Source organism: Haliotis rufescens, unplaced genomic scaffold (assembly GCF_023055435.1).
Source record: "Haliotis rufescens isolate VD_foot unplaced genomic scaffold, xgHalRufe1.0.p SCAF_15, whole genome shotgun sequence".
Taxonomy (NCBI): domain Eukaryota; kingdom Metazoa; phylum Mollusca; class Gastropoda; order Lepetellida; family Haliotidae; genus Haliotis; species Haliotis rufescens.
This window is the reverse complement of record NW_025963835.1, coordinates 13256658-13385442: the sequence shown is the minus strand read 5'-3', so window position 1 is coordinate 13385442 and position 128785 is coordinate 13256658. Positions and strand designations below refer to the sequence as shown.

General features: G+C 40.9%; 3 protein-coding genes across 7 annotated transcripts; 1 reads left to right on the top strand and 2 right to left on the bottom strand.

Moving 5' to 3' along the window:
- Positions 1 to 23056: 23056 nt before the first annotated feature.
- On the top strand, positions 23057 to 93736 carry LOC124111326 (matrix metalloproteinase-2-like). 2 transcript variants are annotated; one of them, XM_048396162.1, is made up of 9 exons: positions 23057 to 23216; positions 69067 to 69335; positions 83868 to 84049; positions 84893 to 84988; positions 85450 to 85608; positions 86418 to 86611; positions 87270 to 87411; positions 88174 to 88446; positions 89322 to 93736. In XM_048396162.1, the coding sequence occupies exons 2-9, from the start codon at positions 69124 to 69126 to the stop codon at positions 89546 to 89548; spliced, it is 1485 nt and encodes a 494-aa protein (XP_048252119.1). In that variant the 5' UTR covers positions 23057 to 23216; positions 69067 to 69123; the 3' UTR covers positions 89549 to 93736. The 2 variants fall into 2 exon arrangements, with proteins under 2 accessions (XP_048252119.1, XP_046326933.1); XM_046470977.2 differs by lacking the exon at positions 23057 to 23216 and adding an exon at positions 43281 to 44576.
- Positions 93737 to 94608: 872 nt separating this feature from the next.
- LOC124111327 (dentin sialophosphoprotein-like) lies at positions 94609 to 114697 on the bottom strand. 4 transcript variants are annotated; one of them, XM_046470979.2, is made up of 5 exons: positions 114584 to 114697; positions 114186 to 114358; positions 104946 to 105118; positions 95704 to 97815; positions 94609 to 95603 (listed from the first exon to the last, which is right to left on the bottom strand). In XM_046470979.2, the coding sequence occupies exons 3-5, from the start codon at positions 105067 to 105069 to the stop codon at positions 95566 to 95568; spliced, it is 2274 nt and encodes a 757-aa protein (XP_046326935.2). In that variant the 5' UTR covers positions 105070 to 105118; positions 114186 to 114358; positions 114584 to 114697; the 3' UTR covers positions 94609 to 95565. The 4 variants fall into 4 exon arrangements, with proteins under 4 accessions (XP_046326935.2, XP_048252118.1, XP_048252117.1 ...); XM_048396161.1 differs by lacking the exons at positions 114186 to 114358; positions 114584 to 114697 and adding an exon at positions 113856 to 114145; XM_048396160.1 differs by lacking the exons at positions 114186 to 114358; positions 114584 to 114697 and adding an exon at positions 106928 to 107233 and having other exon boundaries at positions 104946 to 105124.
- Positions 114698 to 118560: 3863 nt separating this feature from the next.
- Positions 118561 to 124546, bottom strand: LOC124111328. The gene is made up of 4 exons (XM_046470980.2): positions 124418 to 124546; positions 123516 to 123780; positions 120723 to 120880; positions 118561 to 120442 (listed from the first exon to the last, which is right to left on the bottom strand). Exons 1-4 carry the CDS (start codon positions 124467 to 124469, stop codon positions 120195 to 120197), a joined length of 723 nt encoding a protein of 240 aa, XP_046326936.1. The 5' UTR covers positions 124470 to 124546; the 3' UTR covers positions 118561 to 120194.
- Positions 124547 to 128785: the final 4239 nt, after the last annotated feature.

Genomic DNA, 128785 nt, shown 5'->3' with positions numbered 1-128785 from the left:
GTTTGCCCGGCAGTGTATATCTTGTGGACAGTGTAATCATTCACTTATTCTTGAAACTGCGTTGATTGTTTTTGTGTTGTCTAACTTTTGACGACTATATTCAGTCAGCCGAGAAGCCTAGGTTAGTCAGCTGAAGTTTGTTACTGGATTATAAAATTCGTATAATACTGTTTAAATAATATTATACTTTCACATCAGCTCTTGATGCAAAAAATGTTCCACGTTAGATATGAAATGTTAACGCCAGAGAGCAACCTTGATCCTCCGCCGAAACAGATTCCATTGGGTGTAAGGCAAAATAGAGGTTAAAATTAAATGAATGGATCACTGAAAAGCAGTGATGACACCAGGTGTTCGCCAAAATGGTAAACATGTCCTGCCCTACCGGTAGCACCCGCTACTCACTCGGAAAGAGACAGTCGTGTAATGAGATGTTGTCAGCGTTCGCAAATATCTACTGAAAGAGTTTAATGCATAGCTTCTTTAGAGTTTGTCTCTACGATAAGTTTATTTCAGAACATTCCTAAATGAATGTGTTATGAAATATATATATATATATAAACGCAATAGCCACCATTTTGCAGATGATTTGTGTATTTGTCTGATATGTATTGTTAACATAAGAAACACGGGTATAAATTGCGTTATGGTATCCTAGGATCTTAAAAGTCTGAAGTCAAATGTATGGAAGTTATCCACCAGGATCCGCTTCACGTTCAGGCAAAATCACATGATATCTCGACTATGATACACTATTTGACAGAACAATTCCTATGTTCGTGGGCTTCACAAGCTAAACATCGAAGTTTTGCGGCATTTCGGGCTTTCCTTTAACATGAAGCTGACACATCGTCATATAACCGTATCATTGCTCAAATCAGCGCTAAACCCAACATTAACTATTACACGAGCGGGAATAGCGTGTCTAGCCGTTTAAGAGATAACCCTAAGGTGTTTTGAAATTTGAAGTCGTCTCACTGCAGATTCGATACCTGTTATTTTAATTCGGAACTGCTTTAGCTTTATCTCCTAAGACGTTGTATCACCAAGACCTCATAGTTTTTCGATGAAAAGGGAATCGTACGGCAATAATAGAATTGTTACCGCTCTCAAACATATGACATTAGATGGCCTATTTTGCCTTTCAATCTTCTGATATGGTCATTGCGTCAATAACGGCGAGATGAATTAAATACAAGAAGCATCGGTGTGTGAAGTGAGTTCTCAGTGTATTCTCAGAAAGACCCACCGACGTTGGAAAAAATATCACATTAGTTCATTCATAATAATATTATTAAGATGACGGGGGTATTTTTGCAAATACATATAGATTAAAAGTTACTATGAAATATGACAAAATTAAAGTGACAATATTCTCATAAACGCTTAGTAACAGCTTCAACATTTCTAAAGATGGTATCAATGAATTTGGACAAGTTTTGCATATATCTTACTCTAATGCTGGATAAATTTCTTTTTCAATTTATACATATTAGGCCATTCGGAGAGATCTTTAGGTATTTACATTGACCGCCACTGGAGAAGAGCTTAACATCTGAATAGGAAGTGAAACTCGTCACCAGCGCGGGAGAACTACATAAATTACACAAACGTTCCATTCTTGGGATATCAGAAGTCAGAACTTCGCATCACATGTCCTTGTGTTTTAGAATACAGTTTCGGAAAGAACAATCTAACAGAAAGAACAAAGAATGCTTATTTTCTAAATGGACATACAGGGTGTATTATGGGACATAACTCATGGCGTTTATGAAACCACACTGCCTTTGTTATTTTATCGCATGAAACCTTTTTTTTTGTAAAAGCCAGAAATGCAGCATATCGCGCAGCCGTTCTTAAAAAAATATAATAAAGAAATCACATAACGAATGACAGTGTTGAATAGTTAAACCATACAATGAACAATAAAGGGTTTTCGTAAGTATTATCTCTAAAAACACAAACATGTATATTTTCATTTCAAACGCCCAAAATAACCATTCGAAATATATTCAACATCTTGTTTCGTGTGAGACGTGTGTATTTACATACAGATGAATATTGTCTATCGATCATGATCAAGTCCGTTTCCGAAGGTCACACAAGGTCTACCCTTGGATCTCGGCTCCCATGCATCTCCGGACAGTGCGTGGAGTCGATGGTTTCATGTTTTCGCCAATTATTACTTCCCTTGATAATACGCCCAAGTCAAAGCCACGGGAACCGTCTCCGCGGAGTCGTTAAAAGATAAATTTCGGAAACAATAGACGAATAGGCGGCCATTGGTGTCCCAGGTCGCTGGTTCCACTCCAAACTGCCAGTATTAATTCAAAACGCAATTATTTAATGGCTAAATGAGATGTGTAAATCGCTTAACATGTGCTGCGCTTTTGAGAAAATGTCCGTTCAAAACCATTGAATTGAGCCATTACTTACGAAAATCAAATTTGAAACCGGTATAAAACGCAGCTAAGCTAATGGTTATGGATGAACCCTCCGGCTATTCGATTATTAGTCTCAATAGAAATAAATGTAAGTGTAATTCTTTCAGATGTAGCCTACGAAAGAGCTTATTTTGAAAATATTGTCAGTTTAGTTTTGAGTATGATTCCCAAAAGAAAGATAGGATCTTATTTTTTTTCTGTGGATCAGTGCGATATGCGGGGCCTCACAAACAGTTAACAGTTATTTGATTAGACATGATGACCAATATAACTAATGTGTTGTGTCAGTTTCTGCCGTTATATCCTGTTTCAAGTTGATTGCAAATATATCCACGCTGGTTTTAGCATAGTATATAACGGAATGACTCTAGTACTATGAAATATTCGGGTGGTCCTTAATTTCTTTAAAGAGATGTAGATGTAACATTTTCCTGTGTCTCTACAGGATATAATAAAATTATTTCTACTACAGGTAAGGAAAGTATTTCATTCTTACAGGCTGACCAATCCGCGAATAAAGAGTTACGTCCCTTTGCAGTGTGGTTTTTACCGAAGCAATCGTCTCCACTCGCACCTTTCCGTAACCTGCAGGAAGACTCGTCCCCCTATCGATAAATATATTATGCGAAAATACGACACACTAATCAGACTGCGCGTATGACTTCAAGTACTTCAGGCAAAGAATCCCTAAGGAATGTATTTTGAATTTGCATAAGCCTTGCATCTAAAAATATACCCAACATAAAGCTGAATGTGTTCAAACATGCTGTATAATACCGTAAGCCCCGATGTGATTTATAGCACCTGGAAAATATATATATATTGGGAAAATATACGTGACTCTTCACGCAACGAGTTGACAATTCTTTTAGGTATGCGCGTTTGCGCTCAGACGGAACCCAGTCGCAAAAAGTATCCACGAGAGGGGCACGAGTCGCTATTCGGCTTGTCCCGGAATAACACGAATGTCACCCAAGTTGTGTTTGTTTGTTTGTTGTTTAACGCCGCACTCAGCAATATTTCCGTTGTATGATGGCGGTCTGTAAATAAATTCGTCCGGACCAGATAATCCAGTGACTAACATTGCGAGTATCGATATACGCAGCTGGGATACAATGACATGCATGACGAAGTCAGCGAGGCCGACCACCACTGTAAAATATAAGCGACAAAATCCTTTCCATATTCATAAGACATTTCGGTCAAAAAAAGAGTCGATTGTACGATTCCGACTATATCAAGAGAATGCGTTTATGAATCCCTCTCAAATAGGTTCGCGAAAAGGTGTGCGTATCCTACCCCACTGGTGGCACCCGTCACAGATACATGCAAAGGCAAGTCAATTCTTCCCTGAAAAAAACCCAACCCACGGGACAATATTGTACAAGTCAAAATAGGCAATTGCATCGGACATGAGAACTACGCCAAAGGCAAGAATGAAAATGTTGAACAAGTGATATATAATTAACCCTTTGGCTCTGAAATAAACAACTTCAAATAATACGTCTCATTGGACTACTTCACGTGAGTATCCACCGATTTAGTCCATCCCATCCCTGATCTGGAAACAGTAGTGTTAACGCGTTACACTCCTAGTTACATCGGTGGGTTCCACCGATGTAACTAGGAGTGTAACGCGTCACCTTTCCCAGATACAAGACAGAAAGAGCAAGGTCTGTTTAAATACAAATATGGAATTATAGTTCCGAGGATGGCATTGTTGACATCTCGAAGGGGAAAGGTGAGCGTTCAACGAACATTACAAATGATGTCTAAACAATGAAGTCACAGGTTAACTACCTACCACTCGCAAACACGCCATGTGGCCAAATAAAAAAATGGCGCCTATGTCGCATCCGGGCGTTTAGATCAAATTGCGCCCCCTGTAGGTCAAAGGAGAGTTTATGTCTGGGCAAAAGAATGAGAGTATAAAGTTCAAGCATGTGTCTGTGTCAGCTTCAACTATGACTCAGTTCCGCCAATACAAAGCATAATGATAATGCAAATATAGTCATATATGTCCACCGTAGATAATCCGGGAAACGAAGACCAGCTTTGGAAGCGTTTTGATTATATCCTTTCACAAATACGATGTCCTTCTTGTTCTCAATTTGCTATTCATCATATTCTGTTCTCGGTGAGAGTTCGTCTGCGGTGTGGTCTCAGTGTCTTCAATAATCAAGAATCTAGTTCTTTATACGGGACGATAGGTCTCGGAGGGACGTCGGTCCACCATGGCTGCAATATAAGTTCTTGTTATTTATACTTACACTTTTTCATACAACTCCATGTGATGCAATATTCCAATAATAGTTTTGCAAGAATAGTAAAGTTAAATTTGTAACTAGTGTCATGCAATATTTTCAAGAACGATATTGTAACCTTCACACGAATATTATTTTAATATTTATATTCAAGAACAGTAATCGAATAGTGTAACAAACGGTATATATAAAAAGAGAATTTGCGAGAATAACAAACGGACATTTGTAACAACGGGATTTTAGCATTTGTAAGAACGGTATTGTAATATTTGTGAGAACGGTATTGTAACATTTGTGAAAACGGTATTGTAACATTTGTGAGAACGGTATTGTAACATTTGTGAGAACGGTATTGTAATATTTGTAAGAACGGTATTGTAACATTTGTGAGAACGGTATTGTAACATTTGTGAGAACGGTATTGTAACATTTGTAAAGTAGCCCAGGTATTCCAGTGGTTGAACGCCACGAACAAGGATATAACGCTAACATCAAGGGTAATAATCGGGGCCAATCTAGGCCTGAACGCTGCAACTTCGATATACTTGAACATCGAGCTACTTGAACTTAATTCGACTTACTTGAACTTCGAGATACTTGAACTTCGCTATACTTGAACCTTGTCATGACATGTTACCTTCATACCCCTTATATGGCATCCCAGTAAGTCACCGATGTCAATATATTTCTGGCTAAGAGTTGGAACCTAGGAATAAGTATGCATTGCACTGATCAACATGACTCGGCCCATTGCTGTTGCCTAAGGGGTGAGGAAGTAACGGATCCATCGACAGTTTGTTGTTCTGTCGAAGAGTGAGTGAGTTGGGTTTAACGCCGTTTTTAACATTATTCGAGTTATATCATGGCGTGTCAGCTTAATGTGAGAGGAAAGCCTGAAGTAATGCAGGTCTCAGACGTTTACCACTTCGGTGAGTGAGTGAGTGAGTGAGTTGGGTTTAACGCCGCTTTTAACAGTATTTCAGTTATATCACGGCGTGTCAGCTCAATGTGGGAAGAAAGCCTGAAGTGATGCAGGTCTCATACGTTTACCACTTCGGTGAAACCCACGAGCACGGGTATGGAGCTGACAAACCTAAAAACATAATCCGGGCGAACCGGGATTCGAACCCACAATCATAGGTTTCTGTCATACCCAAGGGACGCAACTCTGCACAGCGAATCGCGGCGCCTTTGACGACTGGGCCACCCGTGCCCCCGTTCTGTCGAAGAGTGAGGGAGTGCATGGGTGTGTGCGTGTGCGACTGTGTATGTGAGTGTGTGAGTGAATGTTTCAGTCAGATCCCTGATGAATACGAGGAATATGTGTGCAAAAGGCGAATACTCCATCCACTGTACCCCATCATCCATATCAACAAAATGTATAATAAGATCACGCGATCCCTTTGAATGTCTTAAACAATATACGACTTTGGATTGATCATCCAACGTACCAATCGCCCAACGACTTCAGATCTGTCCTGTCCCAAAGGAACTGTGTTAAGTAACATCGTCATGACATTATCAGGAACCAGATGATCGTATATAAACTGTCAGTTTATGTTAAAAGTAAAAAAAAATACTTGCCCATAAGTTCAGATCTGGTAGTAAGCATTGGTTTCAAGTACTGTTTAGAATAAGTTTAGCACAATTTAAATGCAGCTCTCATAGACTTAGGATCGAAGTAGGCAGACATAGAAACAGCGCCAGAGAATTTAGAATATGTGAGCAATGTGGTATAAATGTGATTGAAGATGAGTTTCATTTTCTGTTAGTTTGTCCAGAAAACGACCTTCTAAGAAGTAAATATATTGATCTGCCTTTTTATGTATATACCACTCAACAAAAAATTATATCGATCATGTCAACAACTGATAAAGATACTCTAAATAATCAATGCTCATTTATCATGCTATGTTAATTAGAATATGACCTGTTTAACATATGTAACCACTCCCGAAAACAGAATTGTACTATGGGCCTGGGTGCCGTTGTACAAAGCGATCTTAGCGCTCAGGTGATCGTAACTCCCTCACCTTAACATCGACTTACGACAGTCGTAGCGCTAAGGGTGTTTTGTACAACGGCACCCTGAGGCCTTTCAGTGTGAAATAAAACTTATCCTTATCCTCACTTATCCTTATCCAAATACTGTCCCTGTTTGTGGTAATGTCAATACCATGTTGTAAATTCAATACATGTTTATGTGTGTAAACGACTTTGTCAAGACTTTCACTTAGTGTATTTTGTGGGCGTGAATGTCTTGCTGGTTAAAACTAATCATTTCTACACGTGTTAACATTTCCATGTTCACGTATGATGAAACCCGTATCGATTCCAGGTTAGCATAAGACCCTGTTATGGTTGTCGTATGAGGCTACTCACGCTCGATGACGTGGTTGACCGCGCGTCATCGTATCCCTACGGCGGTAGAGGTTGCTCATAATATCACTCGCCAGTTTGTCTTGTCAAGGATCGATAATCCACAGGCAGCCGTCATATAACTGGAATAGTGCTGAGCGCGGCGTTAAACAACATTAGATCTTATTATGAAGAATTTGGGTGTTCTTTTTGTAATGGGACTTAACACTGTTTCTCTTCTATTTCAGGAAGCTGTGGTTGTGAAAGTGTCTGAAGATTTACAAGGAGGTAAGGGCGTTACATCTCATATTTACATGAGTGTATCATTGTCTTCTGGGAGGATTTACAAGAATGAGTGAGTGAGTTGGGTTTAACGCCGCTTTTAACAATATTACAGTTATATCACGGCGTGTCAGCTTAATGTGGGAGGAAAGCCTGAAGTGATGCAGGTCTCAGACGTTTACCACTTCGGTGAAACCCAAGAGCACGGGTTTGGTGCTGACAAACCTAGAAACATAATCGGGGCGTACCGGGATTCGAACCCACAATCATAGGTGTCTTGCGTGCCACAGCGAATCGCGGCGCCTTAGACGACTGGGCCACCCGTGCCCCCCATACCTGCAAGAACCAGTATTTCAACTTTGCACTGAATGTAGGGAGTTACCAAAACAACGCAACTTTTGGGGGGACACAGTAACAAACAAACACTTTACTTACTTTACTGAAATCTTTACTATTTGTTTTACGCTCATGACTTTTTAGCATGATTTCTTCAACAAGTAATCAATCTTTCATGTACAGAGTAATAATCTTGAAATTAGCAAAAACCTGCAAGTTTGAGATCAATATTTGTTTTGAACTCTCATTCCGAGTTTTTGAAACCAGCAGTGAAGTGACTCTCTGAGCGCTCGATACATCAAGCTGAGGTATGACAACACTTATTCATATATTTGATAACTCGTGGGAATGAGGGGGCAACTGACAATAGACGCTGATGAAGTAAGAAAAATCGCTGAATTAATCGTGTGATGGAAGGACTCCGAGCAAGGGTCAAACTAAAATCACTTTCTGTACAAATTGCCGGCTGACGCTCCTTTGGCTGTGACGGTAGAGTTATCCATCTTTGAAGAACTCTCCTCTAATGCGTCTCCAGTCGATGCCATATTCCTCCTTCGCTGTCCAGAGAGTTCCAATAAATGTTATTTGTCCTTAAATGGGATGTAACAAATCTCGTTTGGGTAAACACAAGAATCGATCTGAGTAATTTGCTTTCGGACCGCGCTCAGCCATGTTCCGACTGCTCTATATTCTAGGAAAAGCAATTGCTCTCTTAAAGCGCCGGCAACTTTGGCTGACTCTCCTTCATTTTCAAGGCCCGTTAGCTTCTTTTGAGAGCAAGTAGCAAAGAACTGCGCCAAATTTCATTGACGAATTGATTGAGAAAACCTCTTGAAAATTAGATTGGATGGAAGAACAAACTTGTTAGATTTAATCGTACATTAAAAGTAGTGGTATTTATGATGTGAGTCGTTTTCGGAAGATTTGACACCCCTGAAGCCGCGGGCAGCTATATCAAGTGTTAGGTTTTTCAATCAATCCTAAAGAAATGTACAGCAATAAAGACTGATATAAGGATCAAAGATTGCTTGAGGAGGAATCGATCCAGCACAGGAATGGAAATAACTATTTTGTTTATGATAATGCTCAACGACGTTGTTATTTTCATTTGTTTCTCATATATTTAGCATAAAAAATAAGAAATGATAACTAAGCTAATGATTAGCGAAGTTTTTTTAACATATCAGAAAAGATACAGCCACCATATAAAAACAAAACATCACAAATTTGATAACGAAATATTTTGCACTTTAAGCAGTTTTCCAGATGGTCTTACTTTTATTCGTAGCTGTTACATGTATGTATGTGTATTTGTTGTTTATAAAAGGACATCAGCTTGTGTATGTAGAATTACCGTATTTGATTTACCGAAAGAAGAAACGAAGAAATAAAAACCAGTGTGTATGGATGACAACTTCATGACTCACACTGTCTCAACGTTTCAGTGTCTGATATAGATGTTAGATGAAGCTGCTTGATGTAAGTGTTTAATGAAGTGTTTGATGAAGGTGATTGATAAAGTGTCTGATGAAGGTGCTTGATAAAAGCAAGTTGGAATTTTACTGATACCAGACCAGCTTCTTTTAGTTTATCTACATGCATTATACACTATACACTATACAAAGCCAGGATCGATGGAAGCCAATGCTTCCAATACATTGAGCCAGGGTTTATGTATGTCCTTATATAAAGATTTCATGTTCTTCGAACGCTTGGCGCCAGTGGTGCCATTACATGTTTATGTGTTACCCCAATTGAACGCATTCTCCCGATTTTCATTTTACATGATCCTCTGTCCGTGAACTTGCCAAAAGGGGTTAATAGATGGTACTTCTTGTTACCCTTCCTGGCGCTCGCCATTAAGGGGATAAAACATGTTAGAAAGCACTAGCACTGTTTAACCGGTATAAGTCCGGAATAGTATAAACATCCACACACATACCTACTTGCACGTTGGTATATGAGTCAAATAATCGTGACCGCGGAGTTACAGCTCGATTTAATACTCCTCATATAACTTGACTAACTCAAAAACACGTTTCGTAGCTGTGACGTCAAATCAGAATATAACAAAGTCAGCAAGAACGAAATGAATTCCAATACCCATGTAGAGATTATTAATTATGCTACTTTCGGATATTAGAGATTTTTCTGCCCAGCGTGTCAACCATCATTTATGGAAACGAGTAACACCAAATCGTCGCAGAGTTGTGTCCTTTTTTGTGTTAGATTGACGAGTGAGGCGTTAGAAAATAAATAGAAACAATTAAAGCATGTACATTCCAATTGTTTCTGCTACAGTAAATATGGCTCAAAATATCCTTACAGATATTGGAAGCGTCGTGTCATTCATTTCTGGTTCAGAACAAAGCCATGTTAGCAAATGGGCATAGGGTATCGAACGAAACAGAATAGAGGTATTATACGCTTGGTTTATCGAGGATGCAGTAATTATCATTGAAAAATATGAATACAGAATAGATGGCATCTGTCAGAAGACAAGGTTATGCCGGGACGTAACAGGTGGTGTTTAGCCTCGCTGTCAAGTGCAGCAACTTTATACGGGCGTAGATGTGCAGCGGCTTGTTGCATAGCTAACGCTCTCCTTGCATTCCTGGAGTGAATTAGATAGTCCTAGACATAATCTAGACAATATTAGGTGTATGTATAGAGGCAGTGATAACAGGCAGGCTGGCACGTGCTACACATGTAAGAAGCTGCTATGTGTTGTAGAGGAGATAGGTAAGTGTTTGCGTATGTCAGACTTCGTAGAAAGGGATGAGGGCCCTTTGCTGGTGTTTTGTGAATAATCAAAGCGGTGTGAGGTCCTTATGTATTGAAAGGCAAGACAGTTATTGGTAGTTTAAAAAAAAAATATCATCATGTGTTTTTGGTATGCATTTTTGTAAAATGGATATGTTTCCGTGAAATGAATTGTTTAGGAACAATGTTCCATGGAGTGTCAGTCGGAAATATATCGATCGTGGCTAAATTGGATCACTTGTGAACCGAAACTTATGCCGTAAAAATATATCAGATAACGTGAGTAGCTGTGGACATAGGGATGAAAGAACCGCAACTGAAAAACATTGGATTACCTTGTATTTGGGAAACTTTTAAAACAAGTACATTGTGTTTATGATACAATGGGTAGGTGAGTTAAGGTTGTTTGAGGCATCAGCCATCGGGCGTGATGAACAATATATTTGATGACATTGTAATCACCAGATCTTCTCGGTCTCACAATGTAACCACCAGATCTTCTCGGTCTCACAATGTAATCACCAGATCTTCTCGGTCTCACAATGTAATCACCAGATCTTCTCGGTCTCACAATGTAATCACCAGATCTTCTCGGTCTCACAATGTAACCACCAGATCTTCTCGGTCTCACAATGTAACCACCAGATCTTCTCGGTCTCACAATGTAATCACCAGATCTTCTCGGTCTCACAATGTAATCACCAGATCTTCTCGGTCTCACAATGTAATCACCAGATCTTCTCGGTCTCACAATGTAATAACGAGATCTTCTCAGTCTCACAATGTAACCACCAGCTCTTCTCGGTCTCACAATGTAACCACCAGATCTTCTCGGTCTCACAATGTAACCACCAGATCTTCTCGGTCTCACAATGTAACCAACAGATCTTCTCGGTCTCACAATGTAACCAACAGATCTTCTCGGTCTCACAATGTACACCAGATCTTCTCGGTCTCACAATGTTACCACCAGATCTTCTCGGTCTCACAATGTAACCACCAGATCTTCTCGGTCTCACAATGTACACCAGATCTTCTCGGTCTCACAATGTAACCACCAGATCTTCTCGGTCTCACAATGTAACCACCAGATCTTCTCGGCCTCACAATGTAATCACCAGATCTTCTCGGTCTCACAATGTAATCACCAGATCTTCTCGGTCTCACAATGTAATCACCAGATCTTCTCGGTCTCACAATGTAATAACGAGATCTTCTCAGTCTCACAATGTAACCACCAGCTCTTCTCGGTCTCACAATGTAACCACCAGATCTTCTCGGTCTCACAATGTAACCACCAGATCTTCTCGGTCTCACAATGTAACCAACAGATCTTCTCGGTCTCACAATGTAACCAACAGATCTTCTCGGTCTCACAATGTACACCAGATCTTCTCGGTCTCACAATGTTACCACCAGATCTTCTCGGTCTCACAATGTAACCACCAGATCTTCTCGGTCTCACAATGTACACCAGATCTTCTCGGTCTCACAATGTAATCACCAGATCTTCTCGGTCTCACAATGTAACCACCAGATCTTCTCGGTCTCACAATGTAATCACCAGATCTTCTCGGTCTCACAATGTAATCACCAGATCTTCTCGGTCTCACAATGTAATCACCAGATCTTCTCGGTCTCACAATGTAACCACCAGATCTTCTCGGTCTCACAATGTAACCACCAGATCTTCTCGGTCTCACAATGTAACCAACATATCTTCTCGATCTCACAATGTAATCACCAGATCTTCTCGGTCTCACAATGTAATCACCAGATCTTCTCGGTCTCACAATGTAATCACCAGATCTTCTCGGTCTCACAATGTAACCACCAGATCTTCTCGGTCTCACAATGTAACCACCAGATCTTCTCGGTCTCACAATGTAACCACCAGATCTTCTCGGTCTCACAATGTAACCACCAGATCTTCTCGGTCTCACAATGTACACCAGATCTTCTCGATCTCACAATGTAATCACCAGATCTTCTCGGTCTCACAATGTAACCACCAGATCCTCATTACTATACAGTACTGGGACAAGCATTTGAGGACCTGTTTTGTTGCAGTCACAATACAAGAAGCGCCTGGTTGCGGATGGCCATCACTGGAAAGACACAAGTGTCACCATACACGGAGAAGTAAGTTGATGATGGTCATCGCTGGAGGCACCCTGAAAGACACAAGTGTCACCATACAAGCAGAGACAGGTTGTAATGGTCATCGCTGGAGGCGCCCTGAAAGACACCAGTGTCACCATACAAGGAGAGACAGGTTGGGGATGGTCATAGCTGGAAGCCCCCTGGAAAACACAATTGTCACCATACAAGCAGAGACAGGCTGTGATGGTCATCGCTGGAGGCGCCCTGAAAGACACAAGTATGACCATACAAGGAGAGACAGGTTGTGATGGTCATCGCTGGAGGCGCCCTGAAAGACACAAGTGTCACCATACAAGGAGCGACAGGTTGTGATGGTCATCGTTGGAGGCGCCCTGAAAGACACCAGTGTCACCATACAAGGAGAGACAGGTTGTGATGGTCATCGCTGGAAGCGCCCTGAAAGACACCAGTGTCACCATACAAGGAGAGACAGGCTGTGATGGTCATCGTTGGAAGCCCCCTGAAAGACACAAGTATAACCATACAAGGAGAGACAGGTTTTGATGGTCATCGCTGGAAGCCCCCTGAAAGACACAAGTGTCACCATACAATGAGATACAGGTTGTGATGGTCATAGCTGGAAGCCCCCTGGAAAACACAAGTGTCACCATACAAGCAGAGACAGGTTGAAATGGTCATCGCTGGAGGCGCCCTGAAAGACACCAGTGTCACCAAACAAGGAGAGACAGGCTGTGATGGTCATCGCTGGAGGCGCCCTGAAAGACACAAGTGTCACCATACAATGAGAGACAGGTTGGGGATGGTCATAGCTGGAAGCCCCCTGGAAAACACAATTGTCACCATACAAGCAGAGACAGGTTGTGATGGTCATCGCTGGAGGCGGCCTGAAAGACACCAGTGTCACCATACAAGGAGAGACAGGTTGTGATGGTCATCGTTGGAAGCCCCCTGAAAGACACAAGTATAACCATACAAGGAGAGACAGGTTTTGATGGTCATCGCTGGAAGCCCCCTGAAAGACACAAGTGTCACCATACAATGAGATACAGGTTGTGATGGTCATAGCTGGAAGCCCCCTGGAAAACACAAGTGTCACCATACAAGCAGAGACAGGTTGAAATGGTCATCGCTGGAGGCGCCCTGAAAGACACCAGTGTCACCATACAAGGAGAGACAGGCTGTGATGGTCATCGCTGGAGGCGCCCTGAAAGACACAAGTGTCACCATACAAGGAGAGACAGGTTGGGGATGGTCATAGCTGGAAGCCCCCTGGAAAACACAATTGTCACCATACAAGCAGAGACAGGTTGTGATGGTCATCGCTGGAGGCGGCCTGAAAGACACCAGTGTCACCATACAAGGAGAGACAGGCTTTGATGGTCATCGCTGGAGGCGCCCTGAAAGACACAAGTATAACCATACAAGGAGAGACAGGTTGTGATGGTCATCGCTGGAGGCGCCCTGAAAGACACCAGTGGCACCATACAAGGAGCGACAGGTTGTGATGGTCATCGCTGGAGGCGCCCTGAAAGACACAAGTGTCACCATACAAGGAGAGACAGGTTGTGATGGTTATCGCTGGAGGCGCCCTGAAAGACACCAGTGTCACCATACAAGGAGCGACAGGTTGTGATGGTCATCGCTGGAGGCGGCCTGAAAGACACAAGTGTCACCATACAAGCAGAGACAGGTTGTGATGGTCATCGCTGGAGGCGCCCTGAAAGACACAAGTGTCACCATACAAGGAGAGACAGGCTGTGATGGTCATCGCTGGAGGCGCCCTGAAAGACACAAGTGTCACCATACAATGAGAGACAGGTTGGGGATGGTCATAGCTGGAAGCCCCCTGGAAAACACAATTGTCACTATACAAGCAGAGACAGGTTGTGATGGTCATCGCTGGAGGCGCCCTGAAATACACCAGTGTCACCATACAAGGAGAGACAGGCTTTGATGGTCATCGCTGGAGGCGCCCTGAAAGACACAAGTATAACCATACAAGGAGAGACAGGTTGTGATGGTCATCGCTGGAGGCGCCCTGAAAGACACCAGTGGCACCATACAAGGAGCGACAGGTTGTGATGGTCATCGCTGGAGGCGCCCTGAAATACACCAGTGTCACCATACAATGAGAGACAGGCTGGGGATGGTCATCGCTGGAACCGCACTGACAGACGTAAGGGTCACCATACAAGCAGAGGCAGGTTGGGGATGGTCATAGCTGGAACCGCACTGACAGACGTAAGGGTCACCATACAAGTAGAGACAGGCTGGGGACGGTCATAGCTGGAAGCCCCCTGGAAAACACAAGTGTCACCATACAAGGAGAGGCAGGCTGGGGATGGTCATCGCTGGAACCGCACTGACAGACGTAAGGGTCACCATACAAGCAGAGGCAGGTTGGGGATGGTCATCGCTGGAAGCGCCTTGAAAGACACAAGTGTCACCATACACGGAGAGGCGAATATCTGCGGAAATATATTCCATAACACGTAAAAGGCAAAATAGCGAATAGGTCATCTAAGGCGACGCAATTCGCTGTTGGTAGTTGCGTCCCTTAGGCGCACCAGAAACCTATGATCGTGGGCTTCACATTCACCCTGATTATGTTGTTTGGTTTGTTTCACCCAAGTGGTAAAGACACTTCGGGTTTCCTTTCCCCATCAAGGTGACACTCTATGATGTACCTGAACTCTGTTCAACCCACCTCATCCAGTACCTCACTCACTCATTCACTTACTCACTCACTCTTTTCTAATATGCAAATAAACTTCCGAAACACACACCACCTACTGTTACGCTACAGAGATGTTGATATATAGTACGTCTGCTCATCCTCACACAATAACCCCTAACTCGAGTTACTGTAAATTGTCACGTCTTTACGTCATGCACTGACGGAGTGACTAAGTGTGTTGCTCTTCCTCTATTAGGGAGAGGACCACGAGTGACCCAGTCGTCCAAGGCGCCACAATTCGCTGTGGGCGCCCCACAAACCTATGATCGTGGGTTCAAATCTCGGTTCGCCCCGTTTATGTTTCTTGGGTTGTGAGCACCATTTCAATGCTCGTGGGTTTCACCAAAGTGGTAAACGTCCAAGACCTGCATCACTTTGGGCTTTGCTCCAACATTTAGTTGTCACACCGTGATATAACTGGAATACTGTTCAGAGCGGCGTTAAACCCAACTCACTCACACTCTCTTCCAACAAGGTCAAATGTAACACACCATTTTTATGTCTCAAGTTATCACCCGTGAATAATATCTGGCATCCCTTAGCCTAAACAGGACATTGAATCTTTACTGATAAAATATTAGCAGAGGAAGAGGGGAAGCCTTGTGGTTAAAGCGTTCGCCAGTCACGCCAAAGGTCTGAGTTTGTATCCCCACTTGGTGCCACCCGCCCTGAAATTTCTTGAATATTGATAAAACGGCGTAAAACCATGCTCACTCAGATGTTATAGTACATCAAATAAACTTAAGTGTTTTACTAATCCGCCAATCGAAAGAAAACAATGATGTCACGCAAGAGAGGAAGATATACAAATTTCTCTCCAGAAAAATCTGCACAACATCCTTGCTTGAAAAAGTAGTATGTTGGTAATAAATTATCAGCATAAGAGAAGGTAAAATGAAGTTGTTTTGTTAAAGGTAATTTTCTTAATTTCCATCCAAATCATTTCCCCGCAAAAGTTGATCTGTACCGCGACAGTCCAAGAGCGTTATCTTGTACCTTGTTATTACTGCCTGAATAGACTCTTGCTGAGTAAGGAGAACACTGGCGCCAAAAGTGGCATGTTCAAAGCCATTTTAGACACTACTAGGATTTCCTTAGTACTAAATTATAGAAATCAATAGTTATTTACCATAACAGGGATACAATTTGCTGGCCTCCAATCTGCATCGGTTTGGCCGTGATGGAAAGTTTCACTGATAGAAAGTGTTTGATTTCAAAATTACACCATTTAGCTGGAATCCCTGTGATACGGTTATAAGGTTAACCTACAGCAAAGGTATGCGTTATTGAAAATGTAAATTAACTTTGGTATTCTATTTGTGGTGGTCAAATGCAAAGCGTGTTCTGGTGGAATATTACATCAAATATACACGGTGCAAAAGATTATACAATTTAGTTTGATGAATGTTCTCGTTTGAAGGAGTTGGATGATTGGGAGGCTTATTAATAGCAAGGTCATTACGCAAATCAGAAAATATATAATGTTTATATTTCTGGAACCACTGTGCTAAAATGCAACTTTGTGCAAGTTTTGTATATAATATGAATACCAAAGACATATCCTTCTGAAGGCGAACTTTTAGTAGAAAGATCAAAATTGCAAATACGTGTTGTATATTCCAGAAGTCATACATAAATTGCAAATACGTGTTCTATTACAGCAGTCATGCATAAATTGGCCACGTTGCCTTTCCAGTAGATATTTGTGGAAGTAACTTACATTCTAGAGATACTGAGAAATCCCACTTGCATTGAACTTTATGAAGAATAATAACTAATATCATATCCATTCCCCTTAGCATTTAAGAGTGAGGACGAAGTATGTTCGGAGATCAATAGACGATTGATTAAGGCTGTAGATATGAGAACAGGAGAGGTGGCTTGACTTCCAACAAATACCCTTCGGCGTCCGAGATAATATTTCAATTCTCCATAAATCTCGCGAGAAGCCAGACTATTCCCATTCCCTTATTCCACTTCTATGGCGTGACGCCATTTTGACGTTTTGAGAAGCGTCCATCGCCTTGCAAATTTGGTGGCCATTGTTGGTCACTTCTGGAGCTCAGCCAACGGCGAGATTGCAGATCCGTGGCAAATATTATGGAGTTAAGAGTCACTGCTTCGTCTCGCCTCTCCTTCATTGTGAGCGAGTTTAAGATGAATGGCTTAGAAGGTTCGGCGTCGGTGTAACACTCAAATCATGACAGATGCAGTTTTTGCATACATATCTCAAGTGTGTGTTATTGAATAACGCCAGAGGAAAGACACTGTCTGCAAAGTTCCGTGTATAGCTTTTTAATAATGAGATTTGATTACATAAGTGTCAGGAATATCATATAGGCATTCATGGTTCGTAGTACGATATTTTCCTTACTGCTGGTCTGAATTACTGAATGTGTTTCTGTCTCTAGGATTGTGGATAATATCTTAAGCGTTGGGACTGCTCATACGCTTCTGTCTCGGGCTCCATATGAGTAGAACAGGATGGTAACATACATACGCTGCAGGAATTGTACGCAGATGCAGTTGTGTATCAGTTTGGCTATTGTCGAATTTATTTCCAACAGATCAAAAAATGAAAAACTATAAATACATGATTGTTATAGTATTTTTTCGGCAGCAAGTGCATGTTATTAAATACAGTTAATTAACCTTTTCACAGAAAATCCTGCAAGCACCATTTCAATAGATCAATATCACATGAATTTGATGGTTAGCGACACCCAAATTGACAAACAAATGATCACTGCTGACAATTCATGTCCACCGTTTTCTGTCACCGCGCTGTACATATTACGGGTCGAACAATGGAATAAGGGGTGGTTGGGTAGCCTAGTGGTTAAAGCGTTCGCTCGTCACGCCGAAGACCCGGGTTCGATTCCCGACATGGGTACAATGTGTGAAGCCCATTGCTGGTGTCCCCCGCCGTGATATAGCTGGAATATTGCTAAAAGCGGCGTAAAACCATACTCACTCACTCGTATATGTAAAACGTGTCTACATTTCACAGCTTTTGAGGTACAATCAAGCATGCTCTTACTACCTAGATCTCAAAGAGCGTCATACATTTCTTGCTTAGAAGTTGTTTGATCAGGGTTACAACATCAAGTCCTCAGTAAAGCTTTCAAAAATATTTATGTAGGACACGTGGAGGGCATGTGCAAATTTGACGCATCAGTGACAAACAATATGTCCGATGCAATTCCCTATTTGGCCTTATACAATATGTTCCCGTGTTTTGTTCAGGTGAACAATTGACTTGCCATGGTATGTGTTTGTGACGGGTACCTCCTGCGTATCGCCCCTATTTGAAAGTGATTAATGTAGTCGGAATCGTACAATCGACACTGTTTTGGGCATATATTATGTTTGAATATGGAAATGTGTTTGGTCTCTTTTATCATTATTCCACAGACTCGGTTTATGTTGTAAATATAAATAAGTGTCCTTATAAGATTAATATTACCAGGGTGTCAACAGCAATATCAAATACAAACACGAAGATGGCCCCACGCAACCATATTTGATTCTCTGGAAATAAAACGTTCTCAAAGTCATAAACAAAAATACATTGTAAACCTGTTTTGTAAGACAACGTCTGTGCTTCTTTATGGCAAATAGGAACGTGCCTCTTCACCTGTTTCAGCAAAGATGCTGATTGTATTTTCTTTTCTTATGTTTTGGGACAACAAAATACTTATAAGATAGAAAGAAATGTATGTGCAGAAATGCGCAAAAAGATCATGCTGTGATCGACACTACTCCACGTAAGAAGAAACGAGACTGTTTTCATTACCAGCTGTTAATTAAAATGTCAGTACACGTCCAGAGATTGTATTTGGTTTGATGATAAATTGAAAACAAATCAACAGTACCGCTAAAATTTCTAACTAAATTGTGTACTGTCTATGAATACAAGTGACCCACTCACATATTTTTTTACAAATATGTCTATATATGTCCAAGACAAGCAGATACAAAACATAACAATCACACGCATCTATACTCTATCAGTTCATTGCCGAAAGAATCCAAATGAAAATGGCGTTATCACGAAAGTCAACGTTTGGTCATTCCAGTATGCTACTAGAGGCAAGAAAGATGTGTCAAATTCAGCCATGATAATTTCTACTTTAGAAGCGGAAGTTCCCAAATCAGTATTTGTTATTGTACGTGCTAGCTGAAAATCCAACTTTTTGAAGAGAGAGTCTTAAGTTTGCGTAAAATTAGCTGAAAGCGAGCATCCAGCATCGTGCGCCGATTCAAAACTAACAGTTCATAGCTTTTAGCCAATCATAATCGATAACCACGTTGGTTGTCGGACCACAATTCCGTGTCCAACATGGCGTAATTGACTGGTGTTGATTTCCTTTCTGCAAGGAAGCGTCCAATTGGTGGTGGCTAACTGAAGACAGATCTGGCTGATAACGTCGCCCAATTTCGATGAAGCTAATCTCCAAGTCTTGGGAGAACTTCAGATAAATGTTATTGATAAACAGGCAACTTGATGGCGATTCCTACAGGAGGGTAATTGAATTTGACCCCCATCGATCGCGGCCTTTGTTAACTTTGGATTCATGTCATTTGCATGTGACTCAGAACTTAGATCATTTGATAGCACCCATCCCACAATAAGCGTCTCCACGGGATCAATCAAAGTGGGGTCCCTTATGGAAATATTTTTGTCTACCATAGACACAAAAATATGTCAATATTTCCTCAAAATAGGTATCAAATTATGTGAGCGTTCTACGTGACAGAAACGTTCCATCTACTTGGTTCAGTTTCAGGCACAGAAATATGAAGGTTAATAATCTATACCATTAGGTAGTGTTGTTTGTTGTTGCAATCACTACACATAGAAAATGGACAGGGTATAAAGTATTTAAAAGTTTGTAACTCTGATTTATTTGTTGAAAAATGAGCTGCCTAACTTTCCTCAAACATGACGCTGACTCACCTTGATATAACAGAAATACTGTTTAAACGGCAATAAACCTCATTCACTGATGTGAAGGATGTCTTTGCCGTGAATAAATACAATCGTTTCTGGTACGGAGTGTGTTGAAACCATTGTTGACTGTCTTATCAAGTTCAGCTTGCTTCAGAGGACAGGGCTGAAACTAATGGTGATGTATTTACGACACAGTTGAACCATATGGAGCACATGGCCTCTGATTTAAAACCAACATGACATGCGGGATGTTATCACAATGTAATCAGAGTTAAAACTAGTTTGTTTGTTTTTTCTGTTGTTTTTTTTTTTGGTTTTTTGGTGGGGGTTGGGGTGGGGTGGGGGGCTTGTGATACTTGAAAGTCTTGGTATGTGCAACTTCTCGTACATAAACAGATACTTATTTTGAGGCTGAGTGATCTTATCACAATAGTTATTGTATGACAGGGTTGGAACAGTTGGAAAGGAAAATATTTCTGAGGATATTATAACTTTTGGCCAACTTATTTACTAATGAATCCAATGTTCTGTTCTGGGATATCGGTCACTGTTACAATTTTTATTTTATTTTTAAATAGGGACGTAAGAATTTGTAACGTCGATTTTCTAATATAACTATGGATATTAGGGAACCCTCCCCCCCCCCCCCCCCCCCCCCCCCCCCCCCTCCACACACACACACCCCACACCCCCACACCCACCGTCCTGAGTATTATTGGAAGCGGCGTAGAGCCCATATCACTGACTTACACATTCATCGCACATATTAAACATACTTGCTATCGGTGCGCCAAAGGTGACTAACGTAAGTATCTCCGAAGTATAAGTAGTGCTACAACAGTGTTATAGTTAAAGAGTGTAACTCGCATGAACTGTTATCTTAAGCACTGCGTGACTATCTAATATAGCAGTTAATTTACCTATTGTTTGATACGAACCAGTATATCTTAGATGGACGTTTACAATTGACTTCAAATATGCAGTTAGGATGATCCGATAAACGCAATTGAATTTGATGAAAAGGATTAATTGAGACCCCAAACTTGTGCATTCGTTAATCAAAAATAACAATAACAAAATTTACTTAAATGAATAAATATATACACATGTGAAAATTGACGAATACACAAATAAACGGAAGATAGAAAAACAAGCATTGCCTTAAAACACATTTTTCAGCAGATGCTATGACCAGATCTATTTGGGCCAAATGTGGAAAAGTGAGGTGATATCTTTTACTCTTGTTTGATTAATAACGAAACATGACATTTCTTAATTGAAATAAAAGTCACATTGAGATAAAATACACATAGGTATATGTCTCATTCGTTCTTGATGACACATCTTTTTTCTGCACAACAGGCAACACACCATCTTGGTATCCCTTGGAAATGAAATGAAAATATAATATTAGATTCTGCAGGCAAACAAATACCAGACGCCAAACCCAACCTTTAAAAAATCGCCCAAATCAAAGAAAACCTAATAGTCCTATCTGGAATGTCAATTGACATCCTCGATAATACAAATTAAGCAAATGTATTTGGACAACAGTCGAATTAGGCGCTGGCTATCGTCAAATTACGACAATCAAATCAGGTCGGATTATCCAGCAGCGCTCGTTGGAAACCGATGAAGGAAAACTACGGTCGGGCATTTGCAAACAGAGACACTTGCTGCACCAATCATTGGCTGAATCCCAGAAGATTCTTACAAAGCCTTGAAAAGCAAAATGACAAAAAGCAGCCGGATGTTAGAAGGCATTTATGGATAGTTTGGTTCCACTGCTGCGTTCTTAATGCTGCGAAGGCACGCAATAAAAGGCTAAGTTATCGAAACGAGAATCAAATTGGACCAATCAAACGCAATTTGAAAAGCAATGAGATGAAATGAAATATGCCTGTTGTTTCGCTAAACATGCAGGATATTTTTTTTGGTTTTAGACATTTCACTTCAGATGTATGCCTGTTAAAATTGAGCGATACTGTTTTGACAGCCGCTCGTTTATTCATTAAGATTTTAGATATGTATGTATTTCTCGTCAAGTTCGTATCAATCTTATTCTTCCGCTGATGAATAGAAATTAACGACCATCGGCGGCGTCATGAAATCGTGAGTTAAAACGCATCTCTTCCTTGCTATGTATCTTAAAGAAAGAAAAAAAACAATGTTGTTATTGTAAGTGAGACTTAATTCAAAATAAAAAAGAACATTAACGGAAGCTTTTCTGATATTTATAAATATGTTATCGCCAATGATTCTTTTAAATGTTAGAATGATTCAAGTTTGTAGAATAAGTCAAAGGCGCTTTTCATATTTCGCATTAGATTCATTTGAATTGCTAACGTTTAAAATTTTGTAACTAGCGTTTGTTGTAATCAGGCTAACGACTTATGGCATACAGTGGTTCATTCCACATTGGTCAACAAGTCTGAGTGCGGGAAAAGCTTAATGCATTAAATGTCAGACAAAGTTAGCGCGTTAGTATAATTGTCCACTATAATCCTGTCACCCTCATGGCTACTCTGTGACGTCATTGCACGTGCTCTGGCTCCCGCAACAGCAAATCAATATTCCAATCTCTGCGAAGAAGTGGCTATTTGATCAGTCACAGGCAAGAAATATCTGCAACTGTCCGGAACCCTCGCCCATTTATGACGGTTCATTTCTCCAGAGATTAATCCTAAATGGTATCTGACTTGCTTAACCATTTCGATCAGAAGGCACTGTATGCTTGCTTTCGCGGGCCCTAGATTGGACCGTCCTGTGACTGCTGCAAGTCATTGTACAGCGAAGACAAAAGTTTGAAACTTTCATCCGGAGAGAAGACATCATTATAATTTCCCGCCCTTTCTTCCAGCGGCAGACGACAATCGCAGCTTCCAAAGTCCGGTCGGAGGATCATCGTCTGCAACTTCTGACGCTCTTCCAAGTCCTCATCATGCTGGCGGGAGGTAAGCAACCGGTTTATTTATCAAAGATGCATGTGTTTTGTCTAGATTCTGTATGGTTCTTTTCGTATCCGTAAATGTCTACAAACTGATGGACATATAGATTATTTGCCCCACGTCCTGTCTTGTGTCATGTCGTGGAATACATTTGGGTGTACTCTGGTTGCTCACAGGGATGTTTGTATTCATTTATACATTGTTTAAAGAGTTATCGGATAGACTTACTGGAGAGATTCAACAAGAGAACCCACTTCAAATCACCCCTAAGCGTAAATAGATATTTAGATGCATTATTCATTTGAGGGAATGCAATGTTTCGTTTTGATGGAAACTGTTTATCTTAGTTAATATACATGACAATTACATCCCGACGAAGGAATAATAGAAGTTTAAATGATGAATGATATCAACAAAGTGCAGTTTTGATACTTGATAATTATTTTTTTTGCGATAATTTGTTATACACTGAAATGCCCAAATGTCTACTGAGATATTCTCATCCGTTTTTTTCTTTTGTAATATCATTATAATGGGACATATAGCAAACCTATATCGAACGTTGAGACGTTGCAATATGTAGGGCATTGCATGCATGTAACTACATTGCTCTTTCAAAGCATTTGAATTGTGATGCATATTTCTCACCTATATTTCCTATTTGGTTCGACTGAAAGTTATATTTTCAAAATAAGGAAGTCTACACTACATGTCCGCTGTTATAACCTGGTCCAAAGAACCTGGTCCAAAGATACAAATTGGTATCTCATCACATAAAATGTTAAAATTCCTATATCTAAGGCAAGTAGATTACCTAAATTCCAATATGTTTTCAAAAGTTGAATTGTTTACACTTGTTGAAGCTTTGACTTTTTACAGACTAGAGAATGCATTTCACTAGTTTTAAAATTCAACTTAAAGGTCAACATTCCCCACAGTGTTTCAGAAATACATGTCCGAGATTATATGAATAATTTACTAAATAAGTTTGAAATAAATACTTATAGAAGTTTAAAAAACCGATTATATGATTACACAAAGTGAATGTGTATAATACTGACCATCTGTGCTAAAGATGTGATCAGTCAAAACTCTACTGCATTGTATATTTCATACGTCCATGCCATCCTAGACATTCAAAGTGTTGCATGGAATTTAGACTTGTTGCTTTTACAAACGAATGTGATCTCTAATCAATTTTAACCAAATAAGTTAAATATGTATACAATAGGTAAATTGGTTATAAGAATCGTCGTGAGTGTTGGCCTTATATATGTTCATGACGAAACTGCCATCATGGTATACAGTTGTATGAAAGTAGCTTGTCTAATTGACGAGCACCAGCTACTAATGGCTGTAATGACATCTCAGTTCCAATGAGGGTTGTGACCATTAACAATGATTGGAAACAATCACCACACAGTTGAGTCAGATGGTCCATAAACATCACTGAAAAGAAGCTTAAAGGAAGACAGGGGTCTATTTCATTTAATTACTCGTAAAAAAGTAGCGTCGTTTTATATCTTTTGCGCGTGTCGAGAAAACATCGCGTGTCCATAGTGCTTGATTCTAACAATGGCACAATGGAACAAATTATCATATTATTCAGATTTGATGAGCAACGTTCAACCGAAAGGATTGAGACTGCGGCGAGTGTATTCACTATGCATAGACAATCTGCCTGCTGTTGTAATGTGCGTATTATGTTTGTGTGTTGGTATTAGTTTTGTATAAATGTTTTTACAGAACATGTAAAGAGCAGCGTTGGGTTGAAGGATTCGAGTATTTATCATTGTGAATGATTAACTGAGAGTTTGGTTTACAAATATGATATTGCGTCAATCCGTTGTCAGAACAACTGTTTTAATGCAGCGCACCTTAATAAACAACCACAATAATACTTTCTGATATGTTGTGTTGATGTGTGACGCCAGATGCGTGACAAAAGTAGTTTCGTTGATCATATACACAACGCATATATCGCACTCGTCACTGTTCACTTGGTATATTAATTTTAACTTTTTTGTGTATATATTAAACAAAGACATATATACAATTATGAACTATTCACTTCCCTGAATCGCAATGCCATGCAGGTTTAATACGCTTATTCATATCAAACCTATGCTGCATAAAGTCCAGCAAACAATGATTATTCATTCTCTTATACTCTATACTTGGAGGCGATGTCTAGTAAACCGATAGTCTAGTGTTAGCCACACTCTCTTTCGCGTTATCTAATTTTCAATGGCATGACGATGAATAATTCATCTGATCTGCCGCGACCCATGCTAAGGGCAGTCAAACTGCCGTGCTGGGTTACATATTAAAGATAAACAGAACAGTTACTCGTGACCGTAGGGAAGGGGCTAATGTAATCAGAGAAATGTCCTTGAAGTGTTCGTTCATTATGCGCGTCTCTATTTGTTCCTTTGATATAATCCAATTCATAAAGTTATTCACAGTGGTTCCACTCTTGTGTCAATCATTTAGTTTGTCACTTGTTTTATTCAGTTACACATATAACAGATGCACAAGTGTAGGTGTGGCACGAGTATAAGTATGGTCAGTGCTTTAGCAGTAACACATATAGCAGATGCACGACTATTAGTATCAGTCAGTACTTGCCTCCAGCAGTAACACATATAGCAGATGCACGAGTGTAAGTATGGTCAGTACTTGCCTCCAGCAGTAACACATATAGCAGATGCACGAGTGTAAGTATGGTCAGTACTTGCCTCCAGCAGTGACACATATAACAGATGCACGAGTATAAGTGTTAGTTAGTACTTGCCTACAGCAGTAACACATATAGCAGATGCACGAGTGTAAGTATGGTCAGTACTTGCCTCCAGCAGTGACACATATAACAGATGCACGAGTATAAGTGTTAGTTAGTACTTGCCTCCAGCAGTAACACATATAGCAGATGCACGAGTGTAAGTATGGTCAGTACTTGCCTCCAGCAGTGACACATATAGCAGATGCACGAGTATAAGTATAAGTCAGTACTTGCCTCCAGCAGTGACACATATAGCAGATGCACGAGTATAAGTATGGTCAGTACTTTAGCAGTAACACATATAACAGATGCACCAGTATAAGTGTTAGTTAGTACTTGCCTCCAGCAGTGACACATATAGCAGATGCACGAGTATAAGTATGGTCAGTACTTGCCTCCAGCAGTAACACATATAACAGATGCGCGAGTATAAGTATGGTCAGTACTTGCCTCCAGCAGTGACACATATAACAGATGCACGAGTATAAGTATGGTCAGTACTTTAGCAGTAACACATATAACAGATGCACGAGTATAAGTCTTAGTTAGTACTTGCCTCCAGCAGTAATACATATAACAGATGCACGAGTATAAGTATGGTCAGTACTTGCCTCCAGCAGTAACACATATAGCAGATGCACGAGTATAAGTATGGTCAGTACTTGCCTCCAGCAGTAACACATATAACAGATGCGCGAGTATAAGTATGGTCAGTACTTTAGCAGTAACACATATAACAGATGCACCAGTATAAGTGTTAGTTAGTACTTGCCTCCAGCAGTAATACATATAACAGATGCACGAGTATAAGTATGGTCAGTACTTGCCTCCAGCAGTAACACATATAACAGATGCACGAGTATAAGTATTGTCAGTACTTGCCTCCAGCAGTAACACATATAACAGATGCACGAGTATAAGTATGGTCAGTACTTTAGCAGTAACACATATAAAAGGTGCACGAGTATAGTTGTGGCCGGTAACCGCTTCTAGCAATTACACACAATCTTAGTAATCACCACTCAATTGACTAATAAGGAACTATTAACTTTGGGGGGTTGAAATCAGATCCCATATCACACACTTGTGTCCTAAGTTTACAAACTGTTTTCTTAGAAACGTATTATATATTATCTTCATATATCCACATGTATTTACGAAGTTTAAGTTGTATCAACGAAGGCCGAGTTGACGACTGGATTTCTTCTTTTACGTCTTTCAATGCGACGTTGCAGGCGCCAAGCTTCATAAACATTGTATATGTGTTTAAAATGTGATGAATTGCGTGTTAAGTGTCGATGAAAAAAATTGTACCATGTCGTGTACAAGATCTATAATGAATGGTGTAAAGTATGTCCTGGAGTCATTGTAGAATTACTTGTAACACCGGGTGTCTGCAACACAATCACCCCCTATCGGCAAAATCATCAACTAGCAAAATAAAAAAACTTTCTATCTACCTATCACGGCCTAAGATGGGGTAGCGTAGTTTGTCATACAGACCCTGAAAGAACACATATCTATAACATCTCATGTAAGTCTTGTAATGCTTGGCAAATCTAGATTACTGCAGTTTCTGAAAATGGGGATTGTCTTATGGCTCCTTATAATTTATTAAGATAAATTAATAAATGTTTTTTCTTCAAAATATTTTCATTTCAGAGCCAAGATGCGAGTCTAGTTGTAACGTATATACACGTAATGTCGCTTCTCTTCTTTGAGACTAACATTTAGTCTCTGAAATCTTATATTACACAATATCCTTCTTGACTCTAAAAATGATTTTTTTCCCTATGCTGATTATAGAGCTAGCTTGAGCTGGCTAGACTTTCTTTTGTATGCGTTTCTAGAATTATTTTTTGTCATAAAATAAATATATTCCACGATCGTGGTGCAGGACTACTCTTCTTTCCGTTCGACTAATTAGAAACGGTTCCTTCACTGAAATGCAAAACTATTCTTAAAGGCTTTTAAAGGGCACACAAGAGTACAATTCCAGTTTGCTCTAGCGTTTAATGTTTTGAGTGAATAAGTGACGTTGATGAATCGGCAAGAGATAAGACCTGTTTATAAGCAGTGGGCAAGAGTTGAACCTGCATGTACCGATGTTTGCCACATGTCAGTCGAGGTGAGGGTCAAGATTGCCAAGGACTGATGAAAATTCATCTTCTCTGGTGATTAAACCCACCCAAATTGGACTGACAAATTAGGAACGCGGGGAGCGAGGAAAAGAGGTTTGCAGTTTGACCTTGTTTGCAGAGGTCAGGAGAAGATCGTGATGGGCGATATTAGCGCCGTGACAGGGACAAATAAGATTAAATGCATGGTAATTGTAGTTAGTTATCGGGATGGTGATGGGGGATGACGAGAGATAATAGTTAACAACGAGAGGAATGGCCTGTTCTAGTGCTGTTAAAGTGATCGTGGACAGCAATGCCCTGCTAATCTTGGTAATGATTACACTTGTCAATGACATTCATCTGAGATAACGGGAGCTCTTCGAAAAGTGACCTTCATGGTAGAATTATATTTATGGGTGAAAATCATAATTTGTAAATAGCCAATGAATAATGGATCCTAATAAAATACACAGAGCCAGAAACCCATTTATTGTCTATACATAGATGTATAGCACACCATGGACCGCATGGGCACTTGCAGTGAGTCGTATAATGGTCTGCGCACAATTGTCGTGTCATTTGGGGGGATCTCTGTAACACATGTACGTACGTGAACAGGATTACAGGTGGGAATCTGCATGCATGAATGTAGCAAGCGCGATGTTCTTCTGATATCGTTTTCGTTTTGGGTGTGTGGTTGAAACTGGTTGTTTAGTTGTTTTCTTTTGTTGCTGTTTTTTAAGGGGGTAGGGGAAGGTGTTTAACATCGAATAAGATTTTCAGCAGGCTGGACTTTTTGGATTTATTTAATCTTTGAAACTTCAGTGACATCGGATGTGTAACAGACAGTTACAATTCTAGGAGTGGGTGAGTTAGGATTTACTGTCACATCAGCTGTTTTTCTCAGTTCACTGATCCGTGTGTTTTATTAGAATTAATATGTAGCATATCGGTCATTTTATGTTTATTATAATTTCGTTGTATACAACTTAATATTACAACATTGATAACCATATCGAGAGCCATGCTACCTATATTTTTACCATAGTCATCTCTTGTACAAATCTGGACAGCAAAGTATCTTGACCTCTTCAACAGTAATACCGTATTCGACGTAATAAGCGCCCCGCTCTAATAAGCGCCCACGTCGATATTTGCTAATATATTGGCTGGTGAACAATCCCAATTAGCACCCCTTCCGATTGATCAATGTACACAACACTTATTTATTCGCGTATAATACGTACTCGTGTGTTATATGCACCCTTAATTATGGGCATTTAAATTCTGGAAAAAAATTATCTCTCGTATATAAACATTTCAGGCTGTCAGCATTAACCATGAAATTTATCTTTCAACTCTGTCTTTTTCACCAAAATAATATTCTGATAAGAGCCCCCTATTTCTAATTTTGAGAGCGACCTCGGCGCTTATTACGTCGAATACGGTAAGTATAAGTAACTGAGCTATAGTACAGGGTCAGTATGATAGCTATAGGGGTTAAATAAGTCTCACAACAGTGAAACAAATACCACACAGTTATTATTACCGAGTCGCACTTTATTATGACCATCACTTCGCTATTTTATGAAAGATTTTTTTCACATTTCCTTCCTCTATAATACAAGTCCTTGCGAGAATTTCATTGTGCCGTCGTTCTCACACTATGATAGCCGACAAAACTTTTATAGACTTAACAAAATCAGTTTCGCTTCCGCCTTTCAAACTGTGTCACTAGCACCTTACAGAAAGGTTACAATGAGAACAGGAAGTGCACATGCAAGCAGTTCCGGTTGAAGGTGATCCGACTGAGAAAGGAAGAAACGTGTGACGTCATTGATTTAATACAGGCAAATTACATAAGCACTGTCGATGGCCTAAGTCTCTTAAACGCAAACAGATCTTTGATATATATAGGCATTTAAAGTTTACCGACATCACGGAATGTCAAATGTCACACATATGGACCGCAGTTGCAGGTGGCCGCAATACTGGGGAACCGTTTCCATCACGAATCATGGTTGACGTTTACATGACGTCAATGAGAGCTCTTTCCGGGCTTTCAACTCATTGGATCTTTTGAAATTTCCACGTATCATATTAAACACATTTATGGGCATCATCTATGTTAATTAAGCACCAAATTCGGGTGATGTTCACTATCTACATTGTTGATGCATTATTTGTTTGAATATAAGTCATACAGTTATTATATTGATGGGTCGTTGAGATTAAGGAGGGCGTGTGTGTGTATAGGGGGTGGGGTGGTGTCATGTAAAAAATGACAGTTCCGTTCCTTCAAATAAAATAATTATAGACGTACTTTTTATTACAGGGGTAGGGCATACAAAATATAACATTATCGGGGGTGGGGTGGGGGGGATTTTGCATGGATGAATGTTCTATAAAATGGGGGTAGGGATGTGGGGTGTGATGGCAGCAATATTTGAAACAGTCCGAAACCAATCCCACCGGTCCTCCCACCCCTTTAATAAATTACTTGTCCTTTACCTTTCGACGTTCTTCTTTTTATAATTTAATATATAATATTTAATATATATTAATATATAGATTATACTCACATGGTGGTGCTGAATGACCCTAAACATCATAGTGTTTGTTTTGTTTGTTTTCTTCTGTACTTGAAATAGCATTTCCCGTCAAACGTGACGAGGGGACGAATATTCACAATTTGTACCAGAGTTAGTGACCGAAGCCTGGCCTTCGGCGTTAACGGTTCCCACGTTTGAGCCACATAAGGCTACGCAGACACGTTAAAGAGGACATCCTCTTTATGTTTACGCTACCAAAATACACACGGACTATCCGTATATTATCAAAAGAAATGAGTATGAATATTTTTCATATTTTCATATTTCACATATCAAGACGCTGTTCCGTTGTCACGTGGCCTGACTGTGGGGGCAGGGACGAGCCGCGACGTGTTGTGTTTTTTGTGAAAGTGAAGAACGCGTTGGGAATCTACTCTTGGAAATGTGGGGACAATTTTCACTATTTATACAAAGAGCAGCCAAAGTGCTTTCCGATGTCTAGCACGCGGCAATAATACCCTGGCATGACACTGGAATCGTAGGTAATTTGGTCGCTTTTTAAAATCCGCTGTTTAAAGCACACGTTGGCATTTGCGAATGCTTTAGAAAATAAAGCAAAGTGTTTTGAACGGGTTGCCTTGTCCTTGTGAGAGGGTCTTTGTTGTTTATTGTGTTTCCCAGGCTTAACCCCAGAACTATAACATAGAAAATAATCAAAACCAGTTCGAAAAAGACATTTGAACGAAGAGGTCAATTCAATAATTAGTTTATTAATATAATACAATCCGGTATGCGTTTTCAAAATGAAGAACATTACATTCAATTTATGTATTTTAATGAGAATAATTCTTTCGTTAATCTGTTACATAAAAGTTAGCTTTTATGCTGATGACGTATAACTAACTAACGAAGTTTCGTTGTTGTTTAACGCCACACTCTGCAATATTCAAACTATATGACGACGGTCTCGAAATAGTAGAGACTGGAGCAGTCAAACCAGTGACTGATATTATGAGGAACGATACACGCCGTCGGAGTACGATTGCACACAGTCAACGAAGTCACCGAGCCTGTCCACAGATCGTACGACCAGTATAGGTTGCAGGGCCCCTTTTCACAAAACTCTCATAGATGTACGAGTATCACTAGCCTATGTTAAAATAATGAAGTTAGTGCGTGTTAACGATAAGATAGCTTTGTGGAACGGGCCACGGGGAAACAGGTCTAATTTAGTCAGCAAACATAGTCTTCCAGACCCTTGAGAATAAATAAAGAAGGAAACCTCAATCAAGTCTAGAATGATTAAGCCTCGGCTATAGGATGAAATTTAGCATTGTTCTGGGCAGGGTATGAAACTCCCAAAAATTTCAGCCAGACCACAGGACTGGCTAGCTGAAATACTTGCCAGCCCTGACCAAAACCTGCCTGCCCACTATAATCATATGTTTCTCAGGATAAGCTAACAGGGTTTCTTTTTGGTTACATTTTATCATTCACCTTTACATGTGAATTAATGCTTATCATCGGGAAATATTTTGAATATTTTCACATATGAAATATAACCCGACCGTCGGGCAGGGGGATTTGAAAATCTGGCAGCCCGAGTTGAAATCAACCCGTCTCGGACGGTCGGGCAGGCAGGTATTTCGAACACTGTTCTTGGCTCCATTTGAATTTTAGTCTATATTTTGTAGACATATATGTTTAAATAAGAGAACTTAATGTCTGGGACTAAATGTTAGTCTGAAGCAAACCAAGCAGCGACACCTCCTGGCATCGCGTATCAACCTTGAATAAAGAACGTGCACTGACTGACCGAGACAGATGGTACGTAATTTCACGTGCATCTGTCGCCCATCTTATATTACCTTTCTCGCAGCCTGCATCTGACACAAAATCAAGACCCGAGATCAGGACAATAGGACGTCAATGCAGAAAGTACTTTCAACACACACTGATATTGGAGAAAGGTGTTACACAGGCATTGTGTTCGGGATAAATAAGTGAAAACTGATTTCATTATTGAAAATACATATCATACTTCAATACCATCACTATGTTGATTGTTTATGATTGGCAGTCATTGATCACCATTTAGTACACAAACTGAAATCATTGTATACAGACAGACGGGCAGACAGAATTGTTTATTTAAGTCTCACTCATGGTACATTTGATAAAACAAACTAAGTATAAAGTACATAAAAAATAAAACCATGACCAATCGAAGCTTTAATAAAATATTTTGGCAGGTGTTGGTTTTAGCGTTTTGTTCATATTTGGTTGGGATATCTCTTCGTATATACATCGGCATATACAATATTATTTGTTTAACAAAAACAATTTCATAAATTAGTATCAACTTTATCCGATATGTTTCTGGACGCGATCCTATTGACATGAAGGTCTTAATGTTTAGTAAAATGTTTAGTAAAATGTTTAGTCCATTCCCGTTTGAGGCTACTTATCGCCTACATCTGCAACTGGTGCAGAGAAACGTGGGTGACTTAGTGACATAAAACTGAAAGTGAAGTCTACAGTATTCGGCCATAACGTTACTAGAATGAGTTATTGATGTATCGGAACTTGAGTGAGAAGGAACTGGAGGTCAATAGCAAGTCAGCCGTATTCAGTCGTAGCGTGACAGAAAGGCGTTATATAGTTAGATAATATAAAACGTGTCGACGATGGACAATACAAGCAGAAGAACACCCCAATTTGGTGTTGAAAACTAGTACAGAGGATTATAAGGTTATGACTCGTACGTGACGTTACAATATAGACACAGGGCTACAGATACCAACAATCAAAGTTACTAGGGATCATGGGGACTTACGGTCCTGCTTCCCCCATGGTACCCCAGCAGCATTTACACCATCCCTCTGGAAACTTGAAGTACGCTTAGAACATGTCCTCTTTTGTTTCAGGGGGCACGGGTGGCCCAGTCGTCTAAGGCGCCGCAATTCGCTGTGCAGAGTTAGGTCCCTTGGGCACGCCAGAAACCTATGATTGTGGGTTCGAATCCCGGGTCGCCCCGATTGTGTTTCTAGGTTTGTCAGCACCATACCCGTGCTCGTGGGTTTCACCGAAGTGGTAAACGTCTGAGACCTTCATCACTTCGGACTTTCCTCCCACGTTAAGCTGACACGCCGCGATATAACTGGAATACTGTTAAAAGCAGCGTAAAATCCAACTCACTCACTCACTCTTTTGTTTCAAATAGTCAATTTAGTCAATTGTTACACAGTGATACGGCGATCCATTTGATACTGTGTATGTAAGGACCCACTTTTCACTGCAAGGACTTCCTCGCTGTCTTGTTCCCCTTCTTAGCGGGATTCTGTAGAGTAGTCAATGCTGTCATGGATAAGGAAAATGCGATATATGTTTTCATGTTAAATTTGATATTGGAAAATAATAAAAAGATTGTTCTTATTACCCCTCACAATACGTCTATATGGGGCTCCATTCAAAGGGGAAATAATATGATTATGTTATAATAATTAAGAACAGAATGTGACACAACTCCGTCTCAGGTGACACCATGCATAGCCAACCAGGAACCAGTCGGTGCGTAAAGCTATATTACTATGATATGATTTGCTCCTGTGCATACTGTTATCGGGGTTTATAGGTGTGTTTACAGTTAGATCGTAATACATTTCAGAATAACGAGTGTACATTGAGTGAGTGGGTGAGTTTGGTTTTACACCACTTTTAGCGATATTCCAGCAATATCCCGGCAGGGGACACCAAAATGGGCTTCACAGTGTTCACTGAGTATTACGTGTAAGCCATGTATCAATAATGAGGAATACTTGACCATAGTAATGTACATCAGTCAGTGTAGTAATAAACCTGCCCATGTAGATCCTGGGGTAGAATAGGTCTTCAGCAACCCATTCATGCCGTAAAAGGCGACAATGCTTGTCGTAAGGGGCGACTAACGGGATCGGGTGGTCAGGCTCGCTGACTTGGTTGATGCATGTCATCGTATCCGATTGCGTTGATCGATGTTCATGTATTAATCACTGGATTGTCAGGTCCAGACTCGATTATTTACAGACCGATGTCATATAGCTGGAATATTGCTGAGTGCGGCGTTAAACAAAAAACAAATGCAACTGACGGAAAATAGGTTTCTGGCGTGCCCAAGGGACGCAACTCTGCACAGCAAGTTACAGCGCCTTGGACGACTGGACCACCCGTGCACCCCAGATGTAAGAACTTTGTACTCAAGTATATAACACGTATTGAAATGTAGGTATCAAATTAGGTAATCCAGTACAGATCTGAACCTGGAATTACGCCGTAGGCTTCTCTGATAATGGACTAGCTCTCCATATCGAAACTGATAGTGTATCACCTGGTACACAATCCACAGCTATATAAACACACAGCACTGACGAAATAATACCACAGTAATGTACATCATATAAGACTCGTGGTTATCATAATATCACTGCAATATGAAACATTACAGGAATTGTCTGGAGAACAAAGTTCGGCAGCATCTGTGTATGGAGGTGATGACCCCGCGTGCATCGGCTCTGACTCAGCAGTAATCGTCTTCATTATGTCATAATCATATCTTATCTCTCGCATAGCACACCGAGTAACTGGCGTTCATATCTTCAAACATGCACCTATGCTGAGGCTTCCATAGTGTGCATGCTTGTGTATGTCGGCTCCTGGTTCGCAGTTTGTGTAGCAACTGCTGCGGATACAGGTCAGAGGATGCATATTTTCTACGTCCTTGCATATTCTTTACTCTGTTTTTTTGGCACTGTTGTTCTTGTCTGAGCAGCCATGTGGCGGTGATGTGTTTATTTACATATGTATACCTATGTTGCTAGGGGTGGGGTTGAGTTGGGGCGGGTTTTGTGGGTTTGGGTTTGGTGTGGTGGCATTGTCGAATCCATATATAATACATGCGTGTGAGTTTCACCAAAGGCGAGGGGGCTAACATTTTATTTCTGTTGGACTTACTTAACAGAAGCACGCACGCACGCACGCACGCACGCACGCACACACATGCACGCACGGGCGCACACACATGCACGCACGGGCGCAAGCACACACTCCTTTATATAACTGTAACGCCTTTAACAGTTGATTTGTTGTTTTACGCAATATCCCAGCTATATGACGACGGTCTGTAAATAATCGAGTATTAGCCAGACAATCCTGTGATTTATATCATGAGCATCGATTCACGCAATTTGGGGTACGATGACATGCTTCAACCAAGTCAGCGCGGCTGACCACCCGATCCCGTTAGTCGCCTCTTACGACAAGCATAGTCGCCTTTTACGGCAAGCATGGGTTACTGAAGATCTATTCTACCCCGCATCTTCATGGGTTCGCCTTTAACGGAGTAGCATGCATCGTGAAAGGTTAAAGGCGCTAAACAGGAAGTATGTATGTTGCCAAGGATGGTAAAAACGTCATAATGAAATATTGCAAAAACTTTCAAAGTATCCAGGACAAATCCATACCAGGTGTGTTGGCGTGCCATCACCATTATCGTTCCGTGGCTTCATCCAAGTTGTAAACATCAACGTCCTCCCCCACCATTACATACCCTCACACTTAAAGCTGACACGCTGTGATATAACTGTCATTAAACCTACTTTACCTAGCAATAGTTACTGGGTTAAGTAACGCGTGATGATCCAGTCTTGATATTTGCGATAAGAAGTCCCATGTTTATTTTCCTTTGGCGTACATAATCTGGAAAAGTGTTGATTGTCTTTTAAATGAATCGCCACTTATCGTATGTAATAACACATGTGCGTGTCAGAATCTCGACATGTCGCGTGAGACTTCACGAGGAAGAAAACGCAATAAGCATCATGCGTTGATAATGTTAAGATACTTTATCATTTTACAAAACGTAATGCAAAAACACAAGAAAAATCACGTACAACGTCAGTGTATATTGGAGATATGGACGTCATACATGCCATAAAAAATAAAGTCGGGAATTAACGGCTATAGAAAACACAGAACCCACTGTGTATCAAGGTGATGGTGCTACGTGCAAAGTTCAAATTTCTTTGTTGGCCTCGCCACCTTCCCAGCTCCAATCTGCTGGTGAATTCAAAACGCTGATGTCATCGACGTGTTAACAAAGGCCTCAGTACATCTATACCCCCGACTCAGCAAACTTCTGCTTTTTCTATTACTCACATAAGTGTTGTGCCATTTGCTGACATTCTGGCAGTCATTCCAAGAGCCAGGCACAGGGGAAGGCCGCAGCGCCCCTTATGCAATCATTAGGCACCGGCCGTCACAACGTGGTAGCGCGGTAGGGCGAGGTTACCTTGAACTTGAAATGCAATGCACATACATGTGCGTCAGATGGCGTGTTTGACGGTATCGCACTCGGCTCGGGGATAAGAATGGTATATTTAGCTTCGTGGAGCACATGCATAGCTTTCGTGATTTTTAAAGGAACTTATTTCTAACTTATTTTGGTAAAGCACTTTTCCTTACCATGCAAATATTCACAGTATTTTGTCCTTGCCTCGGGGTATCAGTTGTTGAAAGGTTTTGGTCAAAGCTACAAAATACCAATTTGTGTTAAGTGTATAGAACCTTTCTTTTCATACCCGTCATAATTATTCAACAATGCATTACATACATTACTGAAAAGGCATTAATGATGAGACAGAAATGCATACATTTTGTGTAGCATAATGCATCACTTCTGTGAAAAAACAAACCCTATTGCTGGTGTTTATAACAGTCTGCCTCAGTTTCTGGACTGTATTATTTACCCGTCCGCCCAACCTTAACTGTAGTGATTGATATAGCCCTCACTGAAGCAAATCTAGATTGTCCACATGTTCGGAATCTCCCATCTCACTGGGGCTTCTTTTCAATTTAAATGGAGTTGTATATTTCTTTCAAAATTAAATACATGTATTTCAAAGAATAAGCGTTAATCTGATATTACAACTAAACATATTTCTAAATAGACAATAACGCTTTGCATCTGCTTTCAACGAGGTAATAATTAGCTCACTGCTTCGTGGGGATCGGCTGCATTACCGTCGGGCCACCAGCTCCAGGTCGGTACTTCTTCGTCGTGGTGTTGGCTTTCAAGTGGGCGTCGAATTTGACAAATATAAATATAATGATGGCAAAAAGACAACTGTATGTTTTGTTTATTGTTTTATTATTGTTGTTGATTGTAATTGTACAGAACGCCTTCATAGGGCAGTGTACAAACTTGGGAGTAAATATAATTAAAGAATGAAAGGTAAATATACATCTAATGTTCATTTCACACAGAGATATAACATATCATTTTCATTCACGATACATAAAGGTTTAGTTATATCATAAGGTGACTGGCAACGTACACTTGGTGTAAATACAGTATTGGTAGGTCACAATAGTTGTATTAAGGTTAACGTCATATCTAAACGTTGTCTTCAAGATGGCTTCTTTTCATAAACATTTAAGAGATAATTTGTGTACAAATTCTGTTTTTTAGACTAGGGATTCAAGACACTTGCAAACATTTTGTCATTATTTTTGCAGTTTAATGAATCTAGTTTTTGAAGAAGTGGCTGTCTTTAATAACTATAATTCGGGCAGTACAGGAGAAAGTTATTTCATCTTCTACCTTGGTCAGTTTATATATTTTGCATATACTCTGGTCGACAGCGTGTTAGTGATCTGCCTCTTTCAATCTCTAGATTAGTGAGAGCGAATCTATGTTATTTACATTTGACTGCTGAAACATATCTATCCGTGTTTACTTGATCATTTTCAATGAGAAATATATTCCTAAATTTGGTTTGAAGAGCTTTATTGCATTTTGCGCAAGAGTCATTTTCACCTTTAAATTGGGGAAATGGGTGTGCAAAGTTTAACAGAAGATGTCCAGTACATTGGTGGTGAGGCCAAATGAACATCCTCCTGGTATGCAGCGTATGCTGAAGACGATGTTGGTGGTAATGGTTCCAATAGCAATAATTATACGCAGGACATATTAAAACGGGCAAGACTAGATTTCAAATATTGTGTACCTATGTCGTGAATCGGCCTGGGTCTTCAGACTTTGGGGCTACCATACCGCTCCCAAACGTTCCCCAAGCATTGCGTTACGATTAATCTGTGAGCCAGACCTTGGAACAAACATATACAGCCCATGCAAGTCTATGACAGTTCGAAAGTCTAGATTATTCTAGTTTCTGAAAATGAAGAGTCATTTTAATTATATTACAAAGAAGTAGTTCAGCAACTGTTTTTTCTGTAAATTATTTACATTTCTGACAAGATATATACGTTACGATCAGTTCTCGTTAATACCAGACCTAACATCAATCGCGTCTCTATCAAAGACTTAATACTGCTGAATACGAAATAATAACATTATGTAAGACAGCCCCAAGCTTCCAGGAGACATGGAGCTTCTCGGTTAACATATTTTGATAAGAGAAACCCTTCGGATATCGTCATGGCGTCTTGCTACAATCTCATCAGTCGAGGTAGGAGACAGACGGCCTGTGTGAACACAAGGAATAACACAAGACCCTGCCTCCTGTCGTGTAGAGCTGGAGACCACCTTACATTGATAACATTGGTCTGGAACTACAAAGCCATACACGCAGGCGTATATCCTTAAAATCCGGCACGCGAACTTGATATAACGCTAAAGTGGTACAAAAACACCATACTTCCTTTGCGGCCATTTATTGCTCGGGATTTATGGAAAAGAGGCATGGTTCCAGAAACTGTAAAGCTTCTTCTGGTCAGATCTACCTTACTTACTTACTCAGATCTACCACACGCAAACAGACATAAGTAGCCACTCGGGTTGTGGACAGTTCCCCCAAGACATGATGGCCCGTTTCATCAGTGCAGGCGTTGCCATCTTAGGGAGGGCAGCTGTAGCTTGGACATTGCCCAACACACCTACGGATGTGTATAAGCTGTTGCTGACATCCCCAATAGCGCAGGTGATGATTGTTTAACCCCGGGCAAGCAGGTAGAATGTAGGTGAGGTGAGGTATATACAAATATGTTAGCACTTGCTTCGTAAGGGATAGTCTTGTAGGAGAAGGGTGTCTTTAATCTTGGTATTTAAGTTGTATTTATGAGATATCATTGACATAATCTGAGGGATGTTAACATATGACAAGATAATAAATAGCGTAACGTTGTTCTGAGATACATTTCGTGTATTGTACGTGACGTAAAGACTGGGAAACACTGCGTCTGGTCCATACTATTGTACTAAGGGGGCAGTGGTGTAGCCCAGTGGTTATTTAAAGCGTCGGCTCGTTGGGCTGAAGGCTCAGGTTCGATTTCCGATATGAGCTGAATGTGTGAAGCCCCATGGTGTCCCCATCGTGATATTTCTAACTAAAAGTGACGTAAACCCGAAACTCGAAGTTATGAAGTAAATTCTATCATTCATTTAACAAATGTCTCCTTAAAGAACAATTTTCTCCAAAGCGTACTGGTCATCAAGCATTTTGATTGAATTTTGCAATAACCATAGGGTGCGTTGGTCAAGTTAAACTCAGATTCTGAAAGGGCGGGCGATAAGGAGATTACCTTTAATGAAAATGGCTCGTTTATCAATCGATGGCGCATCCGAGCTGAAACGCCACGCGAAGAACCAATATCCCTTAGGGAGCTGATTAATAATGTTAAACTATTGTGACAGCGTACATCCATCCCAGTCCATGAGAGACAATAAAACTTGAAACAAATATTACGAAGTAGATAGACACAGCCGTATGCGTCATATCTTCGGAGAGGCCAAACATCTATCTTTAGGGGAAGAGGGTGGGGTTAAATGGGGTTTAACGTCGGGTTCAACATTATTGCACTTATATAGCGATGTTTAGGAGTAGAAGGGTGTTGTGGAGCTTTAGTTCGAGACAAATCGAAGTTGTGTTATATAGCTAATCTGTCATACAGACCTTGAAATAAATACATGTATATCCATTTCATCCCATGCACGTCTATAAAAGCTGGCAAGCGGGAATACTGCAGTTCTGATCATGAAGAATCTCTGGGCTCTATTTTATTATTAGTTATAAAGATAATTTAACTGGTTTTTTTTCAAATATTTTCCTTTGGCTTGTTTATCGGATTTAGAATATTTATTGAAAGAAACTCCAAGATTCATAATCGGCAACGATATTAAAACACACATGAATGGTTCATATCACCATGTCCATCCCATAACGAAATTATCAATTACCAAAAGCAAATTAATTTGACTCAACAGCGCGAATTCAAGTGAAACAAATGGTTGTTTAGTGTTGGAACTGTAGGTGCATAAATATTATTACAATTACTGCAATAATACAATTATGGCAACTGAGTACAATACAAAGTTAATTACTATCATTACTGGTTGCACGATGACCGGTAATTAAGTTGTCCGCTTCACTGCACAAAAGACCTTCTCCGTGTCCTGCAATCACAGTCGACACATGGCCGAGTGCGGACAAGGGGCCCATTGTTTTTTTAGCAATTTAATTTTATCCCCAACAAAGGTTGTGGTTTTAGAGTGCAAACCCTCATCTCGGACCTGTCACCACATGGTCTCCAGATGCTCCGACAACAAATGGCAATATAAACACGGATGTAGAAACTCAACTTTGCCTTCACAGATTTACAGATGTCTGTTTCTTTAGGAAAATTTACAAGTCATTCCAACATGGCCGTGTTTTGTTTTCACCGATGTGAACGACATCCCGCTTTTGCTAACACAGCGAGTTAGAATAGCATGGTGTAGATATTCCTTTGACGCCCTCTTCTAAATAAGCAAACGGGTTGTCTTCCTTTACAGCGCGTTGCTCTCTCGATGGTTATTATCAATTCAAGTTGGGTGTTTTTATACCGCCATGAAATTATCATTGCTGTAAAAATAAATGTCACGTATTTGTCTAGTTTCGACGTGAATTTTGAAATATAGTTAGTGAAAATCTTTATAGGCAGTTAGTCGTTGTATTAATAATGTATTTCGTCACGCAAATAATGACTGCGGAATTACTGAATTTTATTTAAATAAAATAAAAGGTCGAGATGATAAAAAAATCAAGCCAGCAATATTCCACATGAAGTCATTAGAAATAAAGAAAATGTCTTGTGGTAAAGATATTGATGTGTTTTACAGGATGTGGTAGTCTACAATCAACCCACAGATGGTTAATATATAGACTATTATATGAATGATGAGACAATAAAATATTTTTGTGATATCAATCATCTTTCACGTGCTTGCAGTTTTTCTTTTATTATGAAGCCGAGTATACTGCAATTACACTCAATTACGTGATTATTTCAGTCCATTATTACTGTGACATGACAGTTACGGAAAGGACACGCCATCGTGAAATATAATGAATTTCTAAGTTGATGAATATTTTCAATTAACATGACATAAATAACTTGATCTATGGATTCCGTGACCCCCACACGGTCTCGATGTATAAGTATTTCCCCAAGTATTTAAAACACGGCGAAATCTATTATGTAGGAATGTACTGATGTCATAACCTGGTCTCATTTAGTATATACGTATGAAGGCTATACAGAATAGTAATTGCCTTGTTATCCATATTAATAATTCATGCCGTGGCCAGACTGGTCCGAATGACAAGACAGAACCCAGTCTATCAGCCATTAAACCCATTGCTCGGTACTCGATTAATCCGGAGTACATGATAGATGCGGCCTGATACAAACGTTACTATGGTAACGGATCGATATTACGTTCATGCCAAGGCTACCAACTGTGCCGCGAACCATGACTGATTATACGCAAACAGAATGGTTTGTTTTGCTGCTCTTTGATATCGGAATCTTTTTGTAATAGATTGCACAAAGGCGTTTTTTGTATTAAAAGAGTTAGCTACGGGGGTAGTTATTAATGCATAAACAAGCATCGTCTGTCAGAGCCGTTTCATTTTTATGAACTGGGTGGTTCTTTAGGGATGGTTTAGTTGGTTGTTATCTATTTAATGAACTTATCAGGTAGAAGAAAGTGGGTTAATGGGAAGGGTATTACGCCACTGTTAGTAGTATTCCAGCAATATCACAGCAGGGGACACCAGATCGAGTATTAAAAGACGAATAAGGGAACATGACATTTGCAAAGAAAGTGTACCAATATAAGCATCAGATATTGGAATGGGAACTGGTATATTTTTCCAATACAATAAAGTATGAATTTCTCTATAAATTCATAAAAATACACACAAAATGTGTCAATAGATAATTATGTATTAAAATATATGAAGTAAATGAGAGCGCCACATGAGTGAATTGCGTGACATTTGGAAAGAAATATGTAAACAGTATTGTTGACATATATGTCATCTCTCCAACGAATCAATATTACCAAATGGTAAGAATGGCCTCTGGCATCGTATAATGGAACCAACCGCTGACCGTGGATGAGACAAAGAAATGTCTTTTTTATAGCCGAGTACTCGAGACAGCGTAAACCGTACATCTGTGCTGTTTGCCTCCACGTGGAATCGACCGAATTTGTCACCAAGCTGGATGACTCACGCCAGTGTAACAACACTCCCTCGCTCACCGCAGAATCTAGGAAGAACCATGGACAATCGCGTCAGGTTGAATGAATATTGTAGCACACGACCTTTCCCGAGTCGCGCTGTTACATAGGTCTCAGCGTCCGAGTCAAGCGAGATTAACAAACCAGATGTGGCCCTGGCCCGTCGCTATAGATAGTGATATAGACTATAGCCGTTGTTTACCTGTTGTGGTGGGAGGTAAAGTCATGTGAGGAAATGAACACAAGCGAGTTGTAGTTAGAGAGATACTTATTGAGTCTGACAGTGCCATTACGCTTATGATTTGGCGCATACAATCAGGTGTTCGGGACCGGATGCAGTTAAGTAGTCAGTTCGGATTATAGAGGGTTCAATGTACATAGCAATACCTGTATGCCTTGACGCAGAATGTATCACGATTTGTGTCCGTGTTAATTGACCAGACATAGATCGCTGGCCGTTCATTCAGCTGGTTAGCCGAGCCGTGTCCTAGGCCCAACGATCGTCTGCTTCTGTCGACTGCAGTGAGAGTCGTCTGCTCGGGAACACAGGAAGTGCCAAGCTACCATATTTAGAGGGTTGTGCCTGCAGCTGTGTGGGGAGAGAGTGTTGCACCTCAACGTCGCGCGGTGTATTAACTGGGTCGGATCTAGAAAGACGGCTAGTTAGATTGAACACACAGCCCACGTTCTGGCCCTACATCCTTTTCGCTCAATTTCCCCACATTCAAAGACGGAGGCGCAGAGAGTCGGTAGATTCCTGCCAGGCTATATTTAGACCCGGCACACGGAGCGTGCGCCGACTGGTGCTGGTCTAGTTGGAGTTGTGAGCGAGGGAGTGGACGGGAGTTTTGACAATAATTCCCCCATATGGAGAGAAGGACTTAGCAAGGGTTAATCCCATCACAGGTTGGGCAGAGTGCTGTTGCAAAATGTCGGATTAGGATTAAGCCGGAACCTTGATTGAGCTCGAGAGACGGAAACATACTCAAACTGAGATCGTTGCTCCGGACTTTGGAAGTTGCCTCATCACTTGTTTACCTTTGTCTGAGTAGCCTGGGTCTTATAGGAACGAGTGATATGATGGAATCTGGATACCGAGTGACCAGTTGTCTCACAAGGAGCCGGTGTGTCCGATGCAGCAATATGGACGAATGTTGTAAACGTGCTGCATCGTGCTGTATTCGGTCAGAACAGCCAAGGTGTAATTCCCCACTCTCGTCCGTCGACAAACTCTCCCTACCTGCAATGTCTTTCATCTTGCTAAAGTTATGTATATTAGTGGTTTTGTTTGGATACTCGAATGCCATATCTAACACAGAGAGACACAACAAGGAAATGAGAAGTAAAGCTGTGGTGAGTCATTATGTTCTACTTATGTATATATTTATATTTTTTTACAATTCTTTACCATTCATTCATTCATTCATTCAAACCATAACCCAGGCCGCGAATTAGCTCTCCCCTATGAATGTCACTGTACCGCAAAGTTATGTTCCGTTATTTCAAATGTTTTAAATCAAATCGTCTACAAAACGTGTCATCATCAATAATGTCTGATCATATCGTATCAAATCTAACGAAATCAGACAAATCTAAATTCAAAATTAATTTATTATTAATGTATCTTATTATTAACCTTTTGTGTAAGTGACTGTCTAGCCTGGTGCCCTTACCGCCATATTATTATTATTTATATGAAATATTAATGATAATCGTTCTTAACATAATACACTTTCATTGATGGATGAACAAAAAAGCTAGTTTGTGACGTATATTGCTGTTTGCACTGTAAACTATTGAAGGTAAATCTATATCGTTTAGGCTTATCAGTTTATATGCATCCACTATGCAATGTCTGTATTTAAATCTGCTGCATTGAGCCTGTTTATGGCTGAGGGTTGCTGAACTATCGGTGTCTGTGTGTAATGGGGCACGTGGGTTGATGTGTTCGATACAGATGACTACAGTTACAATATCGCCAGGCCTGTCTGACTCATAATCTCCTTAATCAATGTGCATTTACATGGGGCACACCTCCTATTAACGATCTCCTGATACGTCGCCAACTGAGGAGTGGAGAGAGCGAACCAGGGAAAGGGGGTTGGTTGTTAGGATAGGAGGTAGAGAGCGTTTACTGCCCCCCCCCCCCCCCCCCCCCCCACACACACACACACACACACCCACCCCCCAACATAAGTGCAGTGGTTTACCTACGACAATGTTGTGACTGGCAACATCGAACCGTTACACATACAAACACTGATACGGTTCTGTGAAAGTGGGTTTGCACTTAGATCACTTTGCGTTTATCAAGGCATAGGAATACATGCATCTGTATCCACACGCAACAGATAAAACCACATTGCAAGTTATTCAGCAATCACCCTCAATGCTGTAGAACCACAACACTGGAGCCTATAAGCTTTCCCCTTACATACCTTTTATACACATCACCACCAAAGCCTGTTAAACTAGTACTTCGGAAGTACTCGATACCGATTTCTGACACATTTTTAACCTACTTATCTACCAGCCCGGCGAGTCTTACAGCAAGCCCATCCGTCTACACTTGTACATTAAGGCAGAATGCCAAAGGGTTTAGTTTATTGGAAATACATGTGTATGTTACCTAGCCCACCAGTCTAAACACACACGATCCTGTGACTTGGTTCAAAGCACCCCCTTCGTTCATCATAAGGTCCCAGTATGACTGACTGGTCAAACTTAATGCTCCTTAATGTCTATGAAGTTATTTAATTTTTCAGGGAAATCAAACCCTTTGTTCGTATGAATCTACGGAAGCTTAAACTCGGAAATGTTCATTACTCGACAAGGAAACAAATACAATCCGTTAACCATGAGAACTCATATAACAGCGTCTGTATAGTCATGTTGTCAATGGGTTCAGTTTTGATTTGACTTTGACGAAAGAATCATTATTTTGAATGTGACAGATTTATTCTTTAGCTTACGTGTTTAGTTTCATAATATGAGTTATTGTGTGAGTGGAGGGTTCTGCCGGTAGGGCAGGACATGCTTAACCGTTTCGGGAACACGGGGTGTCATCACTGATGTTCAGTGATCCAATCATATACTGTTTAGCTGTTCTGCCTTTAACGACCAATGGCATCTTTATTGGTTGAGACTGGTTCTTTTGACGTTAATCTTATATTTAAGGCTACACACTTTCTATTTTGTGCTAGAATCGTAATATGAATGAAACACTTTATGGATCTTATTTCAAGACCCGTTCTCGCCTTTTAAATAATATTAATAATATTACTTAGAGCGTGAGTTAAAGCCGCACTCATAATGTTATCCTTAACCACCGAATGTAGACTTGTCTCCTGTATCAAAAACAACGAGCGACCCGATATTTCCATTGTCGCTGAAACTTTTCAGTAATTTTCTCTGTATTTCTATACGTCACACGTGACTAGCCCCGATGCTACGTGGGGCACGTGCTGTATCCCCATCTTATGTCATCACTATAGTATAACACCGAGGGTTATCAGTGAACCTTTCACTGCCTCAACAACCCTCCACAACGCCCTTTACAACGCGAGGGCACACAGAGCGGGCTCTGTTCAGTCAGTTTAATAAGGCGGTGTCGTCTTAATTCTACACCATACGATCACAGATAATAGGGGGCGAGTGATTGAATTAGAGGCCTTGAGTCATCCTTTACTGGCTATTGTTAGGGCATTGGCCGTGCACTGTCGGGTTAGGGTCAAGCAATAGCGTATCTGGGATGCCTATTCTTAGGCACATTGATCATAATATCTTTATAAATTGCCTACAGATCAGACAATTTATTTTAGGGCGAGGACGAAATATTGCTCTTGGTTATTTGTGAAAATGTAGAGATGCGTGTTGACGACTATCAGTTGCTCTTTAAAACAGAAAGTGATTGATCAACCCCTGTTATGACAAAATTATATTTCCAGGATGTTCATTACGTTTTAACTTTAAAGAACATATGGGTAATTGCAACACAGCATGGCTAATAAGATGCTATTAGATAACATATGATTTTTCAGTATCCATGGTAACGCATGGTGGGTTAGAAATGCGTCAATTGGGTTTCCTGGCAATACTTTGGTTAATGTGACATTGATGGATATGAAAGTTTTGTGGCTGGTTTGGTTTCGTCGATTGATGTCATTTTAAAGTACTTCGTTATACTTACTTTATGAATACCTGTGTGTGTGTGATGAATACTTATTTCATTGTGCAGTTATCGATGGACTGAACCGTGATTTAATTACAGAGACACAGAATTCTTTATTCGTTCAATCCTACGTTAAAGTACAGTCACTAGTAAGTAAAACGCGGCACTCCAGGCATCATCACTATATACAGTTAACTACGGTTATAACGAACTCAAAGGGACTAGTTCATTATAACCTTTGTTCGTTATAAGTACATATACAGCATGACTACAGCAAGTAGTCGGGACCAAACAGTAAGTTCGTTATATCCGTCAGTTCGTTAAAGCGTGTTCGTTATAACCGTAGTTTACTGTATAGTGACTTTATAACACATGATAATGATATACTCGGAATCGTACATTCTGCTTCAGCTGATATTTGTTGTGACTGTTAGGAGGAATTGGTCTCTTCTATACCATAAAATATAGTTGGCTGACAAGCAAAGTCGTGCTAGAATGTCTCGCATCAACCTACATGTGACACATTTTCCGACCAAGTAATTCTTTATCAAAACAATATCGTAAAATATAGTCATTACCGTTCCCAGGCATAACATACATCTAAACTCATAAACCTAGAATTGATATGCGAATCAGACAACAGGTTGAAACTTAAATATGACAGGATTATAAAGAAAAATGTAAGTAAAATCCACAGTTATATATCCTTATCCCTATACTGGTTTATAGACTTTGTTGCGCGATGCGTTGTTTAAGTCCGCGTCAAGAGGATGTCCCGTGTGATATGATTATACTAACACTTGTTTCTGAGAATATGAAACATGCAACTATATAAAAATTGAAAAGATATCTCAGTGAGATGGCAGATTTAGACCTGGGGGAAATCTAGACTTACTTTGTATAAGGCTAGATCATTGCAGTAAGGGTTGGGCGAATGGGACATTAATATGGTTCAGGGACTGTGAGACAGGCTATGTGCTATGTTGGACATGATCATTACTGTTTTCATAGATATGTGCCCCCTTCAACTTGAAAATAACGTCATGTCCATTGATACCAGATAACATTGTGCGTTATCTCCATGTCTCTGCAATTGAAACCGCCATTTGTGCACGTCAGACCAGGAAGACAATATGGCTTTGTCTAATTGACACCGGAAGTGATAGTGTTATGATACTTATGCAGAGTTCCGGGCCCAAGGGGATGCTGGGATTCATTAACACTGGGGTCACAGTGCAGGGGTCACTAGTCTTCAGCGTCACAACTGAAACACAGATGTTAGACATGCTCATAAAAGTCGAATAAGATAGTCAATGGGGCTACTGGCTGCTGCTATAATGGCTTGAACTGGTTACCATTGGATTTCATTGTGTGTAGGATCACGTTCTGCCCTACCTCGAACAAGAAACCGTTGGTTGTGGGTTTGAATCCCAGGTTGATCCTAGATCTGCGTCAGCTTTGGTTTTGTCCTCAAATTAAACTGCCACTTCGTGATATTGTCGACATACTGTTTCAGACGTGTGTGAAACTCAAGCGCTCCCTCATATAATATCACGGTAACATTGTTCTTGCAAATAGGTCGTAACTTTTCTATGGATGTGAACCCGTGGTAGATCGGTCGTCTTAGGCGTCGCATTTCGTCGTGTTGATATGCAACCTTTGGCGTGCCAGAAATCTATGATCGGGAGTTCGAATGCCTTTCGCCCGTGCTATGTTTGTAGGTCTTTCCGCACCACAACCGTGCTGCTAGGTTTGACGAATGTGGTAGACACCTACGTCACTTCTCTTGTCATCAGACCAAGCTGACACAACGTGATGTAACTGAAATAGTGTTCCTAACGGCGTTAAAACCCGACTCACTCACTCACGATAAAAACGTGGACAACACACATATGAATGTTACCTATACCCGTGGGATGAACAACTGGTTTGTTGTTTGTTGTTCCAAACTCCAAACTCAGCAATTGTCAGACAGACAGACAGACAAATTTATTCGGTACTTCAGGCCACCGGCCCATAATACAATGGCAATATACTGTATATATATTTGCATGCTGAGTAGATTTAATAATGATTTACCGTTCAACACTGTGTTTCCGTTCGAATGTTCATGACGCTTGACGCTTGGGAAAAGAGCTTCTTCTTGCTCTAGAATACAAATAATAAGAACATGGAATTCATCTTCAACATGGTTATGTTCCTTCGAAAAACAGAAAGTGCAATTGTCCAGCTATATAACGGCGGTCTGGGAAGAATCGAGTCTATCCAGACAATCCAGTGATTGACATGATGAACATCGATCTATGCAATTGGGTTGCAATGTCATGCATCAACTAAGTCAGCGAGCCTGACCACCCGATCCCGTAAGTCGCACGCACGAGTTGCTGAAGATGGGTCTCTTACCCGAATCTTCACATGGTAAAGCTATTTGTGAGGAACTTAAAGCCTCATGGACGAAAACAACAGTTATTATATACGCGTGATATTGATATACATATTTCCGAGCAACTGTAATCATAAGCGACACACTAATGAGATTTTCAATAACAAGGTAGTCACACCTGTCTTGTAATGCATCACGGGCTATGAACGACACATAATCAATACTCGTCACAGACGACAGTATCGATCCCGACCGACCGGTGTGCGGGGTAATTACACATTCATGTGTCCCAGCAGTTCGCACATGGAACGCATCCTACACCTGTCGCCGAGGCACTTAAGCAGATCAAGCTGTGAGTGTGATCTAACGACTAACTAATCTGGAATTTGTTGTTTATGGCACTGAATGCTCCCAGATTGCAGGTTACGTGGGGAGTCTTGCAGTGGAGGAGATTAGTGTTTCAGAAGATATCTAAGGGGAAGGGACTGGGTGGGTGTTGAAGTGTGGGTACAGTGCCTGATTGGAGTTGGGGATTGAGTAAGGTTTTACGCAGCTTTTTGGACTATTTGCTATATCAAGCCGGGTAGTGCCAGATATGGACTTGGCATAATGTACCCTTGTGGGGAATCGAACCCGTTCATCGGTGTGACGAGCGAACGCTTTGACCACCAGGCTACCTCTCCGCCCCCACAGGACTAGGACACTGTACATCATGGGACATCAGTAGGGTGTTAAAGCATGTGGATTACTGTTACTGTTGAGGAAGGGTGGGTTATTCAAGATATTCCAAGATAAATAGACAAGAGACAGCGTGAGTTGTAGACACTACAGGAAATCAATTTTTTTTAAAGTAATTAATGTGACTCTGTTGTAGTTGAAGGTGTCATTTTTTATCAGAGAGTTACTGTTAGCGTCATCTTTATTGTGTTTAACTTCTTTGAGTGGCATTTAGAAGTTGGAATGGTAACTAAGACAAAATTGTTATGGATGAGCAACTTCTTTATTACAATTGGGCAAGTTGATGCGCCCAATTGTAATAAAGAAGTTGCTCATCCATAACAATTTTGTCTTAGTTATTTATTGTGTTTGTTTGTTTTATTGTTTAACGCCGCACTCAGCAATATTCCAGCTAAATGACGGCGGTTTGTCAATAATCGAGTCTGGACCCGACTATCATGAACATCGATCCACGCAATCGGGATACGATGACATGCATCAACCAAGTCAAGCGAGCCTGACCACCCGATCCCGTTAGTCGCCTCTTACGACAATCATGGCTGACGAAGACCAGGGGATGCTCGTTCCTTTCTGTTCAGTATTTACCGTATTTTGAAATCCGCTTGGATGTCTGTGGAACGTACTCCATGACCCGCTGATGTAAGCAAATGTAAGTGTGTATTTTTATAGCAAATAAATACATTTGTGGAAAAATACACCCTCACAGTTTAATCTCGTTTTATCAAGCACTGAATAGATGGTACGGTAACTCGGAATACCTCGGCCAACCTGTTATTGTTACGATGAAGTCTATTTGTACGACTTATTGGCATACGAACAGCCTGCCTGTTAACGGCCTCCAGAGGTCAGCGGGGACCTCACTGAATGTGACATGACGCTACGAAATGCCAAAATACACAGGGGCGCCATTCATGAATAATTAAACATCATTGTTGAGTAGGGAAGGTTATGGCATATTTGATTGGTGTAGTATGACATATTTGATGGGTGTAGTGACAAACCTCATCATTTACAGGACACCGACTTGCAGAAGCTGTCATCCGTCTTAGTTCTCGCACGGAACATTTGACGTTCTCCTTGGCTTCAAGCATCAACCCTCGACAGGAGGCCGTGATCTCTTGTGTGATCTGCTAGATATGCAATAGAAATGGTTATAGGGGTTTGTGCAGAGAAATATTGATATATTCATTTTGGGTCACAACTCACTTCCTCCAATTCTAATAATTGTGACTCGAGAATATAAACTCGCAGAAAAGCAAATACTGACACAAATAGTCAAACCATCTTGTTATAATGAAACATACAAAAGCATTGACTCATATCTTTGAAATATATCAATATTTAATTAGTCTTGTTAAGAAGTCAAGAAAGGAAACAGCATACCGCCTCAACGACAAATATCAATCAACTTCATACATACTGTTGTCGTCATGTCTGGTTATAATGAACAGTACATAACCATTTACTTAATGTCTATGAACTTTAATATTATATTATTAATCCAGTAAGACACCAGGGAACCATATGCCACATCGTTTCAACGACAAATATTCTTCTCCAGACGAACTGGTCTAATTTTAGAGAATTATCAGGCAACCTGTCATAAGGTTTCGTGTTTTTCTCGTTGATCGTAGATCGTTGAGAGGGGCATATGGTAGACAAGTAGGAGATCCAGTGTTTATTGTGCCGGCCTGGACTGGAACATAACAATGTAATAGGGCTCCGGACAGCCATAGTAATGAATTATTTAGACGTGATCGCCTCAATCCCATGCGCTTATCTCATCATGCCCATTTTTTGCATGTCAATTGCCAGTCTGACTTCAGTTATGGATGTCGCCTACACTGCAGTGTGTGTTTACTAATTGCCCGTCTGACATTTGTCGTCATGGTGAACTATAGACTAGACTGGAATGTGACTCTGTAATGATCTAAACGATTGGTCACATTGGGACGACCACAGACAGAAGCGTGAATGCAGGATAGGCGAGACAGACTTGCAAACATTTCAAAATTTGAGATTGTTGCCCGACATTATGTAGCCCCTAACACGTGTTGCGTTTTCTACTTATAGTGAGTAAGTATGTTTTTACGCCGCTTTTAGCAATATTCCAGCAACATCACGGTGGGGGACACCAGAAATGGGCTTCACACATTGTACCCATGTTGGGAATCGAACCCGGGTCTTCGGCATGACGAGCGAACGCTATGACCACTAGGCTACCCGACCCCCCCTTTACTACTTATAGTAATAATAGGTATAATATCGTTAGCCGACATTTGAAATTGATACCTTAATGTTATCATACCCGATGATTCATATTGGCTCCTGGACACAATAAGCTTGTTAACATGACAACATAAGTAGGTACTTTTCTCTCCCAGGTAGTCGAGTGTTATTCTGTACCGAGCGTTATTGATTATGAGATCAGATCATGTTTATAGCATAAATATTCCACCGAGTAAACGTCGCTTTATGAACCACCAACTACTCCAAAACATTGGACTGAGGTTTGTTTGTTTGTTTGTTGTTTAACGCCGCACGCAGCTCTTTTCAACAAGATGACGGATGTCTGTAAATGCAAGACAAGCAAGTGATTGATATCATGAGCATCGATCCACGCAAATGTGTTACGGTGGCATGCATCAAACAAGTCAGCAAGCCTGACCTCCCGATCCAGTTAATCGCCTCTTACGACAAGCATGGGTAGCTGTAGACTAACCCAGATTTTCAAGGTACTTGACGTTAAGTACTACATTATTAGAGACTGAGAGAGTATGGTTTTACGCCGCTTTTAGCAATAGTTCAGCAATATCACGGCGGGGGACACCAGTAATGGGCTTCACACATTGTGCCCATGTCGGGAATCGAACCCGGGTCTTCGGCATGACGAGCGAACGCTTTAACCACTGGGCTATCCGACCGCCCCTACTACCTTGTTAAGAGTGGTATGGGAAACACGGACATATAAGAAATAGTAATATACATATACCATCATTGAACGATTGAAGACCGATCAGTTATCATTTGAAATATGGATGCATCACCGTGCGCGATATGATTTCCGATATGATGCCTAGCCTCTCTCTCTCTCTCTCTCTATCGATGAATATATGACACTTTTATTCGTAAGACTTCATTCCACATCATCATTGATATGAGGCTATAAGTGACACCAAGACTTCATTCTTATCGATGAAAGTTATTATTACAGCAATTACACAAGCCCTGTTTAATTATCTGTCGACAAAACCACCCGGTATACATAGGAGATAGGATATGTCTTCTCAAACCTTTTTTTAATAATAGTGACGTGTGGTTGTAATAATTCCAGACACGACCATGGTACTTAAAAAAACAATACAATTGTACAAACTGCAGATAAACAAATGATATCAAAACGCATATGTAAATTGAAATATGAAAGTATAACATTTATTTTAAATCCCGGTATTATTTCTTTCTTTCGGGGAGTATTCAACTGTACAACCCTGGCAGGATGGATTCCCCTCTCTGTTATGTGCTATGGATTTACATATATTTGAGGACACATGCAAATTAAACATTACTTCAGTAATCTAGACTTGCCAAACATTATAGACTTGCATGGGCTGTATATATTTGTATCAGGCTCTGTTAGACAGACTACTAAATCCATAGCACACAAGTGCGGTCAATCCAGTCAGCCAGGGCTGCTTAGTTGAATTCGCCCCCAAAGAAGAAAAAAAAAAAATTGTAGGGCACACCCGATTGTATACAATTAGAGCTGCAGACAGGGCAACGCTTGTGACCCTACAGGTCATCCTTTCTGTCGGCCATGTTTTTTCTGACCCACGTCGCTGACTAGACAACCAGCGGTACTGATAGTCCCCTAACCGAACCTCGCCGCCCTCATGTTATAAACATGAACATCTGGAGAAAAAGCGTGGCGGCTGGATTCTAATTCACCAGAGCGGATATCAACGCTTTTGAAAAATTCTCTTGCCAGCGCTAATTACCAAAACGATCAGCAATTGACAAACTTTTCTGGAGTGGTTTCTTGATTTCAAAGAAATTAAGTAGATGTAAAGGGCGATAAGCAACACAGGTTTGAATAGCCTGCAAACATTCTTCCACAGTTAGTTATGCCTTCATTTGAATAAAACATCTCGTATCTTGTATCAAGTACGTCCGTTCTTGCTGTTGGCGTTCGTGGTTATTATTATTATCCACTGTAATTCATTTGCCACCTGTTTAAAGATTTATCTTATATGTTTGTTTATTTAAGCGATTTACACCCAAACTTTGTTTAACAATTTGCAAGGAAGTTACCTAACCTTCTACCGACTAGATAAACCTGCACCACAGGTGTCCCGACCTTTCAACTCTGACCCTATGACCTTGAAGACACATGCTGCATCTTGAACGTCTCAACCCATGTTGTTAATTACCCACAGTCGATCTTGACGAACGCGGTGATTCAGCTGCTGAGAAACTTTGGCGTTACGAGAATTGGCGACAGTAGTACTGCCGCCACGAAGCTCATCAAACTCAATCTAATTTTCCACGTCTTCAGTTGGAGTGCATTGTCTGCTGGAGATGTAGGTCACGTGTTTACCACAACTAGGTCGCTAGACTTGCGAAATGATACTTGCTGAAAAGGTTAAAACTGTCACTATGGTATTAATATATGGCATATGAGCGAAATGTGTAGGTGAAGATATTTGCAATTACTAAATGTTTGCGTTAGGCTAAATATCGCATGTTGTAGCATCTGGTATGCAGTTGTGAATCGACAAAATATATATGTAATACGATTGACGACTTTACGACGATGTTCCAGGTTAATTGAGCGAAAACCATGATAATCCAGTATTTTCGAACAAAAGTATAAGTGTGTCGCTATCTTCGCTTGTCCAGGGTATTATACATTATACAAGTAACCACTTAGTACTATGACTTCGTTTAAATTTCGAATCAAATGACATGACGCTGACACTATCGACCAATCAAATGACATGACGCTGACGCTAGCCTTTCAATCAAATGACATGACGCTGACACTATCGACCAATCAAATGACATGACGATGACGCTAGCTGTTCAATCAAATGACATGACGCTGACACTATCGACCAATCAAATGACATGACGATGATGCTAGCCTTTCAATCAAATGACATGACGCTGACGCTAGCCTTTCAATCAAATGACATGACGCTGACACTATCGACCAATAAAATGACATGACGCTGACACTATCGACCAATGAAATGACATGACGATGGCGCTAGTCGTTCAATCAAATGACATGACGCTGACACTATCGACCAATCAAATGACATGACGCTGACGCTAGCCTTTCAATCAAATGGCATGACGCTGACACTATCGACCAATCAAATGACGATGACTCTAGCCTTTCAATCAAATGACATGACGATGACACTCGCGTCCGGTCAAATGACATGACGCTGACACTCGCGTCCATTGAAATGACATGACGCTGACACTCGCGTCCAATGCTGTACAATTAGGAAGGTCGACATCAGGTCTGCGGCAAGGCAGTATCATAGCTCATGTAGTTTTAGCTCTTTATATGTCCACAGACATTCATGCCAGCGGAAATGTGAAAGGTTTTCTTTGAGGGTAAACCTGATACTTCTCATTGGAACGTAAATAAGCATAAACATCCCCCTGGTTGTGACGATGACCACCTCGTCGCCTCGGTACATCTGGCACGCATTAGTGGACACGTCTACATCTCTGTAGCGTGTAAACCGCGGACTGGTGCTGACCTACTGCCTTAGTGTTGACCCATACATCAGAACCAACCAACACAATGCTCTGTGCATGCATTGTACATGTACACCCGCGTGAAGGCGGCCCTTGAGGAATATGCACTGTATATGTGAGGGACTGGCAATCTAATATTCTAAGGGTGGGGCTGTTTCGGTTCAGTTAGCGCCTTTGAACAGTTTGTTTTCTGTGAAATGAAGCCACGATGACTGAGTGGGTTAGATCGCTGACTTGGTGCTGGCGAAATGTGCCTCACCCAAGAGTGTGGGTTCGAGTCCCGTACTAGAATCTGCACTTGGTGTTACCCCAAATATAACAATTGTTACATTACGGGTTCATTAAGTTTTAGCTTCCGTTAATTTTGTGTAGGGGGCCAATTTGTAGTAGTATGTTATAGTATATTGTAATATTTTAAATATCATACATGAACATTATTATTTATAAAAATGGGACGACATGAAACATCAATTTCCCCGAATCATAGAGCAAATGGCTGCTAGACGTGTTCTTCTAGATTGATCCTAGACTGATCCGCGAGGCTACCGTTCATTTTGTAAACGCAAGGCGTCGTGCCTTGTTTAGTTAATACGTACTGTGTATGAACATACACAACTTGTTAAAGAGAGCAAGTGATAATAATGTTTCTAGGCATACGTCTTATAGGGCAATGTGTGTCCTTTCACTCGTGAACTGCTGTTGACATTTGCGAATGACTCAATATTGACCTCAAAACGCTCCAAATTTGGCAACGTTACAATCAACATGTGAACCATTCTCACGATCATCCGGGAACTTCCGTCGACAACCGGAACCTAGGTATGGTTCTCGTTTCCCAATGTTCGCCAGAAATCTCCTACTTTCTCGCAAGATATCACGTAACCTTAGTGCCTCCATCAGTACCGAGTCTCTCGCCAATCTGAACGTCATTGCCCGGTGATTGGCGGCTGTCCAACAATGTAATGTACAAGACTGGATGTATAACCTGTATAACACATGTTATTGTAGCCACAAGATTTACATGGGAAGGGGTGTAACTGTTGTTGAATTAAGAGCAGGTATTGTCGGTGATTATGTCACAACTGCGGGGTGCCTGTGAAGGCAATGGTTATGCGAATGAAAGTGTAACATAATCCTCGCTCGTTGTGGAGGTGATGTATAGCCCGTATCTGTTGTATGTCAGAAATGTTATGAAGTGCAATTCAATATTCAATAACAGCATCGTCAGGTGCATATGGTGCATTATGAATTCGGGGGCGCTGGTGTCTCAGTATTGTAAGCGAAAGCAATTCGTTGTTCTAACAACGTAGGTTCGAATCCCAGAGTCGCTCTGATTGTGCATCTTGGTTTGTTCGCACCATATCCTCCCGAACACTACTTGACAAATCTTAAAGTCATTGAGGGAAGGGTTAACAAATTATTGCTATAATATCGAAAAGATTTAATGTATAAGGATTTGTTTACGTACACCCTTATTTTTTTAAATGATGAATCTACGTACAAGATACGTTTATATTTGCATCCCGCGTATCACACTGCGGACCAAGAATGAAAAAAATAATGCCATCAGGACATACAGATTTTAGAAGCTGCAGGCCCTGACTTAACTATTCAGGCCCTCATTTAAAAAAGTGTATCTTACTGTGACCAATAAATCGACAAGTAAATTTACTGCAGGCCATAAGAAGCCATACAAGAAACTACCAGGCCGATCAATGTACCATGTCAGCGGGCAGGCGCTTATGTGGAAGACTGCTTGAAGTGTGGAGTCCCGAATACCACCTCAATAGACTCCCGCGTACCAAAAGGGGGTAGGCAGCATCGAAGCTGCTGGGAACGTCTGCACATATTCCAAGACATTACATTATGACGATTTTTCGTTAATCTTGTAATGTGTTAATCCGACAAGTTAACTCGTGTTACAGATATATTTAATTCTATGCGCGTAAGTAATTCCCTTTTAACGGAGAATTACCTGTCACTGATAAATAATTTGGAAGTCGCGTCGACTATAAATATCATGAACTGCTAGTTCATAAATCTTTCATTCAGTGGTACTACGGCCTGGACCCAGTATTGACTATAGTACAGTGCTCCGGATATAACCATTGAGGCGATTTCAACGTAACAACAATGGTCGCGTGCCCGGCTGCCCGATCGTGTTCCCAGGTGTCAGTTCACCATCAGCTCCTCACACCACATTTCAGTTTGTACTGCAAGGAGTGAAACCTAAATGTCAGAGTGGGGAAAATAGGTTTTGAGGCGGAAACTTCAAAGGATTCCACGACTGATTCATTTTGTGCGCAGATGTACGCATTGGCCTGAAGAACCCATTTTTCTACACGCTGTTATTTGTATCAAAATAAGGGAGGTAACCACTGGGAATAACTGAAAAAGCAGAATTACTGACCCGGAAATTTGACCCAGCCGTCAATGTCGGCCGTCGTCGAATGCGTTACGGGCTGTAGCCTGCTATTGTTTGGCACGTGTCTGATGTCGTGGATAATCAAATGTGTTTGTCACGGTTGCTATCGAGGTATTAATCACGGGATTATTAGACGTTGACTGAAAAGGCGCTCGTCATCCCTATTTGAGAAAGCAATTGGAGACAATCAAATCTCATTCTCAAGAAAGTTACTGGATTTCGCACTGTCAGACTCTATTCAGATAGAATTGATTGTATATTAAGGAACCTAAATCTCACTATTGCAAATGTGAGGGTATGTGTGATTATAGTAATCTTTCGGACAGGTAAAAAATCTGTTTTTCAAAATTAGATTTTGAGCTTTCAATCGAATTTAATTTTAGTTTAGTTCGACGCTACAAAACGCGCTGATCGTTGTCCTTTGTTGTATCAATGTTCGCGAAATCTAAATTTCCATTGTTTCTTATTCAGGAGCATGAAGAAAATTCGTGGCTTCTGTCTGTACAGCGATTAGGTTTTTGACACAATACTTGAGATAATGGCACAACCATGGGAAATTGCTATCTTGCAGATCTCAATGACCAGAAATGACCAATATCCTGTAGCCCACGACATCCAGGCTGCGTACAACCCAGTAGACACCGTGTGTACGTGAGGGAGGGGAAAGTGGGTGGGGTTGGATTCTAGGGTCTGCATGTCCACATGCATTTGGTAGATACAGGCAGTAATTTTACTGTTTGCTCACTGGGGGTGTCACACGGGCACATACACTTGTATTGTAGTTTCAGTTGTGTCGATATTGCTCCGTGTGTCGTAGGGTGGGGTGAGCAGCGAGAAGGCTGAGAAGACAAGCAGACATCATTAATGTATTAAGTACCAAGGCAACATTACATACAAAGTGATTTATCATCAAGGATAATGGTCACTGACGTTAAAATACTGACGTTAAAATACATTATGTACATGTATAGACACTTAAGGTGAAGATAGTAAAACATTAAAGTGAAAAGTATAAATATAGTGAGTGTGTAGGTACAGACGGCTGCTAAACATTTCACTCACAGTGCAAGCAAGTGAATTAACAATGTTAGATTCTGAGGATGACATGAATTTAGTTAATATAAGGCTGATGATTCGGTTGATGGGGACGGTTGACGGTACAACAGCCTGTCCCGTTGACTGTCATTCCCGATTTCCATTTTTACGCTTGATTAGACGCACATATATTTGCATGGATTTGGGTCCTGGCAACACTGTGCACGTTTGTGATTATTTCCTCTAAAACAAAGCTTTGACTGTTTTGATGACTTCATCACCACCGTTATGTCCAGCTGGCTGCGCACACGTCAAGCGATGACAAAAAGTACACACATTATGAATCACAACGCGAAATTGATTAGATCGTGTGCAACAAAGACATTTCAAGAGGGCCACATGAGTCACCGACACTGCCCGAGTCGACAGATGCTTGTTCTCTCCAGGTCGGGGGTGGCTAGAATACCCGCACTGGGTAGACAGGAGGGTGGGGCAGGCAATTGGGAGGGGTCCGGCTTTGTTAGTGGAGTGAAATAATGAGGCGTTGTAGCTGCCCATATTAAAATCTCGGTTATCTTTAATACTACAAACGCAACGTATATGGATGAATAACGTAACAGTTACCGTATACCGATTAAGGGCTCAAGACAGCCATATGGTTTGAAATAAATAACACATGTGCACGAAACAAGATTTTCCATGTAAACAAACTAATTGCATTGTATACAGAGTAACCCCGTTATACCGGAAAACCGATTACCTGAGGGAATGGCAATATGTCGTCACAGGCTTTTATCATTACCGGTCACGTTGTCCGTGTTAGTATTTTTATATTTATTCATGCTATTATTTCTTCTGACGTTTTGTACCATTGTTTGCTTTTCCATCGGGGAGTTATTTCAACTGTTCCTAAAATTTAAAACAATAACTGTAAACCAAAGGTTATTACTCTCTACCAACGATTCTGAACCGGAAACCTTTTTAATCTGAATTATTGCACACAACCGTCCGGATTAACGGGGGCTCTATTGTAGAGTGAGTGCAGTTATCTTCGATCAAGAAACATCAGGACGGTGTAGATTACTGCTCGGTAAGCATTACAAATCCTAATTCTTTACCAAAACATTTCATAAGTGTATATTTGTGCAAGTCGTATTTCCCTACTTAGAACTTTGAAGCCATCCATATCTTTACTGGAAGTCTGACGCACGCGAACCAGAAACTGGAGATATACCTAATTACTTACTACTAAAACAAACAATTTAGGAAAAGCCTCTTTTCTCCCAACTGGCCTGACGTAGCTTGGATAATCCTGGGGTTTGCGATCCTAGGGCCTGTGTTTCACTAATAACATGGATGAAAGGGAGATAACTGCCCTGGGCGATAACGCGATCCCTTCACCTGGTCCGTGTAAGTCATCGGCACACATGTACCATATTAGATTTGCTGGCAAATGTTTATAACAGACTATATGTTAGCCTGCACAACTTAAGCCCAGCTTGGTGTGTGAATTACTTTAATGTGCTTCTTCATCAGTGTTTTCACTACCATTTCCGGCAACATCTTTCGATATGGGAGGTCAAAGTTTGCGATCTTTGTCAGTCAAGGTCATTAGGCGATCAAGATGGTGGCATGCACGATAGATCGTGTTCTGATGTTCCTTTGACTATCGGAGTGTGTCAAGTGAGATCGTGGACATGTTATTTTCATGCTCTGTGAAAGATCAGAAAATAAATATATTCATTTGTATAGTAGCCATTCATTTGTACTTACTTAACTGTTTGATTGGTTTTTTTTTAACAGCTTAGACTCGGAAAATATACAAATTTCATAGAACCAAGGAACTACATTGAATGAGATGGGAGATTCAGAACATGAGAAAATCGTCCTTAATTCAAGGCGATAGCATTGCAGTAAGGGCTGGTAGGATCGGAAAATAATATTTTATGGACTGAGAGACAGTTCTATGAATATAAATACCCTAGGGTCTAAAGTTTAACTGGTTCTTCTGTTGGTGTGGCAGCATTCTATGTGTATATTTCAAGTTACAATAACCGTTGACTCGATAAGCGATCTTTTAAGACGATCTAGTTTCAGAATTTCAAAACAGCATCCTTATCCGAGGTCTATAACATACAAAACGTTTGCCATAAAACACTAACGACAACTCGCAATGTATCAATGATCCCCAAGACTTCGAACTTACGAGGTTTCCTAGACTTGCACAAATCTCTAATGCAAATATTATTCATTTAATCATAATTTATAGATTATTTAAATGATCAGAACAAATTGTCCCTCGAAGAGACTGGCGTCCTTACGTACTGTCCGTATGTCTAGACTTGCCTATTATAAGGATAGAATTACTAAACACTCATGGAGTTGCCTTGTACAGCCTTGGGGCAAGGCTAGATGTTTGGCTATATGGGCTAAGGACCGGTCATGTTTTCCCGGGTTTGTCGTGTGAGAGTTCTGGCAGCGATGGTGACCCGCCAAGTTCCTCCATGGGTGGTAGTGATGGCACAGGAAGATCCTGCTGAGACCCAATATTCATCACTGGTGTGGCAGGTCTGCCACTTTTGGAATTACAGATGAGGGGTATGGTGTTCGTACTCCCTGGCACTTTAATGGATCGTGTGGTCATGCTCGGTGACTTGCTTGACAGCGTGACGTCGTACTCCGACGTGGATCAGTGCTCATGATACTGATCACTGGACCGCCTTATCCAGACTCGCCTGTTCACAGTATTGCTGGGTGAGACTATCACTGACTGTTTTGTATGAAAATTGGATGATTGGCGGATGCTACAGGGAGAAAAAGACATAATTTACTCTTTCGCGAACACCTGGTGTCAACACTGAATTTCAGTGATCCATTTATGTAATTTTAATCACTCTTTTGCCTTTTGCGCCTTATGGAATCTGTTTTCGGCAGATAATCGAGACTGATTATGACTTTTCACTGTCTTAGGCAAAGGCAAAAACGGCAACGCCTTTTCCCCCAAAGAATCACCTGAACGAAAATATCAATGGCACAACTATGTGATTCCCCGAGAGTAATTATCTTGGCGTCACAAGACAATTCGCTAGACTAACATAATCACATCAGCATACAACTGAAAACAATATTCAAGCAGTGCGAGATATTTATACACCTTCTCTGCCACAGCTGTTTCGGCTTGTCTTCCAATCCCCGCGTGTTACTCACAACTTGGGTATTTCATTCACCTGGCAGCACCACGTGCTTGTCAGGGCCTGGTGCAAGTCATGGCAGTGTACGCTGGAAACTGGCGTCTTATTTATTTCCCAAATAATTGGATCTGTATCCTTGCGTGGCTGAGCCCATGTCTGTCTCCAGATGCAGGTAATACATACATCAGAAGTGGGCCTCATCACACAACACATCACTCCAAGCCACTACCGGAAGTTATACTTCTATCTCCAACATCAGAGAGCGCTATCACGTGATGTCGTTACTTCCGCTGGTTTTGCTGGGGTGATTTCCATGGTTACCAAATGACTGATTTAACCTGTTTTCAATCTAATACTCGAGTTTTGTTTGTTTGTTGTTTAACGCCGAACTCAGCAATAGTCCAGCTATATAATGGCTGTAAACAATAGTGTGGATCAGACAATCCAGTGCTTGACATAATGAGAATCGATCCATGCAAATTTTCGAGTAGATAGCCTAGTGGTTACAGCATTCCCTTGTCATGCTAAGGATCCGTGTTCGATTCCTCGCCCCGTGTTCATTATTTGATTGTTACCATGATTTTATTGCAAACACGGGGAATCACTAACAAAAAAATAAATCTTATATATCATTTTATTATACAGATAAATATCGATTTGTTTTTTTCTGTTTACGAAATGCTAAATTGTCATGTCTGTAATTCTGAAACAATGTTAATCCAAAGTGACGTGTTTTGTGATTACGCTTTAATGTTTGAAACTATTACCCTCCCCGTGTCTGCACTATACGCTCTGTTGATATGCTCCGTAAGCACCTCAAGGTCGCGTCTCCATCACCAAGGTGGTGTCAGCCACGTCGGGAATGTCTAACACTGTCATACTAACCCTGACATCGCCGATAACGGTTGTGGATTGTTTCCTGTATTGGGTTACGTCTGTACTGGGTTGGAATGAACACGAGTGGCGGAAGACTGAGGACACGGGGCATGCCCTGAAGCACGTCTGTTTGTAGCTAATGGGAGGTAATGCTGTCACATTATCCCCGAATCTTGATACTACTACTACTACTACTACTACTACTACTACTACTATTAATGACTGGATTGTCTGGTCTCGATTAGTAACATACATATAGCTGGGATATAACTGAGGGCGGCGTTAAAAAAAAACAAACAAAATACTACTACTACCACTACTACTACTACCAGCCACTACCCGGAGAGCTGGACGTCTGTGGTTCGAACCCCGTGGGCGTCATACCAATCTCTGTGGGATATTACTATGAAACCGGCATTAGTCCGGCCTAGCTCAGACAGCAATGACGCCCACGTACGTACATGTCACCACATAAGTGTACTAATCTTGAACGTGACGTTAAACCCCATTTCACTTCACCACCAAGACTCTTACTTCTTCAGTTATTTCTACCTCCACTTCAACTACTGGTAAAGGCACTATTCTTTTAGGGGCGCGGTTGGCCCAGTTGTCCAAGGCACCGCCATGTTCCGTACTTAGCCCCAAAGGAATATTCAGTAGTGGGTTCGATTCTTGGTTTATCAGCACCATACCACCTTTCACCAAATGGTTATGTCTAAGACCTGCATCTTGCTTTCATCACACATCAAACTGACAAGCCGTGATATAACTAAAGTATTGTTAAACCAAACTCACTCACACACACACACACACACACACACACACACACACACCACTACACATCCACTTTATAGTAATCATCAACCACTGCGAACAGTATATATACTTACCTTCATAACAACAACTGGTATAATATTGTTCATATGACATTAAAAAATAGTATTCATTTGTATTTTGATAAACCTAGCAAAGAGCTTCCTATTTATACATATATAATATGTATTACATAGAACCTTGTCGAACGGACGCCATGTAAATAAGTTTTAAGTGATACGGAAGGTCCAATTTGGAACATCTTTTTTATGTCACTTCTCCTGAGTGCATAAATACATATTACGCATTAGAGTACTGGGTCATACCTCCTGCTGTTAAACCAAAGATGTCAATCCGTTTGCATCTTGATCTTCGTGTTTTTCCCCTGTTGTTAAGCGAATGCGCGAATGTGACCGTCACAACGCGGTTAACTATCTGGCGGCTGTCACTGCAGGACGTGTTGTCACAGCAAAAGTTCTGTCAGTTTTCTCCAATCGCTGCCAATTTGCCCAAATCGTTGAGATGGTATTCGTCAAATTTGTCTGAGACTTGTAAAATAAGGGGAAAGTCCTTCGTCTTCATCTCCATTGACAGCCCCCACAAGGGGCCGGAGAGCTTGTAAACGGTGCTTGTGTTGTAATAAGATTAAAGTGCTTGACTTGAACTGATCTCGTTCTCCTCTTCCACCATCATTGGTTTCATCAGCGCAGCTACTCCCCGCGCCAGTCGATAGTAATTTACTGGGCATGGGAGACGAAATGGCAGCAAATTGGCAACTAGCACCGACCCTGATTTACAAGTACAGTGTAATCATTCCGCTAATATTGGACTCTTATTTTGATCAGCTTCTAATCGGAACACTTGTTAGTGTGTTTGAGGCGTCATTAGAATTGCCCAAGGGACATTCCGCGTTCTCTTTAAAGTTGATAGAATTTGCTTTAATTAAATGCTTTCCTTTAAATAATGCGAAATGCTTGCTGAACGGATGGGTCGTAGATATAACTGTTTCGGTTTCAGTGGAGTCATGTAATATAGGATATAGTTTAGAAGCGCTGTAAAGAACTGAGAATGTAGATTTGTAGGTATTTAAGACTTTAAATAATTCATTACAACTTGTTGAAGTTGGGTAAGCTTGCAGTTAGGCGTGAAATTAGCCTGTCAAGCCGTTTACCAAGGGAAGACAACTCTTACCGCCTTGTCGCGACAGCTGCTTGACAAAGTAGGTCAGCCGTTCAGTGCTGAGCACTAACCGGGACACAGATTCTCGGGGAGTTGGAAGGCGAAACTCTATCACACAAGGTTATGTGGTGTAGGTTAAAAGCGACAAAACTCTTTTCACAATCATATGACATCTCTGCCTAAAGCAAAGTATGATTCTGAGGTTATCATTCACGTGTTTATGAATCACTATCAAATAGTGATAATACAAAGTGTTTTGCGAAAAGGTGAGCATATCCTTCCCCATTGGTTGTACGGGCATAGACACATGCAAAGTCAAGTCAATTCCTCACTGGAAAAAGCACAGGGACATTGTTACAGGTTAAAATATCCAACTAATACACTAAAGATAAGCTTGTAAATGCAAAAACACAACCACAACTTGAACAAAAAGGAAATTGCAAACACGTTCATAGATTATCTATGCCTTCACAGTATGTGTATATGGCCGTCACTGTTCGGAAAACTAAGAATTAGGTTTATGCTTCTTAATGACAACGAAAACAATTTCGATTGAAGTATACGGCTGTTGACAGTAATCTTCATCTCTAGCTATTGCAGCGCTGCTCTTCGGTTGAGAGACAGCGAACATTCGCCCCTAGAACGTCCTGGAAACAGACAGTTCTTCTATTTTTGCAACCGTCACACCCAGGGTAATAATGTTCTCGAAGAATTTGTACATGTTTTAACAGATGGCAGATATAACTCGTTTAGCGCCTTCCCGTGAATTTATTCGGCAGCTGTCTGATAACAACGTGTTTCATATAACTAGTTAACATTGAGTGTATACTTATGGTTTTTAAACGCTAACGACATACATATATGATGTATATACATACATGTCATTTATAGCATGTGTAAACGACACTCAAAGGGAGGTAATCATGTTGGACGTGACCGGAAGTCAGCTAATAGCCTTCCTGGTCGCCGGGTCTTTTCGAATTAACATTTGAATTTCTTACACAACACTTCAAAATGCGATATGCTATTAACTTGGGTTGGCATGCATAATGACATCTATGACAACTCAAAACCTGCATCTTTAACACATCAACAGTGGGCGTCTTTTGCCATTGCGGCATTTCTGCAATGTGTAATTTGTAGCAAAATCATTTACGATACAAAGGCATTTACAATACATGTGTGCATATCATCGTTATATCAGCATTGAAACAGTTTACATACACTGATGATTACTGATACAGATCGCCGGTGCTATTCACCCCCAAGTCGGCAACATTATATTTGATTTCAAGCAAGCCGACATGGTCCTTGGGGACCATCTCTGAATTCCTCTCATGAATTACACATAGCTAAGATAGTTCAGGGACAGAGTGTGGAAGCATGTACTGTGTCTATTCACGGGTATAAATGTCTCTGTGTCTTACTCTCGCTCCCCTCCCCACCACCCAACCCCCCGATCACTTCAGTACCCCAGCTGACTCTCCGAACTTAAGTAGCGTTATTAGATCAGTCTCTAACGTAGCGACTCATTCACGAGATCGATCAGCGGATAGCGACGTCCAATTCACACCAATTTTCTAAACGTATTGGATAAATTGTGGTTTTGTAAAGATTTGAAGAGCTGAAGTGATGCTGTTCGTGACTGGAGCAGATTTCAGTTACAATCTAGCTTCTTTGGGCCTGAGAGAGATTAAGGGGGAGCGTAGGATAGTTAGTGCAATGTCTGGCGATGAAGTTTTATGTGATTTCATTACGTCTTCAAGTGAGCGAGAACAGTAAACACAAATGCGATCTCAGTTCGGTTTTTGTGTATTGACATACCCAGTGCTTTGATCAATGCAAAGTATCCGTACAGAGCCTACAAACTTTCAACACTAGCGTGTTCTCTTTTGATGTATTTAATATACATGCACATTTAAATGTGACATGATGGCAGTTGTTCTGAATATTACATCAATCGCACTCGACGATTCAATGTGGGGCTTATCTTCAATAGGATTGTGTCAAAGTGATGCAGAATGATCGCTGACAAGCATGCTATGGCTCTCGAGGTTTACAATGCGAAGTGTTTCCTGTTTTCGACACAGCTGTCTAGTACATGCATCCCTGAAGGATGCGGAGACTGATAGCAACGCTTCCTGTCAATGTGCTGTCACTTGTCAACAACAAGTCCAATTAGTTTTCATATACCCAACACCATAAAAAACGCACCTTTTAAGCTAACAGAGTGTTACTTTTTATCTCTCACAAATGCAGTTAAAGAGTGTCGAATTCAGTTAAGCTCAACGTATTATTTCGAGAAAAAACGTTCACGTGGTGCATACTTATTGCAATCTAATCTAATCTAATCATACCAATCACGAATATACAAACGTTAATGTTCTGATACATTGTTTATTTTAAATCAAATATATATTATCTGAAACGGTAGAAACAATACCATACCTTCCTTTGCATGTCAAAATAAATAACTAGTGTCACATGTATACCTGCATGATGGCGCTGTTATTCTGTATCATCCCCCTGATTTAATTAGTGCTTGATGTACATTCAAACATGATTAAGTTTTGTGGAATAATGGCCCCTTGTTGAATTCAATACATTACATAACATAACAAGAACAATACCGAAACCGGTATAACAAAGGTCCTATACATGTACATAACAATTCATCCAAAATAGAACCTACACCATAGACTGTCTGACGTCCTTTCAAATCTGTAGGGGGCACGGGTGGCCCAGTCATCTAAGGCGCCGCGATTCGCTGTGCAGAGTTGCGTCCCTTTGGCACGCCAGAAACCTATGATTGGGTTCGAATCCCGGTTCGTCCCGATTATGTTTCTAGGTTTGTCAGCACCATACCCGTGCTCGTGGGTTTCACCGACGTGGTAAACGTCTGAGACCTGCATCACTTCGGGCTTTCCTCCCACATTAAGCTGACACGCCGCGATATAACTGGAATACTGTTAAAAGCGGCGTTAAACCCAACTCACTCACTCACAAGAAGGACATTGTTTACTTGTTTTACCGCTTTCACTATCCTATCAATATATATATAGAGAGACTGCAGAGAGAACATTGGCACGACTTAATTGATCGCGAAATGATTTAACATGTCAATTATTTAAATTGCCTTGACTAAGGTACAAAGAGGTTTTCTGTGACCAAGGCAGAGGTCAAATTACTAAAAAAATCTATAGCATGTTCGTTATGTTATTGACAAAAATAATGAAAGTCGCTCTTTTGTTTTCCAGGAATACCTCGCAAAGTTCAAGTACCTGTCAGGTCCAAGCCAGGAGACGGGGAACCTCATGTCCCAGAAAGACATGACAAGGGCCATCAAGAATTTCCAGAGAGTCGGACAGATACCAGAGACAGGCATAGTGGATCAGAGGACGATCGAGTTGATGCAGAAACCCAGATGCGGGAACAGCGACGAGAATATCTTCGATGCAGTACGTCGACGGAGGAAGAGATATTTGTTGGCGCCGACAAAGTGGGAAAAGAAAAACCTCACATTTAAGTAAGTAATGTACGCTGCAAATCTTCGCGCGACCGTGATCGCGACGCGAAGGGTTCGCGTCGCGGTCGTGATCGAGGGGCAACGTTCTTACAAGATGTGAATTTACTTGCCAATGAGTACAGACTTACCAGTGGGTTAGCACTATAAAATCAGCATATGTCTAGACTTGTACAAGCGCACGCACACACACACACACACACACACAAACACACACACACACACACACACACACACACACACACACACACACACACACACACACACACTCACACTGTAACTGAAAGCAACGTTCAATTCATTTCACCTGATATCACCTGTAGTATGCAATGATTCACAAACCAGAATCATTAACGCACAGGTCACTCTGCGATACTCAGCTGCTGTAACTGTTGCACCTCAGTAGTCCATGTCTGATTTAGTCCTGTGCATACAGAGTTACAGACCCAGAAACAAATATACCTGAAAGCACATGAGACTACACTACTTTGGCAAGTCTAGTTTCTGTTTCAATAGGAAACATTTGCCTGGGCTTCTCCTATTTGTTAGAAGACAATTAGCCTGCTACTGTCACCACCTGTTGATCGAAAGTGATATGTCCACCTGATGACTTGATAGTGACATGTACACCTGTATCCTAGCCTGCACCCTATGATTAGCTATATGATGTACATCATCAACAGAATTGAATGAAAAAGAAGAAGACAATTTAACAAAAAAATGTTTTAACATTTTTATTTGAGACTTAATGTTAGTGACTGATCTGGACATGCATACTCTCATACATTTACGAAATGACTGCTCAAAATTAATTGAATATAACTATATTTTGGTCAGTACTGAAGATATATTTGATCTTGACAAATTAATCATACTTGTACAACACTATATTATCAGATGGTGTATTGTAAGACTTGAGGTTGCCTACTCGTACGAATTTAGCACGAAGTATTATTGACCATATTTGGTAGCGAGGCAATGAGGAAGTGTGACATGTGATCAAACAATACCAGTACTTATAATGACATTACCAAATATGGAAAGAACTCCATATGTTTTTTTTTAAAGTAATGTACACGCTACAAACGCAAAACCTCAAAAACCGATTTGAATCTTTCCTAACTGAACTAATTCATTTGAATGAAATTGCAACTGTTCGGTAGCACACATTTGTCTAAATAGGTCAAGTCTGGCAACCTGCCCTCTGATGTTGCTAGCTTCTGTTTGTGACCTACTTCCTTACCGTTTATCTGGAATCAGTAAACACAAGAAAACGAGATAACAGCGGCGTTCTTCTGCCTCCCTCCCCCTCTCCGTGCCACCCCCTGTTGGTTCTTAGTCTGAGAATCTCTTCGGATCATTCCACAGACGAGGTACTATTTTGTATGTGTGAATGAATATTCCACACTTAGACCACCAGGCTGCAGTACTAAATAATGTACTTAGTGCGTATAATTATGTTGCCTACTATCTGCCAGAAATACAATTTTGTGCATGTTCCTTGTGAAGTTAGATATCCATACACTACCCTCACCCCTATTGTGAGGACGACATGCAGATGAGGGTCATTAGATCTTTGACATCGGTTGTCTCAGGCAGTGGGAACTAGTGCAAGCATTTACAGCCTTGGTTCAAGTAATTAAGGACATTTGGTCTTGTTTCCAGCAATGATTAGTATCATTAAGGCGATCACTTTACTGAGAATATTTTGTTTGATGATTTAGGAGCCACGTCTGTTTGGTTAGGTCGCTTTTGAAAGAGCTGTGGTATAAATGTCCAGTTTTCGATCAGCTTCGGTGTCATATATCAGTGCGGATGTACACAAGGGGGCAACACGACTCGCCCGAGCCGGCAGGAAAACAGCTCTCAGCCTTGCCGTTCTCCATTAGTCATCTACGTTATAAACTTATGGGAGAATTTCAAAGCAAATCATTTGCAGCCAATCAGAACGCGTTTCCTGCTAGCTAGCCCCGGTACAGAGGGTATTAATTCTCAAATTTACTTCTTAAATTACATCTGCTTCGCGGGTTCCCACAGCAGACTGTCACAGACGTAGTCGCAGACGACAAAAGGACAGGCGGGAAACTTGGTTGGACATGGGACCGTCTTGAGGAAGGTCTGTACACATGATGGCGGGAGACAGCACGTCAGGAGGTAACTTGGCTGCTTTTATATGTGGCATGTGTCCTTGTTCAGCGTGGTTGTGATGTATGAAGAGTCATCACAACCTGCATGAATGAGGACATGGGCAGACATACATTCACGGGAAGACTGGAACCCTTGAAGCAACTTCATTGACCCCCATCGCCAGCGAGATGATCAACAGGTCTATAACGTAATTAGTGGATTAGAGACGATGCACGCCTGGCCTGACTTCATTGCCAAGTTTCTGTCTACTGCGTTCCTTGAGATAAGCAAATAGTGTGGGATGGTGCGCCACGTGGTGTGTGCAGGGCTGTGTGGTGCTAGGTTGATACGTTGTGTTTGGAAAGGCTTCTTAACACCGGGTGTCTTGTATTCGAGGATTTATTCGTAAGGCTTTGTTCCAACATGGCGTTGTGTGTCAGCCGTTTAAATTTCACGTAATTGGTATCTGAAAGTACGGTGTTATATTTTGAATTACTTCCAGTTATCATTGCGACCTCAAGTTGACAATGGGGTGTTGTAATAATTTCGTTAAAACATGTTCATGTTTCCTGGTTTCTGTACTTGTTGCTGACAGCATCCATGTTTTGGCGGCAAAACAAACGAGCTCCTCTCTACCCTCATCTCGCCCCCAATCTTAAGGTCAGGTCAACCCTCAGAGCTGGCGTGTAACGATACACCATACAGCAGCTACCGTCTCTTAGCGTCAGCTCTCAGCAGTGCTAGGCACCATCCGACCATTCCTTGGTTTAGAATTACGGTTGAAATGAGGCGTGTTCTGACACTGTGAGGAGATTTATGCCCTACGATAACTGCTCATTATGAGTCAGCCTTTTGGCTTATTGCTTGCCTTTGTGATGAGAGCTGTTCACAGATGTAGGTGGTTTACACAATAAAGTATAGCTATGTCTTTGTGAGCACTGCACCGTACAATCGATAGTTGTTGATAACAAATGACACAAACATGATACAGTAAACTATGGTTATAACGAACTCAAAAGGGACCACTAATTTTAGTGCGTAATAACCGTAGTTCGCATATACACAGCATTTATACAGCAAATGGTCGGGACTAAAAAAAAGTTCGTTATATCGGTCAGTTCGTTATAAGCGTGTTCGCTATAAAAGTACTTTACTGTACTCTCGTGATGAGAGTTGATGCATTTGCATCGGAATATATCTGGTACGATAGTTGCAGTATTCAACGAATGATGCGTTCATTATTAAGTGCAAATGATCACACATGGTATTGAACAGACATGGTATTATCATGATATGGTTCTATGCATTTAGATCAAACGTTTGCATCGGAATATATCTGTAAGTTAGTTGCACTATTCAAGGAATGATACGCTTACTGTCAAGTTCAAAAGATCACAAATGACACTGAACAGACATGATATTAACGTGATTTAAATCAAATATTTACATCGGAATATATCTGGTAAGATAGTTGTACCCATTGTTCACATGTACCTTTGCAAGTACAAGTACAAAAGATCTTAAATGACCTTGAACAAACATGGAACTCTGGAGGGCTGATACACGTATTCGCACGGGGATATGTCTGATAATTTGCACTATTCAAGCAATCATACGCACACTCATAACTGTCATCTCAATTAAAAACAAAGACAAATAAGTAACAGCAGAAAGTTTGCACGAGGAAAATGCAACGACTGAGCACGATGCTACAGTTGTCCGTGAACCCACATATGTTATAAGTAGCAATAACGCTGAGGGTATCAAGAGAATATCTCAAGCAAACAAGACTAGACACCCATTTAAATATTGAACAGGGATATTGTTGCACAAGAGGGCATGACGATACCATCATGATAATATATGAAGAAATAAAGTTACGGATAGAGTGTTAAAATAAGCAAAGATGTGGAAAAGTGTTAACTACGAAATCCATGTACATGCTGTGCTGAATAAGCTTACAGTGTCGCAGAACATGCACTGAATACCATGTGATTTGTGGGACGCAGGATTAACGTATATCCGATGGCTATTTGCATTCCAACTGATATTTCATATATTCCAAACCCGCAATTTGTGTGTTATTTGAGCTATTGGAGACATATACATCTTGAGGCATTTCCGAGTTTATATTTCCGATTTTTCCAAGTTAACGGTTACTTTTCTAGGGGATATTTGGATAGTGTCGCCCTGTTTGTGTACTGAATGAATGCCCACATTCCCACATCAAACAGTATCAGCGGTTCCTTATCACGTCGATGTGTGGCATAGCGGACATACTTATATGAACGCTATCTATCACTGCATCCAGGCCACACATGCACATTTTGTCGGGCAAAAGAAAATTGGATTAAAACGTTACTGGGCTGAAAACAATCACCGACACACTGCAAACTTGAGGGTCCAAAACACTCGTGTGATACCCGTATGAAATACATCACCATCGAAAAACCATTTATTTCTTGTTTGTTTTACTGTTTAGCTACCATCAAACATGGGTGTATGCAGTTTCGGTCATTACACCATACTCTGTTTGTGTATTCTCTATTGTTGTTAATAATACAAGTCGAAATGTGTTATTTTTGAAGGTCATGAATTTTTGTGATGTGTTAAACTTTTCCTGTCATATGAGAAAAACGTAAGTGTGGATATGTTTAGAACTTCCCCCCCCCCCCCCCCCCCCCCCCCCCCTCCCTTGAGTGATATATTATTAATCATGTGTGAATAATTAGGTTGATAACACGATCCTGTGTTTACTTTGCCACTCTCTGCTCGTACTTTAAAAACAGGATAACAGTCCAATGTATTGTATGCAGCGAAACCTTGTTATACCGGACCACGTTAAATCCCGCCACATCGGTGTCCGTACGTCATTTAACCTCCCACCCCCCACCCTCACTCCGTTGTCCGGACTGTTCTGTTAAAAAGCGTTTACATATATACAACCCGTGAAGATCCGGGTTAAAATAGGCAGCAACCCCTGCTTGTCGTGAGAGGCTACTAACGAGATCGGGTGGTCAGGCTCGATAACTTGGTTGATGCATGTCATCGTATCCCAATTACGTAGATCTATGCTCATGATATAAATCACTGGATTGTCTGGTCCAGACTCGATTATTTACAGACTGCCGTGATTTAGCTAGAGTATTGCTGAATGCGGCGTTAAGGAAAAAAAACCCAAACAAACATATATACAAAGGATGTGTCTCATTCTATTGCGTCGTTATTTCAGATATGTGTTAACCCATCGCAGTCCCTGGGAACGGTACTGTTCAGATTATGTGGGTTCGCCATATATCTTATGACAATGGTTGTGTCTAGGTTGTTATGACATTGTTTGCATAAAAGAGGAAGAAAATACTGATATTACATAAACTAAAATCTTTGCTACACCTCACGCTGGCGGACGTACAGTGGGAACTTGTATATCACATGAGAAACCCGAACCAATGAGCCGCGTGTTTACAACGAACTTCCTCGTCTGCCCAACCTACAGGAAACACCTTGCAGTGGCGTAGTCCATCCACCAAGTACTAACAATGTAGCCTGATTGTCAGATCACAAACATCGCCGGACCAGCATCCCCTCGCAAAGTTGACTTCCTGTCGACATAGGTTACTTCCGGTTGTACTGGGCTGATAAGAGTTCTAAACACAACACAGCATGGACTGGTTTCACAGCTCGAGTTCAGCTGCATCAGTTAGCGTACCCTAGTCTGTCTTACAGACCCTGATACAAATATATATCAAATACAGCCCATGCAAGTCTATAATGTTTGGCAAGTCTAGATCACTGCTGAAAATGAAGAGAGTCACTGGGCTCCTCTTTATTATATTTTTATTAAGATAACTGAACAACTGTTTTTTTTATGTACGATATGTTCATTTCAGAGACTAGATTTTAGTCTAAGCGTACCCCATTGTGATTGTAAACCTACATTATAATGCATGTACTAATTGCATAATATGATTGATATCCTGCTCCACTATTGATAGGGATTATTAGATATGGCATATGCACATGACATATTAAGAGGATTTTTCAAGCAAAGATAAAAATATCCGTATGAAAATTGGAGTAGTATATATTAATACGCGATGAAAGGAAAACTTCATATAAATGTGATTAGCGTATTCATATTTAATGCAAATCTACCTGTCCAATATGGTGGCACTTCAACCGACACCTCTCCATGGGCCAGTCATTAATCAGGATCACTCAGTCTGGCTCTTGTTAGCGTATCGTCTATCCCTCATCACTTCCACATTCCCTCAGTGCTAAAATGGAAGTATCTTTAGTGCCTGATTTGCCCCAGTCGCGAACGATATCGCTGTGAGAATTACCCATTTATCTTTCCAAGTGACTTTTGACATCAACACATGCTTTTCTAATGATGAAGAAAACAGCTTGTATACACAGGCAGATGGCAATAGGCTGATAATCAGATAGCAGGAAAAAACGTACATGGCCTTGATTATACATACTGGGGAGAACGCATCACTGTCTTGTCTCTGCACAATATGGACTGTATTTGATAAGAACTTAAACAAAAAATCGGCAATTGCACAACATTCCGAAGCCGTTGATTTCATACACATGGAGTTACTAGCATATGGACCGTCGTTATATAGCGGGACTTGTGCTGAGTGCGGTAAACAACCTACCAAACAAAAGTAGTTGTATGGGATCCTATCTGTATTGTAGAATGATTCTGTTGAGGCAAGCCATGTGAGCTCTTTGCACTGTCAAACACTTCCGCATCTCGGTCTCTTTTTTTAATAATAAACAAACACAATTGCATCATGTTTGCTTAAGTAACTTGATCAGGAAATAGGGTATTGTTAATTTAAAACACATCTGTGACGTCATTCTATTGTTTGAACGCTCCATTATTTTTCAGGAATGGAGAGTTGCTTGTCAACTGTACATTATCTTGAAGCAGCATTTGAATTTTTCAAATATTTTCAACTACAGAATATTTTGTAAAAGTAGGGATGAGTTTTAAGTAGGGGAATATCCTCGTAACTCTCCATTCCTTAAAAATAATGGGTCTCGGCCCCTGCGGGGCCTCTGCTCCATTATTGTTAAGGAATGGAGAGTTACTCGGACATTCCCCTCTACATAATGTTCCAGTCCTCTTTGATGCAGATGTTTGTTGTATAACGCCGTAGTCAGCAAGTTTCCATCTCTAAGAAACCTGTAAATAATCGAGACTGGTACAAACAAACCAGTGGACGATGTTGTGAATAACGCCCACGCCGGCGGGGTACGATGTCACACAATCAGCCGAACGTGACTATCCGATCCAATCTCGTCGCCTCCTAAATACGACCTAACGACAAGCAAGAGAGTGTTGGGGATCTATTCTAATGCGGGTCCCACGGGTTTGGATATCTTTCTGTTCGTAAAAGGAAACATTAATCGAATGTATTATTGTCATGATTATTATTTATTGTTCAATGTATTTGTAATTGTTAAATGGATTCTGGCTTTTGGAACGTCAGTACAATTCCTAAATTACTCATCAGGATTGTGTTTAGAAGGTCCTTGAATGTGTCAGCACTTCCGCGTTAAGACTTGAACTCTCGCCAACCACAAACTAACACATTGTGAGTGTATAAATGACACAAGGTCATGACGACCTTTTTTGCAGAGGGTTGGGCTTCAATACCATGTCCCAATTTAAAATCCTCATTTACGAAACAGACTGTGAAGCCATTACGACAGCAGTGCCTGGCGCAAGCAGCGAGAAACCTCAGCCACTCACTTCCTGCTTTAAAGAACCGTCGTTATTTCGAGGAATAACGTGCTTGAGATTAAGCGATATATCAACCAGGCTACGTGTCTAATGATGTTCCATTACCTGCGGCTAGAATATCGCAGGTCCAGGGTATTGGCATATAGGTCAGTTTCATGAACTACTATAATAATAATAATAATGATAATAATAATCATTGTCAGTGGACGCCCAGCTTTTGCACAAACAGTATCGTAAGCGACATGATGGAATGGCTCGATCCTTATACTACCGTCTTCGCCATGCCTGGTGCATCCATGGTACGACCCAGAATATCGAGGGCGTCATGGAAAATCATCAATAAAATTTTTTCGTAATAGGCCAAAAAACGGCCCCAGACCTATCCAGGCCAACAAACCGGATCTTGTTCTTTTGGAATAATCCAATGAAATCATATATATATTAATGTTATTGACACGATTCAGGAAAAAAATGGCTCTTGTATCCCAAGTACCAATTTGTCCGACTCCACATTGTTCCTTAGGGTTGGTACCTCCAAATCAGTTGAATGACACTGGGAGAGTACCGGGTTTGCTGCCAGGGATACAGCCCCTCTGTCGATCTGAGTCTTCGGATTCTCCGAAAAGTTCTCGCTGGGTTCGACAAGGCAGCGCTTCCTGGGAGAAGCCTCATTCACTGTCGGGGCTGCGTGTAGAGGGACAAGGGCCCTGGGCAGATGATGAGCCTAACCAGCCTGACTGTGCCAGGATCGTCCGAACCCTCTTTGCTGCATTTTTTTATTTTAATCCGTAAATAATAATAATAATAATAATAATCAGAAGTTTCTATTACCATCCTTGAAACTTCTTCTTCTTCTTCTTATTATTATTATTATAAGTTTCAAGGATGATAATAGACACATCGGAGTAAATTGTCATGTCCTGCTATCAATATGGTGTATATGCAACAGGCGACTCTAATTATATTTTAAAAAACCCAGGTAAAAGAGCAAAGACGATAAAGTTCTGCAGCGAGCTGTGTGCAACAGATTACTGCATCAGTGTGCAGTGACTAACCTATGCATTATATTAAAGGTGATGTTCTTGTTAAGATCGCGAATTCCAACAAAGTCACGTTCCTTGCGCGGGCACCATGACTTTGGAGGGAAGCCAGCAACACTAAATGGAATATTTAATTGATTACTCCCATTCTGTCAGGTTCAGACTATGTCGCCCCGAGGTTCAAATTACGTAGGTAGGATAATGAAAGAACAACATCCGCTACTTAGCTGTACCTTCAGCTAAAAGTTCCACCTTGATTAACGCACACACCTGGGGCAGGGTGAAACATATATCACAATCTGTCAGGTCGGAGTATAGTATACGGAGACAAATACATGTACGTCGTTATGGCCAATGCTGTACTTGTATGGTTGAAAGAGGTGAAGGTGAAGGTGAAATGGGGTTTAACGTCGCGTCCAAGATTATTGCACTTATATAGCGACGTGCATGTACGTGTGTGTGTGTGGCTGCTTGTACTAGTCCGGACTGATGCCGATTTATAGTGCTAGCTCACTGAGATACCATCTCGCAGTTTAACATGAATACCCCACTCAGACACAGTGTACTGACTCCGAGCCGACGAGTCCTTGTTTTAGCCCCTTGGTGCCGAGCGCCAGACAGGGTAACAACAAGTACCATCTTTTAACGTCTTTTGGTATGACGCGGACGGGGATCGAACCCCGGACCTTCCGCTCTCCGGGCGGACGCTCTACCACTAGACCACGGCGGCGGTCGTATCGTTGAAAGACGTCCGAAATGTGGAATGTGAAAAGGGAATCCTTATCTGATTTAGATTTATGCAATGGTAATTGTTATATGTCTGACACACCCACCTACATTGACATCAGTGTCACAATTAACGTATGTATCGTAACGTGGTCGGATTCCGATGTATCGTAACATAGCCAGACATGATGTATCGTAACATGACCAGACACCGATGTGTCGTTACATGACCAGACACCGATGTGTCGTAACATGACCAGACACCGATGTTTCATAACATGGTGTACCTCCTTTAATTCTCAGCGTTTGTTAAACTTGTTGAAGGGATCGCCTCAAGCGTATTTCGTTTTGTGATAAGTCAATAACCAAGTGTATGTAAGCTCCATGTAACACCGTTGGTCCAGATGCAGGCAAGGTCACGCTGAACAGAGGACCGACCACACGGAACGTAGCGTGCCATGTGTTGCACTTCACATGTATAAAAGAGAAATCGATATGACGACAAAGCAGGAAAACAAACAGGGTATCATTATTTAATCAGACTGGTGCCGAGCGCCAGACAGGGTAACAACAAGTACCATCTTTTAACGTCTTTTGGTATGACGCGGACGGGGATCGAACCCCGGACCTTCCGCTCTCCGGGCGGACGCTCTACCACTAGACCACGGCGGCGGTCGTATCGTTGAAAGACGTCCGAAATGTGGAATGTGAAAAGGGAATCCTTATCTGATTTAGATTTATGCAATGGTAATTGTTATATGTCTGACACACCCACCTACATTGACATCAGTGTCACAATTAACGTATGTATCGTAACGTGGTCGGATTCCGATGTATCGTAACATAGCCAGACATGATGTATCGTAACATGACCAGACACCGATGTGTCGTTACATGACCAGACACCGATGTGTCGTAACATGACCAGACACCGATGTTTCGTAACATGGTGTACCTCCTTTAATTCTCAGCGTTTGTTAAACTTGTTGAAGGGATCGCCTCAAGCGTATTTCGTTTTGTGATAAGTCAATAACCAAGTGCATGTAAGCTCCATGTAACACCGTTGGTCCAGATGCAGGCAAGGTCACGCTGAACAGAGGACCGACCACACGGAACGTAGCGTGCCATGTGTTGCACTTCACATGTATAAAAGAGAAATCGATATGACGACAAAGCAGGAAAACAAACAGGGTATCATTATTTAATCAGACTGATGCAATTTCGCTGTCACATTGTATTGGATTGATCAAAGCGGACGAATTGCTGAGGGTTGCTCGATTCTACATATAGCACTGCCAGATGTCCGTTGGTCATCGAGACGAGACAGGGCTTCAGCGTCAGAGCGCCACCATGTCGCCTCACACCGTGTCTATACCGTACTGAAGACAGTGGAAATACTGAATAGAAGATGTAATGGCCAGATGTGTTCAAACATCAAAAACTGGAGGTTTAGGGGATTGCTGCCGCTATCTGTTAATGATATTCAATGATATTCTGTGGTTTGTATATCTGAAACATCTTGTCCGAAAAGGGAACCATCAATTTGATGTACAGGATGGGTTCTATATGCGAGTGTAATGTCAGCCGTTCGCATAACCCTAGTCTCTCACACAAATACAAAAAATAATCTAATATAACCCACGCAAGTCTATGATAGTTGTCAAGTCTGTATTACTGCAGTTCTGAAAATGAAGAAGGTCTCCGGGCTCCATTGTATTTTGAAAGATAATTTAGTAACCTTTTCTGTAAAGATTTATTAGAGACCAGACGTTAGCCTTGTTTACCCAAGTTTTGAATAAAAGCGACACAACCCTTTCCATAATCATAAGAAGTCTCTTCTAAAACCATATGGAGAATGGTCCATCCATACTACGAAAGAGTATTAAATTGTGTTTCCCTTATGCTGATGACTGTCTACGTGTTGCACAAAGTAAGATGGTTTTCACCCAAGTTGTACATTCCACATCGACTGAAGTGAAATAAATGTGAGCCACGCCATCTGGTATGAGGTTAAAGTTCAGGGGCGTCGTTTATCTGCCCACTGAACTTAGTACAATATATCTACTTGGATGCCGACCTTGATACTGGGCATGAATTAGTGTCGAGCTTGACAGTGTTAATTGTCCTTACTGTCCCTCAAACACGTGCGTATGTCTTTAACATAACCAACATGGCTGCCTGCTGCCTGAATAGACAGATGGTGGCTAATCTCACGATGTATCTGCAGATTGTCTGCAGACTTTATGTAGACTGACAACGGACTGATTGTGGTGCCGCGAGAGGGAGTAGACTGCTATGCTTCTCTGATATGCCCAGTATCTAGCTGAGTTAGGTTAGATTTAGTCCCGCGGCATGAATGGAATTTCGAAATATATTTACTAAATGCCAAGGCAAGTCCAGATCAAACTAAACCACGTCTAGTTTCCTTGATATGAAAACGGCAGAAGAGGAAAGGTGCTTTTTATAAAAAGAAATTACAATTATTTGAAAGGAATGTTTTCATAATCTAAGTATTGGTCTAGGTTACACTGACATTGGGCTGTTCAGTGACACAGCCTGCGGGTGTGTGGTGCTTTCTCTCAGAAATTCCAGGAATAAAAGAAGTTTCAACTTCGGGAATAAAGTCAACTTTTCAAAATAACAGTGCTTTAGAACTGAAAGGCCCACGATCTATGGGGAATTTGGGATGTAGATGATATATTTATCACAACATGCACGGCAGAACATGAATAATTTTACATGCACAAATAAGTGTATATCGATTATTGCTTCTCCCGCCCTTAGTATCTATATACACAGGGTCAAATTTCAAATGGGCAAACAAAACATAACTTGAAGGTATTTTCGGCATGAAATTAAACGTGCTTAAATATTGTCAAACCATTACCGGTAAGCTAAAACACTACTTAGTTTAAACGTTAGTATAGATTGTTGTTAGAGAGACACAGTCCATGCCTAAAACCATGACTGTGTAGCTTATACGTCTAGTTAATACCCCTAGATTTCCTGCCACACCCCACCGTCCCCACCCTAAGCCACGAAGGGGCACAAGTGTCATTTTACACATAGAATCTTCCGAAAGATGCTTCACATTTCGACAATCCCTTGTTCAGCATAAATGCACAATAGCTTGATAAATTCACCAACCGGAGCCAACTCCCATATGCACATATGACTGCAACCGTAGTTGGCAACAAAGTATATATATTGCTAAGTGCACAATCACCTCCCTGTCCATATGCATGCTGGGGCGACCCACCCTTACAAAAATACAGCAAGGCCAGGCTGTTGAACTTTCCACATGCGTCGCTTGTGAACCTGCGGCGAGAAATATGTTGAATGTTGACAGGCACACGGCTGTCTGCTCAGTGCCAGGGTTGGTGTCTCCCTCTACAACCCCCTCTTCCCCCCCCCCCCCCCCCCCCCCCCCCCGTCCCACCTCACCACCCCTCTCAAGTGGGCATTACTAGTGCTGTAGGCCACCCTGTGCTGGGGAGAAATCAATGAAGTCCATATACCATTTCCACCGCTGCCACTCGCCCTACTAAACGACAGGACTGCCTCATGATCTTTCATTACATTGATGTCATATCGTTTAGTTTATGTATTTTCCTGACATTGACCAATGCAACAACAAGCGACTAAAGATACTAACGTAAATAATTTGCGGACATTTAAATCACATTCGGTTTCCATCTGGTTATTTATAAGGGTGGGAGAGGGATATGTTCAATCGTTGTCCAATTCAGCATCACACCCACACAGTATTGCCTACGAGACAAAATCAATTGAAACATGCATCTGGGAAACAGACGGGTACAGCGGCAGATCATCGCCATCATCCCCTGCTCCCTGTCTCTTGAGGGGGATTGCATCACCAAGTCAACCCCAGAACCTCCCATGTGTTTTCCATTACAATGCCAACTCTCCTGTGATACCAGAGACTGTTATTCAGAGCCCCCAGCGCGGAGGGGGAGCGGCCTCGCCATACGCTCTGCCAGCTTCATATTTGCTGGGACGTTTCACCCTAGCTCAGTCTGTGGGCTTGGTATATTTGATGGAATGGGATATATGGAGGTTATTTTGAGACAATTCGCTGAATGCATTGCATCCGTGGGAGTTTATTGGGCGATGGGGCTGGGTTAGTAGTGTTAGAGCATAATACCCTGGAATCGTGTAGAGTTCCCCTGATGTTCGCCATGTTATTGTACAACTGTTCTTCTCTTTGTGTGGTTGCTATGTGAAGGATGTGTATATTTCAGTAGATCAATTTCCTGAGTTTTAACGGGTCTTTGGTGGCGCTTTGTATAGATATGACATTATTCATAAATAAAGGAGAAGTATTTGAGACGAAACGTGACATCCCAGGTGACTTTCAGATTCAACAATTCTCAACGTATAAACGCATCCGTACGCACGTCAGATAAAGTGATTTCTCATGCAAATCAATGCAACTGACGGAGGTGTGTGGGTGGCGAAAGACGTTATATTAAAACGTATCGCATACTTGTTACAACATTACTATGTCAATAAACGGTTATTGTATGAAAGCAATTTGTGAATTGTCTGGAAACAATCCAATTTCGTTCACATGCTGCAGTTACATTATATAACACACCCTTTGTTTCTTCTGGTGTCTCGCTTGTATCTATCAATTATATAATTAATTATTCTATCTCTCTCTCTCTCTCTCCCTCTCTCTCTCTCTCTCTCTCTCTCTCTGTGTGTGTGTGTGTGTGTGTGTGTGTGTGTGTGTGTGTGTGTCTCTCTCTCTCTGCATTCATTTTCTAATACTGGAATATGTCAATATATCTCCCTCCTCATCAATACATGTGACCGAAACAACGGAATGCAACTTCTTTACCGCTTCATCTTCTTCTTCAGGATGATCAACTACACGCCTGACATGCGACCGGAGCAGGTTCAGACAGTCATCCACAGCGCCTTCAAGGTGTGGAGTGAGGCCACTCTCCTCACGTTCACCGAGGTGATGCACGGGGATGCTGACATCATGATCCAGTTTGCCAGCAGATACCACCAGGACGGATACCCATTTGATGGAAAAGGTTTCATATTATTGAAATATCTCCCCGAAACCGTGCTGACAAACATGCACATTAACGTATTCATGTTAGACAATCTTACTGATATAGAAAATGAGGGATTTTAAAACATCTCGCTCTCGACGCAATCCATTTAAGCAGAGTTCATTATAGACTTAGTCAGTATTTAACTCCATCTTATTTATCCATTATACAATTTTCTGGCTATTTTATGGCATCGTGTGGCAACATTGACAAAAATGTTTATGACTGTGGGAAGTCCACAGAGTAATTGCAGATTACATCTCCGAATTTATTGAGAGATTAGGTGAAATTAGGATGAACATCGCGTCCAATATTATTGCACTTATATAGCGACGTGCATGCATCTGGCTGCATGTAGTGCCGATTTTATTGTGATTGCCCACTGAGATACCATGCGGCAGCTTAACATGAATACCCTACTCAGACACAGTATAACGACTCCTTGTCCTTGTTTTAGCCCCTTAATGCCGAGCCCCAGACAGGGTAACAACAAATACCATCTTTTATCGTCTTTTGGTATGACGCGGCCGGGTATCGAACCCAGGCCTTCCACTCTCTGGGTGGTCTACCACTATACCGCGGAGGCGATCAGTTACCCAGGGAGCCAGCGCACTGTTTCAAGTTAATGATATGTAAAGTGTGAACTTGAAAATGTGTCACTAAGGATAGGCTTGCATCCGTTTGCAAGTGCATTCCGAGTCATGCTGAAATCGTCAAGCGGCTTTACGTGTAAAGGGAGAAAACTCGATTTCGGTTTTGGGGATTGGGTAGAATACAGTTTACGTTGATGTTTATTTTACGGAAAATTATTTTGTATTTTAGGTATGATCCTGGCTCATGCATTTTTCCCTGGAGACGGCAAGGGAGGTGACACACACTTCGACGACGATGAACATTGGACGTATAACTCCTCTGATGGTAAGTGAGAGATGCATCCGTAAAATCTGCTTTTTATGCAATTCCTTCTTCCGTGAGTTTGTTGTTAAACGCCACACTCAGCAATATTCCAGCTATATGACAGCTGTCTGTAAATAATCGAGTCTGGACCAGACAATCCAGTGATTGCTATCATGAGCAACGGTCTACGCAATTGGGATGACATGCGTCAAACAAGTCAGCGAGCCTGACCACCCGATCCCGTTAGTCGCCTATTAGACAAGCATAGTGGCCTGTTATAACGGAATGGGTTTCTGGGTTACACCCTATGGGTGATCAGGCTCGCTTGCCTTGGTTGATTGCATTTCATCGCTACAGCAGCGTGGAACGTTGCTCAAGTCACTGGTCCTCGATTTTATACAGGCTGATTGAAGTATTTCTGAATGTTGCCTTCAACAACAATGGAACTGAATTAAAAAACCCTCTTTTTGTTTGTTTTTTAGGTGTGGATCTCTTCATGGTAGCAGCCCACGAGTTCGGTCACGCCCTTGGATTGGCCCACAGCACAGAGCCCGGGGCACTCATGTACCCATGGTATCAGGGTTTCCAGAAGACGTTTGCACTACCTCATGATGACATCAGGGGCATCCAGAAACTATACGGTCAGTGCTGTCTGTAGATTCACCGCAGCCATTTCTTAGACATCTTCCTGAGGCAAGAGCGTTAACTGACTATAAAAGACCAGTTTCCACCCTTGTCGAACTTGGCTGGTATTATGGAGTTACATTTTGACTGGGCTAACGAGTCTATGCATAGTCCAATCAAAATCGCACAACAAATTCGAAATCCTGTTCGTAAACTGTCGTGCTCATTTCGGTCGATTGCAGGATTTGCAAAGCATGTGCACCACCAACTCGTTGTCAACAGATATTTTCAAGGTGCTCATGTGATTTGATGCACTTCGATGTAAGACCCGTTTTATCACAATTTAGATCACAATATAGATCTTGATTATCGATCAGATCGGGCGCCGCCATTTTGTTTGAATCAAATTCAAATGATACGAGAGATGGAATCTCATTGGTCCACAGGAGAGGTTTAGAAGGGACATAACTCGTAATACCACTGGTTGCGCTACGATCGAGCCCAGAAGTTCCTGCCTAGTTCGGCAAGGGTGGAAACTGGACTTTTAAAGTCAGTTTACTCTCTTGCCTCGGGAAAATGTTTCTTAGATAGTAAGTGGGATTTTGGGTTCATCAAAACGTTACCAGGCCGAAAACAGTCGTTGAAAGACTTGCAAACTTTAATCCAAAAACACAACTATGATGCCCAAATAACTATTTCTCGTTTGTTTAGTTTTTAACCACCATCAAACACGGTTATATACTTTCTTTTGCCCAGCAGCTGATGTGAACGATGTTGTTGTGAGGTGAAGGCAGTTGGTTGTCAACTTACTCATTTGAACTTGCAGGGTTCAAAATTATGGAACTACCACAGAAGCCTACAGTGAAGGTGGTCACAAACGCCACAGTGACCAAGAGCAAGGAACCGGATGAAGAGACACCGAGGGTGGACATTGACACATCTAAGCCAGCTGACCCATGTGTCCACTCGTTCGACGCCATCACTGTCATTAGGCAGGAGGTCTGCCTCTTCATCGGGAAGGTGAGAAGATAGGCTATGTAATTAAAGATGTAACGTTAAGACATGGACATGGAAGGATTCAAACGGCCGTCTGTTCATTATGAAGTAGTAGGGCGATTGGGTGGGCCGGTGGTTAAAGCGGTCGCTCGTCACGCCGAAGGCCAGGGTTCGATTCCCTGTCGTGATGTCGTGTGTTGAGCCCATTGTTGAGCCCATTTCTGGTGTCCCCCGCCGTGATATAGATTGAATATCGCTAAAGGCGTTGGGACCCCAACCCAATTGGTAGCAATGTAGCAATGATTCGTGTCACACTTACGATTCAAATACTATGGGGCATATACAATGAAACAGTAATGAATTAATACATAAGGATGACATGTCAACAGAGTTGCGTCCCTTAGACCTGTCAGGATCGAGTAACCGTGATCTGCATAAATTCGGGCTTTCTTCACACACTGGGCATTTACATTGAAACAATGCATAACAGATAAATATATAGTTGCGTCACCCAGACGCGTCAAGATTCGGAAACTGTGACACTTGACACACCCTTTAATGCCAATTTTTTTCAAACGGACTTTAACCCAAATCCACCACTCTCACAACAACCACACAACGACATGAAACGTTTGGCTATGATCTTTAATGTATTCATATAAATGGATATCTTTATTTTCAGTTTTTCTGGCGCTTGGATTCGCGTCATATACTACGGGACCCTGTCCACATACACAAGTTCTGGTACGGGCTTCCAGTGTCAGTAGATCACATAGATGCATTGTACGAAAGACCAACCGACGGAAAAATAGTCTTCTTCTCAGGTAAGCCATGAAGCAAACTCTTTTTAATAACCACAGGATTAAGGAGACAAAACATGAGTTTTGGTAAGTTTTGGAGCCAGGGTAATTACGGTATCGTCTTGCGTGTCTGCGTTTCCAGGATCCGCGCGCATTTTTGCCAGCATCCGCTGATCTGCAACCACCACAATACCCAGGCACCGTACCCGTCCACAAAACTGGTATTTGTCTGTGCCCTGTTTCTTGGTGGCCGTTCTACCGTTGATGTAACCGCCTTCGTGGTCTAGTGCACAGTGCGTCTGACCTGAGGGCGGTTGGTCGGTGGTTCCATCCCCTGCCACTTCAAGCCAAACGACGCTAGAGATTGTTCTTGTTGTTATGCCGTGTGCTCGGCATTAAGGGGCTAAAAGAAGAACTGTATGTCGCCTTTAAAAGTATAACGCAACGTTTCACCTCACTTCATCTTTTAATATCTATATATGGATATATATTAATACTATATATGGGTGCCTGGCAACCGAGACTGACATTTGTGTAACCAAAACGCGACTTTAATGCTTTATGAGACGGTCGGGTAGCCTAGTGGTGAATGCGTTCGCTCCTCACGCAAGAGGCCCGGATTCTATTCCCCACCTGGAAATGATTCTTGGTGCACCCGCCAAGGTATTGGTGAAATATGCTGAAAGCAGCGTAAAACAATATTCACTCTGTCAATACCGTATGGACAATGCGTATTCAGACACTATCGAAACTAGCTTCACTATTCACCTCTCTATTATCCTTCAGGTGACAAACACTGGGTGTTCAACGCCAACTATCTTGAGGCGGGCTACCCGAAGGAAGGCCGCCCGATCACGGAGCTGGGTATTCCCCCTGATGTGAAGAAGATAGACACGGTGTTTGTGTGGGGGTTCAATAAACGCACATACCTGGTGAGCGGCGACATGTACTGGAAACTAGACGAGAACAACACCTACGTGGAGTACGACTACCCCCGCGACATGAGCATCTGGCGCGGAATACCCATCCCCATCGACGCTGCCTTCCAGTACTGGGACAGTAAGTGTCACCTATAATCCCTTTCACATTGGAGCCTTTCTACCCGCGCCCCCTCCCAACACACACACACACACGCACACACGCACACGCACACACACACACACACACACACACCGTGATGCTGCTGGAATATTGCTTAAAGCGGCGTAAAACAATACCCCCTCCCTCTTAGTTCACCATGTCGATGGCGGCCCCTGCAGGATGCCATGTCTTAACTGAAATCATACTTCCTTTATCTCGGGCTACGTATAACTAATAAATTATGTTGTCCTTGGAACTTCGAGACTACCAGGGTGCAGTATATACTCATTTTAGAGCTATGAAGCGATTTATCTCCGCTTATCAGTCTCATAAATTCAATTGACCGCCTCCGTGGTCAAGTGGTAGAGCGTCCGCCCGGAGAGCGGAAGGTCCGGGGTTCGATCCCCGGTCTCGTCATACCAAAAGACGTTAAAAGATGGTACTTGTTGTTACCCTGTCTGGCGGTCGGCATTAAGGGGCTAAAACAAGGACTGGTTGGCTCGGAGTCAGTATACTGTGTCTGAGTGGGGTATTCATGTTAAACTGCGGCATGGTATCTCAGTGGACTAGCACTATAAATCGGCATCAGTCAGGACAAGTACAAGCAGCGACACACACCGTGCATGCACGTCGCTATATAAGTGCAATAATCTTGGACGCGACGTTAAATCCACTTTCACCTCACCTCATCATTAATTCAAGTGAATGCTTTCAATGTGTTCATTCTTTCAATTGTGTCATCTCAATTCATATCAAACGAATTCATTTAGATGTTTGCCGCCGACATGTAAACGCAACGTTACAAGAAAAGACACAAACCTTTTTCTCACACATGGCCATTTTTATTCTTGCAGAAAAGACGTATTTCTTCCAAGGCCAGAATTACTATGAGTTCTATGACTTGAAGATGCGTGGTCGACGAGGCTATCCTAAATCCATAGCTAAAGACTGGCTCAAATGCTCAGGAGCGCAAATTCAATATACGTTACCGAACAGATTCCAAGGCGCAGCACCATCTATATCCGGTCACGTGATCCTCATACTTTCATGTTTATATTTCTTATATCATCAGTCACATTAGTGGCGAGCAGTTGTGCGCCTTGTCGGTTGTAATTGTATGTTAGTTCACACGTCGCCTTTAGATCATAGCACCTCAAATTAGCCTTTCGTTATATTTGCTGTCACCAAGGAAGTATTTTGGCCATATTGTGATTTGTCATTAAATATACAGTATTATAATGTTTGGCCAGAAGATCTTCACTTGTTGGATCCTTTGTGTTATTCAAAGATGGATGCATATTTTATTGGCTCTTAAGAGCCAGACTAAGAAAATACTCATGTTGATTTGATTCTTGATAAGATAATGTAAGTAATGGTCATATTTATTTATTTCATTTTTGTACATAATGTTCCGAAATATTCTTTTGTTTGTTGTACTCGTTGTAATCATTTCGGATTTCTAGGGTATTGAGATGGTCTGTGTGCATCCACAATACCTCTCGGAGTAGAGAGAATAGAGTTTATATAATGTTATTGGATGCACACTGTTTCTAATTCTCTAACTGTGCAGTAAATATTTGTACATCTGCGGCATTAAAAAAAACAAGAATAATGAAATATAACTTCAGGATTTTTTTTTAATTTTGAAAAAATAAAAGATGAAAGTGAAGCTGCCAAGCTTACCGCTAGATGATTTTAATAATTTTTAAAAACATGGTAAACAAGTCAAGGATGACAAATATGTAAAAAACATTCTCTGTGAGTTCTGTTGTCCCGTGTCCATCTGTGTGTCTACTGTAAGACGTTGGCAACTTTGGAGACGTTGCCGAAACGTCATGGCGACTACACCGACCAAACGGAGAAATAAGGCCAATCAATGAGGCACACACCTCTTTGTCGTCAGGCTAATTTATTCTCATTTCCATCCAACATGTTATTCAAGATCATCTGAAATGGCTCAATCGCATCCTGCCAGGAACAATAAACACAGGGGGAATATCAGGAGACAAAGGCGATTATTTTAGTTACAAATATGTCCGCCTTTTCTTGCCATGTACCGTCATCGCCACAGCTACAGTATAATCGTGTATGTAATTAATGATAGACATTAGGTTGTGTTTCGTTTAGCAATGGTGCCAGCTTGACCATATCTACTTCATACATCTTTGCTTAGTATCTATCGTTATAACATTATTTCTGCATGCGTATTGCAATACTCAATCTGGTCTTATGTGATATTCCAAGTGTGGATGCTTGTTTGTGGAGTAATGATGTTATTATAATTGGTAAATACTATTAATGTTATTTCGTGACACTGACTTTTTTATATGGCCAAATATTAGTAATATGCGCATTATAGAAAACTAGAAGGTCTCTAGCTGTCTTTGTAAATTCACAACTGCCCGTACAAGTCAGTTTGTAGGAATATCGCTATTTCGTTTTTGCTCAATTATGTTCTTTCTAGTCTCCCGTAGACTGTGGTAACCTGGGCAATACTCATCGTATGTGTGTGTTGCATTGTCCAATATACGGTAATCTTTATGTGCCAAAATTGTAGAACGGATGCATGTTTTGTAAAGGTAAACAAATAATAACAACTGAATTTCAAAGAGGATTGCTTATGGTAATCCAGGTGATGGACTTCGTTCTACAATTTTAAAAACTATAAAGAATCCCAGCAAATGTGTACTTGTAGATTTTTTGTGTATTTGTCCCCACTGCCCTCCCGTATAACTCTGGTGCTGATGTTTGCGATTTCAGTAGCTAGCTTGCTCTCCATAGATGCAATACTCTCATAGTGTAAAACTGTTACACAATAATACACAGTATATTTTGTGAAGAGACGGTTTAAGGGTATGTCTATATTTTGCGTTTGAGATGGTGATTATACGGGCTGTGCGATTATGTTTGATTTAAAATTCGCTGGGATGTTGATAATATTAATAGCGAAATATGATTATACATTGGGCTTGAGAGGAATAATCCAACGGCCTGATCGAGCTTTAAGTGTCCTTTGGACTTGTGTGGGTTTTATTGGAAATGGTGCTGTTCGGAGATGAGACGTTTGTTATCGCAGACGTTACGATTTTAATAAAGGATGGTGGTCTTGGTGGGAATATCGTGTTTTGTTTAAAGTTACATTGAAGTGAAGGTAGAAACTGGGCATTTTGGTGATAGATTCCTTTCTATCTCGTATGTTTTATTGACGATGGTTCTAAAACGAACGACTGAAGAATATGATCTAAGTTATTATTATCATTCTGAAGACGATAATTCCCCATTTCCATATATTCAGTCTGCAACGTCATTTATGACGTATTGTACATATTCATCACAATCATAATGACGTTTGAGTACGTCAGCATCTTTTCACGTCTGTCACGTTAATACATGTATTCACATTTTCACCGTGTTGCTTAAGAATGTGTACACTGTCCATATTTTCTGTAGTACTCTCCGAACCCAGTCTGTGATTACACATGCGTACATATACGTTATGATAAATATAACCTGACCAAGGTGTAGCTTATTTTAGGATGTCTCCGAACTGTTCCGGTGCAAGCTATAAATGAAGCATCACTTATTGGTTTTAGTATGAATGTATCTTTCACATGTAGTGCCACAGTGCTGATGAGATTATCATTTATATATTATATATACAAGATATATAAGTTTTGATGTAGACCCGCCTAGCGATTCGTATAATGTGCTTTCATTTCCCCACAAAACCGTCCTTCGTAGCCGACACAACGCTCATACTAGTACATAGACTTAGAACTGTAGACACTGGAACCCTGTTTCATCCGGATATTGATAAACTGTCAATTCCACACACGGACGATACCTATGAGGAATATCTATGTCCAAATGGACACCACTCACCCGTTAGGGACCGACTATTTCAATTCTTAAGTGGGTTTTGGGGATTTTATGGAGAGAAGAAATGTCACCGAAGGTTCTTTAAAAAATAAGCTTCAGGCTGTTAATTTTGAAATTTAAAAAGAATTGCCTGCCACAAGAATGACATTGTTGAAAGGTGGTTTTCAGTCTACAAAGTTTTATTTTTTAAAAATCTGTTTTTGTACGCTGTAGCTGAAATAATATTTCGATAGAAAATCATCCCCAATCCACCCCGACCCACCAAAAGGTCGGTCCCTTAATGAGTCACCCATTAGCACGGAAGACGTTTCAGTGGTAAGTGTACTGTCTGGATTAGAGGGGTCCCACTGTATGCAACCGGTTCCATGTAAGCTCCCGCGGTGTTAGACTTGGTGACGATATAATGGTGCTTTTTGTTGAGGATGTCACACACAGTGGTGTGAGTGTTTGCTATATTTATCAAGACACAATGTTAATAGTGTGTTACTGCAACACATGTGCGAGTACGGTAACCAATATAGTGTTAGACGTTCCTTTAGTTAGTGACTGAAACGATATTGTTGAAGAGCAAGAACCAATTCCTGAGTAAGTCTGTCTGAGTTCTGGGTGGGAAATCCAGGAGCGGCCTGAAGCATTCCACAGTAGTAGAGGCCATTCTTTTACACTATAATATTACTACTGCCGCGCTCCTTCTAATGTAACTGTGCACTTGATGTACGATGTATTCATTAATTGGATTACGTCATATCTAGTGAGTGTAGAGCGCAGTAAGGGGTCATTAGCTCTTCGATTGTAATCTTAAGGAGTAAGCGTATATACTGATGGATTAAAATAAAGGAACGCTTAACAGCATGGAAAGAGAACCTCCACTGTTGTATACAATATCAATAATACAAATGAACCAGATTAGATTTGTTTTCCCTGGTGTGTTGTTGGACAATGTTTGGGACGTGCGAATATGTAAAACCATGTTCTTCTTTACATCCGTTCCATTATTTTTTGTCAACAGTATACATGAATAATACTTATATTAAGTAATAAGGTTTTTCGCGATTTGTTTTATATAACTGAATCGATCAAGTGCGGTACGTTGACGCTTGCTATGGCACATGCGTGTGACAGTATGTAGATATGAAAACTTCCCGACTGTGAGTGAAAAGTAACTATTTTTGTTTCTTGTAAAGCCTAAGTAAGTCTTGGTTACGCTGTCTTGGAATGTATTTGTATCATGTCATGAGGATGCACCCTAAGAAGCACGGTTATCTCCCCTTGAGGGCGAGTTAGCATTGTGCTGTCGTGTCTACACTCGCTGTTTGATGATGTATTTTGAGCTTGCTTGGAACTATGTTCAGAAAGCCACATCTCTGCAAATAAAGTTTAGTCAAACTTATTCCCTGTGTTTCTATTTGTTTTAAAGTAGCTTGACTGAATTGTCGTAGTTTGGGTTGGGTTGGTTTGTTGTTTAACGCCGCACTCAGCAATATTCCAGCTATATGACGGCGGTCTGTAAATAATCGAGTCTGGACCAGACAATCTAGTGATTGACATCATGACCATCGATCTACTCTGTTGGGATCGATGACATGTATCAACCAAGTCAGCGAGCCCGACCACCCGATCCCGTTAACCGCCTTTTACGACAAGCATAGTCGCCTTTTATGGCAAGTATGGGTTGCTGAAGACCTATTCTACCCCGGAATCTTCACGGGTCTCGTAGTGTGGTCATGAGTAAGTGTGGGTGAGTGAAGCGGTTTGGGCCAGACAGAAATACTAAACCTAGTTGACGGAACCTGGACCCCGTCCCATAAAGCGATCTTTTCGCTAAGGAGATCGTAACTCCCATATTTTAACATAGACTTACGACAGTCCTAGCGCTACGACCGCCTTATGGCATATGGCTCTGGACACGATAGTGAACGATAGTTTGCGCAACGATCCACGACGTTTTGGGTAGGTTAAACCCGATCAGGCACGTCACAGCCGAAGGATGCTGTTCCTGGCATAACCCAGTTCGTTCAAACTCGCCATCCACCCCAGTTTGAACTAAGCTGGTTCCTGGTTCTAACCCTGCCGGGTGTCCTCACTGGGAAGTCAGTCTACACAATGGACAGACAGTTGGGGTGCCTGTTGGGAGAGAGTGGATGGGTCGTGTTGAATGCCGCTTATTACTGCGTGTCGAATGATGCTGATGAAGAGCCCAAAAGACCCGTGGGTGCATGCTGAGAGGTCAAAGACTTATATCGGCGTGATCTATGAAACGTATTCACATTTCACAAAGGTTTATTATATATTAGTTTTCTTGATTAAATTCACAACAACGTCGGGACAGTATGATACTGATACTAATCACTAACATAACGGGACCACTCAAAAGCAGGAAGAAGGTGAATGATACTAAGCACGACAAAAGATCAATGGGTGTTCACATTTACACTCTCTGATGCCAGGAAAGTATGCATTGCAATGGTGTCTTTTACTAAAACACAAAACATCTATCTTTTTACAAAAAAAACCCACAGGGGTTCCTGTTAAAGATCAGACAGCTGTTCTAAAATACTATCATCTGTTCTACATTCTGGGAGATGATAAATCTATACTACCCATAAAAGGTTAAGGACCACGGGATTCTTTCATTTTACGATAGGTAATCTGTCATGGCCTGTCATAGTAATATGAAAGAATCGGATGGTCGGTAATTCGGTTTGAGTAGTACAGACGTACAAATGTTACCCATACTGTAAAATCTACCATGTCACTGAAGAATGCTTGATTCTGATTGGTCAAAATACCATTAAAATCAGGTTTGAGGTATGTAATATCTACATTTAAAACCTTGCGCTAAAGCGCCCGGTTCCAAATTAAATTATGAGGTATCTACCCGCGTTGAGGCTACCTTAAAATTCAAAACTATCATCTCATTGTATATCCTTAGTTCGGTTAAACACGGCAAATGATAGCGTTCTTGGACGGTATATTTCCAGCATGGTGGAAATACACGTATTATTCATAAACACACAATTCCAAAATTTGATAGACGAGATACATGTATTCCGTAGGCCATAAGGCCAATTGTCGCTGTCAAAGCTGTTTATCAAATATATAGCAGCAAATCCTCATTTAGACAAACATGGATAAAGTGAAGAATAACAAAGAATTCTGGAAAGAGGAAATATCGGAATGTAAATTTAGCGGAAAGTTGATTTCCTGGATCCATGACTTTCAAACAAGGCTCTCATCGTCGGAGAAGGACCACACGTCTGAAAACAAAGCACAGAACAAAATTAAGGTGAGAATGATCCGGTTGTAACGGGATGAGGGTTACGGATTGTTGTCGTAGTATTAAGGATCGTTACCTACCGTTTTTTTGGGCAGCTTTACCGTGCTCCATATTACATTCACCGTGCTGGGATCGTTCCACTTCTGACTCTTCAGATACACCTTTGTCCATAACCATATGAAACGATGTGTCTGAAATACCATCATGTTTGTAACAACATCTGTCCGTTCCTTTATGTAAATGATTAACATCGCGAGATGAGTTTTCAGACGTAGGGACTGATGGTGACTGATCCTCCTCTTCTACAGCATCTTTCGGAATCGGATCTAGGGTTGAAAACACCTGCACTTCTTCAGTATCTGGGGAAATGGGAATTGTCGTTGGAAGCACTTGAACCTCTTCAATATTTGAGGGAATGGGGACTGTCGATGGATCATCTGGCACTTCGACAGTCTCTTTTGGAACTGAAACACCCGCTAACAAACCTTCAACATTATCTATATGTTGCTCGTTTAAAGTAGCCTGAGGATGAATGTCTACTTTTGGCAAATCTCCTACAATATTGTCAGTTGTAGGGCCAGCTATTACCAAATCAGGCACATTTTCATTATCTGTAGGACTTGGATCTACTGCTGGTCTATCTTGTACATCTAAAGCATAAGCTGGACTAGGATCATATGTTGGCAAGACTTCCACTTCTATCTTATCTTTAGGACTAGGACATGTCGTTGACACAGCGTGCACCCCCTTGGTCCCTTTAACATATTTCCCAGATTCGACATGACTAGAGTTGTCTGATTCGCAAACTATACTGTCAGGGATATCCACTTCACACACATCACGAGAAGCACCAGCCAGGTCTCCACGTGTTGATCTGTCTTGATCTTCAGCCACAACATCTTGACTCTTTCTCATGAACACCTCGTTGTCTGTACCTCCTCCACCAAGAGCAGCATCCACCTTCTGCTTTGTCTGGGATTTGTCTGGTATGACATCAGATGCGATGTTGGGAGACTTTGTGACTGCTGAATCGATCCTCGTATGCAAGTGAGGGTTTGCTTTTCTATTCTCCTCCAAATCTACGGGAAGATGGATATGACCAGACTGATCAGATCTACTAGGTCTGTGTGCAGTATTCTCCCTGGAAGTTTTGTCTTCAATATCCGTACGAGACGTGCTATGTACAATATCCTCCATGGGCGTTCTGTCTACAATATCCTCCCTGGATGTGTGGTCGACAATATCCTCTCTTGGCGTGCTATCTACAGTATTCTCTCTGGACGTGCTGTCTACAGTATCCTCCCTGAACGTGCTGTCTACAGTATCCTCCCTGGACGTGCTGTCTACAGTATTCTCTCTGAACGTTCTGTCTACAGTATCCTCCATGGACGTTCTGTCTACAGCATCCTCCCTGAACGTGCTGTCTACAGTATCCTCCCTGGACGTGCTGTCTACAGTATCCTCCCTGGACTTTCTGTCTACAGTATCCTCCCTGGACTTTCTGTCTACAGTATCCTCTCTGGACGTGCTGTCTACAGTATTCTCTCTGAACGTTCTGTCTACAGTATCCTCCCTGGACGTGCTGTCTACAGTATCCTCTCTGGACGTGCTGTCTACAGTATTCTCTCTGGACGTGCTGTCTACAGTATTCTCTCTGGACGTTCTGTCTACAGTATCCTCCCTGGACTTTCTGTCTACAGTATCCTCTCTGGACGTGCTGTCTATAGTATCCTCTCTGGACGTGCTGCCTACAGTATCCTCCCTGGATGTGCTGTCTACAGTATCCTCCCTGGACTTTCTGTCTACAGTATCCTTTCTGTGTACAGCATCCACCCCGGGCGTTCTCTCTAGGGTACTCTCCTTCAGCGTTCTCTGTAAAAAAACCTTACCAGGCGTTCCATCTCCAGTATCCTTCCCTGGAGCATCACCCGATACTTTTGTAGGATTTACACTCGCTGATTCCGGAAAAGTGAAAGTGTTTTCGCCTTCTTTTATTTTCAGCAAGCGGGGTGAACTACTAGATTCCTTTCGCTTTTGCAAGAATCTGGATCTCGGTGATGAACCCAGTCTGTTACTTGACAGCCTCATGGAGTCTTTTGCCTTCAGATTCTTGTTCTTGAATGGCTTTTTGGGTTCATCTTTCCTGCTCTCGCTGCTGAAACCAGGATCTGGTATTGATGCTGCTGCCTCAGCTGAAAGACAGGAAGAAGTATCACATGGTAGTTTATTTTGGTAAAACATTGAACACCTTTAATGTCACACCTTTATTAAACTAATATACATATATAACACAAACACTCCCTACTACTATATACTACTACTATTACTACTACTATTACTACTACTACTTATGTCAAGACTCATGATGAAAACAAGGCAATCCACAGTTTTCTCACATCAGCCAAGGATGTGGGACATAATCTCAATGTCAATGTTGATTTTGTTGATGGTTCTGTACTGCAGGACGGTACAGAAATGAGTGTCAACCTAGCGAAATGCCATATCAAATCGGTCCAGACTTAATGAGAGGCTATCCGAACGACCACTGATTCGAGTTTACGTGCATGTGTTGAGGATAGCAACAGCCCAACATTGTCACTCGCTTGGATGAAGTCGTCTGGCCTGAAAAGTGAAACAGAAGGCTTTCTGTTTGCTGCTCAGGACCAGTCACTTCCCACTCGAAATCGTCAATGTGTGATTTTGCATCAAAATGTAAATATCAAATGTAGATTATGTAATGAATTCAATGAGACTGTCCAACACATTGTCAGTGGATGCCCAGCTTTGGCACAAACACAGTATCTTAAACCACATGATGGTGTAGCTCGATCATTGTATTACCAGCTTCGCCATGCTTGTGGTTTTGACACAGAGGTCCACCCATGGTAAGTCCCGGAATATGTATACAAATTCTTTTGAATAGGCCCCTTTACAGCCTAGGACGTATCCAGGCCTACAAACCTGATCTTCTCCTTTTTGATAAATCCTTTGAAATCATTTATATCATTGAATTTTCTGTCCCCTTTGACACCAATGTGATTGACTAGATTGAGGAAAACATGGCAAATGTGCGGACCTCGCTTTCGAAATGTCACGCTTGCATCCCAAGTACCAAAGTGTGCGACTCCCAATTGTTCTCGGTGCCTTAGGTTTGGTACCTCCCAATCTGATGACTGAAATTGGGAGAGTACCCGGGTTTGCTACCAGGATTACATCCCTTCTGACAATCTGGGTAATGCAGAAGGCTGCAGTGTCGGGGAGTTTTCACATTCTCCGACAAGTTCTGGGTGGGTTTATCTAGGCAGCGCTTCCTGGGAGACCCATTCGCTGTCTGGGCTGCGTGTAGAGGGGCAAGGGCCCTGAGCTGATGATGAGCCTAACCAGCCTAACCTAACAAGAGTGTGAATGGATCACACAAACCCTCTTTACTGCATTTTTTAATTTCAATCTGTAGACAACAATAATAATAATAATAATAATAATAATAATAATAATACAAACCTACATGAAAACTAGACTTGACTGAAGTTACGAGAAACCAAGTCTTTGTTCGAGAGAGCAGTATGTGAGTGTGTGTATTCGACGCTTTTAGCAATAGTCCAGATGTTTTTGGCAGGAAAACCAGAAATGTATGTCATACATTGTTGGGAATTGAACCAGACCTTCGGCACGACGAGCCAATGTCGTATCCACAAGGATACCCAATCGCCACTCGAGAACAGCATTAGTATTTTGTATTCAGTTCCACCTGCCATATACTTAACTGCCGGGCAAAAGAAAGAATACACCCATGTTTGATGGTGGCTAAAATTAAAACAAACAAGAAATGGTTATTCGATCGATGGTGAGGTATTTGATACGGGTGTCATAGTTGCCTTTTGGAACTTAAGTTTACACTGTTTCGGCGACTGTATTCAGCCTAGTAACGTATTGATAAAGTTTGTATTTCATTTTGTCAAATCCATTTTTCAGGTGAAAACTTTCTTTTTACCATAAAAAATATTCGTTGTTATGTATTCTGTGATTAAAGCATGCGTTTAGTTAGACATTCTTTTCTTCCTCAGGTAACCAGGAACATGTATACCCGGAAACAATGTTCCAGAACCTCTTCCTAATTTTCACATATCCCGAACTGATCTCAGTGATAGATGACTTTCATACCACCGGATCTGAAAGAACACTATGTGCTTGAACATGTTGCCAGATACTTAGTTATATGATATGGTGCAAACAAACCAAGGACGCTTCTGATAAAGTTAAATACATTTTGCCATAGAACACTGTTTAAACCATGGCAGGGGATAATCGATTTTGGTTTCCGTCTTTCAATATGAATATGGCACATTGTAAGCAAAAAAACAGATGTGTTATTCCGTCAATTAATACAGGAAACGAATTAAACAAATGCAGTTTCTGTGGAAATACATAGTAATTTAGAGATTACTAATGTTTTTTACAGGTTTATGTGCTGATTGAACGAGCACCTACGTAAATGTTATCGGCAGTATACACCCGGAGAAAAGTTTTCTTTACATTTTCATATAAAATAGCCCACATTAACAAAATGGTATCATGTCTTAATATTTTGATGTTACATGTTCTTTTCCAGACACACTAACGATTGTTACTGTACCGGTGCAATAATTATTCGACTACACGTTCAGTTGATTCATCTGCTTTTGTGCGTCATATGATGTGGCCACCTCCTGGAGGAATAGAAATTGTTTTTGTGCCAACATTGTTTGTTTGTTTGTTGTTTAACGCCGCAGCAATATTCCAGCTATGTGACGGCGGTCTGTAAATAATCGAGTCTGGACCACACAATCCAGTGATTGACATCATGAGAATCGATCCACGCAATTGGGATCGATGACATGCATCAACCAAGTCAGCGAGCCTGACCACCCGATCCCGTTAGTCGCCTTTTACGACAAGCATTCTCGCCTTTTACGGCAAGCATGGGTTGCTGAAGACCTATTCCACCCCGCACCTTCACGGGTCACCAACATTGTCAGCAGATAAGGTGGTATATGAAACATATATCAAAATGAGATAAATGACGTCTGTGGACATTTTTCAAAGATACACGAAAGAATATATGAAAATAAAGAAGGGTTGTAAGAAGTTTTTCTTCAGGTGTATATTTTTTCAAGTTTCCTTTCCCAATTATTATTCTCTTTTTTTGGACAAATCTATATTTCACTAATTAATAGACGGACAGTGAACCCGGGTTTCAACATCATAGTTAATCATTCCTCTTCTAGGCATAGGGGCGGTCGGGTAGCCTAGTGGTTAAAGCGTTCGCTCGTCACGCCGAAGACCCGGGTTCGAATCGCGACATGGGTACAATGTGTGAAATCCATTTCTGGTGTCCCCCGCCGTGATATGGCTGGAATATTGCTAAAAGCGGCGTAACCAAACTCACTCACTCACTCTTCTAGGTATACCGAAGATAGCTGCAACAAAAAGGGCCTTTATTGTGGGAACAAGGCACAATACTAACAGACAAACGGGCTTATATACAATTTTGACTTTTAAAATGTTGAATATGTAGCTTTAATGATTGTTCAACCCCATAAAATGCAACCTGCTTTCTTGCATGTTCGCATGCGTATTAAAGTGGAAAGATTCACGGCTCATATCCAATTTTCGAAGAGAACAGTGAAACTCCGTTTCTCTGGACTTCAGTGTTCCCTTTAATCATCAGGAAAAACAAATGTCTGGATTAAAGAATCACACACATAGGGTAATGTCACTTGTATATGTGTAGCGATAACAACCATTGGCTGAATTTACAACAATTGGTCGAAAAAATAGGGTTTTCGGATTAATACGGTGTGTGAAGCGACAAAACCTTTCCATATTAAAAACCCACTGCTGAACTCAGAGCCGACTATATCATGAGCATGTTAATGAATCACTATCAAATAGTGATGAGACCAGGTGTGTGCGAATAGGTGAGCGTATCCTGTTACAAACACACGCAACGGCGAGTCAACTACTCACCTGTAAAATCACTGCCAAAATGGAGAATTGCATGGGACATATTTTTCATCACTGATCCATCTTTGTCACTTTTTGAAAGCAATACTAAGGCTTTGAATGTTGTAACATTGATTAAACTTCTTTTCAGCAAGTGTCGTATGACGCTCTTTGTAGAAAGAGCTTCCTCATACGTTGTGAAATGTAGACACCAAAGGCTGGAGCTGCTTGAATATTACTCGACATAAAGGGAAAGTTGAATATTGAAGAGTTGAAGTCATCCCCTTGTCATACAGTCTTATGGAGAGTTTTTGGTCTCTCAATCTTTATGCATAGATGGTATCACAGGTTTCCTTTATTCTAGGTCAGGTGGGTAAATCAGTGGAAGAGATAGTGTACAGGTACAGTGTACAGAACAGTGTACAGTAATCCTATTCCGCAAATAAAAGTGACAAAACCCTTTAGTGCAAGTACATCAACACAGTATCCGGTCCATGTTGATCGACCATTGTGGGTTAAACGCAGTACACTCAAAGTAGCCTATCATGCGCGACGGGAGAATTAAAACCTATATTTAAACGTCAATACCACAGGGAATACAACACAACACTGATGTCTCTCACTGCTACAATGGTTAATCGAAATTCACTGTATAATCATGTGGCACTCCCCGAGGTGTTCTGTACTGATCGTGCACGCCTCCACAGCATTGCCAACACTGTGACTATACGTCGAGAGTCTATACGGTAAAAAACGCACTTATTTACACAAATACCTGGTCTCAGTCGTACACTGTACCTAGCTCACTGTGACCCAGCTATGCTGGTTTATTATCAGGCTTGTAATCAAACTGAAATGTCTCGGGCGTGTAGCTAGGTATACACAACAACCATAAACCTCGTTCCATATCACGTCCTCCTCGAGTTTACCGCATTGTGACCTAGTGTCACATTGAAGTCAACTCGCTGATAAGCTGATATTCATGCATACGTTGTGTTACGTGCGCCTGTCTGTATGCGTGGGTGTGTTAAAGTTGACTATGACCAACCGTGGGTAGTCCAGCACCGGGAATGCTGAATATCTGCAAGCAGGACCTGACTGGATGATAGATTGGCAAGTCTACCTAGCTCTAGATATATACAGAATGAGTGAGCGTGTAGGGTTTAACGCCGCTTTTAACATCATTCCAGGCCGTGTCAGCTTAATGTGGGAGGAAAGCCCGAAGTGATGCAGGTCCCAGACATTTACCACTTCGGTGAAACCCACGAGCACGGGTATGGTGCTGGCAAACCTAGAAACATAATCAGGGCCAATCGGGATTCGAACCCAGGTTTCTGGCGTGCCCAAGGGACGCAACTCTGCACAGCGACTGGGCCACCCGTGCCCCCATATATATAATTATATAAATTCCAGTGTAGGATATAATGCCGATCAAATGTGTCCGACACATTTATGAAATTGTTCAAATGTTCAAATCAATCTGTATTGGAAAGGAGCATTCATAGACATTGTTTTTCTGAGAGCGGCGTTAAACAACAAACAAACAAACAAACATATATTTTTAGTTTAACAAATGATTTAAAAAACTACATGTTATTCTACTTGGGATACAACAATGTAGGGTCTAGCGAAAGGTCGGCAAGGAAACAATTAATATTTACTTCACGTTCCTCATATGCTGAATGATAAAAAATTTGGTGTATTTAATCGATCGTGCATGTCCTGTTCAGTGCTATTAGGCGTTTGATGTACTTCTCTACACAGTCGAATCTCCGGCTGTCTCGAAGCATTGCTAATTTTGAAGCCTATATGCATCATTCCCAAGTCGCATTTTTTATCACTGTATGTATTTATTCAACATTTTATGTTGAATTCTGTAACGTTTTTGTTTCATTTCATATTGTTTCCAAATAACCATATTTAGCTTATGTTATTCCTTCAAATATGTTTTAGGAGGCATGGTTACCTTGTGGAGTAAGCCTTGGTTCGTCATACCGGATGTGATAAGTCCATTCAGGATGGTTCAGGATGTTCACAAACTCAAATATGTTTCAACAGAACTAAAATATAGTTGAATGCCGGTTTAATTACATTTCAAATTAAATGCAAATATCAAAGGTTTATTAGATTTTGTTTTAACAATTCTAAAGCCCTGTCGACTGATTTTGCATACAGTACATTCATTTATCATGCAATTACCTTGTTGTTATTTACATCTGTGGTTTGGATCCAAATGTTTAAAGATTAGATAGCGCATGACAGTTTAAACTATTCAAACGGCACCGGTTACAAAAAGTTTTTTAAAATGTTTGTAAATATAATACAGATCGATTTAAATTTACTGTCAATCCCTTATATATTATGTTAGAATTACCATTTGATTCTTTTAGCCACCAGTAAGTATGCAAGCAGAAGCCATATAACCCAAGTGTTATGTGGGGTGAGGCAAGGTTGAATGCTGTGCTGGCCCTTCTCGTACAAACGCATATCCTTAAACCAGCCATTGATAGCAATGAGCCGCAGATCGATAGCCTGACTCGGATAGATAAACCTGCAGCAATAAATCTCGCCGAAGATTAACACGAAGGGCGGTGTGTTTACACACTTAAAACCGGGGTCAGACGAGGTCATAGGTTTGACATCATGACGTCATAGACACACATAAATGATACATTTTCACGTCAAAAGGAAATCTGAATTTATAATCTTGTCTCTTTTTCACGACGACTGTTATTACGTTTTAGGCAGATTATGTGCATATTTTTGAAGATGTCTGAATATTACAAAACTATAAAACGTAATGTATCGTTAAGGCGAAAGTGTGTTTTTGTAAGATTGAAATTCTTTAAAATTATTTGTAGATATAGATATCTTTAAATACATTATTTTATACAAAATGTCAGGCACAGTCAAAATGTCGTACAGAACGTTCATTAATTTAAACACTAGGGAATATAGCGAATAGACGACTGAACAAAAATAATACCCCCGGGTTCATGGTTAGCATACCTGTTCATTTAATTTAACGAAGTGGAGATTAAAGAGAACGGTTGCTTAGCACAGTAGTGAAAGTCTCCGCTCTTCAAGTCCAATACCCAGTTTGATCCCTAAAATGAGTACAAAGTCTGAAACTCGTTCTTGGTATTCTTCCACGGTGATATTACTCGAATATTGCTGAAACGGCGTAAAACTATACTCACTCAGATGCAAACTAATTGGAGGTCCTTTGAGTGGAATTCGTAATATGCGGAGCTGTTGTTTATAAATTAACAACATTACTGGATAGTCATATGTCAAATATGTGTACATTAGGACCGCGGCGTGTTCGTCCAACAATTACCTTCTTCCCTGGCAGACTGACATGGTTTCTCCTCTGTCTTCGTTTCTTCCTCCTTTGTCTTTTCCTGAACGTCGTCTCGTGGAACGCGCATCGGAGAAGACTTCTTTAAGATACTTCGCGACATCGTCGACGTCGAGTTTACAGGACACGACCAAAATATTCCACATTTAAAACTGAAACAGAAATAAGATAAATACATTCAAAGGATGTTTCGTATTTTGTTTACTGACAGAAAAAGGTGTTTCCTTTAGCTAGGTACACACTAAAGTTATTAACCGAGGGGCAGGTAATCTATACCTCTCAGTTAATTTTATCATATGTTTGATTTTCAAATATAAATCTTAAGTTACCAATATTACATCCAACAATTGAACAGTTCAGGTGCTTAGTCAGCACTGAAAGATTACTTCTACGTGGTTTTATTGTTTAAATACAATTTGATTTAAAACTTTTAAAAAACATTTTGTTTTCATTATACACAACTGCTCAAGGGTATCGTAAACATTTTATCTTAGAAAATCAATAAATTAGCTTTTTCAAACATAGTTAGGGTTGCAAATGCACTTCTTAACCCAGCCATCATTAAGCCAATTTATTTTTACACAAAATGACCAAGCCCCAGATTACGTTTAGGCACTGTTGCAGGAATGAGTGATGGTTAGATAGACGAAATGCATGACACACTGGCACTCAAACGTCCAGTTCTGCATCATCAACAATACATATAATTGTCCCATTTTAACAATAATTACATACATTAAATATAAACACGCTGACTGATGTCATATAATCAAAATACGCGTATAGATCCATTCATATTTGCAAACGTATTTCTGTTCTTTTCCTATTCATGACTTGCATACTCAACAATTACAGAGTTGCTCACAAGGCATGCCTAGGCCGATACAGTGTTAAACCTTTCCGTTTTGTTTGATATTTAATGCCTTACTCAGCAATACTCAATCAATATAATCTGGTCCAGGCAACCCAGTGATTTCCATCATGAGCAATTAGGACACAATGACATGCAATGAACCAAGTCTCCCAGTCTGACACCCCCCTCCCCCCCCCCCCCCCCCCCCCCCCCGTCCCCGCCCCCCGATCTATAAGTCACCTCTCTAAAGACGTGCTGTGCTGGATACCTTTATCAAATACCCTGAACACATGTTGTATGAAAGCTTTAACTACGTACATATAGTGTCACGTTTGGCATACTTATATTGGTCGTAATGTGGTATTCTTCCCCCATGTCTAAATGTAGGCATAAATAGAGGCCGACATACATAGCCTCCTTGCCGACCACACCCTCATGCTCTCTATCCACATTGTATACAGTAAGATTACACACCTTCACCTAGTTTAATATAAGCCTCCCTCGCAATGACAAAGCATTCCTTCCTACATTTTTAATATCTTCATTTTTTTTCACAAACTTTGTACTTCAGTCTTTAAAATCTCTGCAAGAAATGACAACTAAATATGTGTTAATGTTACATGAATCTCAACACGTCATACGACAGGCATTAAATAATTTCAAAGGGCGTTGTAGAAATATTAGTGCGTAGACACTCCGACATCATACATTACACTCCCTGCACATGAATCACAACTTTATTCTATAGTGCTATGCTATATTTGTCCCACTGGTAATGGAATATTGATTTCGGTCGATCTCAATGTCAGTCGTACTGCGTATTATATAAACCTGATATGTCGTGTATATTATATAATATGTAGTGTATATTCGAATCTACTCAAATATGTTAATCCATATACTCGTAGTGTTCACTCCTCTGGCCATATGTCAGTATGACCATCTTGTTTGTAGGTAACATGTCAGCCCGACAATGGACATACACATAAATCGTTTAAACAAGTTTCCAGGCACGGTGGTCATTGTCACCAAGCTGTCACAGATTAAAATGTCAAATATTCAATAGGAAACAGCTCAAACCACTGAACTAAATATCAACGACACATACCTCAGCTCGTTAGGGAAATCTCCATAAGAAGTCAACACGTATCCTAGCTTCAAGCACCGGTCTCACACGAATAGGTAGCAATGAGTGAATAACGCTAGTATTTGCCCTGCACCACAGACGTCTGGATCACACACTGTGTGTGTGACAGCGTACTAACACAGGTAGTGTGGGACTAGCCGCCATTGTTGTGGTATATTCGCGTTTACAGCGATACGATCTATGATCGGAGATCGTAACAGTTGGCCGCAGGTGGTTGCGTGTATGGCAATGCCTAAAATACTATTCAATAAAAGGGGGTGCGCAGTATATATAGGTCTTATCATCACAGGTATTGTGTTCGCTTCGAAGCGGTCGTCTAGCCTTGCTACGGCGTTATATCGAATAAAAAGGCGTGACATGTGGAGAATCTTGATAAAGAAATGGCGAGTGATAGAAATGTTTCCCAACTGCACAATACACACTTTGACACAAGCCATGCGCGGGTTATATACGCCAAAACATGTGATCGGGTTAATCAGATATGTCAATGTATTTAAATATACGCTTGACATATTATAGTAATCAGTTTTGTCTATAACGGAGTGTAGGTGAGTATGGTATTACGCCGCTGTTAGCGATATTCCAGCAATATCAAGGCGGGGGACACATGAAAGGGGCTTCACACATTGTACCCTTGTCGGGAATCGAACCCGGGTCTTCGGCGTGTCGAGCGAAAGTTTTAACCACTAGGCTGCCCCACCACCCGTTTATAGTGGAAAAAGAGAAAAATAGTATAATATAGCTGTGTATGTATGTAGCTCTATGGGCCAGGTACAATGTGTGAAGCCAATCGCTATATCTTCGGCGTGACGACGAACCTGAATCATAGAGCTACCTCCCTCACCCTTAACCACGTCAACTTGGACAATTACATATCACATATACTACACAACGTTTGATAGAGATATTTCACTTTTTCCATTACCGTTGGAATAGCCTAGTGGTTAAAGCGTTCGCTCGTCACGCCGAAGACCCAGGTTCGATTCCCGACTTGGGTAAAATGTGGGATGCCCATTTCTGGTGGCCCGCCATGATATTGATGGAATATTGCTAACAGGGGCGTAAAACCATACTCACTCACAAATGCTGCTGTCGCAAAATCGTTTTGCTTCCTGTGCGTGCAGTGAGAAAACTGTTCGTTTGCTGAATGCTTAAATAGACAATGCATGGTCAATGTTCAATAGCAAGAGATATGACCGTCACAAATAGGTTCATGAGACTTAAGTGCTTATCAGTTCTATGTGTATATTCCACAGTAGAGGTTACGCCACGATGAATTAAGAAAGTACGTAATTAATTGTTTCATTCACACACAAAAACATTGTTTATATCAATATAGACAGTGTCAATAATATCATGCAAAACAATGTACCATAATTCTTACAGCAATCATGAAGTAGTTTATAACCTCAATGGTGAATCCATCTTGGCAAGTCTACCTGTCCCCGTGACATCGCGTGTGTAGTAATGAATGAGAGTTGTTCCGTTTGTACAATCGGGCAGTGTCTTCCCAACAAAATACGCTTGTTACCGCGGCTAATGTGGGACAAACACTCAGGTGTCCCCGAGGACTTGTGAATATTTGTCATATATGCATTTACCTGTCTTTGTTTGAAACAAGGTAATATTCCTTGTTGTAGAATACAAATTACGGCCAGACACCCGTCGGATGTGTGAGAAAACCAGCCTCACCAAAGAAGGGCAAAGTTAGGAAATATATACATGTGTATTCATGAAATCAAATACGATTGACCATACATGTGTAAACAGGACACATAGTACAACAGACCACACACATATGGAAATAGATTAAAATATTTAAAGTAGTCAAATCGAGACTAGAGTTAATGACGTGGACAAAATTAATGTCCAATTGTTCAGTCTGTCACTTAGGATAAAAGTGACCCAGAGTGATAGCATGACACTGCGTGCTTGCGTGCATGTGTGCGTTTGTGTGTGTGCCATGCTTCAGAATTATTGCAGTCTTTAACGCACAGGACAGTACTAGCACGCCTTTGTTTGGATGTGCTGCTCTCTGTGAATCATCTTTGCATGTTGTGATTTTTTGTTGAACACTGCAGAAGTGACACGTCATTATCATTCACGAGAAGGACGTCATTCACGAGGGATTGTCAGTGGAAAATACGTCTACTAAAGACATGATGCATGGGTAAAGGTAGGGAGCGCCCACAATAATGGATGTTCCATAGAGCCATAGGCTCGAATTAAATTGACGCTTTGAACTATGTACAAGACCGAAATATATGTGTGGAGAGGGTCAGACGGGGGTAGGACGTACAGGTTCAAGCCACAATACTTGACTCTATGAATAATTTATATTTCGTTTTGAAGGTTGTATGCCCGTAGAGCATTAACTTAAAAAGGTAAAAAGGCTCATGCATGTTTATTGCAAAGAGAAACTCATAATCAGTATATTGATGTGAGGAGTAACACACAGTGCCTGCTCATCTGAACATGTGATGAGTTATGAGTGAAGTGCTATATGAATATATAACACAAAAGACGAACAATTTTCAACTCACGAGAACTCTCGTGTGTCCAACATTGGCGTCAAGTACTGCCTTGCACATGCGCTTGGACGAAATATAAACACGGATCACACGTTAGGAAATGTTTCCCCACGCTACCTGCTCTACATGCGTAATCGGTTACAGTGTTTGTGGTTCAGAGTGACGCTGCCGCACGCGACGATCGAACTCGTCCCATCTCAGAAAACCGTTCATGTCTGGCGCTTAAGAGGGCAAATAGACAACCTGGACACTGTGGTTCCATAGGATTGCTGTTCTGTTGTATGAGGTCTGGCATTATTGTGTTACAGGGTGACGTTCGGGGATCCGTTATTATGGGAACAAGATGCGACTGTACTACGTCCTCATAATAACTCTGTATCGTAAAATAGCCTTGAACTTGCAGCAGGTTTGTTTTAACAGTGTGGGAAATCATCACCCATATCATTACGCTGCCACCGCCACCGCCACCACCTCCCGCTTGCATTCGGCGACGTCGCTACACACCACCTCCTCTACCAGCTCATTGTACGATACATCGTTGAACAAAACAGTTCTCCATCTGTGGCCAGGTTTGTGTGTTTGACACCACTAGCACTTCTGAGGTGCCCACGCTGAAAGGTATGCCCAACAACACGGGGCTGTATAAAGGCACCATCTACTGCAGTGGCTATAGAATCTATAGAATCTATTGTAGAATCAGGTAATGTCACATAAAACACTGATGCATATACTCTCCAGCCAATATATTTAACATGAAGGTGGCAACCATGACAGTGAAGAATGCTTGATTCTGATTGGTCAAAACAGGATTAAAGTCTTTTACACAGATACCGGTACCGTGCGTGTAAATACATACAATGATATTGATGGTCGTCGTCGATATCCCATCACAATTGTAACCGTTCGGTATCGGAACATTATCGGACAATTGGCGACGATTTGACATTCTAGACTTTAACCTTGGTTTCATGGTGAGATGACAACACACAACGAAAGTGTGTCTTTGCAAACAAATAACGTTTCTCAACTGTTCGGAACATGTTCCGTGGGATTGAACCACCGATTTTCCACTCTCTGGGCAGATGCTCTGTCTACTACACCACGGGGGCGGTCAGAAGCCCCCCCCCCCCCCCCCCCCCAACACACACCTCCAAACACCAGGTGCTCAAACATGTGTTGACATGGGGAATGCGGTTTTCGAGACAAAGTCTCTCTCGGAGATTTTCTCCGGAAAACCATATTTTATCTTTTTCTCACTTTTTAAAAAACCCTTTGTCTTTATATTGATATTGTAACGTGTCGATTCCCAACTTGAAACTATATGTTAACCCTGAAATCTGTTCGTCAAAGAACTTAGTGTGAAACCAAGAAATATCCAAGTGGTATAAATAAAAAAATGTATTACAAAAATTAACTAGGTTTACAAAACAATGCAATTTACTGCACAGCAATTACAATGGCAGTAAACAATAGAGTGGTAGTACAATATTCTATAGCAGTATATAAAATGGTAGCAGTAGTCAGTATCAAATACAAAAATACAGTAGTGATAGCAACAGTCAGTAGTGATAATATATATTAACCCAGCGGCGACAGTGGTCAAGCTTCCGAGATGGGCGAAGCAGGGAATCAGGGATGATGAGCCATCCTCACATGAACGCTGGCTCCAAAGCGATGAAATGCGTGAGAGACGAAATGTGAGAGAGATGCGTAAACACGCTCTTGTCCAACAATATATACAGCCTCACAAGCTACTGAAAGTTTCTAGACCGTGCCCTCGCCAGTCTAGCAGCACTGGAACATTACATATGGAATATTTCTAATTGCGGCTTTCAAGAAAAGCTAAACTACAGGAGATATAACTGTATACCAAGCAACTAAGTCCTACATTTAGCTAAATAATGTTGGAAGAAATTCCGAAATAACTTTGGGAAACCCACAAACATGTATAATGGTGCTGAAAAACCAAGCATCATAATGAGGGCCACGGGTGTATTGGTGTATTGGCCCACTTGCACAGAGCAATCTTGCCGTAACGACTATTGCAATGATAAAGGTATCACTCACATAGAAGACTACAGGAGTTGCGTCCCTTGCAGTTTGTGACGCCATGTTGAAACAGACATAAAATGGCTGTTCCCCATCACTCGTCCTTTATATATTTTGTCCACCTTTTGTGTGAACCTGAGTTCCAATGAGGAATGAATGAAGGGATTAACCCAAATACAATAACAATATTGTGGTTTCAATGTTCTTTGTCCTGGCCAAAGCAAAACCCTGTTTGTCAGCATAGGAGGCGACGATGTCCACAACGAGAACACAATGTCCTTTTCATGTATCATATGAGTGAGTGGGTGAGTATGGTTTTACGCCGCTTTTAGCAATATTCCAGCAATATCACGGCGGGGGTGACAAGGAATGGGTTTCACACATTGTACCCATGTCGGGAATCGACCCCGGGTCTTCGGCGTGGCGTGCCAACGCTCTAACCACCAGGCTACCCGACCGCCCCTGTATCATATGAAAGCAAATCAACCACTCAGGGGGATATAAATGTCCGAGTTCAAGGTTACTGGTTCACCTGTTCACCCAAAACCTATTACCACCATCAAAGAATAATTTCGAAACTTTTTAACTGCACCGATGAAAGGGCACATCTATTATTCCATCAATGAGTGAGCAAGTGATAAACGAATTGCTAAGGTTTTAACATATCTCAGGACAGCCGTATCAACTGTGTGTAAGCACATTTATCTCAAATTGTTCGTCTTTACTTCAGGGTCCCTACGGGGATAATTATTATGTCTTAACACATACTATATGAAAGAACTTGAAAACATGCTGCTTGTCGTTAGTATGATACACTGAACAAAGGTCTATCAAAGCAAAGCGGGTAGGAAAGAGACTCTTAAATTGCGCAAATTATACCTTCATATAATTCAGAGAAGATACCAAGGACACAGTGAATGTGTATTGTATTACATTTACATTTGCAGCTCAGTAATGGGCTTCCGTTATACTAAATGGAGTGATGGCCAGTGACAAGTAATAATTATCCCTATATAGTCAGATTGTTAAACGTGATGAGATTAGGGTGAGCATGAATCCTACGACAGATCATATCCGCTAAAAGATGGGCAGAATAATTTTATTGTCGGTTGTGACTTTGAGATATTCTGTGATGAGTTCGAAAATATACTGTTACCAGTGATCAACCAGTGTGTTTTGGATAAGAGTTTATCAGCACTTTGGGCCTCAAGATCAATTCTACAATTATTCAAATGAATGATACTGCAAATGAACGCAATGTGAACAATATCATAGGTAAACCTACATGAAACAGAAAGTTCATTTTCAGTATAAATACTTTCATCATTAGCAAATGCACAAGACATACATTACGCTGTTGGATAGAACAAATAATGTGAATCATGGGCACAACCACGGGTCCACAATATTTAAGCGAAGGTGAGAAAATAATCACAGACCTGCTAAGGCTATGAATTATTCTTCTGTCAATAAGATGAGCTTTTATATTACAATAAAAAAAACAAATTCAGTATTTCAAAATATTTAAATTACAATAACTATCTACGTTTGAGACTGTCACGTCTTTATACCACCCGTGAAGATCCGGGGTAGAATAGGACTTCCGTCTTGCCGTGAAGGCGACTATGCTTGTCGTAAGAGGCAACTGGAATCTGGTGGTCAGGCTCGCTGAATTGGTTGATGCATGTCATCGTATCCCAATTGTGTGGAGCGATGCTCATGATTATAATCAGACCGCCGTCTTCGGCTGGAATATTGCTGAGTGCGGTGTTAAACAAGAAACAAAAAGACAATTCTACGTTTGAAGCAGCTGATTGGAGGTTTGCAACAAAGCAGAGTCCTAATAATGGACAGATTGGTACTTCTGTCTTAATCAGTGTCGGAAGGCATTTTGAAATAATGAATGCTTAAATGTAGAACTGAGTTTAGTGAAATATTCGGATTATGTGGGGCAAAACATTATGATTAGAATTCTCAGATTATAAATTTTAGGGACACGAGAAAGATTTGTTTGCCTCACAATGAACAGAGTAACATCGTAATCGTAATAGTAAGTCTGGAACTAAACCATGCAGGACTGGCGCTGCTTTCTTAACGCCTGATTACATAATGTTTTGCATGCATCTGAGGAAAGCAGATGTGAAACACTATATTTGCGTATATGCAGCGACATAGTTTAATCAATGATAGCGCTGCAAGCTACACCAGGTACACGGTGATAACCGAGTGTTCTTTACAAGGAGATGGTGACCACGGGTGACCCGCAAAACTGATTACGTGATGATAACCAAGAAAATGCATACTTGTACCTTACGCCAACCACTTAGGAGTAGAAAACGTCGAACCATACCGAGGGGTACATGTATCCATCCCTTGAAGGAACACGGGCTTCGCAAAGACTTCTGTACAGTTCTAAAGATGACGGAGATTAAATGTCTTTCCTGGTTGCTGACATGTACCTCCCTATTCTGTTTTTGTAACTGTCAGGACAGTGTTGTGACTGTTATACAAAGATTGAACCAGTTTGAGGAGGAACTGCTTGACAAAAAAAGTTGGTATTCTCCGTGTAGAACAAAAGGTATTAAATATCATAGATGTCGCAAAGACATCATTGAGAGCTGAATTAAAGGAAAACATACGGAATCAAGTGAGAGAAGCTATGGCCGAGATTCTCTTCAGGACATGGTGAAAAGTCAGGTTGTCTCTGAAATGCGGCATCTAAATCAGGGCTACCATCAGACGAAGAGGCAGCTGCATCATGTCTGAAGATCACTCAAAGACTTCCAGGACGAGACGACCGCGTTTCAAGAATCTGTCATGGAGAAGGCACAAGGTTGGAATGGAGAAAACTCAAGTGATACATGTGTCAGAGAAAACCACAGACTGGAAATAGAACTACAGAAGTGTGATGTTTACGCTGCAAGTCTCAAGACAGATATTGAACGATTTACAGTATTGAATGAGACGTGTCAGTCCCAAATATCACAACTGAAAACAGCTCAATCAGCTGAACATGTTAACTCTAAATCCGGGTCACCTGTGTTGACTATGTCAATGACGACACTCAGGCCAGAAGAGGAGAAACGTAGGATCCTGATTGTTCCATACTGGTCATATTCCCAGCATCACTTCCGTCAGCTCACTATTCACAGTAACTCTCTCAGTGAATATCCGTATCTCTCCTTGAGGACGGTGTTATCTGTCGCCTATATAGCAAAAACGAAGAAACTTCTCATAGGATTACACGACCCTGACAAGATAGTGTCATCTCCCCTGGATACGAGTCATGTGACAGTGCTAAAAATAGGTGTGGCGGCAACTGGAATTGAAGTGGATGAAGATCGGGACATCGTATTCATATCCACATATCGACCACGAAACACAATCAGCCGCATGTCCACACAGGGCAAAAACTTTATTGTCACCATTGACTTATCCGAGTACGAAAGCTACCCAAGGCAAATAACCCTTGACACAAGGAGAAAAAGGATATATTGGTGTAGTAACCAGAGAATGTTCACAGTAGCATATGATGGTCGAGGTCTGGCAACATTAGCCACAGGACGTAGCATGTCTGCTGTAACTCTCGATCAGACAGCTGGTGTGCTGTATTTTAACAATGGGAGGAAATTGATGAAGATGACAGTATCCAATAATGTGAGTACAGAGGTGACCACACTGAGAGCCTATCCTCGCAACATAAGACTGTACAGAGGCACCATCTACTTCAGTGGCTATGATCCTCCTCTTGTAGGTGCTGTTAATGTGACATACAGCGCTGTACCGTATAATCAGCACTACATACGCATGGTTGGGGTCAGTACTCTACACCTGTGTTTGATTCCGTGAATTCTATAATGGATGTTCTTCAATGACACTGTAGAATGCTTGATTATGACTGGTCAAAATAGAATATTTCATTTCAAACCTCTACTATACCAACTCTTTCCCCACAAATTAATGAATTCCTCGACCTGAAAACAATCGTTTGTAAACAATTAGTAACGTTTATAAATCCTTTATGTTCGGTACTCTTCTCATTGAAACAAACGATAATTAACGCAAATTAAAACAGTAGAAAAGTGTAAAAAAACTGTTCAGGACAATATATTGTTAACAAACCTTTTTGTAAGCGATATTTTTTCGCCTTCTCCGAAAACCTCCAATTCAGCGTTCATTCAACATGGGCCGGCAGTTTGTTACTGTGAACATAATTTTCTTCTTTGATAGGCATTTAGAAGTTGGAGTATTAAGTAAGGATAAGATTTATGGATGAACAACTTCTTTATTACAATTAAGAGCGACCTTTCGGTGTGGGTTTTAACACCGTTATCAAGCAAGTGCTACACCGACACGTCGCTCTTAATTGTAATAAAGAAGTCGTTCATCAATAAATCTTACTTTCGTGGATACCGTTGTTTTGCAATGAGGCCATTTCCGTAGATTACATCGTATTGTGCATATTTGATTAAGATCACCCCTACAAAGATACACGAAATATGGTTTCAGTGATGAATATTAAATAATTGTACATTGGTTCGTGTACATAATTAGTGTAACTAGTATTCTTTCCGATACATTAGGTGTTTTCGAACATGTGTGTATTGTATGTAATGTTTGTGTTGAGAATTGGTTATTCATTCACAGAATAAAACAAACTATTATTATATGAAACATCAAGTTGTAACATTAACTCCTGAAGTATTTAAATAGTACCACACTATAAAGGATTTTATATGAACGGAACTTCTAATACCCCCCACAACCCCAAAGTGAAAGTCCGTTCTGGGGTGTTTTTCTTTTAATCATTACTTGGCTTATAAATACTAGGCAAGCAACGTATTGAACGTACATCAGGACCAGACCAACGGGGCATACAGAGAAACAGACTAAAAATACTTTGAAGGAAATAGACATAGAGAAACAGTGACATTTGCCACCATGTGTGTGTGTGTGTTTGTGTGTGTGTTGGTGGTTGAGTTAGTGGCGGGAGCTACAGGCAGGGCAGGACATGCTTAACCTCCTAGCGACCATCTTGAGTCATCACTGATGTTCAGTGACCCATTCATATAATTATCATATAATTGCTACTTTGTCTTGTACGACCAGTGGAATCTGATAATCGGAACTGATAATTCTCAGGGGCTGACGCTTCAAATTTACATTTGAAAGGTGAGGTTAGGTGAAGTGAAATAGGGCTTTATGTCGCATTCAAGATTGAAGAACGTCTATAGCGACGTGCATGCACGTGTGTGTGTGTGTGTGTGTGTGTGTGTGTGTGTGTGTGTGTGTGTGTGTGTGTGTGTGTGTGTGTGTGTGTGTGTGTGTGTGTGTGTGTGTGTGTGTGTGTGTGTGTGTGTGTGACTGTCAAAGCTATGTCTCCAGGTATAGGTGAGGTGAAATGGGGTCTAACGTCGCGTCCAAGATTATTACGTTTATATAGCGGCGTGCATGTACGCATGTGTGTGGGTGTGTGTACTAGTCCGGACTGATGCCGATTTATAATGTTAGCCAACTGAGATACTATGCCTCAGTTCAACATGAATATCCTACTCAGACACAGTATACTGACTCCGAGCCGACCAGTACTTGATTTAGCCCCTTAATATTTCTCAGCAACATACACATAACATTGTAAGCAAGAGAACATTGAGCGGTTATCATTGAGAGTATGTCAAGTATTACATGTGATAATGTATGATGACAGTATCCACACGTATTATACTATACCTATGTTATACAGTATGCAGCAGAACGTATACTATTCTATGATTCCTTAGGCTCGTTCTCATTATGCGTTTTTCGCTCTGTGCGAGTGTGTGCATGTTTCCTTCTTTGTATGCCATTTAGTTTATTTTTGGTGTGTAGTGATCCTCTTTAGGCCTAGTTCCCTTTTATTCTCCCTAAGGTCTAACTGCCTCTTTGTGTCCAATTGTGCCTATGCCCCTCTTTTTGTCCCATTGTATTGTGCATTTGTCCCCCTTTGTATCAATGATTGTTAAAGTCATGCCACCAGCTACTGGATGTTCGAGAGTGACTTCAAGCTGCTAACTCTTACGTACAAGTGTGTGAATGGAACAGCTCCATCTTAACTCAGTGACCTTGTCTATGTGTACCAGCCATCTAGGAACTTGCGCCTGGTGACAAACTTCAGCTGGTCATTCCCACAGTGAAACTTAAATCCTCTGGTGCCTGAACTTTTCCAGAAATTGCTTAAAAAATAGAATGTTCTTGCAATTGCCCTTAGAACAACACCTCACTTGATATTTTCAAGTTAATACTTAACGGTTGCGGTCGGGTAGCCTAGTGGTAAAAGCGTTAGCTCGTCACGCCGAAGACCCAGGTTCGATTCCCGACATGGGTACATTATGTGAAGCCCATTTCTGGTGTACCCCGCCGTGATATTGCTGGAATATTGCTAAAAGCGGCGTAAAACCATACTCACTCACTCTTTGAATACTTTACGCATATGTATGTGTGTTGTCAGCGCTTTCAGCATGATTTGTTGCGTGGAGGTTAGCGCATTATAATAGTTCTTCTTTTTATTAGTATCTATAACTGTATACCCAGCAAATGAACATGCATGCCTATTTCCTTCTTTGTCTGCTACTCCTTGTGCCTAATAAATTGTAGTTTCTCGTAATGCATATTTCAAACCTTTTGTCCAATGCCTTTATGCGTCCCCGATGTAATTTGAAAAAGATGACAAGCAAGGTCGCCGAGTCTCTCCCACACCTGAACCTCTCCCTGAACCTCCTCGACCTCGGCCTCTGGCTTATATGGGGGTCTCGGGTTGATGTGGGTATGATATTAAAATTGCCTCATAATAACCTATAAGTATTGCAATATACTGGTGCAGCAAACACGAGTTTCAGGTAGGTTTACCACAGCATTTAGATTTAATTGTACTGGAATTGAACCACAACTCTGTCTTTGCTGGTAGTCTGATCCCAACAGTAATAAATGTTTTATTAATACTGAAATACGGGAAAGGATACTTTCAATAGAAGAAGGTTTATTTTTCACATATGCAATTACACAATATTATTAAGAAACATAGTTACTACATGCACTCGTCAGATTGTAACAACTAGAAAAAAGGAAACAGGTTTGTAAAAATAGTATTGGCATTCTAACCAGACAGGACCTTCACAAGTACACAATCGCACACAATACACGCCAGTATAATTCCCCGTCGTTAATAAATTTCATGAAGTCCTGATCCACTGTTGACCGTGATGGTTGAATTGTATAACCATCACAGTAAAATCATATAATCAGCGCCAGAAACTAATCAGCCTGCTAACAAGAGCACATTAAACATGTCATAAATGCAATACACTTATTAGACCGTGCACTTCAGAACATGCCGTCTTACATGGGGTATGTACGCCCACGTCCCTCATATCTATGTTGCTGAACATCGATGAAGTGCATGCCAGATCAAACATGTTTAACGAATGTCCTATGTGACATATGATGTGGTTTTTAAACTGAAGATCATAAAACATTCATGTATTCGGATTCATCGAGTACGTATATTATGTGCCTAATGTTAATTATCCGGTTTTTTTATTTTGAAGTTGCCAAAACCTGCCCAACTCGTTTTATATTGAATACTGCGAGATTAAAGAGTTAGAGGGTGTAATATATAATATATTATAGATTATTTATTATACATTATAGTCTTTAAAAAAGCATGCACTTCAGTAAACTACGAGATTTGCACTTGTTGGAATCGTCTCGTTAACAAAATACAACAACTTCTTTCAACATTAACGACGAACGAATTAAGTGGAATAATATGAACAATGTCATAAGACGTGCACTTTAGTAAATACCCTCGTACATAGGGTCTAGATAGTGTGTAAATTTGATTGAAATATAATTAATATGATATAATGTGTAAAATAGCCTTTAAAAATTCAATTGATAAATTACGTTTTATATTTAACCCACACAAAAGAGCCAAAGGAACGATTGTACTTGTCAGTTCGTTTGTTTGTTGTTTGACGCCGCACTCGGCAATATTCCAACTCTCTGACCGTGGCCTGTAAATTATCGTCTCTGAACCAGAAAATCCAGTGATCGAAACGGAGAACAACAATTAATCCACGCCGTTGGGGTGCGATAACACGTAATTAACCAAGTCACCGAACCTGCCCACGGTTGCCTGCATACGTTACTGGGGACTTATTCTACTCATGGTGTGTGTGTGTGTGTGTGTGTGTGTGTGTGTAGAGGGAGACTATGCTACCCATTGAGAGGAACTATAATAACAGGTGCTCAGCTGCAAACATATATATAATCAAAGCGAGTTCAACGCAAACACACCTGTCTGCTGCAGACGCGGCAATAACGACCAAGATTATAGGGGAAAATCTTAAAATGAGCTCATTTTCAAATTTGGTAAAAAACACAACTTAGAATTCATTATGTGGGATAAAATATTTTTGAACCACGACTGCACGTAGACGCCATCACGTCTATATATTAAATATGCTTCTATTTTAATGAGACACGTTTTTATCCCTTCACCCTCTGTAACCAACAACTCAATCAATTGACAGAAATGTCAATCGAAATTTCAGGTTTGATCGATCGATAAATATTATTTGAAAAATTGCCCCGAGGAAACATTGGTGTCGTTACATATTGCAATAGAGCATTTTCCACGACTTCCAACCATTCTCGGACGTCATGTTGAATGATGACGTCATCCTGTTGAATAAAGCACAGAGAGGTTGTTCAGAGTTGTAGCTGAACATGCCACAGTCGCGGTGGTCTGCACACAGATGAATACAGTCGGCGAAAGTAGTCACCTTCTCCTCGACAAGTCCATCGCTGAATATCCCGGGTCCGTTGACCAGCTCAAACCGACTTCTGAACATTTCTCCTTCAAAAGATGAAAAGGCCTATTTAGAAACTGGGGAAATAGTATATGCTTAACCTACATTCAAAGTTGCAGTGCTTTGGAGAAGTTTATAGTGTATAACATGTATTATTGGTGTTGGATTTAATTTCTCTATTAATATTCCGCAAAATCATGACACTTTTATATTTTAGTGTGAAAATAGGTAGACGTCTCAACGTTTGATGAACTCAGCACATATAGTTGGGGCTGCTTAAGGACCTGGGTCATCGGTACACCCTGAATGTATAGCCTATATAAATACCTATGCGAGTTGTTGGTAGTGCACTATTCACTCGCTTGAGTAAAATATGTGCTACTGTGTCGGATTCGGGGAAATCCAAGTCCATCACTTTGGCTTCTCCAAGAACTACGCCCTTGCCCACGGCGACCTTATGAACATTCCAGTCAAGCCAAAACGACCTGCAATATTATAGAAAAGAAAGTCAGAGGACACGTTTTTCTTCAGAACAATTTCAGAAACACCAATGAAATTTAACGGCATTCGTGGTCTGAGAGATCGTCGGCCAGGAGGGCGGGTGGTCGTTGGTTCGATTACCGGCCGCGTCGGACTACAACACGTTTAAAGATCGTGCATGTGCTTACCCTTACTGACCCTCGGCTTTAAGGGGATGAAGCAAAGACTGGTCGCCTCGGAGTGAGGTATGTTAATTATAAAAACGGCATCAGTCCAACCACACATACACACACACACGTGCATGCACGTCGCTATAGACGTTCTACAATCTTGAATGCGACATATAGTTGGGGTTCGAACCACCGACATGAAACCCTATTTCACTTCACCTAACCTCACCTTTCAAATGTAAATTTGAAGCGTCAGCCCCTGAGAATTATCAGTTCCGATTATCAGATTCCACTGGTCGTACAAGACAAAGTAGCAATTATATGATAATTATATGAATGGGTCACTGAACATCAGTGATGACTCCAGATGGTCGCAAAGAGGTTAAGCATGTCCTGCCTTGCCTGTAGCTCCCGCCACTAACTCAACCACCAAACAGCCCCTTAGATGATTATCCGTTTGATTCCACGATTTAAGCGGATTATGGTGGTTTGTATCATCACATGCATGGTGGTAGGTGTCACACACCTTCATCACATCCGGCTTTCCGCATACAAAAGAACCATCTGTGACATAAGTTCAGTGTTCAGTGACCCATTCATATAATTATCATATATTTGCTACTTTGTCTTGTCTTGTGTGTGTGTGTGTGTGTGTGTGTGTGTGTGTGTGTGTGTGTGTGTGTGTGTGTGTGTGTGTGTGTGGACTGATGCCGTGTGCGAAATACGCTACAGTCGGAAAGCGCACGTTAAATCTCCTATATCAGTCAGTCAAAAGTAGTAAACATATGAGACCTGCATCACTTCGGCTTTCCTCCCAAAGTGGCACACCGTGATATAACTGAAATACTGTTTAATGCAGCGTTAACACCATCTTACTCACTCACACAGAATCACTCTCTACAATATGTGCGCCCACATGGTATCAGAGACATAGCTTCAAAACAAGTCTATCATATTTGTAATTCCAAGGTGTATGGGTCATTGTCAGAACGAGTCGGGATTCGAACCACCGACCAAAGTCGAGGAATCATTTGTGAAAAACTTTCAAGTATTTTGTAGTAATGTTGAACGTATCTCGTTCACTCAAAAATATATAATTTTTTAAACATAACATGCTAAATAGCTGAGTTCAAGATCATATGGTGAATTTTTTTTTTAAAAACCATGCTTTGTATGTAATAGTGCTAGGGAATTCACTCGGGGTTCCCCAGTTATGTTGATATAGTCTGACAGTGTCTATGTTTTTTCAAGAATACAGACTTGTGAAAAACTTTTGAACGTCAAAGTGTTAAGTTCTTACGCTTTTGAAGTTAAGTTTTTTCGTCTAAAGGAAAGGCCGTGTATGTGAGCTTCACATTAGAAAGAAACAAAACATGTGCACTAACACCATTCATATCTCCCTTCGAATACCTATGTATACTCACTCGTTGAAATAGTGTAATTATTTGAGCTACAAAGCAACACAATCCAAGTGAGTCCTTCGTAGTGTTCAAGAATTTTGTTTATGTCATATTGTATCAAAGTGTTCCTATAATCTTTGTTTTAGAGATGTTGACCAGTGCTAATGCTTATGAAATGATTCATTATTCATAAAAAAGATTGCCAAAAACGTGTTTGTTCAGTTCTTATCTTTAGTTATAAGCAGCAGAATCTCTTCACTTGCGCGCATCAGACGTAATTCAAACTGAAAATATCGGTTTTAGTTTTACCCAAATAAGTAAACGCACTATCGTGTCAATGGATTGTCTGGTCAAGACTCGATTGTTTACAGGCCCCTGTCGCTAGTCAACAGAACCGCCGTGTGATGTTAGTAAAAAAGGTAATAAAAAAACACTTACTTTTTGGTGCAAATTGTGTGAGTTGCGGGTGGTTCCGGTAGAACAGAACATGGTCACCCTTTTAGCGAACACCTGGTGTCACAATTAAATTTTCAGTGATCCATTCACATAATTGTCACTGCTATTTTGCATTTTAACGCCTTGTGGAATATGGTTGCGGCAGATAATCGAGCTGATCTATATCTATATTAAACTGTACACGTACTTCAAGCATAATACGAGACGAGAAGATGTAGGACGTGTATTAAAATGCCACGTCGTAGGGCCGATAATGATATGTCTTATTTTGATACTGTAGCATAAAATGCAATGATTTTTTAATGCATGAAATAATGAAAAGGTAGTCTAGTACTATTGTAAGCTCTGGTATGCACTGAAATATAGTTGTGCACTGCGTTCATTATTCCCTTTAGTCGTTAAAACAAAGTTTATGCTGAGACAAAAGGAAAGAGACATTTCTCTGACGATCCTATACAAAAAAATAAAACGGACATCCAATGTTGGACTAACTATACGTGTTATTAATCTTAAGGAGATAAACGGTCTGCTAAATACATTGTAACCTTGCTAAAGCGAAGTCTTGTGGACCGTTCAATATTGGTCGAGGTTTCCGTATGTCTACTTATCTTTACCTATATTCATCACAGGACAGAATGTCCGCTGTTGGAAGGAACCTTTCAGTTCCGTTTCCCAACAGTTTAGACCACGAATTACTCCATCCGCCGATAACCGCGGACATGACTGTATTTCCCAATGAGTCCGTCATCGTAAATCCATGGTCTTCACATGTCTTCACTTGGAACGTGATGCTGCGGCAGCGACTGATATCAACTCCATAAGTGGTCAAATTAGTGAAGGTTGGAGATTCCGCTGTAAGAGTCACGTCCAGTGGCAAACCTATAAGTGAGTGATATAGTTTTTAGTGAGTGAGTGAGTGAATGGGTTGGGTTTCAATATATTTCAATTATGTCACAGCATGTCAGCTTTATGTGAGAGAAGAGATGCAGATATCAAACATTCATCACTTTGGCGAAACTGGCGGGCAAGGGTATGGTGCTGACGAACGTCGAATCATAATCGGGAATCAGGATTCGATCACACGCTCAAAGGTTTCTGGCGTGCCCATGGGACATAGCTCGAATTGCGGCACCACCCGTTCCCCCATAGATTTTAGCATGACGGTCATGATACCACATTTATATCAACTTATTATTCATGCTACATTGAATGGGATACGTCAGAATGTTTACGGGCAATGAGTTAGATATTAAATCAACATGCGACACAGTGGTATTTGATCACATAATTCCATTCAAGAAACATTCTTGGAAGTAGAGTAACAGGTTGGAATTAGGCATTAAGAAACCGCTTCACCTGTTACTCAAGCGTTGTGATAGACAACAATAAGACAATATTTACACAGTTGATAAATTTAACGATTACAAAACGAAAATATTGTACTTGAAACATACGAAATTGGTGTGAAACAACTTCTCTTTCAAGTTCTGCTTTCAACAATGAGAGCAATACGTACCATGAACAGAAAAGGCAAATACCAAAGAGAAGACGTTACACGGGACGATCATTGTGAGTGCATCTCGTGGCACCTACTGATGTACTGAAGCTGTCAGGACAACCGTAAGCCGAGCTGATACGTATTACCTTCCAGCACTCTTTTGATCTGCCCTCCTGTGGTTCATGTGTCAGTCGTATAGGACGAGATGCTCGTAAGTTTTCCCAAGGTTATAGAAGGCAATGAACACATATCAACCACCAATTCCCTTAAGCCGCATCAATACTGTAATCGTAAGATAGCTGTAAACGAAAGCTGTAGTGTGTGACCAGATACTCTATCGTTCTCACGACTTAATGCTGTCACAGAGTATGGAACCTTTGTAACATTGTGACAGTGATGATGGTATTTCGCAGATGCACCTAGTAAACTGTATTTGTTTGAAGTCAGGAACAATCGTGCAAAAGGAGCTATATCTGTTTGTACTATTCATGTCTTTATATTGTTTACCTTTTAACAGTAACAGGTGTGCCAATAAAACATTCATGTTATTTTTAATAATCTCGAAATGTAAGTAACTACAACAATGTGCAAACATACGACAAAACAATTTTCATAGTAAGAAGATTCTGCTCAAAACGGTCCATTGTACGCTTTCTTAGCATTTGTTTATTAATCACTTTCAAATTTTTATGATACCAGGTGTTCGCAAAAAGGTGCGCATATTCTGCCCCATCCGTCACAGACACATACAAAGACAAGTCAACTGCTCACTTGAAACAAACTCACTTGCTGATAGATTCATTGACTCGATTCTTAACCACGTCCAAAGCGACTTCCCACACGCAGGTGCACCCACTTGGTTACTCAGACAAAGACTGGCGTTGTACTATATATTTGTATTGTATTACATACGCCGTCAATATAGTCTTGTCTTAATTCAAATCAGCAAACAAACCATCAGTACCAAATAAAGATACTCCTGAAGCAGAAGGTTGATGAATTTGGTGTTTTTATTAACTTATTGAATGTTGAAAAAAGAAGGAACGTATGCGTTTAATTACATTTATGCAGATGTATGGTGAAACCATAATGGCATCTTAAAATTAAAGTAACAGTGGTCCAGAAAATATTCTTAACTTTTTAAACAAAGTAAATATTTTGATAAGAAAGGTATAATGCCACAATAATCTGAAACATTTTGAGGAGAGAAAAAGTAATGGCAAAATTACAAATTACAAATGTTCAGAGGAACTAGCAGATGTACTTGACACTGGTGTCAATTGTGGGAAACTGTGTATCAAATGGAGATATATCTAGTAAGATGGTTTATTTCATTGCCTAAACATTTCATAAATGTGATCATCACCTCTTGATGGGTAAGAAAAATCAGGAATTAAAGACGCGCATTAAGGAACATTGGGAACATCAGAAAGTATCTTACAAAGGAATCCACCTTGGTCCTCGCATGTCATGAGCAGGGTAGAGAATGTCTCCGTGGTGGTGCCTCCCCACATCTGATAAGCAGCTTTCAGAAGATCCACAATACTGCTGCGAGGATAGTTTCCCTCAGTCACATGTACGATCACATTACTTCAGTACTCTCCAGCTTACTCTGACATCATGTGCGTGAGGGAAAATCATTCAAACTTCTCTGCCGTACCTACAGGTGCTTGTTAGGTGATGCTTCAGTCTACAGGATGGATTGTGTGACCTACTGAAGATCTACACACCAGTACACACCCTCAGGTCTGAATTTCAAGATACCCTCTGTGTACCACATGTAAAGTCTGTCAACCATGACAGCCATCACTCCTTTCCCTTTTTCACTTGAACTTATAGTTTCTCCAACTTTCCAGATCTTTGGCGCCGAGTAAAGACTCCATTTTCAAGCTCGCCTTCACTGATTGAACTGAAACCTTTCTTGTGCGCTTCGAGGATACATTACGTGTTGAGGTTTGTGCTATATTTAAGTGGATTAAAAAAAATACAGCAAGGAGGGTTTGGGTGATCCTGGCACTGTCAGGCCGACTAGGCTCATCATCAGCTCAGGGCCCTTGTCCCCTCTACATGCAGTATAAGGGCAGTATTCGTGGCAACAAACCCGGGTACTCTCCCAATATCAGTCAGGGCACTGAGAACAATGAGGATTCGCACGTGGAACTTGGTATGAAAGCGTTATATTTTGAAAGAAAGGTCCGCATATTTGCCACGTTTTTCCTGAATCTTGTCAATCACACTGGTGTCAAAAGGGACAGAAAATTCAATGATATAAAGGACAAGATCAGGTTTGTTGTCCGGGATAGGTCTGAAGCTGTATTCGGGCCTATTCCAAAGAATTTTGTATTTATCATTTTCCTTGACGCCCTCAACATTTTCTGGTTCATACAATAGATGGAACTCTCTGTCAAAACCACAAGCATAGCGAAGACGGTAAAAAATGATCGAGCCACTCGCTTAAGATATTGTGTTTGTGCCAGAGCTGGGCATCTACTGACAACGTGTTGGACAGTCTCATTATATTCATTGCATATTCTACATTTCATATGCAAAATCACACAATGACGGTTTCGATTGGGAAGTGACTGGTCTTCAGCAGCAAACTGAAAACCTTCTGTTTCACTTTTCAGGCCAGCCGACTTCATCCAAGCGAACTACTATGCAGGGTGGCTCCACCTCTCAAAAACTGCGCAAAAACTCGAATCAGTGGTCGTTCAGATGGCCCTCTTTTTGCAAAACTGCGTCTTGGCCGATTTGATATGGCACTTCGCTTGTTTTATACCCATTTCTGTATCGTTCAGCAGTACAGAACCACCAACAAAATCAACACTGACTTTGAGATAATGTCGTTTTGAATGAGTTATGTTGTCATTTGCAGAAAGGACCAGTGGATATGGGGTAGAATAGGTCTTCAGCAACCCATGCTTGCAAATTCGACTATGCTTGTCGTAAGAGGCCACTAACGCGATCGGGTGGTCAGGCTCGCTGACTAAGTTGATGCATGTCATCGTATCCCGTGGATCAATGCCAATGATGTCAATCTCTGGATTGCCTAGTCCAGACAAACAACCAAACATTTGCAGAATTTCACAAACTGAAAAGGAGGAAACAGAATTGAAAGAAACCCATTCCGTCCAGCCTGCTGTCAGTGTGGCTGACCTTCATGGAACTGTGTAGCTGTTTCCACTGACGAGAGCTGAGTACCGTAATAAGTATTTCAGTACGTCAATTGGTTGGTATATCAAACAATGCCACATTCTTCTGTAGAACGCCAGTACACTAATTGAGGCAGACATCTGCCAAAATCACACATCAATATTATTACTTTGTGGCTTGAAGATAAATTACACGGATATTTGACCTAGAAGTTTTTATTGATGAATACGCTTCAAGTATATTGATTGTCGGATATGCTGATATTCAATAATTTTCAAATGGCCAATTCGTTCCACTGAAATAGGTATAGATTAGACCAGTGAAACCACCTCATATGTTTCCTATATAGAACTGTATACAGAGTATCCACACAACTGTATGACAGCAGGGATGACTTCCAGATCATTTTCCTTACTATCGGTCAATAGTTCAGCCGTTTCAGTCTTTGGTGTCTACATTTTACAACTTTTGAGGTGTAATAAAGCAAGCTCTTTTTACAAGGATTTCAAAGAGTGTCATTCGACAATTCCTGAAAATAATTCGAAGCCGTCAAGGCCGTATTGAGACTTTCAAATATATGTATGGCAGACATTTACGGGATATTTCCAAAATTTGACGAATCAGTGACATAAATGATTTCTGATCTTCCTATTTTTATATACACCATAATAGTGTTCTGGTGTTATTCAGTGACATATGTTTCTATTGTGTCTCATGAAATAGAATCTTACGATTCGATCTTTTAGACACTGTGCTAAACACTGAACACAAAAAGATAATGTAATGAATTGCTGTGATCAATTGAATCGGTTCATTGAAGGCATTAGCATGAACAGATTCAAAGAGCTGCTAATGGTTTGCAATGTTTTACCAAACTTGCTGATCCTGTTATCACAGGAGTAACATATTACGTCAACATTATCAAATTATTGAGGAAAGCTTTGGAGGATATTTCCGAAGTCCATGAGCGATATCATCATCAACCACAAATTCCGTCCGCGGATTGAAACGCAGGATGCAATAATAACAGACTTTTGGATTATCTAATAATATTTCAAGAAATATGCACAATACGACAATCGTTGTAAGCTTATTTGTTTTATACAATGTTGACCCCTCAGGGTGCCTATGCACATGTGGCCTTTGATTTATTGAAATAAGATTTTCTGCTTTTGGTTTTGATTTTGTTAACTGATGATCTCCACTGGTGACACCATCTGTACGCCACATCCA

Bases quoted from the DNA above. Each gene is read 5' to 3' on its own strand.
- LOC124111326 (XM_046470977.2), top strand. From the start codon at position 44,301: ATGATGGAATCTGGATACCGAGTGACCAGTTGTCTCACAAGGAGCCGG. The intron at 86,612-87,269 runs GTGAGAAGATAG...CTTTATTTTCAG, and splicing joins TCTGCCTCTTCATCGGGAAG to TTTTTCTGGCGCTTGGATTC. The intron at 87,412-88,173 runs GTAAGCCATGAA...ATTATCCTTCAG, and splicing joins AAAAATAGTCTTCTTCTCAG to GTGACAAACACTGGGTGTTC.
- LOC124111327 (XM_046470979.2), bottom strand. From the start codon at position 105,069: ATGTCGCGAAGTATCTTAAAGAAGTCTTCTCCGATGCGCGTTCCACGA. The intron at 97,816-104,945 runs GTAATTGTTGGA...CCTGTCTTTCAG, and splicing joins TCAGTCTGCCAGGGAAGAAG to CTGAGGCAGCAGCATCAATA. The intron at 95,604-95,703 runs GTAGGTAACGAT...CTTTGTTTTCAG, and splicing joins TAAAGCTGCCCAAAAAAACG to ACGTGTGGTCCTTCTCCGAC.
- LOC124111328 (XM_046470980.2), bottom strand. From the start codon at position 124,469: ATGATCGTCCCGTGTAACGTCTTCTCTTTGGTATTTGCCTTTTCTGTT. The intron at 120,881-123,515 runs GTAAAGATAAGT...ATAATATTGCAG, and splicing joins CTGTCCTGTGATGAATATAG to GTCGTTTTGGCTTGACTGGA. The intron at 120,443-120,722 runs GTATTTATATAG...CATCTTTTGAAG, and splicing joins ACTACCAACAACTCGCATAG to GAGAAATGTTCAGAAGTCGG.